Genomic DNA, 122,600 nt, shown 5'->3' on the forward strand with positions numbered 1-122,600 from the left:
TTAATACATATATCATTAAAACCAAAGTTGGTTTCAGCTAACCAGGGAAACAACTCTTCACTGCATGTGTGCCAGATCACTGTCAGACACAGACGGTAGCACTGTTAAGTCTTTTTATAGTTATCATCACCATAATCAAAAATTAACACCACACATAGGGAGGTGTATGCTTTTGTGTAATTAGCTCAGAGTAAAGCTTTCAATTTTCAATATGCTTTCTTATTTTCAGTTAAGGTATGCAGTTGGATGCTGTCCTTTACATAAAAAGAAACAATGAATGGGAAAGCTGGGAACCGACTTGACAGGACTCATTGAAGTCAAGAGGAAATGCTCATTGGTTTCTCATTATCTTTTGACTTAAATATTTTAAAATCTAATTCTTTCAGTATTTTTATACTGAGACCAGTCAATCATAGAATCATAGAATGGTATGGGTTGGAAGGTACCCCAAGGATCATAGAGTTCCAACCCCCCTGCCGCAGACAGGGCCACCAACCTCCAGGCCTGGATCTACACAATGTTGCCCAGGGCCCCATTCAACCTGGCCTTGAACACCTCCAGGGATGGGGCATCCACCACCTCTCTGGGCAGCCTGTTCCAGCACCTCACCACTCTCTCTATAAAAACCTTTCCCCTAATATCTAATCTAAACCTTCCTTCCTTTAGTTTTAATCCATTCCCTCTTGTCCTGCCATTGTCTACCCTTTTAAAAAGTTGATTCCCCTCCTGTTTGTATGTTCCCTGCAGGTACTGGAAGGCTGCAATGAGGTCCCCCTGCAGCCTTCTCTTCTCTAGGCTGAACAACCCCAGCTCCCTCAGCCTCTCTTCATAGGGGAGGTGCTCCAACCCTCTAACCATCTTCGTGGCCCTTCACAGAATCACAGAATCACAAGGTTGGAAGAGACCTTTGAAGATCATAGAGTCCAACTTCTCAATGGATGATCTTTTCTCATACATGCCTTGTCATTAAATTGACATTTATTTGGTGTAGAAATAACAATCATAAACTATTCAATCTTTAACCTGATGACAGTTTCTACAAAGCTCTTTTATATACAGTTACAATTTGAATTTAATCCAGAATTTTAGCTAGCTAGAAAAATATGCTTCCATTAGAGGCATCTCAAGGCTGTACTCAGAGTTTCGTATTTGCTGCCTCTTGTTTTCCAAGATTAATATATATATTTTTTTCAAGAGGAATATAAAATACTGCGTTCATTCTAAGTTACTTGAAACCTTCCTACTTTGAGGATACCTTTCTCCACAACATTCAGTTATATCACATATCTTGAACAGGCATCGCCATGCTCCAACTCCGTAAGGATGTTGAATAATTGCCACACTTCCTCTACAATTATACTTAAGTTAATTTGATCTTTTGGGCAACGCCTGCTTTTCCACTAGAGCAGATAAAGGCAGCAGGACTGAAAACACCAACTGTCTATGAGCAATTCAAGTTTCACGGGGAAGAAATCTTAGTTGCTGGACTACACTGAAAGGGAATTCTACTTTTGCTTCTTTACTTTTGTTGATGTTGTATTAAAAATACCTTTAAAACTTGGAAAAATTATCCAAAATAGCATAGTTTTGGCTAGTATAAACTGAAACAGAGGTTAGATTATAAGAACACAATCTGCTCTGAATAAAGTGTCATTGAATAGCTGCTAAATAAGCTTACAGGGAGTAAAGTGGATAAAATAGGTGTGCAGTAAGCGTGACCTCTATTGCACACTTCTGCAATAGTTATGTTGAGGTGATGCATGAGGAGGTGATCATCTTTCATCACCGCAGCTACAGAAGCAGAAGCCCTTGCTCTAGATGCAACTACTCAGACTACCAGAGTTTTGCTTGTGCAGTCTGTTTTCCCAGGACTGCCCCCATGTATATCCTAGGCAAGCTCTGTAGGGAGGGGCAGGATTTATCAGAGCAGCTAAATATACATCAGGCCAGTGTTAGCTAAATATATACATAAGATTACATTAGGCTAACAAACTCACTGTCATGACCTGAGAAAGTAAAAAACTGCCTGAAACTCTGCATGCTTTTATAACTATCACCCCTATATGATAACTGATACAACACGCCTACAACTTGTGTTAGTAAAGGCAGGAGCATTTCTGCCATACATCCAATTTCAGATAGCAAGTCCAATTCACAACATTGCAATGCCCCAGTTGCCTCAGAGGGGAAGGAGATGAAGAAGCATATACCTGGCAGCGTGCTTTCTGTCAGCCATAATGGTAATACCCTCTCTGATGCACTGGCAGTAGCAACGGGGTGGAATTAAGATCTAAGATCTCACCATTTATCTTTCCCTCTGCTCTGGTCTTGACTTTTACATACACTAGGAAATGGAAAAAACCCAGACTGCTTCAAACTAGAATCCCACAAGGACAAAGACATCCTTCTTTTCACAGGAGTTAACATATTGTGTTAAAATTAGGCTCCCACACAGTTCTAAATCCAACCAGTTAATTTAGGTGAAAACTACCAACTGCCTTGCTCCAACCAGCATAAGTTAACTTGAAAGACAGTTCTGTGTCTAAACTGAGGCCAGAAGTGTGGGTGTACTTGATGTAGACATGAACATTTTAAACTGGGTTGCTCAGGTACTGGTAAGAATGTCTCTATAGCAGCACAAAACAGCAGCTGAAAGCCTACCTAAAATCCCTGACAGATTTCATTGACCATATGGAGTAGCATGCTGCTACTTCTAACAGCTAATTTGACCAAAGCTGACTAGTTTATAGCTACTTCTGATACATCCTCACTCCCATTTTTGGGTGCAAAAATAACCTTAGCTAACTCCTCAGGTCATATCTTTCCCTTTTTACGACAGGAGGGTTCTGTGAACTTTCCAGCTATGAGATACCACCTGTAGTAAGAGGCAACCAGTGGGAAAGTTAAAATCAGGCATTGTATTTAGAACGTTGCAGGTTTGGGGATTTTTACGTAGCTTTGAGACATAAGACATAGGAAACCAGACACATCTGAAGCAAGCATACTACAGGGACTACAAACTGGGTGGGGTTTTTTTTTTTGGCTGGGTTTTTTTTTTCTTTCTCCTAGAAAGGACTTAGAACAGCAACAAGTTTCTCACGGAAAAACGCACTAAGAAAAAAAATTCTCCCCAGAAAAACATATATATGGAGATATAAGAGAAATTCAACCTTATCGAGCATTTACGTCTCGTAGACCCGTTCTGCCAGGAGAGTGCTGTGCCCGAAGCAGCGGAGCCCCGGCGCTGCAGACCTCTCCCGCGGCAGGTGAGTGGCGGCGCGCAGAGCTCCTCCCGGGCAAATGCTCCCCGGGGGGAGGGAAGATTTTGACACCCGCTGCAGTGGGAAATCTGAAATCTCTGCCACTCAGGACGGCACCACACCCCCTGCACTCAAATTACGAGGCGTCTAATTACGTTTTGTCTTGGCTTTCGCCGGCAGGGACGTGGAGCTCGGCTACCAGGAAGCGGCGGCTCCCTCGGCGCGGGGCCGCAATACGGTCCCTTCACGGGCGCAAACCAGCCCCACGGCCGCCCCGCTACCTTTATCGACGCGGCCCCGTCTGCCTCCGCCGGGCGCGCCTCCGCGGCGCCCCCCCCTCCCCCGGCGAGTGTCGCCCCGGCTCCCCGCCCAGCCACCCTCCGCCTCCGCCTCCTCCCAGAGGCCCCCTGCCCCCTCCCCAGCCACAGCTCCGGCCCTCCCGGCAGCAGAGGCGGTCTCTCGCACCCCCAGGTACGGGCCCTGCTAGGCCCGGCGCGGTGGCGGCAGCCCCGCCGGGCGAGGAGGGCGGACGGGACCCCGAGGGCGCCGGGGAGGGATTGGCCAGGCGGCGAGGGGAGGCGGGCGGAGAAGATGGCGCCGCCGCTTGCCGTGGCGCCGATGAGCGGCGTATGCTAAGGCGAGCGGAGCCGATCCGAGCCGGGCTGGCGGCAGTGGCGGGGCGAGGCCGGGAGCTGGCGGTGGGGCCGGGATATGCGGCAGCGGCTGCTTCCTGTGCTGAGGCGGGCTTTGCTGGGCTTAGCGCGCCCCTGGGCCGCCTCGGCCTCCCGGTCTTTACTTCAGTGCCGGCGGTGCAGCTTTCTCGGGTACGGTCTGTGTATGGTGGAGGCCGGGGCGGGTGGGCTGGGGCGGGCCCCCGGGTCCCGGCGCCGTCGGACGGGCAGTGAGATCGGAGATCCGCTCTTGTCCCCCGCTGTTTGTATAAGAGGTGGTGGCGCGGCCGGGGCGGGGGCACCTTGTGCGGGCAGAGGACTGGCAGCCCTGCCCCGAGTGCGCCGGGGCTGTGGCGACCCAGGGGAGCTCGGGCCGCGGCCGCGGAAACGCGGGGCTGGCGGCTAGGCCCTCTGGGGGAAGTGGTGGGGGAACTGAAGGTGACGGGCCCGTGTGTGCCGGGGAGGCCTGCGTCCTGTCCTGCCTGCCGCCTCAGGTACAGGAGAGCTCGGTGTGCGGCGGGGCTGGCATGTCCCTGTGTCTACAGCTGCACCTGTGTTGACTAAGCAGGCTTGGTCATCAGCTGTACTGCTATGGCTGGCTTTAGTTGCCCTGAGGGCTTCCTTTGTTGTTTGACACCCCCCCCCCGCCCCGTTCCCCCGCCTGAAAAAAAAAAACCCAACCCCCAAAACCCCTTGTAATTTTCATGTTGCTTAACTTGTTATGACTTTCTAAGCCATAAATAGTTTAAAAAAATTGTGTAGGATATTTTAAAAGAAACTGCTACAGAGTTACACAAAGTTGATGGGAGCAACGATCTGTCTAGTACTGGAATTGTGTGTGTGTGTGTGTTACCAGCTGCAGTGGAGGAGACAGTAAGTAACCTTGATGGAGGGAGAAGAGTGAGCTGAAGGCATGGCTCATGTTCGGGCCAAATCAGAACTGCGTAACAACAGGCAAACTTGGCCCAGGAAGGGAGCTGGGTGGGGGAAAGAGGCTAAATGGTTTTCAATCTTTCTTTAATGTTGTATCTGATAGCTTAATAGCAAAACAAGTATTTAACAGTGCAAAAGTAAGAGATGTCAAAAGTAGCACCTTTCAGAAAAAAAGTGAGTTATGATGACTCATGCTGTCAATGCTCATGTCTCAAAACTCGGATGCACTGTTACTGTTCATAATTCCTATGTACACTTCAGTATTGTAAAGGTAATCCACAATGTATATTTGGAGCCAGCACTTTTCTGAGACTGTACTTTCTACTACTAGATTACTCTTCTGTAAGCATGCCAGTGGATGCAGTATTTGGATTTAACTTTATGTATGTGAATAGGCCTGTTGTGTTTTCATACTGCCTACAATCATGATTTAATAATCTGTTTAATTTTGAATTAGAATTTACATAAATAATAATAAAACCAAAGCACTTTAGTGCTTTCACGTTGTGATTTTTTTTAAGATGGTGAACATGTAAAAATGAAGAATCTCTTCTTCAGTTGCATGTTCTCAGTTTCTCTTTCTGAATTTTGTTAATATTTTCACCTTTTTATTTTTTATTCTCACATAATTTTAATGTCTAGTAGCAAGATAATTTCTCAGAACTTCTTATCTCCTTTTCATATCATGTACAGCCTTGAAATTATCTGTTCTTGTTGCAAAGTCCCTAGAACAGTTCATATTTGCATGCTGGCATGGTCTCTTTTTGCTCCCTTTCTTATTTATGTCTTCAGTCACTTGTAGGGCAGTGGCTTAATCAAAGTGTCAAGGATATGACTTAATTTGTTCACGAATACAAAAGTAGTTCCTTGCCCTGTTAGGTTTGCATCAGGAAAGAGGGAAGGGACAAAAAATTCATTCTCTCCGGTGTTTCACTGAACTGGAAGGTGTTAGCCTTGTAGCTAGGGGTCATTGCAGGTTACTGTAGAAGTCATTTGCTAAAAATACTGTCAGATCATTTGAGAAATCACATGTTGGGTTGATACTTTTGATATGTTGTATTAACTGCTTTCATTGTGATTGTGATGCATTAATATTTTAGTATGTTAGAAATAAATTTTCTAATTAAAAATGACTGTAGAGGAGTTGATTTAATCCATTTGGTACCTACAGTTTTGTATTTGGGTATGCATCGTCTATCAGTGAGCATCTTTATGTTCTCAGCTTTTAGGTCTGTAAGTTGACAAAATATGCTTATGAGGTAGCACTGTATATATGTAATAAGGCGATTTTTGATGGAGCTTGTTAAGAAGTTGCTCGACTGTAGCTCTCTATTTAGATCTGACCTTCTGCAACTTGTTTTTAGAATGCGTCAGAACTATAGCTTATGTGAACAATTGAACTAGAAACAAATGCTGTAGAGAGTTTACTTATGGCATTAACAGTAGAACTAGAATGGAATTGTCCAAAATAGTAAAAACTGAAACACAGAATAGGTAAACAGCCAGGATTTCCTTTGTTGAAACACGCAACTCACTCTTATAAACTGCTTCTTGTTATAGGTCTGCTGTCAAAGCTATTGTGTTAGATAAGCTTGTAATGTGGGGTTACAGTACTTTTCATGATTCAGAATCCTAAAGTTCTTTCTGTTTTTGTTGCTAGATCAGTTTTTTCTTGCCAGTTCTCTGATCTTTCTATGTATTTCTGGTTGTTATGCAGTATAACTAAGTTTTAGTTTTATCTTGTTTTTTAATTCAGACCTCACAAGTTCTTCTTTTTGAGGGTAGGAGACAGATGGTAGCATAAAGTGTTAAGTGAGTTGGCTTTACAAAGAGTCTCGGCCAATCTGATGTGCTACATGCAGATAAAATGTATGGAATACACATCAAAATACAGTTAGAATAAAGCTCAGAGGTCTCTCCTGTAGCATCCAGTTTAGTCTTCCCTAGCATGTGCAAGGCCATGTGCTAGACACCACTGCAACAAAGGAAGTGCGGCACTGTGGTAGTGTACCAAGCCCAGCAGCTGTAGGTAGGGTGGTGGAGGAAAAATCTCAGGGAGGGAAGAAGAGAGAACGAGAACTACTGCTTTGCATGTCTTCAATACATAAAGCAATTAATTGAATTAATGAGTACATTTTTGAAGGAAATGAGTAAAATACATGACCAGCTGCTTGAAAGTGTAACACAGAAACTAGTCTTATCAGTCTTGTTCTTAAGCACACAATTTGAGATTGATGAGAATAATGATGCAAGCCAAAATGCTATGCCAAATTTGTGAAATTGTTCTCAGATCCTATATCATCCTGTCATGTAAAGATGAAAACCGTGTAATTTTACTTAAATTTAAAAAAGAACCAATTTTTTCAAAAGCAGTTTTAGAATATTCAGCAACCTCATAACAAAGCAAAGAGTGCTATGGAGGGATTAATTTCAATTGTTTCCTGTCTCTGGTGAACCTGGATAAAAGTTGGTTTAGGGCAATTTTTGAAGGAATAGGAAAAGCTAGCTGAAGTGCTTTAGAAATTTTTAAAAACTTGTTTTCCTTTGTTGCTATGTCTGAAGTCAGTTTGCATAAAATCCTGCCTTTTTGTTTGACTTTTTTACCCAGTGTTTTGGAAACTCTGGAATGGACAAGTTAAATAATAGGTTTTAGGGCAGTAAATTAGCCTTATGGTGTCTTTATTGCATATCCCATCCTGTTTGACACCAAACATGGGACTGTTGAAAATATACATTATTTCACTACTCAGGCCAGTTATTTAGCAAGGGCCTGATCTTACATGTGAAGCTATCTGGGCCCTTGTTTTTGCCAAACTCACATGTGGTATTGTCTCATTAATGCTACTGGTAATTCCTGTACCACACCAATGTTTCTACTGTCATGTTGGCAGTGAAACCTGTGGCAGACCATGTTTTACTGCTGTGATCTTCTGGAAATGAGAGCAAGGCAGGTGCCTGCCCTGGCTGCCTTCATTAGGAGGGAATTTTGTGAGTCAGTTATAAACTTGGCAGAAAACTATGGACCGAGGTCCTGAAAATACTTTAATTGTAGTGAGACTTCAGAATGTCTTCAAAATGAACTGCTTATCAAAACCTTATAAATATTCATAATCTTCAAACTTCCCTGGTTTGGCATCATTAGTTGTTCCTAATAACTTGGTAGGACTGATTAAATCATTGTGGGTCTTTGTAGTTGGAGCTTTTGTGTCTGAAGTAATACGTTGAATTCCTGATGAGTTTAAAAGCGATAAAACGTGCTAACATATTGTGCAGTTTATCTACTTATGCACTCTGTCTGCCTGTGTATGCAATCAGATTTATTTAGATCAGCATCAGGAATGTGTTGGAATCTTATGTGTTCTTCATGACAAGAAAATTCACAGAAGATTGATGCTTTATGGATGTTGAATAATGTGAACTGTTTTTATCTCTAAATGCGTAAAAGACGAATTGCTAGGTGCATTGATGATGAACCTGTAACCTGAAAGACTTAGGGATAGTCTCCTGAAGTATCCTTTATGGGAATGGTCACCTGAGCTGATTTAATTTGGGGTTTGGATTTTTTTTTAGATTACTCTTTCTCTGCACCATTCTTTAAATTACAGAACTTAGTAAAAGCATTTGTCTGATTTTAGAACAAAAGGCTGTATTGCCTATTGTTTAGTCTGAAGAATAATTTTAAATTATAAGTGAATTGAGGAGTTAAGGGAAGAGGTAGATTGTTGGTTGACTTGCTGGTAGTGTCACTGTTACATATACAAGGATGTCACAATGTCATAGAATTCTACTGCTGTCTTGATTAGAGTAGAGGTACGTGCAAGAGACAGAGAAGTGGAGACCTGTGGAAGAATGGAGAATTATTTTATTGCTGCAAAACCACAATCTTGCAAGTGAAGAAGTTCATGAGCTCTTACAGAGTCCTCAATTCCATGCTGTCATCCCTGTAACAGAGGTGGGAAAAGCTGCCTGGTAGTTTTGCAGCATCAGGCTTCTTGCTGACTCCAGGCATTGATAGCTGAAGAAATCTTCATATGGGTTACTAAGAACTGTAAAACAAGGTGGATTAGTAAATTATACAAAGAAAATGTTACCAGTGCTAGCTCCTGTACAGGACAGAGCAGGGAGAGGTTCTGGCTCAGCAAAGGTTTCACTTCACTCTGGTAGGCAATTAAGTTTGGACTAATAAAAACCCAAACAAGCCAAACCCCAACGAACTAAACAGAAATGGATATAGATAAAATACAGAACTTGCAACAGGTGCAAAATGTGAGATTGAACATTGTTGTTTTCTTCATTACATAGTTTCAGAGACATTGAACTTGAACAACTATTTTATTTCAGTCAGCATAACATAACAAGTATGTGAGTTGAAAAGAAGGAGCAATTCAGATGCTAGTGTAGACAAGTGTAATCTTTAATTATGTTGCAGCACAAACAGATGTGTCCATAGAAATAATTTGAATTCAGTTGCATAAAGGTTTCAAGTAAACCCAAAATTTTAAGGCCACTGATGTAAAATGAAAGGAGGCATCAAAATCTGATGAGCTGGGAACTGTTTGTTGCCATTCGTCTGGTTATTTCAAGCTGGTTAGTGTTTATAGCCCTTAATCTGGCAGAGACCTATGTAGCAGCATTTGACTTAAGTATGTGCAGCCTGTCATTGCCAGAAAAAAAAAAAATCTTGAAAATCAGTTTGGAATTTGTGCTTTGGGGGTCATTTTTATTAGCTAGTTACATTATTGCATTGAAGCAACCCTCAGGACTTTCTGTTAATTGCTTTTCAAATATGGTCCTTTAATTGTTCAAACATTAAACTTAGATTTGACTACACTGGTTAATTTTTAATTAAAGTAAGTTTACTAAAATAACTTTGAAAGATTAAAATAGGCAGAATCATGTATCGCTTAAATCCACTCTGTAATGCTGTGTTTGCAGGTGGAACCTGGCATCCCCAGAGAGCTGTGCTGGTTCCAGGGGACTGCCTGCCTGGAAAAAGGGGCCTCAAAGAGTAGGATATAATTTTACTTAAATGTGCTATCATTTAAAATTCAGTATCTCTTTTAACTGATACTTTTCTTGTCCAGGTGAAGTAATTCTTACAAGGAAGAAGAATGTTTAGTATTTCCTAGTCATTCAGTGGGGGCACTGCTCTCAGTTCAAACATCCTCATTCTTTTCTCATTGTTGTTCTAACTCTGTCATCTTGCCAGTGGTACCTTTTGATGCAGTGGAAGAATTTCCAGTGTCACAGTAATGCTTTGTCATTGTTCATACTGCCTTTGCTCTTTTGGATCTTCCTCTGTTGCTTCCATTTTATGGAAGTAGTATTACAGTATTTCTTGTAATGACTTTTTTTTAGGGTATTGATTCTGCAGTAAACATAGAATCTAGTTTGTGGATGGATTTTTTTGCTACTGACCGCTGGCATTCAACACTTACTATAATGACAGCATAACAAATAGATGGTAGCACATGTGCTTCAGGACAGCGTCTGAGCACAGCTTTAGCAGTTAAGCTATTTCTCAAAAAAAGTACAAGAAATAGAGAATTCTTCCTATTTCCAGTATTTTTTCCCTCTATGATCAAAAGCAGTCCTTTTGTCAGAAAGTGGTTTGTAGTGTTTTAGGATTTTTGTGTGAAAGAATGGAACATGGTGTCATAAAGCAATTACACTTGGAGAACTTGAAAAGTTGCACAGAGAAGCAGTCATGAGGGGATGTTTAATGTTGTGACTTACAGATCTTTAGTGAATTTTTCTTCTCTAGTTACTGTGTTGTAACTTAGCACCACGAGGAACAGTACTGAAGCAGGAAGGTATTGATTTTGTTTTGAGGCAGTGCCTTCCAGGAGTATTGCATAGTTGATCTGCTCTTGCTTTTATGAGTCCTCTAGTTTGCAAGGAAATAATTTTGGGTTAATCATGCAAACCCATTTGAAGTTGAAGAAAATGTTGTGTTCATAGTGCCCATTGAAATAGTAATGAAGATAGAGATACAAGTTTAAGTCTTTGGTTTGAAGGCTTAATTACGCATTTCGATCTTTTGAGAATTGTAGGTTTTTCCTGTACTGAAATTTGACTACAAAGTTTAAGGTTGCCTGTGAAGGAGACCTCATAGGTAAGTAGGGAATGATGGAAAAAATGAAGTGGAGGTGGACAGCTTCACAAGACATCAATTGAAATCTTGTAAGATTTCACAGAAGCTGCAAAATTTGATGAATTGCATTGGAAAGATGAGTCATGTGAAGAAACAGTAGTTCTGTGACTTAATGATGTGGTGTAGAAATAACAAGGAGATATCAGATGACAAGGAAATTGTATAACAAAAAAACCACAAGAAGTTTATAGTATATAAGCATCTTATGATAAGCAGCTGGTATCTTAATGAAATTGAATATTTTAGCTGAAAAGCAAGTGATAGGTGTTTCTTAGGAGAGGTAAAATCAGGGCATTTAGAGGCCTCCTTGTTCTCCCACATACTTATATTTGTCAATCCAATAGAATTGAAGTAAAGTTACGAACAATTTAGTTAACTGTTTTTCATCTATGAAAAGTACTATCTGTGCTCCCTTAATAAATTTTACACGGTATCTTTAGTAAAGTATTTCTACTTAGGACTCTGAACTTTGAACAAGGAGGCATTTTGAAATCATAAATATGGGTTATATGAGTGTTGTTGATGCAGCGAAACTTAAGATGTTGCCTTACTTGGAGTAATCTTTGCTTTCAATGGCATCTGCATTTTTTCAGAGGAAGGAAGCCCAGGGCTATTCTATGCAGAATTAGCCTGAGCGCAGGGTTAAACTGGCAGGTGACAGATTTAAATGGGAGTGTAGACATTGAAATATAAATTCACCATTTCAGTTACTGTTTAATGATTAAGTTTGACTGCATTTTTTATAAAGTAATTCATAGTGTAAGAACCATGTTTTAATGGTGGAAGTATTTCCTTATAAAATGCATTGAGCCACACATTTTAAAAAGTTACTTCATGTTGTTTATGGCTTTTGCTTAGAGACACTCAGATTTTGGTTATTCATTGGTACTTCTGTTTTTTCTTTGGATTATAATTCTAATTTGTAATTATGCTTTCTTTCATATAATGGCATATTATAACTCTATTTAAAAGTTCCAATATAATAGTTTTACTTTTTCTAAATTATTGAAAGATCTAAAACTTCACTGCTTTTTTTACGATGTCTTCAGTTTGCATATGTATGTCCTTCCTCAAGCATAAGTCCAGTCTTACATACAGTTTTGCTCTGCTACAGGTAAAATCTTAACTTTCTGTTCGTGAAACACTTTTTTTCACTGATTCTGATAGAAATGTTCATAAACTTCCTGTCCTTAAAATGCTCTTAATAATGAGCTTTTGATCAGCCTCATTGTAACACGTGACTGTCTATTTGCTGACTTCAAGTTGACTCTTGCTGTTGTCCCATAGAATCACAGAATGACATGAAGAAACGGGAAGGGGATAATCCAGGGGGACAGTAGCTTGCAGAACTGGCTCCTGTTTTGAGAATTACACAGCATTTTAGGAAGGAGGTTTTATTAGCTGACTTGCTTTTTTAATTTTTAATTTTAAACTTTAAATAAAATATGTAATTAGGTTTTCTTTTCTCAAGATGTTTGTTGTGTATCAGGTAATGTGGAGTATGCAGTCAATTTGCTAGCTAGAGTTTGTTAAAATGTCATGGCTGAAGACGTAAAACATCAAGTATATTGATTACTGTGCAGTCTTCATTTTCCATGTTGTATATGATCTTAATGCTTGTCTGTAGTCTTAAACTTTGATGAAAGTTCCTTGAGCTGTACAACTTGAAAATGGAAAAGTAAATACTGTGAAACTCCTCTTATCTATATGAAACTGACAGAACGATACAAAGTTTCTCATGCCTCTATGTATATGATGTGGTGGGGAGTTAGACTCAGAACTGGGTTTCTTTGTAAGTGAAATATGACTAATGAAGCTCATGTAGTCTGTTACTTGGCAAGATGGCAAGCAGCATTTCACCACAGAGAAGAGGTTGAATTTGGTATTCTGTATTTATATGAACAGGCCCTCTTCTAAACCCCTTTCTGTAGAACCAGGTTAGAATTCAGTGGCTGTTTCATACAGGAATACACCGCATGATTAGCTCAAAGCATAGCTCTCTGATTTCCTGATTTTGGGGTTTGCTGCTCTTTTTGTGTGTTGCTTCTTTGGATTTTTTTGTGTATGTGTTCCTTTGTTTGTTTGTTTTGTTATTAACATGCAGCCAGGTGCTTCCCCATATACCCAATTCTGAATGCCTCACCTTTTCACTTGGCATTTAAAAAAACAGAGTAACGAGAGTCTCTAATTTCAGAATCGTGCTTATTATCATTTCAAAACTGCCATTGAAGCAGCATGTCTTTTAGCATGTCTGGTAAACTAATAGTAGAAGTTTAAACATGTGAGACCCTCTGTTCCTGTTTATCATGGCAGTTCTGTAGTGTGTTTATATTTTTATGGCCCTGTTGTAAATGTCACCCTTTCTTGCTTGAGTGTACAAATAGAGTGGTTTATTAATAAAATTTTGTTTATCTCACAATTGCAAAGTTACAACTTTCACAATATAACCACTAATTCAGACACATGAAATATTTTCCCAAAGCCTGAAAGTGTATTGGAGAGAGCAATGTATGCTTCATTTCATTTTTATCCTAATTCAATAAGGGGATGATCTTTCTTTACTAAGTTATTTTTTACATTACTGTTATTATGAAACTTGAAACATTCAATGGTGCATCTACAATTTTATCATGTGGCTTGGTCTTCAGGTTTGGTTTTGGGCTGTATTTTTAGTATGTGGGTGTTTGTGGTATTAACAGCAATATCTTTCAGGATCTGAACGATGCTTTTGGGCCAGTACTGAGTCTTGCACAGAACTAAATTTCTTCCTGCCAGTATCGCTCAGTATTGTGTAACATGATATTAAAATATTATCAGGGCTTAAGTAAAAATAGTGAAATTTCTTGTTTTTTTAAGGTTTCAGAGAGAGACAAACAACAAAATGAATAATCCAGCTATCAAGAGAATAACAAATGAAATTATCAAATCACCTGAGGATAAACGAGAATATCGTGGACTGGAATTGGCAAATGGAATTAAAGCTCTTCTCATTAGTGACCCCACCACAGATAAGTCTTCAGCAGCACTTGATGTACACATAGGTATTTATCGCATGTTGTGTTCATTATGTCATTAATCAAAGTGCTCTAAGTTTTATTATCTTAATTGCAAATAAACTGAGAGGAGTGGTGTCCGTTTGGCAACCTTATATTTTATTGTAATTTAGAGTTTGTTTAAATCTTTGAAAATTATTAGAGCTAATTAAATTCTCTTATTCTGTGTTTACTCAAGTATAGCTTAGTCAGTAGAAAGACATAACCATTAAGTTTTGTGTTATGAAAGGTCTTTTGTAAGCAGAAAAGGGGTGGGTATGACTGCAATTATTTAAGACTGCTCCATCTGTCATGTCAGACTTTTTTTTTTTTTTTTTTTTCCTATGTTAGGTTGTTGATGTGTAGAGGTGAGAAAATGTCGTAGTGCTGGAGGAGTTAGAGAGGCACTCCCTAACTCCAGTGATGCTTAAGTGTGCAAACAAATACTCGAAATAGAAGGGGAAGGCAGTTGCTTTGAGTCTTTGGAATAATGGAAACCTGTTCTGAGGTCTTTCTCAAGCTTGTGTAGTTTCTCAGTTGCTTTTAAAGAGTGATGCTGATTCAATTAAATGGATTCTGGCTTTTTGAGCCTTCAGTTCACAAACACATTACCTATGCATCCTTCCTCCATGTTTGCAGTTGGGAGCTCTTGCTGCTGTTGTTGTTAGGATGAAAGTAGTAGAGTAACTTTGAAAAATTCTGGCCTTTTTATTATGCACATGGCTGTCACAAATCATTACCTAGTTCAGAGGATCCCAAATGCAGTTTTATTAGGTACTATGACAGTAATAGGCAACTGCAGCATTGGGTTCCTGCACATGTACTGGAGGAGTTGCCTTTATCTCTCCCATTGCACATGGTTGCACACTCCAAAACAGGGCTGCCAGACTCACACTTCCACATTTCTGGCTTCCATTCTTGTGCGTCATGATTGCCTTTTAATCTGGCTGCTTTCACACCTACTAGCTGGTCATCAGTAGCTGCTTGTGTTCAGACAATTACAGGTTATCATTTGTCCTATAAACCGCAGGATAAATACCTCCTTAATTGTGGTTGGCAATTGCCACCTTCTGACACAGTGCAGTTATTAAAGTTAAGGTATAGAAGTCAGAACATTGTGATCTGCCAGGTCTCTACAGATCATGAGTCATGGACTTCAATTGAAAAATTGCCTCTATAAGGCAATGTAGTCTGATCTGGAGAGGCAATTTTGAGAGACTAGTTGGTTCAGTTACTTATACTATTTTTTTTAAAAGTTTAATTTAGTTGACTCTAGCTAGGCAAGTGTCTGCTTACATAGAATTGCCTGAGGCACATACTGTAGTATAAAGCACTTCAAAAGACTTTATGTTTTAGTATTAATTTTTCTGAGTGCTTACATGAAATTTTTCTTCCTGCAGGATCCTTGTCGGATCCCCCCAACATTGCTGGACTTAGTCATTTTTGTGAGCATATGCTGTTCCTGGGAACCAAGAAATATCCAAAAGAGAATGAGTATAGCCAATTTCTTAGTGAGCATGCTGGGAGCTCAAATGCTTTCACAAGTGGGGAACATACCAACTATTACTTTGATGTGTCACATGAACATTTAGAAGGTGCACTGGACAGGTAAACACCTTTTTTCGTCATTTCATTGTATTTCATTGATAGCAAAAGAAGCATGATGTCTAGAGATATATTAGCATGCCTTTAGTAAAAGGAACTCACTGAAATATCTGTCCTGTGAGAAGAGTGTGGGAGGGGATAGAAATAAAAAGGTGTGGTCAGTGAGGTGAAGAGTGGATTTTCCCTTTGGATTTTCCCTGGATGTCTGACAAAACTGATTTGCGAGATTAAGAACCTCCTGCAGCCAAGCTTCAGAAGGGTATATATTTTCAGTATATGATGCAAGGTTTTTGATCTTTTTAGTACTTTTGTGATATGTTGTTGCCTGCATGTATAGATAAAGAAATTGAGAAATATAGTGAATCAGTGTCAAAACTGTTACAAGACTTTAAAAGTTCTGAATCAAACCAGTAATATATTCAGCTGTTTTCTGGAGGTACCAAATGTATGAGGCTTTTGACTTCAATTAAGTTTTTTCTGTTTAGATTTGCCCAGTTTTTCCTGTGCCCTTTGTTTGATGAAAGTTGCAAAGACAGGGAAGTGAATGCTGTTGATTCTGAGCATGAGAAGAATCTGATGAATGATGCCTGGAGGCTGTTTCAACTGGAGAAAGCTACTGGAAACCCCCATCATCCCTTCAGTAAATTTGGAACAGGTTCGTCAGAATACACCCTGAGTAACATACTTAGTATTATTGTTAATGTAATAATTATAAAGGCAACAATTTACCTTTCCCTTTCCCTTTCCCTTTCCCTTTCCCTTTCCCTTTCCCTTTCCCTTTCCCTTTCCCTTTCCCTTTCCCTTTCCCTTTCCCTTTCCCTTTCCCTTTCCCTTTCCCTTTCCCTTTCCCTTTCCCTCCATGTTGTTTGTGGTACTTGTCATGATTTAACCCAGCAGGCAGCTGAAACAACCACACAGCTGTTTGCTTACTCCCCCAAGTGGGATGAGGGAGACAATTAAAAAAAAGGAGAAAAACAGTTTAATAAGACATAAAAGGAAGGTGATGATGATGATGATCGCATTCTGTGACAAGGTGACCTGCTTAATGGATGAGGAGAAGACTGTGGATGTGGTCTACCTGGACTTCAGTAAAGTTTTTGACACGGTTTCTCACAGCATTCTGACTGAGAAACTGGCTGCCACTGGCCTTGACAGGTGGACCCTCAGCTGGGTTAAAAACTGGCTGGATGGACGGGCCCAAAGGGTGGTGGTGAATGGAACCAAATCCAGCTGGAGGCCGGTCACGAGTGGCGTCCCCCAGGGCTCAGTCCTGGGTCCAGTTTTGTTCAACATCTTTATCAATGACCTCGATGAAGGGATTGAATGCTCCCTCAGTAAGTTTGCAGATGACACTAAGCTGGGAGGAAGTGTTGATCTGCCTGAGGGTAGGGAGGCTCTTCAGAGGGACCTGAACAGACTGGACCAATGGGCTGAGACCAATGGGCTGAAGTTTAACAAGGCCAAGTGTAGAGTGCTGCACATGGGACATAACAACCACATGCAACACTACAGACTTGGGGGAGGTTGGCTGGAGAGCTGTCAGGAAGAGAAGGATCTGGGAGTGTTGATTGACTGCAGGCTGAATGAGAGCCAGCAGTGTGCCCAGGCAGCCAGGAAAGCCAGTGGCATCCTGGCTTGTATCAAAAACAGTGTGGCCAGTAGATCTAGGGAGGTGATTGTGCCACTGTACTGGGCACTGGTGAGGCCACACCTTGAGTACTGTGTGCAGTTCTGGGATCCTCACCGTAAGAAGGACATTGAGGTCCTTGAGCCAAGTCCAGAGAAGGGCAACCAGGCTGGTGAAGGGGCTGGAGGGAAAATTATATGAGGAGCAGCTGAGGGAGCTGGGGATGTTTTGTCTGGAGAAGAGGAGGCTGAGGGGAGACCTTATCACCTACAACTACCTGAAAGGAGGTTGTAGAGAGGTGGGTGATGGTCTCTTCAGCCAGATGACAGGAGATAGGACAAGGGGAAATGGCACAAAGCTGCACCAGGGCAGATTCAGATTAGATGTTAGGAAAAAACATTTTACTGAAAGAGTTGTCGGGGCCTGGAACAGGCTGCCCAGGGAAGTGATTGAGTCACCTTCCCTGTATGTGTTTAAAGAAAGGGTAGATGAGGTACTTAGGGATATGGTTTAGCATAGGACAGGAATGGTTGGACTTGATGATCTTAAAAGGTCTCTTCCAACCTTGTGATTCTGTGGAAGAATATACAAAACAGGTGATGCACAGCACAGTTGCTTACCAGCCACTGATCAGTGCTCAGCTAGTTCCCAAGCCATATATATAATGCATACCTCTTTGGCCACTTTGAGTTAGTTGTCTGGGCTGCATCCACTCCCAGCTTCTTGTGTGTACCTTCTGTGGAAGGCTAATGCCTCCTCACCGGCAAGGCCTAGGAAACTGAAAAGTCCTTGACTTACTGTAAACATTGCTTAGCAACAACTAAAACATTTAGCAACAATCGAAACATTAGTGTGTTAACAACCTTATTTTCATAGTAAATCCAAAACACAGCACTATATCAGCTACTAGGAAGAAAATTAACTCTATCCCAGCCAAAACCAGGACAGTCCTTATCACATTTTCCATATCGTAGACCAAACAGAGCTAGACAAAAACCAGATTGATCCAAGACTTGCAGGACAGTAAAGAAACATCCTTTAGGATTCTGATAATTACTGCAGTGAATGCCATTTTCTAGTTACTGGATTTGTCATAGTTTGGTACAGCTAAGGCTTTGTGCATAACAACAAAGTAAATGAACTGTGTTTAAATTGTTGTTAGCCACGTGCTCTTTTTGCTAACTAGTATTACATAAGGACTAGTTGATAGTGACTAGGTTGAATCAGAAAGATCAATAAAATACTGTGAAAATTACTGAATAAGACTATAAAACCAAAATCTTAACCATAAACCACAACAGTAGTAGATGAATAGATAGAATGGTCTTAAGCAAATCCCAGTCTTACAGGTCTAGTTTGTTTCAGGTTTAATTATCCATAGAATGCTTAGTAATGATTTAAAATAAACACCTCCAAACCTCAAGTTAAAAAGCATTGAAATAAGATACCATAGACATGGTCAAAACCACAGATATGAGATGCTTTGGCAGGAGTTTGTGTTCTCTTTTTTTTTTTTCTTACACAATTTATTTTCTACGTGAATTTATTTTTTAAACTATTAAAATAGCAGGGCTGTTAATTCATGCACTGCACTGAGCATTTATGTGTTTTGTGTCTGGTTCAGTTTAATGGGTGAATAGTTAATGGAAATAGTGGGTACAGTAGGATGATGGGAGGGCAGGTAATGGGCTTTAAGGACTGGTTTCTTCTTCTGTCTTGGGAGAGAATAATATTTTTGCACCTGTTGATGGAGGGCAGTAGTTGAGGGGCTGGTAGGCAGCAGCTTCAAGAGCTTGTATTGCTTAGTTCACCAATAAAAATAGGCTGTCTGAAAAGAAAGCTATAATTGCATTCTCCAACAGGTAAACTAAAGTCTGGAAAACTACATATTGTTAGGCAGTACATTTTGTAACCTCTGCTACTGATGAGGTTATTTAATTTTTATGTAGTACTCAGAAAACGTAAGTGGAAGTTGCAGAAATACTTTTCTACAATTCAACAGGTCGTAGCTGACACAAGTGCAATGTTTTCATGGGGAGAATACCTGAAATGTGCTCAAATTCCATAACAGTAGTCATACTCACCTCCTAGATTCGCCTCAAAATCAGAGCACATAGGCTTCCTGAGGATCTGACACTGCAGAACTAAAGCCCAGCTTTAGCCACAGAGATGAAAACTGTGTTACAGTTTTCATGACAATTGTAGTTGGCATCCTTTTTATTGTTTCCTTTTGAGCAGCTGAGATGGTATTAGTCTAGCAGAACATGAGAAGGACTGCATTTCATTCTTCAGATCAACCCTCAATGCTGTGCGGCCTGTTTTAGCATCAAACCTTCTATTACTTCTGGTCCATAGAGAAAAAAAATGCATCTTAATTTTCCAGTTTTCTTGTTAGGATGTGCATTTTTGTCCCCAGATACCCTTCAGCCTAAATTAATGCCTGTGATGGTAGTTCTTTTCCATCAGTACCCTCAACACTGTTGGGTACCTTTCCAGGCACTTTAGCACTGTCTAGTGTTTGTTTTCCTACATCTATGAGTTGTCTTCTGATGCCTCTTTATGTGCTCTAGTACTGTAACAGCACAGTTACTGAGCTAAAGCTGTAGCTTTGTTTTGTGTATTGATTGTGTGGGAATAAACACAGTAAGGTATCTAAAACTTCTGTGTTTCGTTTGTCTGCAGATGGTAAAGATTATAGACAAAATATTTGAAATGAAATATCCTAATTATCCTTTTTAGGTGTCATTAAGAATCCTTGCTTTTACTTACATGCGAACTTTGAACATAAAAGCAATATATTGCTTCAGGCAGGATCTAGATGATGATTTTTTTCAATGTTGCAGTTGTAATTAGTCTTGAGTCTAATCACCAATTATCTGGACAATATATTTATATTATTTATGTAGCTAATTTTGCCTCATTGATTGATATGGGCTTGTAACTGTGATTGTAGGATTTGTGCACTGGGCATACATGCATAGCAGGAGAGCTTTCCTAATCTTTTCTCTCATGCTGTTTTTCCTATAAACACCCATGTCAACTTTCCTGCTATGTATTCTTGCCTTACTATTCCTTCTCATCCCTTGCTGTCTTCTGTGCCTTGTCTGGTTGTGGTTTAAGAATTAACAGAGTATTAGTTTGCAGTTCTGGTCTGTAGATTCTGCATGTCCCTGTAGTAATGGGAAGTGGAGTTGATTAAATTCCAACATATTCTTTGTAGACTTTTGATTTTTTGGTTGTTTCAAGTTCTTACCTTTACTAAACATGAGTTCTGTTTTGACTATAAAGTGTCCTTAAGAGTAAATTATTGAAAGTTTATGTTGAGATAAAAGATCACGCTAATTAACAGGAGGATAACTTAATGAATAAAGTTTGATATCTTCTACATATGGGTTTATTTGGAGAGAGTTACAGTTTTTTTTCTCTGTAGTTGTGTTCCTCTACTGCAACAACAGCTCAGCTGTTTGTGAACCAGCAGCTGAGTAGTAATGATGTTTTTCATTTAATATACTAGGCTATAATTTGTGGTACACAATGCCATAAATAATTTCACAGTGATTCCTATGACAGGAGTACATATAAGGAAGTAAAATCTACTTCAAATGTGCCAAAGAAAAAACATTTTATTCTGAATTAGAGCCTGATCTTACTTGCATTGCATTGGAATAACCTATTCAAATTAAAAAGATTAATTTGGAAGACTAACACATCCTTCATTATTTAGGAATGTGTGGAGTAGAAATATGTATTGTCTCTGATAAGCTGATGCTGCTTACATATTATGCGTAATTATTTTTAAAATTACTGTTTATCTGGAGTAAAGCAGATGTGTTTATATTTTTCAAATATTGTTAACTTTTAAAAAAAATGTTACAGGGAACAAACTCACTCTGGAAACTAGACCAACCAAAGAAGGAATAGATGTAAGACAAGAGCTATTGAAGTTCCATTCTACTTACTATTCATCAAATTTAATGGCTATTTGTGTCTTGGGAAGAGGTGAGTTTTGGTCTGTTGGTTGGCTAAGACTTTACTTGTATTTACAGTTGAAGAAACTGGTGTATACAAATGCCTGAAAATCTACAGAAGAGAAAAAAGGTGAAACTTGTACGGACTGAATAAACATAACTTCATTTAATGAAGTCTCCAAAGCTCTCTTTTCTTTCTCTGGAAAGATGCATTCCGTTTCTCAATCAGTTACTTGTTCAAGCAAGAGAATTATGCAATTGCTCTCTGAAGGATTTATATTAATGTCAGATTTCACTGTTTGAGGGATTTATTTTAGCATCAAATTTGAAAATCTACAAGTTCCATATTATTCCTATGTATTTGTTGTTGTTTTTGAGGAGCCTCACCCATGCAAAGCAAACTGCAGAAGAAAAACCTTTTTAGCAGTATTGCATAAATTTTTGGCTGAAATACTATGCCATCAATGTATCAGCACTGCTGATTGATAAATACAGAGTTAGAAAGTCTATAGTGTAAAAACATGTTGAGTTGCACACTGCAAGTCCACAATGATTTCTCTAATCCGTTCTGTGGATGTCCAAAGCTATATGCAGCCGAGTAATTATATGATTTTCCCACCACAAACATTGTAGTGTAAAAGAAATATCTAAGTAAAAAGCAGTGAGGGAATCAGATTGAAATTTCTGTAGTAAATAGTAATGAATATTGTAACCTTTGCTAAAATTAAATAAAGAAATTAATTTAATTTCTTCATCTGATCAAAAGCAAAATCCACTGAGTAATCATAAAACAACAGCGTAGCAGTGAGCATACAGACTTCTAAATGGAAACCTTTTCAGTAAGAATCACCCTGGCAACTGGAAATCTGTCCTAAAGAACACCCTCTCTTTAGTTGTAATGCGTAAATGAATGTGTCTTTTACTGAAGTGGATAAAAAATAGTCTTGTGTAAATTTCATGTAATTCTGTTCAATTTCATTATACATATATAAAGCATATTGGTTTACTTGGGGTTTTTCCCTGCACTGTTCTCTCGATGTACTGTAGGAGCTTGCATATGTTGGACAGAAAAGATTGTGCTTTCTAAATCTAACTGGGATTGTCTTGATTGACAAGGTGACTACTTTTTGAAATATTTCAGAAATTAAGGTTGTACTGAAAGACATCCAAGAAATGCCCATTTTTTTCTTCAACACCTACACTTGAAAGGCATGTGTTAAAGAATGTGATGGATGAGTCTGTCTTATTTTATTCACACTTTGAGAAGTGCTCTAAAATGTATTTCTTTAAGCAGATATCTATTTTTTCAACAGAAACAGTATAAGTCAATTTGGGTGAATTAGTGCAGAACACCAAATTCTTCTTTCTGCAGATGGTCTTACTCTCATTTTTGGAAAGTCCTTGAGTAAAGGACTGCAACTAGAATGGATGTAAAAGTGCAAGGGTTTATACAGGTCACAATTGTTTGCGAAATTTTGGGGTACTGAGGACAGATGGCCCTGGCTCACAGTGTACTTGAAATAATGCAGTTGAGCTGAGGCTGAAAAATATCCAAGTTTTGGCGAAGATGCTTTCACTTAGAAAAATTTGCAGCTGTAATCCCCTCTCCCCTAAGATTTTTGTTTATTTTTTGTATATGTTCAATATCTGATGTGTCTTTTCTTCATTACAACTTAAATTTGTCAGTAAAATTTGAACACTTTTTTTCAGTTACAGGATTTATTTTGATTGTGGCTGAACCCTCCCTTCTGTAACATATTACAGTTCAAAACTTAAATATTAATATAGAATTCCTTTCTGAAGTTAATCATCATACCATTAAAGCTACTTTTCTGTATAATTCCTGTGTCTCCCAAAGAGCATACAAAATCCAGATTTGCCATAATCTTCAGATAATCTTGTTTTTTGCAATGTTTGTTCTAGAATCCTTGGATGAGCTAACTTGCTTAGTGGTAAAGTTATTCTCAGAGGTGGAGAATAAAAATGTCCCTATACCAGAGTTTCCTGAGCACCCTTTTCAAGAACAACACCTCCGGGTATGTATAGAGAAACATTGTGGAATTCACTACTTTGGTTATCAGTGTCACTGTTAAATTACATATTTCTTTCTTAATTTCCCACTCGCCTTTCCATGCTACATGTAGTGTAGTTTTGTATAGTGTATAGTAAAGGTTGTACATCTGGTTGCAGCTTTAGCAACTGAAAGATGATTAATTTTTGTTTCCATCATGAATGGCTAAAGTGTTGCCCTGATTTTTACGTACCTTTAGTTCTGAGATTTTATTGATATATTTGTAATAAAATATGTGTGAAAGCAACATGGTATGTGCTCCTGAGATGAATGAAATCATGAGACTTTCCTTTTGTTTATGGATCTCTCTGTTTATTTTGCTCCTCAGCAACTTTACAAAGTGGTACCTATTAAGGACATTAGAAATCTTTATGTCACATTTCCTATACCAGACCTTCAGAAGTACTATAAATCAAATCCTGGCCATTACCTTGGTCATCTGATTGGGCATGAAGGTCCGGGGAGTCTTTTATCAGAGCTTAAAGCCAAAGGTAAGTCCTTTGAAGGTAAAGAATTAGAAAATAAATAATACAAATTTTTAAAGCTGAATTATGTCTCAGTTAAAATTGACCTCTGTTTGTTAAATTGAAAGCCCCCAGCAGTTTGATTAATTTGATTTGTAAGTTATTTTGTGCATTATTTTTGTTTCTGTAAAGGACAAAAATAAGTAAATAGCAGGCACTCTGATTGCTGAAGCTATTATTTCTTACATTCCACTTTATGTACTATTGCTCAGAGAGTTATATGAGCCTTGACATAACGATCTTGTCTCTGTTCTGTCATTGAGTTTGAGACTACTGTAAGGTCTCTTACACTCTTGTAGCATTCCAGATACTCTCTTTTGCTGTTTTTCTTTATATTACTGAGTTCTAAACAGAAATAAATTATCCAGTAATGAAATGATCTTAAGTTTGTCATATCACTGAGCACAAAATCAGGTAGGTCTGACTTGTGCAATGGTTAACTTGTACCATCACTATTGGCATTAAGGAAGAGGAGAACATGCAGGTTAGTCAGAATGCTAAAAAAAAAATGGTTGCCAAAACATACAAAAAGTAGCATAAATTGTTACAGATGTGTTTATGTAATATATTTTCTTTTTTATTTCATAGGATGGGTAAACACTCTTGTTGGAGGACAGAAGGAAGGTGCTAGAGGTTTCATGTTTTTCATCATTAATGTGGACTTGACAGAGGAAGGACTTTGTAAGTGAAGCATTATGTCCGCGTTCCATATTATTCCTGATCTGATGGGTGTGTGTTTGCATCCAGAAAGCCTTAATTGTGTTTATAGTTTGAAGGCCAATTTATTTTAATTAACTGGTTATTGTTGTGCTTAGATATCTCCGTATGCTAATACACTTCATCTAACATAAGAAACCAACTTATTTGAGATCCTATTAAAGTATTTCATTAAATATTTGAAAGTAAATTTCTTTAAAATAAAAGCTGTTACTACCTTTGTGTGCCACTTATTCATACTATTCAGACCTAAGTTAAATTACCTTATAAACCAATATCTTTACATAAGACATGTTCAGTGCAGTTCTTAGAATTAGCTGGGGACCTAAACAATTACCTTGTTTTCCTCAGACGTGAATTTATGTTTGACTTTGCCAGTGGGATTACAGATGTACTTAAATATCTTGATGAATTGGGGTGTAATTAAAAATAAAACCTTACATATTTGTAGTCATCAGATTTTTTTCTTTGTGCAGAACTGAGTGCATTGTTAAGCAAGTATTTTTTTCTTTCCAGTGCATGTTGAAGATATTATTTTGCACATGTTTCAGTATATTCAAAAACTACGTACGGAAGGACCTCAAGAATGGGTTTTCCAGGAGTGCAAGGTACAGTGATTATAATTGAAATATGTGGTGGTTGTGTTTTTACAGTTTTTTGGGTTACATGTAGAAACAGATTCCTTGGCTGTGGAAATAGCCTTTAGTAATTGGATGGTAATTAAGTTTATTAATTTTAAAGTTGCAACATCACACAAATGACAAGTACATTCAGAATATATTGTCTTAATGTAGATGCGAAATGCTCTTACAGAGCTGTGAGTTGACGTTTTATGATGGCGTAAGGGAGGTAGAGGAAGAAGTATCCTACTCTTGTCTGCAAGGATTTTGCATAATGTTCCTTAGTCTTCACTGAAGGCAGAGGGAAGGAAGCATTTGCTGTGAGTGGCGGCATTGAATTGGAAATTGAAACGGCTGCTATTTTACCCCCCTTTTCTTTCATGTGTCGAATTGTATAGTTGAGATTGTAAAGGCAGTAGGACATTCAATCTCCCATTCGTTCCCTCACCTTTTTGAGAACTAAAACTTCATGGAATACTTTACTTTGGCTGCACACTTCGGTCTTTGCTGAACTTTTCATACTTCTTGTAAGTCTGTGTGATTATGTGCACAGATCAGAAATTTAAAGGATCCTGATAGAATTAAGTAGCACTGCACCTCTTGGTGACTGTGAATAAAAACAATGATTTGTTTACTCACATTGGTTCACGACAAATACTTGGGTAAAGATTTCTTATTTCTTCTTAGCTTTATTTGGTGAAAACTTTTGAGTCTCCTCTAAGAGTAGAAATTCTGCAGACGTGTTACCTTTTGTTTCTTGCATTTTGACACTGTATACCTGTAAAATAAGTCTATATCCTCTGCTAAAAGTTCTACTGGAATTGTTTGGCTGTCATTGTAAGAAAATGTAGGATTTGGAAGAGGTGGTTCCATCCTCCCATCTCATCCCTGTGTCTTTCCCTTGCTTCTCATGTATTAGTCCCAGCACTTCTGAAGCTGTGAGCTGAGTCAGAAGAGATGGCACACTAGTATGAGAAGAATCATATTTTGACCTTCATTTTCAGAGGAATTGTTGAATTAACCAGACATTCTGCATGGTTTTACAGAAGGATGGATTGTCCTTTTCATTGCCTTGGTGTAGTCTGTTCAGTTCACCCTTGCCTTTGTACTCTAAGAATGATCTGTTTTATTTCTGTGGCTATGACAGCATAAACAACTTGAATATTGTTGAAAACTTTTGTGTTTGGTACCTAACTACTATGAAATGGATACAACAAAGCTTCCTTTTTTTACATTATAAAAAGAATTTAAGTAGCCAATAATTGTTCTTAAAATAGTCTTTAATATATACTTTTCAATCCTTCCTACATTGTTTTCTAGGATCTAAATGCTGTAGCATTCAGATTTAAAGATAAAGAACGACCTCGAGGCTATACATCAAAGCTTGGAGGAATGTTGCATGTAAGTGCGTATAGTATAGTAATAATCTACCAGTATGTTTGAATATACTCTTAATCAAAACCGTTATTTGCAAAGGTCCTCTGCACTTCTTGAGCTTAGGAAGTGAATATCATGCTGCATAGATCTTAGTTTTAGCAGTCAATAAGTTCCTTCATTTTACCATTTTACCATTTCCTTCATTTTACCATTTTACACTTATATACGTGGTATAAATGATTTTGTAGTAACTGGAATTGCAATTTGATCTGTTTCAGTGTTTCTTAAGACATGTACTGTGTCATTCTGTGTATTCCTGATTAGCTAAATGTTCTCTAGAGAAATGGTAGAGAAATAATGTTTTATGATAAAACAGTGTTTCTAAACGCTTGTGTAGTTTACAATGTTGAAATACTGCAGTTGGCAGAAAAGTTCGTATTAAGATAGTGTATTAAATATGCTTGACTATTAATGTGATTATGTATTGGTACTGAAAGAATTGTCATGTAGCTTATAATTAGTCTTTATACTTCTTGCAAAATTCACTTCCCTCATTTTCTGCAAAAAGATTTAGGCTTTTTGTTTGTTTCTTTGTTTGGTTGCTTTGCATAAGTGAAATTCATACAACTTTTGCACATTTCACCCATTCTCCATTGCATAGCTAATGTCTACAACTGCACAGGCATTTTTGGTTTCTTTGCAGGAATTTCTGTTAGTGCTCCTGTTAACTTGTAAAGTCTAAATTGACAATCTTTGTTTTTAGAATTGTCTGTCTCCTAACAAGCATTAGACTTAATTGACAACTTTTAAATAGATATTTAAAGGAAATTCTGTTTGGGATGCTTTCTCTTGCTTTTATTCTATCAAATACTTAGAAATCTCTTTAACAAATGGACTTTTGACTTCTGAAATAGTCTTTCGGTGGTGTCTATTTGTTGGATCATTCCTGATTTTAGTCACTGTCTCCAAAAATCAGGCCAGGAGGTTGCCAGGAGGATTCCAAAGAGCAGGGTATTGATTCAGGACATTTTTTCCCCACTGCTTTCTTTTGGTGTGCTTTGTGGTATGAATGGTAATTCAGATTCTGCTGTTAGGTGCTTGAGCACCAATGGAAAAAAAACTTCTCTAGTTTTTGTTATTGTCTCTGAGTCATACTAAGTTTATGCTGTGGATTAACTGAGCTAGAACTGTTGTTTGGTGGTTTTGTGTGCTTACGAATGCTGGCTGGTTTTTTCTGACTTGGAGGAGTACTTGTGTATAAATTAGCATGAATAAATATAATGTCGTAAGTTGCTATGTACTTACCAAAAGGAGCAAGGAAACATTTTTATTCAACAAAACAGCAATTCATCTTTCAAGTACATTTGTTCTGATCTAAGGAGTCATGCTTATGTCTCGCTGTCAAATGATACTTTATGTTTGTCATATGTAGGATTGATGTTGCTTTCCAGGTAGTTGTTCCTTGATTAGCAGTGGCCTTTTTTTTTTAGTTTTTTCTCCTTAATTATTTAATTTTAAAAATTTCATTTTAATCTGATTGTCTGTGTAGACTGGTTTAATCTGTTTTGTTTTGGTTACATTGTGCTCTGACCTTTCTGAAAAATAATTGCAGGATCACAAAATGGTTGAGATTCTGGACATCATCTTCTCCAACCTTCCTGCTCAGGCAACACAGAAATCACAAAGCAACCGAATAAATTTTATGTTCAGTTCCAGTTGGTGGGCAGACTTTGCCCTGTGTTTGTAAATTAAATAAAGTGTAGAATTTTGGTCACTAAATCTGTATTGCCTTTGTAATACCAGATTAGAAGTGCATAGATCACAAAAAATCTTCCCTTCAAGTAGGTTAGTCTGCTTAGCCGTTTATGCAGGATGTATTTAAATGAGCCACTTTTGGAGAAAGCCTTTCAAATTCTGGTTCTTTAGCATTCACATTTCAATTTTTTGTATCACAGGTTTGGTTTATGACCTCCACCTCGCTATCCCCCTGGCCCTTTGTCTTTTACAGAATCCTTTGCTTATCAACCAAGTTTTCCCATCAACCACACTAAACATTCTCAGAGGAATTTTATAGGTTTTTTTTCTTAAATTGTGATGTACTTCAAGTTTTATCTTAAATAACTGTTAGAATTAAAATTGTGTAAATACGTGTTATGCTTTTAGATAATTGAAGTATACTTTCCTTTAAATTATTGTAAATAAAAATTGAAATCTTAAAGAATCCTAAAAAAGTTAGTGGGATTTTATTCCCCCCACCTTTTTTTTTATTTCCCAAATATTTTTTTCCCAAATGCACTCTAGTGAGTAATTGGTGTTCTTTTTGTCTTTAAAAATATCCTCCAGGGGTCAGCATTTACCACGTTATTGTTACTTCAAAATGCTATTTAAAGGTGGGTGACTTAATATTTAGACATAAAATATTTCAATATAAAATAATGGCAATACAGATTATATGAAATTATCTAATATAGGAGAAATATTATTGTATAGTTAGAGTACTACTCAGTCTTGTTTAAAGAGAAAGATTTTAAGACCTCTAATTTGAAATTACCAAGGTAGTACAGATTTAGTGACCAGAGGTATACATTTCTATTTCCTTATACAAAAAAGTAGTTATTTCATGTTTGGGTTTTTTTTTTTTTTATTTATTTAGTTGCTTCTGGGCTTTGTTTTTCAGTATTATCCTATAGAAGAAGTATTGGCTGCTGAATATTTGCTTGAAGAGTTCAGGCCTGATTTGATAGAAATGGTACTGGATAAATTGAGACCAGAAAATGTTCGGTAAGTTAAACTGTAATAACTTGTATTTTAACCCAAACATTCTGAGAAAACAGTTGAACTAATGGAAATATAAATTCTTACGTGTCTCCTACAGCTCCAAAGTAAATGTCACTGAAAAATAAATAATTGTTCTGTGTGTTCATGTCTCTGCTCCTCTTTGAAAATAAGCACTCAGTGCTTTAGTCCTTTCTAAGCAGGATGTCTTCCTCAGACTGAAATAGTTTTTAGGAAGATACTTCTTATTAATAGCTCAACTTCTACTGAGAAAAAACCTAGTAAAATGACCCTGATTCACTAAGTTCATAGAGCATTCCATGTAAAATGTCCTAAAAATCATAATTTGGAGGAGCTCAGACGATGGCTTTTATCTGCTATATATTTTTTACCTAAGGAGAGCTACAAGACTTTGTGCACATTAGCAGACCCTCTGGAAAATGTCAATTTATATGGGTAGAAATAGCTGTGTCTTAGCTGCTAGAATCTCTCTGACTTCCAGAGCACCTCTTTGATAGCCATACTGCACATACTCTTTCTTTGCAGAGTAAGTGTGCTGCTCTACAAATCCGTACAAATGCTGTGGAAGAGATGTTTTGGTAGTTCTGTTTATTTAGAGAAAGAGGTTGGTACTGGAAAAGAAGAAGCAGGTCATGAATTGAGCAAAATATATAAAATCTTGAATAACTTTAATTGATCTGTGAACTGAACAGGGCAGAAGTTCAGTAGGACAATATGTACGTTTCTCTGTGTGTATCTTTATGTATAATGTAGTACTGGCAGGTGGCGTGAACAACAGTTACACTAGCACTTTGGAGCTATTTGGTTCTTTTAATATATTTTTTGTTTATACTTGAATAAATTCCAATATTAAATTTGTAGTGTGGAGATATTATTTAACTGTATGAAAACAAAGAACAAGCTCTTGCTCATGATTCTATATACAGTCTTGTTTGCACACTAGTTTACTGGTGTTTTGGAAGTTGGGTGTATAGCATAATTTTGGGGGTAGTGGTGTCTCTTTCTGACTATATTCCACAGTGAAATTTTCAGACAGATGTAGGACAGCGAGGAATGTGTTCATGCATTTCTAGACTTAATATATTTCAGTCTTCTGAAACTACAGTGAATAACTTAGAGGAAATTTATGCTCAAACTTTGTTTGTTTCTGTGACTAAGTCTGTCTTGTATATTCATTCAGCTCAAGATGCATGCTACTTTATTTTCAAAAGATGGTATATTTCAAATAATTATTGGATAAAGTAGGATAAATTGGATTATGAACTGTATTTGCAAATGGCATGGGGTTCTGGTGTTTCCAGGGGTATATGAGGAATGATAAAATAAATGGAGCTGTCAGTGACAGTAGTTGCCATAGTAATTAATGCCCTTTAAAGAAGGGCTGTAGCTTTGAGTGGGGGTGCACATCTATGTGTAACGTGTGTGGGGTGCTGCAACTGGAGCTCGAGTATTTCAAGAGATTGTGTTTTGAACATACAATACTTCTAAAGAAAATTTCCAGGTTCTCTTTTCTATTGCATTAAATAATATGTTTTGAATGTGGTTTGTTGTTGATGTACTGCTCGTCTTCTAGGAAATTTCATACATGAGTTTACCTTTCACATAAAGACTGTTCTTAGTAATTGAAAGAGAGAATATATAATTACTTCTCTGAAGAAACCATAACCAAATTCCACGTGGATTTGAACTTTTAACTGGTTTTAGAATAGCTTACAAGCAGTAGGTGAACCATTTCTTAAATACTGATTTAGTAAACAAGCTACAGGTCTTAATCAGATCTGATGTTTATTATAACTTCTCATAGCTTTTAAATGTGGCTCTTAATATTGACTGTTTTGTTGCAGTGTTATCTTAGTGAGTGATAACTTTGTAATGTAATTTGGGTCTTTGAGAACTTCCAAAGCATCTGCTTGCTTATGTTTTCAAAAATTGCTAGATGAATTTAATATATATAACTACATTCATAGACTCTTGAAGCTTTTCAGATGCACTCATGAGTTTTCTGTGTGATTCCTGTTGCTGTCTATGCATTATGCAACCTTTGGATGTCGTTTCTAGTTGGACACTACTGCAGCCTGAAATAGCCACAATTAACTGTTCAAATGTTACTAGTGTGAGAAAGTAACTAGAGAATACAGCTAGAGGGAGAAAATTGGAGTCTATGGAATGGCCAGAAGCACAGGAATAGTGATGATGATTTTTAGAAGAATTTAGAATGTTGCATGGTGTGCTTTTTCAAATATGTAATGAACAGCTGTTTCACAATATTATGTTAGTTAATATAAGCCTGTATTTGCACTTGGCAGTTGCAATTCTGCGTTCTTCTTTGTCCTTGGTTTAAAAAAAATGGCAAGAGTAAGGGTGAACAAGAACCTTATTAGAGCGAGTGAAAAGTAATTTTAAAATTATATGGAATTTAGCCATAACTTATTGGAAAGTTCAGTAACCAAATCTTTTTTTTTTTTTAAATTATTTTACATTTCTTCTATTTATAGCAATTTTGTAGTATTACATCAGTCTTCTCCTATTGAACAAAATGTCTTTCTGGAGATGGGAATAATCTCTACCCTTGGCAATTGTGGATTAATTTTAAATAATAACGGATTTTTTTTTTCCCGGATGGAACAATTCTAGAGCAAATACCAACTCAAGATGATCAGTTTTGTAGTAACTGGGAAGCATTTATCTCTCAGCTAATGGAGATAGTTGGGTTTTTTTAATCTCATCTTTTCAAAGTCAGCCAGTTTTTGAGAGTTGTGTATATGCCTTTCCAAGTAGCAAAGTGTAGATTGGCAGGGCAGAGTGGTGGGGATGTTTTGGAAGCTAAATTTGAAAGAACAGATGATAGACTTTTCTGTACAGGGAGGTCTCAAAGGTTTCATAATGGTAGAATAGTGGTAGTGTGGTGAACTGAATCAAGATAGCTTGTGATCAGAGAGGGGTTGTCATCTAGTAACTTCTCTGTATGTGGGTCTCCATGTAATCTAGGGCTTTAAACGTCTTGGTTTTCACCCTACTTTCTTCAAGCTCATTGTTGCTGTGCTTTCTTTTTGGATGCTGGAAGAAATATGTTGTATTTTCTTTTCCCTCAGGATGAATGGCATTGTCTCTTCACTTCACTTGACTTAAGAAATAGATTATAATAATGATGTAATTTTAAGCATTCGAATAACAAATCTAAATTTTAGAAGATAAAGGGACTTTCAGAAATGGAATCCAGCAGGTTTTATGGCCTTTTTAGTTTATTGTTAAGTTAATTATATATTCTTTCTTATTGCAGAGATTTAGTATGGCTTATAGTAAATAAGCCATACTGAATATGCTTAGTGAAGATAGTATATACAAGTAGGGTATTTTTCTGAAGCTTAAAGACCCACAGGTATGCCTGCGAACTAGAGAATGACCAAAGACTGATTAAATGCAGTTCCAACAGCAGAATTCAGCACAGCACTGATATTTTTAACATGGATTGAGTGAGGCCTGCAGGATGCCTATAATGATGTAGCAGCAGGTGTACTTTGGGTTTGAATGTGTTAGGTCAGAGTAATGATAAATGTGTAGCTTATTATGTGTAGAGTAAAACCATGCTAGTGTTTTGCTATTGCCATAACAACTGTACATTCACATCTTAGTTCTCTTTGTCCAGACCGTTTGTTTTCTCCAAAATTATAACATAAAAAACCCAAACCATCAAACCAAATTTAAGATTAAGTGTTGTGTTGCTTTTTCCAGCTTCCCTAAATGATACATTTCTTCAGTGTAGACTGAAAAGTTGTAGTTACACTTCTGTGATAAACTGTAAGCTGTTTTTTTTTCTCCAATGTGAAAATATTATTCCTTTCAATTTTGGTGCTGGTTTTTATTCAGGGCATCAGGTGTTTAAAGATCTGAGCTAATTAGACTTTCCTTTCTTTCATATAACTGAAAGAATATCCTCCTTTTTAGACACATTTTAAGCACTTAGCTTTTGAAATTGAAAGTAGAATGAAATAAAGTAGGCATTTTTTTCAAGTTTTACTTACCTAAGACACTTAAAAGTTATAGTAAAATAAAACATGGAATATAGTTTTATAGTATCTTTTATTTTAAATTGCTGGCAAGATAAAATATCTTGATGAGGGAAAAAACAAACTTTTATTTAAATATTACTGTTGTGGTTTAAGCCCAGACGACAGCTGAGCATCACTCAGATCCTCGCTCATGACCCTCACAGTGGGATGGGGGAGAGTAAAAGTGAGAAAGCTCGTTGATTGAGATAAAGACAGTTCAATAGGTAAAGCAAAAGCTGTGTGCCCAAGCAAAGTGAAACAAGGAATTAATTCCCCACTTCCCATCGGCAAGCAGGTGTGCAGCCATCTCTAGGAAACCAGGGCTCTGTCACACATAATGGTTACCTGGAACCATCACTCTGAACATCTTCTTCCCCCAGCTTTCTATGGTGAACATGACTCCACATAGTATGGAATGTCCCTTTGGTCGTTTGGGGCCAGTTGTCCCAGCTGTGTCCCCTCCCAATTCCTTGTGCACCCCCAACTTACTGGTGAAGTGGAGTAAGAAGCAGCAAAGGACTTGGCTCTGTGTAAGCAGTGCTCAGCAGGAATGAAAACATCCCTGTGTTATCAGCACTGTTTACAGCACAAACACGAAACACAGCCCCTACAAGCTACTATGAAGAAAATCAATTGCATCCCAGCCAAAACCAGCACAGGACTATAGAGAGATGGTGTTTCAGAACCACAAAGAAGTCAAGTTCCATTGTGAAGCCAAACCCAGCACAATTACTAAAATTTTGTGTTATATTACAAAGATTTGAGAAAGCCACTGTGGATTTGGATTTGCGTTTTTAGTGGACTCTCTAGAAAGAATGAGTTGAGATTATAAATATTAATAAAAGGGTCCCTTTGCGTTCCAGTTTTAAAAATTACATCTGTGTCTATATGCATGTAGTAAACTATCAATCCAGTAGTTTGTTTCCTTCTTTGCTTGAGCAAGTTGTATGTGGTAATTAAAAACAGGGTATGTGCTTTTAAAATGTCTGTGTTCTGCCATTTGCTGACATTTATACTCACATTTACCTTTCTACTTTTTTATAAAAGAATCAGCATGTGCCACATCATTCCAACTTTTCCTCTTGTTTTTTCCCCTGTGGAGATTTTCATGTTATGCATTGCATAAATTGTGTCTTGCAATGTCTTATTTTCCATTGATTTTATTTTTTCCTTTGTATTGTGTTTTTGTTTATAGTTTCCTTTTCATAGCCCTATTGGAATTCACCTACACTAAGGACTTTCCTTGGCTTATCTATGTTGCGGTGGCTGCATTCACAGTTAGCGACTACTGTTCAATGTAATTTTTAAAAGTTTAGCTCTTTTACTGTTATTTTTTTAACAAACTGTTTTTAAAAAGTATGGAAAAATATCCATACTCACAGATGGTAGCAAGTATCCATATGTGCTTCTATTTGACTGAACCATAACAGGAAGTTTTCATATTCTCCTTCTGCCCCCACACACTACTTGTTGCATGTAGTGGATTAATTTCCCTAAGAGAGAAACCTTTTTAAGATGTATCATTTTTACTTGTTCAGACTGGATTGGTTTTTGCCAGCCATCTGTGAAGATAAGGGAATAGACTTGGCATGTGTTCCTATCGTAGCTGAAAAATGTAATTCTAATACATTTTTTCCCCTCGTCATCTGCAGAATAAATGCTCTTATTAAAATTTAAGAAGCTCGCCACTCATTAGATTAAACAACTAAAGAACACTTCCCCCTGAACAGTAAATGGATTTTTTTTCCTACATATCTGAAGTGCAGCACTAGTACTTTCCTAGAGGGAAGAACAATAAAATGAATGCCAAAAATGTTGATACTGGAATTTCACGCTCTGGATGAAGTTGCTGATGCTCATCCCTGATGATAAACATGTTGCAAATACAGAATGTAGGTGTTTACTCAGATAGCATGCAATTAAAAAATGAAGATTTTGAAAATTACAATTTGTTCGCTTTTTCCCCACAAATTGTTGTGTTGGTGGAGACATTTTTATTGAACTGTAACAAATAAGTCATGCTTCTGCAGAATTACTAGAATGCTGTACCACAGCGACAGCTGTTTGCATGTAGTTTCCCCTCTTTGTTTTCTAGTAAGATCCTCTATTGCCTTGCATCAGTTCTAGTCATAATTTAGGCAGTCTGTATTGGATAAGAAATTGTGCTTGTTTTAAAAAATTGACTATAACTGAGGATAGTTCACATGTACAAGAATGTACATAGAGAGGTAAATTGCATTTATGGTTTCATCTATGTCCCATGTTCATGAATGGCTCAGAAGCCTAATTGCATGGGTTGCGTTTAGATATGATGTAATGCAGGTCTTAATAAAGATTGACAGATTACCTGTCTTGCTTTTCCTGTGCATTTCAACACTGCCTTAAACCACGTGGATGTTCTAAGTGCTACACAGCACACCACCAAAAAGAAAAGCAAACATAACATTACATAATTGCTAACTTTAAAGATACATCATGGTGCCTTTAAATAACTGCAGCATTTTGTTTCTGCCTATGGTGGTGCTTTTCCCCCCTCTTCTTTTTCTGTCCTGGTGTTCATTGTTGGTGCTTGTCTCTTGCATTTGCCTCTGAGTTTCAGGCAGGTGAAAGGCCGTTTTGTTTATTTCATGTGGTTGTGGGTATGTTTTAGAGAGCTCAACATGTAAGTAATCATTCCAGTGGTGACTTGGTGTCCAGGGAGGGCAGGAGGATCCTACAATGCTGATTTCTGCCATTTGTTTTTCTATATGTTGAACAGACACAGTTATTTTTAGCTCTTCAATTTTAGTGTGTTCCTACAGCAAATGTTTGGGTGCTGGGATTGCCGCTGCTGCTTGAGCATCGCTACGTTGGAGAAAGGGTAGAAGGAGGGACTGTCAGATAACAGACACCTGTGTATTATAGTGTAACACACCTTTGTCTTGCTGTGCAGGACTCCGTGTTTATTGGAATTTTAAGAAGATAATGTTTTAGTTTAAGACTCTTCTTATTTTCTCTTTTTTTATTTAATGGATGGAAAGGCCTGGTAGGTTGCTCTGAAATTCTAATACTCTTCAGGGTTTTTATAGTCTCTTAGCAACTTCATCTTTACACGATAGAGCTTTTGTTCACCAGCTGTCCAAGTTAAAATGCAAAACATAATAGAATATATCTGTGGCTCATTTTAATGTAAACAACAGTCTTGAATAGATTTCACCTTGTTGACCAAGTGAATGTCTGTTGTTTTGCAAGAACAAATATTCTTTAGGATTAAAGTGCTTAGTTCTTTCCTGAATATTTATTTAGTATTGTTCCTTTTGTATAAAAAATGAAATAGATGTAACGTGCAAACAGATCGTAAACCATTTTCTGTGAAGTAACAATAAAAATTTTAACCATCTATATTGCTATTTGCACTGTGAGATGAAATTATGTATTTTTTAAAGATCAGTGTTCTTGTTCTGGTTTGGATATTGTCTAGCTTTTGCAGAGAAGCAGGGATTGGGGGGGTGTGTGTGTGTGTGTGTGTCTGTGTCTGTGTCTGTGTGTGTCTCTGTGTGTCTGTGTGTGTGTGTGTGTGTGTTCCTGCTAATCATACAGTTCTTTCAGAGGTGGCGTCTACAAATTTCTCCCTTCCTCAACCCAGAGGAAATCTGCATCCCTGAAACATGAGATTTGATTGCCACTCTGTAGTGCGTATGATTTATAATGCTGTCTCAGACAGGCTGTGGTGCCAAATCCTGCTTCAGTTTTTTAATCTAATGGTAAAGAATGTGTCTTTACGGTCCCATGTGACACTTAGATGGATTTTTCATTTATTTAAATGCATCTAATGCTAGCTATTTACCCCACTGTTCTTCTGGTACCTGAACTGCAATGCACAGATAATTAATAATTTGAAAACCTTCATTATAGGAGGATTTAGAACTAAATATAGCAGAATCCTGTTTTCTTCAACCTTCTTGGGTCATTTAGTCATTTATGTGTGAACATTAGACAAAAACGGGAGGAATGACATCATAGGCATTTACAATACAATATTAATAGTCTACATATTTAAACTTTTCACTATATTGCAAAATTCATGCCAAGGGTATTCTCCACTAGCACATTTGTAAAGTAAAATGCTATAGTTTGAGACACATCTGTATGCCTGATTTGATCTATGCTCCACTTTGCTGTGCACATGAGAAATATACAACAGAATATTCCTGGCCTGAAGATGCTGTGATTAAAAAGAACACCTACATTGCGTATATTTTGATGCTGTAATGTGCATTTTAGCCATCTGCACATGATTTGACAAAGTCTGGTAGTGTGCTGTTCAGTATCTAGAGATTGTTAAATGTGTGTAGGAGGTAATTGCACTGCCATTTTTTGACCATTTCAGAATTCTTATAAACATCTCTTAACTCTTAAAACTAGCTACTTGCATCCGTTTTATACTCTTTTGTGTTGTAGGTTGTTAAAAAAAAAAAAACAGTTTTCTTGATACCTATTATGAAGACTCCTGAAAAAAATACTAAGTTTGTAATTTATTTTATTCTGGGTTTCCTTTTATTTAAGTGTATTGTTTAGTTCAGGGAGTGTCTGGACGATGCTCTTACCCATCTAGTTTAGTTTTAGGGAATCACACAAGAAGCAGGGAGTTGAAGACGATAGTCCTTAAGGGTCCCTTCCAACTTGAAATACTCTGTGATTCAGGTTTTTAATTGAGTATAATTCTGTTGTTTTGACTGTGAAATACATTAACCTTCCTGCTTTTCTTAATTTCCCTTGAAAAAAAAACCCAACCAAAAAGAAAACAAAAAAGGGAGAAGCGAGTATAAATCTGAAATGAGAACGACAAAGATACAAAATCTAAATTTTTGTAGTCAGTATTTTCACATATCTTAGCATTGATACAGCATTTATGAAAAATACTGTTGTCACTTTATTAATTTTGTAGTACATCTCAAGGACAGCTTTCTGCGTTTTCTGGAACAAGAACAATGTATAACAAACCAGAAATTGCATACGGCAATAATTGTGTGAACTCTAGGTTGTAACACTTTAGAAAAACTGTAAAATTAAACGATGCTGATACCTGATTTCGTGGTTATCCCTAGTGTGTGCTTCAATATATGTGTACTTACTATCCAAATGTACTTTGTAATCGTCCAGGGACCATTTCCAGCCATAAATGCATTCTAGTGATGGAACAGAAATAGTGCTCTGAATGATTTCTCACAGTCTTTTCTCAGACACATTTATGCCAAAGTGCTTTGTCTCTTTGTTTTCAGAGTTGCAATAGTTTCCAAGTCTTTTGAAGGAAAAACTGATCGAACAGAAGACTGGTATGGAACACAGTACAAGCAAGAAGCCATTTCTGATGAAGTTATTAAGGCATGTTAAAACTTTTGATATATTCTAATACCTGTAAGTGAAAGGCAGTTACAAATTATTGGTCTGATTTTCCATTTACTTGAAAGGCAAACTTAAATCTGCTCTACATAGCATGAAAATTATACACTGAATCTGTTTAATATTGTGAGAAGTAAGGATCTTACGTTAGTCTTAAGATTGTAAATGTTTAGTACATGGGACAGACACGGTTTTAAACATGTTAAGTACAAGGAATATTACACAATTTTTTCTATAAAAGATCCATAATATGCGGTGGCTACTTAAAAGTGTAAGCATTAACTTCTTAAAATTTAAAGGTCTCTATTAAATATTAATGAACTAACCTGTTCTTAAAGGCATCTTTTTACAACTGCTGTATGGAACTGTTTTTCTGAAATTGATTTTTGCAACTTAGAAAACGAATATATTTTGCCAATTAAACAAGTTTCTAAAAATCAAAACTCCAGCAAAGGAGGCGGGCAATTCCTTATTGAAACTTATTACTGGTCAATTGTTTTCAAGAAGAGATGGCTGTAAAATACTCCCCAGAGCTGGATTGCTGAGCATGCTTGGAACAGACAGTGTGTAGGAATGTTTTGCTTTAGCTTGCCCATACCTGTGTTCTTGATTACAATTCTTGCTTATGGATTTAGTTAATACCTTTATTTAGAATTCACACTAGCAGAAAAAGATGAGACACAGAACCACCTTCTGCTCTATTGGAAACTTTTAATGATTGTTTTTGTCTTTGTCATCCTCCTCAGGGCAGCGCTTTGTCCTGCTGAGAGCCTACTCCAGCTTGGTTTCCTAGATATTAGGTTCTTTCCCTGTTATTTCTCTGCATTCACAGATAAGCTAGTGGAACAGATTTTTAAACCTTCAGTTACAGCGAGTTGCTCTCAATGATCCTTGTGGGTCCCTTTTGACTCTGGATATTCCATGATTCTATGATAAAATAAATAAGCATATAGCGATTAAGTAGAAACTCTGCTTAGCCTCATTGTTTCTTCTGTTTCTCTAGAAATGGCAAAATGCTGACCTGAATGGGAAGTTCAAGCTTCCAATGAAGAACGAATTTATCCCTACTAACTTCGAGATTTTGCCATTGGAAAAAGATGCAACACAGTACCCTGCCCTTGTCAAGGTAAGTGATTTGTATTTGTTCTGCTTGCTAGCTAACCTGAAAAGTTAGTGGATGATTCTTACCTGTCTTTAAAACACAGATCATGTCATATTCTAAAGTATAATAAGCAAAAATGTACAAAACAATGCTAGAAAGACTGTATAAAGTTCATTCTTGCTAAACTTTGGATTATGACTCTTTAGGTTCCTAAGCAAATGAATCTACCAAGAGCTTGAACTCTGCCCTTTTGAAAGTGTGTTAACAATTGATAAAAATAGTATTAAAATATTAAAGCTCTATATTGAGCAGGAGGGTGACTGACTTTTTCAAGTCGAGGGTGTAGAGGAGGCTATTCTTTTGTAACTGTGTATGGAAAAAACTTGTGATTGCATGGAAAAAAGGAGAGAGAGATGTGAACACATAAACAGCAGTCTCTGGTCTCCTGGGAAGCATCATTTAATGATGTCAGTACATTTAGCAAATCTCAGTTTTCCCAAGTACCTAAAATTTGCTAAACATTACTTCTCATTACTAAAGCATAGTGGTCTTTGAAAATGCACATCGCTGTTCTAGGCTTAATTGGAGGCTAAATAGGAAAACTCTTGTGCAGTCACCTGTTGTGATTCAGCTCAAATACGCAATTTGGGAATACTTTTTGCACACTAGGTTAATACAAGTCTACCTTAGTGCAAAGACATCCTTCATGTATTTGTTCTGCATAGGCTATTTTAGGTATATACTTGAAGCACTATTATTAACAAAGGAGAACTTTCAGTATATGTTTATGTTCATCCTGAACTGAAACCTTACACCACAGCAGGGACACATACTACAGCTCTATTAAGTAACGCTAATTGGTTTGCTACAGAAACTTGATGGTCTTGCAGTGTCTCTGTAGCAACTAGGCAATTGATCCAGACAAAAGCTTTGCTTTAAGGCATCGTTGCTTTAGAAATGTATTTGCTTTTAGTTTTTCATCTCCTTTTAAACATACATTTTCTGAGGGAAAACATTTTTTAATGTTCTCTACTTGATGAAATAATCTATTTTGCCTGTGTCTCTTCTTTTAATCTCCTGCTCTGTGTTTGTCTGACCTTACAGCAAAAAAGAACTAAATCAGCAGAGATTAGCTGTATAAAAAAAAAAAAAGCAAATTTTCTGCTGTTTTATATGCCTAAGTGAGCTTGCTGTGAGCTGGACCAACGTTGTGGAGGAAAGGAGGGATCGGAGCATAAGTGCAGTAACAGGGTGCCTGTTTTCACTGGCAGCATGTTACAAGGTTACCTCTCACATCTTGCCCTGAAAAGCCCTCTGGGAAGAAGGGCAGTTAGTATATGGGCTTTGGCTTTGGGGGCTAGTTTGTTACTGTGGGCTGCAGCTCACCATCTCCAGGTATTGGATCGGGTCTCCCACACTATAAACAGGTTCTACTATTATCATTCTGTCCCTGATGCAAGATGTATTCTAAACTGCATAGTAGCTATTTAATGGAATAAAATTATTCTTTCAGAGAGAGTCTGTGATTTGGGTTTTTTTAGAATGAGTTTAAAATTATGTATTCTTAGTCTAAAACATCTGTCTATATACTGCTGTGGTGCTGCATAGTGCTGGCATTATCAGGGAATTTTATAAGCTAACTCTATACTTGATTTTTCATCCCTCCTGCCCCAGAAAAGTATTTTGATGATAAATTCCTTGACAAGAAGAGAGACTCAGTAGGGTGATGGGTGTCTACACAAATATGTAGAGCATGAATGTTAATTTAAGGGGCAACACTAAACTGAGATTTGAGTAAGAGATTTTTTTTTTTTTTGTGTAATATAGTACAACTAAAAGTTAGGTGACCTAACAACACCTCTTTTCTTGATGCAGGACACTGCTATGAGCAAACTATGGTTCAAGCAAGATGACAAATTTTTTCTGCCAAAAGCTTGTCTCAACTTTGAATTTTTCAGGTATGCAGTGTTAAATAGCTCTCCAAAAGTCCTTGTTTGTTTGGAAATCTGTGTTTCTGTGGCAAAAAAAATCTGGCATGTATTGAGGCTTTTAAATGTTTGTCCTTGGTTGGGAATATGCAGTAAGATACAGACGGCATGAAGGCTCTTGTAAGTTATGCAGTAGTTGAGCAGCAAACAGTTTGCTCCATCTATATTAACAGGACAAGTTTATCTAAAAATACTCTGAAACCAGATTTTCTTAGATGTTTTATTTGCTATACCTGAATTTTGCCTGCCAGTGGGACCTACTGTATAATGCAATATACCTCTTTAAAAATGGCTTGTATTATTTTAAATTAATGACCAAATCACAGCTGTTTTAGGATATTATTTTCTTTATAATGTTATTCAGAATTTGCAAGGCAGTGTAAAATTTGAAGCACCTAAAATGAATTATGGGATTTTACTGAACTGACACCAACAACTACCCCCCCTGCCCCAGCCCCTTTTAAAATTTACAGGAATGCTGCCTGTATTATCAATGAATGTGTGATTCTCACCTCAAGATGCACGATGAAGTGCTGTAATGTTAATTTTGGTCTTGCATTATTTTTAAGTGAACACATTAGTGATACAGTAATAGTTTCTAACTTTTGAATTAAACAAAACCACTGCTTGCTTTATAGTGCAGCTGTTTCTGTGCTGGACTAGGGAAAGTAAAAATAATTTCAGGATCTGTCATCTTTTGGCCTAATTAAATGATTTGGTGATGCTGCTGTGAAGGCTGTCATGTGGATTCTGACAGGTGCTTATAGATGGATTGTTGAATCCTTGTGTTCAGTATGTCAAATCTGGTGTGGGTACTAGTTGTGAAAAACAGGTGTCTTGGGCATTTCCTCTTTCTTTTTGCTTTTTGAAACCACAAGGGCAAACATTACAACCATTCCAAATTTGATGTGTCAGGAAATGGAACATCAAAATGGTAACTACCCAACTGTTATTCAGAGAACAGCAGTTGCAGTGTTTTGCTGCCTTTGTTCATACCTGGCAGCTTTCCCTTGTACTGTTTGGCCTAAATCCAAAATAGGATTTTATTGATGGACCTTGAGTTTGTTACACAGTTATGGTTTGTTAAAACCTATTCCAGACAAACTATGAGTGATCAATCTCTGTAGCAGTTTATGAACGATTAAAAGATCATAATTCATTTTATGTGGAGCACACAAAGGTATAGGATGCACACACATACAATATCATTTAAAAAGCTGGCTGACTAATGAAATTATTTGCTTTTTTTCTTCCTATGAATTGTTACAGGTGGAATGCTGGCTTTTTTCTTAGGGTTGGGGGCAAGGGTTCTTTCCTTTTCTTCAAAAATAATATGGTAGTTGTATATGAAGGGATGTGAGGAGACTTTTTGACAATGTTGGATACATCAGTTCCAAAATAAGTTATAAGCAAGTATGTCTGGTTTTGATGCTTAAGGTTCTTAAGAATCTCTCCCTCTTGAGACTGGTATTGCTGATGGTCATTGGAAGAAATGGTGAAATTTATTCGTGCAACTTGATGAAATTGCCCACAGCTCTTGTGGCAAATGACTTGGTGAATAAAGCCATCTTAGTAATGTGGGCTTTCATAGGAAGTGTTCACTTCAGTTCTAGGTAACAATATGATACTGTGTTGCCTTGTAACAGATGACATGAATTTGTTCACACTAAAGATTTCTTCAGTAAGTGTGAAAAAATATTGGAGGACTTCTGCCTGCAACCCTGATCATCACAAATTATTGGAAGAATTTCTGACCCAGATGTTGTAGCAGCAACTGTTCTGTAGATGAATTAAGAAGAGTTTGGGGAGGGTGATTTCTCCCTCAATTTACAAATCCAGTAGGAATAGTCTATGAACCTCTTGAACCCACTTAGAATTTGCTTTGTTCCAAAACTGAAAATCCTTATATGGCACAAGTCTTGCATTAAAGAAACACCACAGTAAAGACCACAGGACCTTTAGGCTGGACAATGATAAACTTTTGATTTTGCATGAATTAGGATTTAAGAATGCAAGTATCCTCCTCTTTTTCTTTTTCTTTTAAGGAAACAAAGTAACAATGTAACATGCTGTTGTTTTGAAACTTTCTAAAGGTAGTTATAAACTCTGCACTTCAAGTTTCCAAAGGTTTAGGGAGATGTATGTTAAAAATACAACGCTATTTTTAACTGGATACTTGCTACCTTCCAGTTCAGTGTTTGTAAGCACCTTAAGTTGCTTCTAAGGTTACCAAGGATCAACACTCCTGGGTTGGTTCCAGCTGCGTTGCTTACAGCTCAGTTTGAAAGGGGAAAAGACTAGGGTTTAAGATTTTTCAAATACAGTATCAGTGATTGAGTTGTTCTGCTTCCTCAAGTCTAGTCAAAACAAAGGTAAATTAGAAAGAAGTAATTATTTACAAAGTTGTCAGTAACAGAAGGCAACTCCCAGAACAGTGTTGTAGTAATTGTTTTCTGTTGTTTTTCACTTGAGGATTAATGATTTAGTAGTCTTCATTATTTTCAAAACTCTCTGTTGGCCTTTGGCAGCTAAATGAGTATACAGAGGATACAACGGATGTGGATGTAGTAAGCAATCAAGTTGATTGTCTATTCTAGTATCAAAATGGAAAATAATAAAATGAGTTTGGAAGAAGGTTTATGATAACTTGGGACTGACTGACTTCTTGCTTTGAATTCAGTCTTAATGATGAATTCAATATTAATCAGATTTGCATCATCGGACAGATTGAAATTACTCCATTTTGGGAAATTCTTATTTTAGGAAGAAATGCAAATAGCAGAATCCTGGTTTGTTTGTTTGGTTTTTTTGCTCCCCATCACTTAAGTCACACAAGCCCAAGCACAGAATAATTAGCTCAGCGATAGTTAGTAAAAAAGCATGTCCTAGGCTAAGATTTCAGACTATAGCAGGCTCTGATTGTCTAATATTTTTGTTTAAATGCGTCCTTTTCAAATCTCTTCCCACACTTCCTTTCCTTAATCTAAAAGGAAGAAGTCAAGGCCTTAATGAAAACCACCGTGAACCTTCTTAAAAATACCTGTGCAATATATTTGAAAGTTATTGGCATGTGTGTTGTGGTGATGTGATCTTTGTTTTATGACCTCAGTAATGGTATATTCTATGAAATACCAAGCTATATAGGTGTAAACACGTATTACAGCATGTCTCTGAATATGACCATTAGTGACTGCTTGGGGAAAATGAATGCAAATTGTGTGGTTTTAAATTGTAAGCCATATTCAGGTTTAGATACTGCTGATTGTTTCTGTGAAAGTAATAATGAATTTACGTGCACTTCAGAAGCTACAGAAATAAATAACTTGTCTTGATTGCAAATCTTTAAAATGCACAGGTAGTTAACAATTAGTGCAGTTGAAAGATGGCTTGAGTTTGAGTTGCATTTTTCTTCTTGAGAAAATTGCACCAGTACTGTATGTGATCAGATGCTTCTCATATAACAGTAGGTCTTGTAGAGTTGTTGCCTTTAAAGAGATAACACAAAGAAATATGGTGGCTTGAATGTGGATATGCCAAACTTCTTTCCTGAGCTGAACTTAGCATGAACTGCATATTTTTTGTACCACAAATTGCTAACATCTTAGGTTTTGTAGTAGAAGCTATTTTGCTTTCTGATAGTGCAGAAGTATTTATTAAATTAATGATCATGATGTGGGTTTCATTTCAGTCTGTTAAATTATGTTGGCTATTTAGGGTGCACTTAGATTATTCTAGTCCTGGTGAATTCTCACTGTACAGCAAAGTAAATACGAAGTGTTTTGATTTATGAGCACAAATAAGGTAGTATCTCTAGAACCGTCAATGTATTCAGACATTGCTCAAACCATAAGTAAGCTGAATAATTATTTACAGGAATGTTCACATTTGGCTTTGAAATAGGAATCCTTCATAATGGGATCATCAGCATACTCGCAGTAAATACTGTTTTCTTCAGATCAAACTTAAAAGGCCAGATGAAACTGAGAAATAATTTTAAACTGCATATTTTACTTTCAACATTTTCTTCCAGCCCATTTGCTTACGTGGATCCCTTGCATTGTAACATGGCCTATTTGTACCTTGAACTCCTCAAAGACTCCCTCAACGAGTATGCATATGCAGCAGAACTAGCTGGCTTGAACTATGATCTCCAAAATACCATCTATGGGATGTATGTAAGTACCCAAATCAAGGAAGAGCTTAGAGCCTTAAAACTACTTCCACTCATCAACATTTTTATATTGATTTGATGGAAGGACTTCTATTGGAAAAAAATGGGTCTAAGGCTGTTACTCCTTTTGATCTTGGTTATTAACCATCCTTTCTTTAATTTGAATTTTAAGTTGAATTTTGTTCAGTCTTCAACGATCTTTCCGTTCATATTAAGCAAATTTTCTTCTTTATTTTTATATCATTCATTAAATTAATTAGTTCTAAGATTTTTTCCTCCATTTAAAACAAAAAGAAAAACCAACCCTAATCCAAGCTTACATATTTATTTCGGATTGTCAGATACCTACTCAAAACTTTCTGACTGATGGGGTAGAAGACCCCTTTTCCATGCTATTAAATAAATGGTACACCTCCGCTTTCCTATTCAAGAACTACTACTGATCATGAGGCTGCATATACATACTCTTCAGTCATGTTTCTTCATCCATTACTTTGTCACTGCTTGAGGTATCAAAGCATTTCTTTTGTTTTTCTTTTTGTTAGTCGCTACATTTATGCTGATCCTCTCCATTGCAACATGACATACCTGTTTATCAGGTTATTGAAGGATGATTTAAAAGAGTATACATATGCAGCACGCCTCTCAGGTTTGATCTATGGCATTGCATCAGGAATGAATGCAATACTTGTAAGTAAGAAAAAAATGCAGGAGGAAATGAAACAGCTTGGGAGTTGTTGAGCTTGGAGAAAATGTTTGACTTCTGCATTTCTAAATGAGATGGTTCATTTTTTTTCTTGCATATGTCTCATGAATTAAAGGCAAAGCAAAACTGTATTTTAATCAGCACTGAGTGACCTGTTTAAGATTGCAGTGTCTTGTGAACATGTGTGCACTGCAAGTGTTGCTTTCTAGTTCACGTTTTTACTTACTTGCATGGTAATCTTGAAAGTGCTATTGCTGGTTTCTGTGTAAAAAGACTAACTTGTCTGTTGAATCTCAGTTCACAGATTTTGTTCTAGTTTTCTAATTCTGCTGTAGTGAGCTGTGGAAACGGATTATGCATGTGTTCATGAGAATGCAATGCTGGATATTTACGGCTTCTCCTTAGTGTTTGTTTTTATTACGTGTTTTATAATCTGTTTTAAATTACTGACAATACTTACTTGATAAATAACTGATACTGTGATAAATGGTTATTTCTCATTCAGCTTCTTCCATGGGATTTATGATAGGAGATTTTAATAGTCTTTCTTGAAATGATACAAAAGTTTTTATCAACCATTACTTTATACCAAATCGTGCTATGAAATTTTCTGTGGAAGTATTATTTTCTAAGGCATCCTGGAGAATATGTTGTATACAGCCTTTATGCTTTCTGTATGAAAGAGCACGCTGCAATTTCTTTCTTTATCCAACGCAAATCTCATTTCCTGGTAGCATTCACTTAATTTACTGCAGGCATGGTTATCTGTTCTGAGTGTCAAAGCTTGCTGATGTTTCCATGGAATTCATTTAAAAAAAAAAAAGAAAAGAAGAGGAGTGTATGTGTGTAATTTTCGTAATTTTTATTCGCAGTCTAGTTGTTTAGCTATTTTAAATAATTACTGTTTTTTGTAGGGTCTTTACATTCTTTACAGATTAGATTTGTTATGTAGTATGGGAACTGAAAATATTCTCTGCTGTATTGTGAGAAAGCTTTATAGTCAATGGGTATAACTGTACAGTGTTGATATTTTCAGCAAGTATGATAGATGCTGTACTGGAAACAGCCACCCCTGGTGATTGTTGAACAGTTTGGGTTCTTACGCTGATTTAGGATATTTGCTTTATCATAAATCCATTTATGATAGCTTTTTCTTCAAATTCATGGTTCAGGTGTTATTCAGCAACTATAGAAGAAAAAACTCTTTCTACCAGAAAGCAGGAATTCACCTGTAATTTGGTTTGTGTCCTAAAACATAGTTTCACCCTTAATAATTAGCTGCACAAATAAAACCCTATTCCTGTTTCAAGATGACAAAATTTCCAAGGGGGTTTTCTTCCCCAAGAAGACCCAAAATGCCTGTTTCACTAGACAAGCTTTCTATAGTTTGATGCAATCATACAGTAATTTTTAAGTTTCCATGTTGTTTTTTTAAATGACCAAGTTAATTTAATGTATAATTTCAAATAAATGTGTGTGATCAGATCAATATTTCGTTATGACTACAGACTACCTACCTTGCTATTTCAGCCCAGCACCATCCTGCTTTTCCCCTTTTCTTGTAGTGCTACTTACACTTAGGTAAAATATTTTTTGAGCAACAATATGAACATGAAACAATGTTCAAAGTAAATCGGAGTGAATATTTATGAACGCCGCGAATCTAGATTTCACCCCCAGAGTAAAACCATTTCAGTGTTCCAAATGTACAGTTCGACTGGACTCCATACTTTTAATCATTAAAAATCTGTATTCTGTGTACAATTTGCTGACAGCAACATGAAAGTGTATTGATTTTCTGCATTCATAACTCCTGGGCAAATACGCAATATTCCTCATCAGTTAATTTTTGATTGGTAAAGGGGTTTTATTTCAGAATGAATTAATGTTGAATAACCTTTGAAAAGCGTATTGTTCGTTGAATTATACAAGGGGTGGTAATTGCTCTTCTATCTACCACATTTAAAGCAAATTATGCACTTTTTTCGTAGCTTTCTGTAAAAGGTTATAATGACAAGCAACACATCTTGCTCAAGAAGATCATTGAGAAAATGGCTACTTTTGAGATTGATGAAAAACGATTTGAAATTATCAAGGAAGCGGTAAGTTACATGAGAAATGGGCAGTTTGGAATAATTTAGTATTTAATGCACAGACTTAAAAAGAAGTCTGTGTGCTGATTATCCGTGGAAACAGACCGAAATTCTGGGTGTTGTCATTTTTGTGGCCATGAGTTCCCCAGAGTGCTTATGTTACATTCTTTGCTTACAAATAACTGGACCTGGCATCTTCTTTCAGTTGATCTTTATTATGATTGATCAAGGGGCTTGCACACATAGAAGGATGTATTCTCAGCAGCTTCATGCTTGCTGTTTTTTACTTACCTGGTCTGAAATGAGTTACTTTTCTCTTTTACTGGAAATGATCCTAGCTTGTCAAAACAATTAGTTTGCACTTTCCAGTTCCTCTGGTAGAGGAAAAAGGTTTTGCTTATTTTGTAAAGGTGCAGCTGGACTAGAAATTAACTTCCATAGAGAAGCTCACTGATTTCTCTCTCATACCTCCTTTATCCAGGCAAGGATTGCAAAGAATTTTCCTGATTTCCTGTGTACTTTCTAACCAACTCAGCCCATGAAAACAAATGGGAGAAAAATACATTTTCTATTAGCAATATTCCCCCACCCCCAGACAGTCATCATAGAATGCATATTTCCCAAGTAGAGGAACTTGATCTAAATACTTATTTAGGTCTAACTACAATAATATAATTTCCAGTCATTGATTTTATGAGAAGCTTGATTTCATGTTCATTTCAACTATCTTAATGATTACTGCTTAATCCATGGGCACAGAAGCCCACATTATTATTAAGTTAATTTAACACAATTTTTAACAGGTCTAACAAGCAAGAGAATGTACTTGACGTTTGAAAGACATCTTTTTGATGGTATATGAAGTTGAGAGTATAAGGTCAATATTTTATGTTTAGAAATAAAATTATTTAATTTGAATTTAATTTTTAATTTTTTTTTTTAGTACATGCGGTCACTTAACAACTTCAGGGCTGAGCAGCCTCACCAGCATGCAATGTATTATCTCCGACTCCTCATGACAGAAGTTGCTTGGACCAAAGATGAATTAAAAGAAGCTCTAGATGGTAATGTTATGCCAGTTTTAAACTTTACTATTTTTATTTTTCTTACGGAAAATGATTTGTTATCTAAACTAATGATGGTCTGTCTGCTGTTCAAGTGAGGCCTCTGCAGTGCCAAACCTGAGGTCATGCTGGTAGATGTCGATGCTTCTGCACTTAGCCTCCAGTTTTAGAAAGTATAGTAGTTCAGGCAGAAGGCCTCAGATGGCAAAACTTGAATGGCTTTGTGGGCATGAGCCTGGATACGGTGAATCTGATGTTTCAATACCACTGCTAAATCATTTGGACTTCTCAATCTGCATACTATTTTGATTTTTCCATTATCAGGGAATTCTAACCCCTATTTCTGTAGATAATAAAGAATTGTAGCTAACAAAATGTATCATTTTTCTAGATAGTAACAATAATAAGAGCCAAAGAATATTGTGGATCTTAATATAGAGCAGGCACCCCAGTATATTTAGAGGAAGAAGAAAATTCAAAATAAGAGATTTAATTGATTTAGGAATATCTGAAAAATTCTTCCCTTTCTGTATCTTACACGTTACAACAAAAGGCTGTTACAGGGATAGTTTGCAAAATACCTTGTAGTATTATCTTCTTGGAACACATCAAGACATTCTTTTCAAGGAGAGTGTCTGTCTCTTGTACTTTTTGGGGGTTAGATTCAGAATACGTATCCATAGTTGCCAAAGACTAACACATACTGTAGTGTTTGAAGTTGTGATGCTGCAAACAGCTTCATTAAGATAGTCTGCAGAGGGGTGTGGTTTTTCTACTGGATTGCTCCAGGATAGAAATACAACTGTTTACTTGTGTAGTTTCTTGAATGATTCCAGATATCTCTTGAGTTTTAGTGGTGCTGGTGCTGCCTGTGAAGTCAATGACAAAACTAATGCTGATTTTCACAGCAGTGGGTTGAGCTATATGTAGGTCATTCCCTTTTTAAGAACTACTGAATTTTGAAAAAGAGATTTTCTGTTCCATATGTAAGTTGTCTTTATAAGATTAATGCTGCTGTATTTGGCAGAAGAATGGCTAAAAATGGAATGCCTGAAGGGAATGCTGTCTACTTAGCACTGCTGGAATTGCTCTTGTAATGCAGTTAGGTTTTTTCCTTTTCTCTCTCACAGTCAGTGTCACCGTCATGCTTTGCACTATCAATAAGTAGTTCTAGAGGCAAAACTTAAGATCAGCATTATACAACAATAAAGATGATTTGGAATTGCAGATAAAAAAATGAAAATTAATTGTCTAACGGTGGTCAGTTACCTCTTTTAAGAGAGGTGAAAGACTGATAAGCATGGCATAGGGTTTTCTAATATAAATAACAGATCTGTTTGATCTGTTTGTGTCCTGCACTACATAACTAAGAGACCTCAAAATTTTGATTGCATTTGCTCTTTCAAAACTTTTGTGAAATATGTGAATATTGTTCGTTTCTATTTCAGTTGAGAAAATGACAAAATGAGAAATTAATAGATTTGGTGCTGTAGTGTGTCGGGGAATTAAGGTAGAGATGCTGACTTTGGGATGAACAACCCATCCACTTAACCATCCCTCTTCTCTTACTCCATTGATTCTATATGTTAAACTATATTTTCCATTATATATGAAAGCTGGTTTGTGAAGACAGGCTGACATAGAATCTGTGTTTATGTACTCAGGGATATATTACAAAAATATTGTTCGTGTGTATTGCTTGTTACGAAGTATTACCAAAACACTATGTTTGAGTTGAGGGGTTTTTTTTTAGCCTAGATGGTAAATGCACAGTGTGTTTGTCAAGCGTTACAAACTACATGCTGCTTGTTTAGTTAATAACTAAAGCTTTATCTTGGAACACCATCTGAACGATTGCACCTGTTTTCTCTGGAGAATGAATATTTGTTCAGCATGATTGGAAAGAAGGCTTCTTTTTTTTTTTTTTTAAATCTGGGTCAGATGGTAGGTGAATTCTGAGTGGAACGAGCCATATTATGGGTGCTGCTGTTTAGACCTGGAAACTTTCCAGTGTTGCATTTTTAAGGAACGATTGACGTTTTTCGTGACAATGAGTTTCTCCTCCTTTAAGAAAGGCACCATATCTAATGATGGGTTAGGTGGTACTTAATGTAAAAATGCACGTAATTGATTTAACTGTCTAAATATCTATTCTAGATGTCACTCTTCCCCGCCTCAAGGCCTTTATAGCTCAACTGTTGTCACGGTTACACATTGAAGCTCTTCTCCATGGCAATATAACAAAACAGGTTGGTGCGATACTTTAATAAAACAAGTTTTTTAAAGCAACATAAAGATTAGAATACTAGTTTAATCTTCTCAGATCTTAAAGCAGTTTTCCCTTCTCTTTTGACTTCTTACTTTTTTATCTGTGCCAGTATCATCGTGCCATTTTTTCCACTTTAGATTTATTAGGGTAAATGCTGCCCTTGTATAGCTCTTGGATATTTAATTAAAAAAACAACTTAGGATCTAAATATTTTGAAGTGTATGTTGCATGTCATTAATGTGATGTGATCAAGCTGTGTAAAGAATGACATGCTGCAAATCCCGTTTTTTCATTTAAAAGTTTGAGGCTAACTAGCAAAGATTTAAGAATCTATTATCCTTCCAAATGGAGTACTTTTTTCAAGGCTAAACAGAAATGGTGGGCCATTTAAAATAAGTGTCAGCTCCCGTGTCTTTCAGGGAGTAAATATCAAAAAATATTTGTTCTGGCTTCCATTAAAATAGCCATGGTTTGTATGTCCATAGGAGCCAAGAGCACTGCATGCACAGAGTTTTCGTTCTCATGGATGTGTCTCAACATTTCTTTCTGATGTTATGTTTATTTTTCATGTGGAGAAATGTAAATATATCTCACATATTACATGTTTGTATGTGAATGTTAGTACCTTCTGAAATACATCTGAATGACCAGGTATTTTTAGATTTCCATGATGATGCAGACATAGCAGAGAAATGCATTCTTTGGTTGGCATGATGGGTTTTTTCATTTAAAAGCTAGATAACTGGGAAGGTTGTACTGTTATTTAGAAATTATTTATAAACCTCCCTGAATAGAGGAGGAAAACTTCTCTGCATTTGGGTACTAAACAACTAATGAATATTAAGCATCCTTTTAACGCTTTCTTTTCCAGGCTGCATTAGGAATTATGCAGATGGTAGAGGACACTCTCATTGAACATGCTCATACGAAGCCACTTCTTCCCAGTCAGCTAGTGAGATACAGAGAAGTGCAGCTTCCTGATAGTAAGTGAAATGATTTATTTACGGTTTTTAAATGCACATTGAACTGAGATTCTCTGTTGGCTAATGGCAAGTTAAAATTAATATTCTGTTGCTAGGATTTTGCTTCAAAATCAGGCTTATCTCAAATGATTTTAAAATAAATGTAATTAGGGTGTGCTTTTGTTAATAAAATTATACACTAATATATCTTCTTTCTGGTATACGTGAAAATTTATTTTCTAATCTGTGTATGTAAATTGGACTTCTTGGGGATTGGAAATTTATTATCTTTAGATCCCTTCTAACCCAAACCATTCTATAATCCTATGATACAATCCTAGTTCATTCACTATGATTTATGGAAGAGCCCTGGCCCATGCTCTCCTACACATAGTATACACATTTGAATAAACACCATTATTTCAGCACTTTGGAGTATTAACTGACCATTCAGAGGAGGATTGCCTTAAATGACTCTTGCTTTTTGAGAAAACTTAAAACTCTTACACAAATTTAAGTTTGATTTTTTTCCTAATATAAATACATCTGGTCTTGGAGTGTTTGTATATGATTTTGCTTCTATTCTGCAAAATATTTTGTATCTATAAGAGAGGATGTTCAAGGAATTGCTGGGAGCTTTGCAGGAGTCCTGGCATAGGTAGCAATACAGCAAAAGTCAATTGCCCATAGTTGGTTATCAGCCTTTGGAAACTACCACATACCAAAGAAGCTATTGGTATTAAACGCTAAATCATTTTTCATGTTCATAATGTTTCTCAAAAATTGTCTTTAGAAACTGTACAATAGAGGCAATGCAAAATTACACTCCATTTCCAAAAATATTTGCTTGAGGAGGAGCAGCCAGTTCCACTTTACTTGCTGATGTAACAAGCTATAACATTTCAAGGTGTTAAAATAATCTTTTCTTGTTTCATGGAAAGTGTGCTGTTAGTGGAAATTCTGCTTGAACAGTCCTAAACCATTTATTATAATTCCATCCCACAAGTGATAGACTTCAGTTGTGGATAATCTTACATCTTGATGAATTTAAATGTTTTAACTTTGCCTTTTAGGAGGCTGGTTTGTATATCAGCAGAGAAATGAGGTTCATAACAATTGTGGCATTGAAATATATTACCAGACAGACATGCAGAGCACTTCTGAGAATATGTTTTTGGAGCTCTTTTGTCAAATTATCTCAGAACCCTGCTTCAATACTCTGCGCACCAAGGAACAATTAGGTAAGTTTTGCCAGAGTGATCTCGTGTCTGTATGCACACGTTCACGTGTACTCACACACTGACAGGAGACACGATGAGGTATTCTTTCCCTGCTTAGTGAATGCCATTTAAAGGGCACTTGGTAAATGTAAATCATTTTAACTGCTGATGACTCAAAAGAGTGTTAGTGTGCACAGACTCTAAATTGAGAAGAAGCAAGCATAATGTTTAAGATTTTAAGTCTGAAATATCTGAAACCAACTCTGGCTTAAAAAGAAGTTTGATCACAGTACAGAAAATGTCCTTTTGGTAAAAATTCTAGATATAACATGAGGTCAGTTTCCTAAATTTTAGATTTTCTTTAAGAATCAGTAGTAGTAGTTTGATCTTTTCCTCTTGTGATCCTACTTCCAGGTGCACTTGATGATTTAGAGACCTTATCCTAGGAATTATGCTCTGTGGGTAATGGTAAACTACCATGTTGGTGAAGACCTAAATATTTTTCAGGCTTTTTAAGAATACATGTGTTCACCAGAAAGTACAAATAATAGTTACCTGAATCAGTATGACTGAGAACTGGTAACGTTATGTCAGACAGGATAACAAGGAGAGACAGAGACTTTGCATGAATGAAATACTGATGAGGAGTAGTACAGTTTTTCCAAAGGTGAGAGGCAGGCACATTTGTCTGTGTGGTGAGTAGGAACTACCAGGGATATCGAGCAAGATTAGACTTTTTGTAAGCAACTAGGAGAATCCTGGTGGCAGGTTTTGTATGGAAGTTGGAGGTAACTAAAGAGGAGGGGGAAATCAGTTGAGGAAGAGCTCTGTGTTTCTACCACTGTGTAACTCCCAAATGGTAGAGTTCACAAGACTCAGGAGGGAAGACAGTAGCAATACAAGCAAAATTCAGTAAACTTCATGGAATTGTTAATGAGATCTCTGAGAAGCCTAAGGGAGAAAGAAGTTAATAAGGTAGCAGTTTGCTAAACAGTAAAGTAACAAGAACTCATTCAATAATACTTTAGCAGTACAAGAGGAAAAGTTGACAGTGGTGGGGGGAAAAGAAAGTCAAAATAATTTAGGTTAGCCTTGTTAGTTCTCATTTAAAATGTCAACTGTGACTGGATGATTTCCAAAATAAATAACAGCAAACTAAGTCCAAGGCTTACCTTTGAACAAGAAAATAACAGATTAAATGTTGTTAAGGTTAATTTCAAGCTTTTAAAGAGTTTGGGCATAATGAACATGACATTAAAAAACCCCCACAAAACAAAATTATGAAATCCTGGAATTAGGAGCCTTGTAACAGAATTTGTGGGTGATAGATGAAGTACTGGAAAAATAAACATGCTAAATACTATGTGTTCCCTTAAAAAGAGAAGAGCAGGGAAGTTGCAGATCAGTCAGCTCAATTCTGATTCCTGGAAAATATGGAGTAGTTTATCAAACCAGTTCTAAATGCAATGAAGGCAACTGGGAGGCTATTAGTGGACAAACTCAGATCAAACTAAGCTAACTTTTTAAAAATGCAAACAGAGTTAAGCCATGTGGATGGAAGTGGTGATGTTGTATATCTTCTTTATATTATGAAAGACATGTAATTTTCTCAGACAAGCTAAAGAGAGCACCTAGGTGGAAGTGCTATGCGTTTGGATACAAGACTGTTTGAAAGTTATAATTGGAGGTAGATAAGAATAGTGTGTTCTTCAGAGCTCTGTTGTGATCCAATGCTATTTAGCATTTTCGTCAAAACTCTGGATGGTAGGGTAAAGATAACTTACTGAATCTTCAGATAATACTAAGCTGGGAGAGGCTGCAAGTGTGTGGGAAGATAGAATTCAAAATTAGTTTGACATTTTGAGAACATGACTTGAATGAGGATAAGATGCAGTTCAGTGGGAACAGTTTGGCAGGAATAATCAATGGCATGGATACAAGCTAGGGAGCAACTGGCTAGGTAGCAGTTATGTAGAAAACAATCTACAGGTTATAGCGGATCAGAAGTAGAAAATGAACCAGCAGTGTCGTGCTGCTGTGTAAAAATACCGGGGTATTTTTACAATTTTTTATAATGGGAGCTTCCAAGATGCACCCACAGTAATACTCCTGTAGTGTTCCGGTAAGGACTTTGAAATGCTGTATCCAGTTTTGACATGAGCATCAAGGAACAATTAAGAGTGAAATGTGACAGATTCATTATTAAAAAAGGAGGAGAAGACTCAAGAAAGGCTTAGTTGTTCAGATGCAAAGCTGCAAAAATCTCCCAACAGAAAGGAAGGGAATAATATTTTCTTTGTATCTAATTGATATGATGGGAAATAGTGGTCTTACATTGCAGCAAAGAGAATGTTATGAAAAAATAATAGTATGTTCTTAACATTGAGTCTAATGAAGCACTAGAGTACAGCTTAATTTCTGGTTATTTAATCCTGATGACAGAACTCATTTTGTTCTGTCATGGTCTGCCTCATCTCCTTCTTACCCCTCCCCTATACTGATATTTACCTCAGTGAAATAAAGATGTTTTTAAAAAACAGTTGCATATTTCGAAAACCTTTATTATTGCATTCCTGTCTAACCTGCTACATTTGGCAAACTGGAACAAGGGTTTTCTTATAACTCGAGACTATTCTTGTTTTGCCAAGGTTACATTGTGTTCAGTGGTCCACGTCGGGCAAATGGCATACAAGGACTGAGATTTATTATCCAATCTGAAAAGCCACCACACTATTTAGAAAGCAGAGTTGAAGCGTTCTTAAAAACTATGGAGAAATGCATAGAAGACATGACAGAAGAGGCCTTCCAAAAACACATCCAAGCTTTAGCAATTCGTCGTCTAGACAAACCAAAGAAGCTGTCTGCAGAATGTGCTAAGTACTGGGGAGAAATCATTTCCCAGCAGTATAACTTTGACAGAGGTAAAACAAATTATAATTCCTTTTCAACTGAATGCTGTAGTTTGGCTATGCTTATCCCTGTGATTTGAGAACAACTTAAACTTTTGCAAAGCCTGTGCATAACTGACTGCATTTTTTGTGATTTGTAAATAGTATTTCTTCCATCTGCCCTGAGCAAATGCCTCATTTGTGGAGCCTGTGCTCTCACTGCTGTGGGAGCCATTAGTAATAGAGGATAAGGTGTTCCCTGATGCTCATCATATGATGGGGGTTGGCAGATGCTTCTCTGACCTTCCATTCCTCCCTTATGGCTCAGTGAGACACAGAGTAGGTTAAAGATGGGAAGTGGTTTGAACACAAACACTGATGTTGTGTAAGCTCTAAATTCTGTGATCAGGTGTCTGTATTATGTATGTGCCTAATACTTGACTGAGGTGCATTCAAATTTATTTTCATCCATGATACCTTGAAGATCACAAACTTGTAGAAGACCAATTGAGGTTCAACTTCCAGTGATATTGCTGAAAATGGACTGACTTTTTTATTTACATTGTGATCTTACATAATATTTAAATTACATTTTTTCCTTTTATCGTTTGAATATTTTTTAATCCAAAATACTCAAATACATTAATAATATAGTTTCTAACAAAAAAAATAATAATAGTGGTTTAGGTGCACAGCAGCTTTTCCTCACATTTTCATGTCTCAACTCTTATTCACAGCTATAATTTCCCATCTTCCATGCATGATCTGCTTCCTACATAAAACTCACTCTGTATGCCGTGACTTCTCTTCGGCTTTACGTGCACAGCATTGGCCTTCCTCTGGTCGACAGTGACCAATTCAACTGTTTCAGTAGTGAAGAATTTTGAATTGTCATCTAGCATGATCTCAGGAGAATGAAAGCTGCTTACTTTTCATCCCACAAGTACTTTTTCTTTGCATCTGATGAAACAGTTTAATTTCTCTGCCTTAAGTGTACTTAAGACTCTACTGTACTTGGATCTGTATTATCTCTTTGGAATTTCTTCCTCATAGCTATAGGCATATCTTTTATATCTAAATCCTTCTCAACTTATTAGTTCTCATGATTTTTTATCTTTAATTCCCTCTACCCACTAGTAATTTTATTTTATTAATGGTTCTGATATGACTAGAATTGTCAAAATCAGAAATTTGTATTCCAGCATTAACAAATGAAAGTTTTTTTTCCTTTGGGTTTTTACATTTTTACTGTTACTATTTTTACTGGTTTATTTTGTTAAAAAATTATATCCCAAATATAATTATTTTTTATTTCCTCCATGTAGAAACTTCATATTAATTACTTGTAGCCTGCCTCGCAGACTTGTTAGCTGCATATCTCTTCTTGCCTATATCTTCTCTTGTGTGGATTTTTTTGCTTGATCTTCCTGCTCACCCTGAGACAGCAAGCATGCCTAGGACAAAAACATGCAGCAATATTACAGGATTAGTTCATATAATTATAATTTAATTTACACAGAGTGATGTAGTTACAAAGACATTGTCCCCAGGTGTCTTAAGGTGATTATTCCCTAACACGTATGATGCAGTCACTGTTCCTTACCTTGATTTAAAAATACATCCTGTGAAAGTGCATTCTGCCATCCTGTTTCCAAAGTGTGAATAAAAGCCATCTATAATCAGTCTGCATTAGAAATGTGTAACATTGATTTGAAGATACTATACAGAAGTAGGCATATCTTTTTTAGCTACTGAATAACATACAGTGCAATCAGTATTCTTCAAACAAGCATTTTTTAGTAAGTCTAATCAAATGGACTTACTGAAGTATAATTTTCTGCCAAGCTTCCAATGACGTTTTCAGTGGTGAAAGTATTAGCTTGAGAGTTAACAATGAAAAGCATATCATTTGCAGTCAATTACAGCATCTGAATTTGAAAGAAATACACTTTGAATAAGTAGTGTGCTAATAACCAGCTATGATTTGCAGACTTGTTCTAATTTTTGCTATTGTTGTGCAGATAATATTGAAGTGGCTTATCTAAAGACCCTGACCAAGGATGATATTATACAGTTCTACAAGGTAAGTTAGTCATGTAGTTAAAAAACTTACTGGGAAAGAGATGTAGAGATAACTGGGTGTTACTTGCGTGAACTATGAAAGCATATACTTCTGGATAGTTTAGGTCAATGGTAGGACTGATGCAGATACCGTAATAATAATTTCAGTTCTTGAATCTTACTTAGTTTAATGGCGACTAGCATATTGTACAAATTGTGGAGAAGTGGGATTTTTGCAGTGGGATTTTTTCCATATCAGCTCTTATTGTCATCATGTCTCACTTATCCTTTTGTTATGAATAAAAAATGTGGTAGTCTATGACCAGGCTTGGCCAAAATTGCAAATTTGTTTTTATTTTTTTCCCTCTAACCAGTAAGTGATTCAGGTTTTGTGTGTGCATGAATTGAGACTAAAACAGATATTTTTAAAGCTTTATTCACTTCTTCTTACAGTTAGGCAGAACAAAAGAGCAGCATAATGATGCGATGCGATTAATTGTACATTGCAGATCAGCATGAAGTTGCTGGATGGATATCTAATATAAGCAATTGAAATACTATGGGGGGTCATCTGTCTGACCTGTGCCCCCCAAGCCCTCATAAATTTGGCCTCATTGTTTCTGTCTTGTAACAAATTTCATAGGTAGTAACTCACTATATTGCAAAGTGACATACTGTTTTATTAATAACAGATTATGACTGAGGTAGTAATTTGAAAAATACTGTAGTTGTATGTCTTTGGAACTTATTACTGGATGGAAAAACTTCTGCCCATGAAGAAGCATGAATTCATGTGCATCTGTGTGTTCTTTTTTTCTCTCTTGGCGTGGCTAATGTCTTTCAGAACGGTTTATCTTTTGTACTCTGTCTTATCTTTTTCAATATCCAAGGTCACTTTTACATTAGCATCTATTTTTATGAGATTTAGTGTTAATCCTTAAAACTGGTTATTATTTATGTGGCACAGTAGTATGATAACATGGATGAAGATACGCAGCAAACACAAACTTAGCAAATGGAGTATCACTTGCTGTTGTTTAATAAAAGACTACTTGAACAAGTATCCACATTCTGTTTTTCTAGGAACCTGTGCTGTTTTGCTTGCACTGGTGCTTGTTAGATGATTATCCCGTACCCAGAGCAGAAATAACTGGCTAGTCATTTCTGGTGAGCTAGTCCAGCTGGATTTAATGTGTTCTGGGGGATGTGCTTCCAGAAGGCTGCTAGGGATTGAAAATCCTGCAGATTAGGTTGTGTTCCTGATACTGTGACAGTTAATGGCTTAATTACTCTTACTTCCGGCTTTTCTGAGTCCCAGACTATATGAATTTCTTACCTTGATTGTATTAAATAATTCACAGTACTCCATGGATGACTTTTAATAATATTTGAAGGCATAAACCCAAAATTCATTCCTTGTTTTAAAGTTTGAGTTAAGATGTAAGTGCTTTTGTTCTTTTACTGTTTTATAAATATCTGAGTGATACTGCATCTGAAGGACTTGACTTTTTTACTGTAGGTGCTGTTGGCAATAGATGCTCCCAGAAGACACAAGGTATCAGTACACGTCCTTGCAAGGGAAATGGATTCCTGTAAGTATTGTGCTGAATATACTATTTAAGCAATTCCTGCTCAAGTACAAAGTAGTTAAAGACAGCAATGTTACATGATAATGTATTATGAGAAAAATATAATACCTGGAGATTATACACCTTTCAGAGAGAAAAGTATTTCTTTTTATAGGGTTTTTTCACATGCACATGTAAAAAATTTCTAATTAATGTTTGTGACCAAATTTTTCAGCCTTTTTGAAGTATATTGGTATTAAAACAATATATCTTAAAATAGCACCTTTTTAAACAGGAAACTTTAAAAAATAAAATAAAGTAGTCCTACGGGGAAAAGCAAAACTAGGATTTGCAGTTATCAGTATGGTGTAGTACTGCAATGAATGCCCACAATTCTATTCAAGCACTCTGAAAGAAAAACAAACAAAAAATAACGCCCTAGTAATGTCAAACACTATACTTAAGCTTGAGAAAGTCAGAAGTTTATTTAGGTTTTCTTTTCAAATGATCTACATTAGCTACGTATTGTAAACTGTGTTGTTCCATTTTAGAAATCAAGAAGGAAAATGTTAAAAATGTTTTTGGTTAATGTATATAAATGGAGAGAAAAAACTGCTATATTGTTTGTGCAGATTTCCCACCAGTTTATCCTGATCTTAAATTCCGACATGTAACTGGTTGTAAAATCAGCAATATTAAAGGCTTGTCTGCAGAGCAAAAAGAAGCAGGTGGCTGTGTGTCTGTCAAGAAACTCCTACCAGTCTCAGAATTTTTATGGTCCTCTGGAAATTGTAACTCTGCGGCTGAGTAAGGAAGACTTGCTTCAAAGCATCTTTCTAGTTTTCATGACTAATCAGTGCTAAATAGAAATAATCCTAATACATTCCATGTCTAGAAAAAAAACTTTATTAAGTGCCAGAATGGTTTTGTTATTTGTTTGGAATGGTATCTTCCTGAGACAAAGGTGAGCATAGCAGGCATCCTAACAGGTGGTTACCTTTACAGAGATTATAGCAAAATAGTCTCTCCACATACTCCCCAGTCCTAAACTATTTGATCTGGCATGTGGTCTCTCTTCTACCATGGAAGAGAAACTGGGACTTTAATGCCTCTCCTGTGAATCCAAATGAGCATCTGTCCAAGTGCAGGCACCAGTCCTGTAGAGAGTAACACAGAGGAGGAAAGCTGAAAACCTGCCCAGACAGAGCCGTTCCTCCTAGAGGCAGACACGCCATTTTCTTTGAGAGTGGAAAAAAAACTCAAAAGCAGTAGAGATCCAGGATTTTAGGAGGGGGAAAGTACTTAAGTTCCCAGGGTGAATGTTAGGGTTGAAATTTGAGTATGGAGGTAGGAGGGAGGTCTAAGGAAAAAAGACTGAAAGTTCTTCTGGGCAACTGGATTGGCTGCAGGAAGAAGACTTGGGAAGACTGAAGTAAAGCATGTATGGGGATAGGCAGGGAAGACTTGGGGCTGCTATCCAGAATTTTGGTACATGGGATAACCCCCAGGGCACCATATGCATGTCCAAACTTACAGATGTGCTGTTTTCACATTGCTCTTGTTGCATAAACTGCTGGTATTTACTGTTGTTCTCATAATTTGTACTGGAAAACAGTTTTAAGTATTCATTGATCCATAGATTAGCAATTTTTATTTCCATGTTTTCTTTATGTGTAAGTAAAATGAATAAAAGCTACTGCCTCTGCACATGTTCTCACATCAAATCATGGTTTAAGCAATTTGTATTTCTAAAGACAGCTAGGGACTATTAAAGCAAAATATTCAGAAAGTCTTACTTGGATACTTTAAAATTAGCAACTCTGCTTTGTGTAGATACTTGCTTTATAAGAGAAAACAGTTTATTATGTAAAAGGTACTATGGTCTTGAATTAATTTTGATGATACTAAATAGGCCCTGTCGTTGGAGAGTTTCCATGCCAAAATGATGTGAACCTGGCACCAGCTCCACCACTACCACAGGTAAAAATAAACACCACAGAAAAAAATCCCAGGTGGTATTCTTAATATAGAAGTTTAATATCACTGAAGTGAAGTTTTCCAGAACTTTCTTCTTGAAATTCAAGCTGTTGCGGGACTGCTATTTCAGCTTGAGCTCTCTTCCACATGCATTGTCACCCTCAATAACAATATGAATTTTTCTTTTGTTTTTTCTTCTTTTTAGCAGTCTGTCCTGTTACCTGTGTTCCTTCTGTTCCATTATGAAAGCTAATAGTAGTAGCAGTTAACTCTACTGAGTAGCTACACTATCAAGTAAATACAGATTATTGTTGTCTGAAAATACTGATTCATATATGATCAGGTGTATCAAGTGTCGAGAGAGGTGCATATGCATCAACAAATTTATCATCTTTGTTTAAAAATAATCCAAGCAAACAACAAATGAACAACCTAACCAGCAACAACAAAAACAACTGTCCCGTCATTATCTTAAAGCCTGAAAGATTAACACACTTTCCTGTCAATGGGTAGCCTGTGGAGGAAGCATTTGGACAAATTCTGTTCTTACAAGTATGTGGGTAGATAGAACAGCACTGGGCCCTTACTGGACCTTAAATGAATTTTCTTCAAGAAGGATGATAATGTTTGTCCCCGTGTATCATTAACTTTTTGTAGTGTGGTAGTAGATCTGTGTTCTTACTGAAGCCTGAAAAGTGAAGTAACCACCATGGGTGGAAATTTCTGTATGAGCTACATGTGGATATATTAGCCATTATGACTAAAATATTAAAAAGTTCAGTTTGTTACTGCAACTGAGAATAATAGCTCACTGAATTGCTATTGTTTTGTGATCTTACCTCTGGTACTCAAAGGATAGGTGGGATGTTCTAAAGTAGCATTTGTAAACAAAAAGACAAGTTCCACATGTACTAAAGTTCCTGCCATTATTAGTAATGGAATTACTGCATTATAGCTATTGCTTTAAATTATCTGCAGTAAATATGAAACCATTTGCTTCGTAAGAAATAACGCTGTATTTTGGGGGGTCCTGTAATAAGGAATTGTGAATCACTACTATTGCAGAGAAGAATGAGGAGGATCTGTTTGTATGTAGCTGTAGCTCACTTCTCTCATGTAAAGATACTGAGCAGACTTTTTCTTGCATACGCTTCTTTGCAGCCAAGTGTGATTGAGAATATGACAGAATTCAAGCGCAGTCTGCCACTCTTTCCACTGGTGAAACCACATATCAATTTCATGGCTGCAAAACTGTGAAGAGCCCCAGCGGATGAAGAAATGCAAGTGATCAGTTACTGATGTGGTTACGGGGGACTTCATGATGAACAAAATTATTAAAGATCATTAGAAGAAATGGTTCTGTCCGTTATGAAAGTCCCAGATTCTTTCTTGGTTCATTTGACATCAGCTGTGTGTTAGGGATAGAGAGTATATAAAAATCAGTTGTGGTCATGTGTCATTTATATTACAGACAACCTGTTGAAAACCAAAATTAACTGAAACAATAAGAATAAAAAAACTTGTAGATGCAGTATATTTTTAAAATAGTATATCCCTTAAAATTTTCTTTTTGATAAAATAACCCTCCAGAGGAAAGAAAATAGCTTGAAAAATCCTCGCTACTCCTGAAAAACACCATTTAGTGTCCCAATAATTATCTTATTGGGGGCTGGAGGAGGAGAGAAAAGTAGGTCCTTTTTTGGATGAGGTCAACAATTTTTTTTAAAAATAGAGACTTTCACATTTTTTTGACGTGACATGTTGAATGATACTTTTTTAATTGATCCTTAATGCAACTGGCATATTTTCTATTTAAGTTTTATGAAGACCATTGGGAGGGGGGGGAAAAAAGAGAATTTGACAGCACAGTAAGACAATAGTCATAATGGGAATAATTGAAGATGCGGGCATGATTTTAATCTTTCTATACAAATTCGGGGACATTTTATATTAAAACTTGTAAAATGCTGGAAACACTTTAATAATACATTTTTATTTTTGTTACCAAAAGTGTTGTCCCAGTTTCTTGATACTGTCAACATCCTGTTTGGTTTTTCAGCATCACTGTGAATTGTTTCCATTTGGTATACAAGATGCTTCATTCTGTATAATTTTCTTTTTCAGTTGCATATGTGCTGCTGGAGAATTCAGTCTCTGTTGCCTCGATTGTTACGTTAGGTCTCAGTCTGGCGAAGTACTCACTAGTGCAGATCACTTTAAGCACACGCTAGTTCTTGACTCAGTGGGCCCCATAATGGATCAGGCACGTCATTGTTCCTGTACATCTGTGCGGGACCTTCCTGTCCTTCAGGAAGGAGCCTGGGATGGTGCAGCACTGCTGTAGTACAAGATGTGCTTCAGGTTACATCACAAAATGTTTGTTCCTACTTTTAAGAAGGCTGTGCAAAATCTGGAAGGATCAAGAATTACTCTGAAATACTGTATCTGTATGTTTTCCATAATTCAGTGAAATGGTATCTCATCTTCACCGAGTTTACTGATGTCTGCAGAGTGGTCTTGTGCTTAAGGACAGTCCCTGAATAGGAAAAGGTAAAGGAGCATCTTACTGATTACTAAGCTCTCCTACCTCGTTACTGCATAAAATTGATTGTAATTATTTGGGCAGGATAGAGTATGCAGAACATTGGAGATACAAACTCTGCACGTCAGGGGTGTTACTGAGAGTTTGCTTATGATTAAAGGAACCTGAAACTGAGGCCTGGATGTGACCCGCTGTTGTCATACATCAGGATCCTAGGGCTGTTCTTGTCATTGAATCAATACTCATTCTTACAGTGGCTCTGAAGCCAAATTAAATGAATGCGTGGCAGGGTAAGGGCCTTAAGTTGTGTTTATATGAGAGTCTTTTCTCATTCAATAAATACGCTGTATTTAAAACTTATTTTAAAGGTTAACAGTATCTGTTTCAACATCTTTTTGAGAGGTTTGATGATAATTTGTGATGTAGCCTGTTGCCAAGGAAGGCCGCATCATTTTGTAGCCTGAGGAGAAAAAAAGTGAAACAGTATAAGCAAAAACCAGTAAAGGTGTTTCTGTGCACCACAGCTGTCATGGATCCTTCGCACAAAATGGTCTTTTTACCCTCTTGCATTTCACTTTTGTTCATAGTTTTCCTTTAGTAAAAGTATTTGTATTATATATATTAAAAGTTTTGACAGCATATTATAAAAATATATATTTTGGGATTTAGTATTTAAATTTACCACTGTTATGGTGAATAAAATTAAATGGCTTCTATCGAGTGTAAAAATAAATATATATATATTCATGGAAGTGCTATAAACTCTAATTTTAACAAATTCTATAAATAAATTGGAATAGCAGCGTATTGAACGCAAGCTCACAAATCATGTTTTCCAGAGGAAAAAGTGTAGAATTTCAAACTTCTGTGAGTGGATGTGGAAACCCCTGTAGTTTTACAGCAGCTGTTAATTGGTTTAAAGTGTTCTCCAGCATTTTACAGTTTGAGTTTGATACAGCAGTAAATTTTGATAAACTCAGGCATACTAATGGGTTCATTTTAATGGATCCAAAGCTGCAGTGTCTACAAGCAATAAAAAACTACCTAGAATACACTGTAATTCAATTTTAGTGCTTGTTAATTAGTTTATGTAAGAAACCATAAATTATTATTACATAACTGTAATTTTTGCAAGTGCTATTTTAAGCAGTTGATGTGGAATTGGGTGCATGTGACACAGCCAGTATGACAGAGTGCTAGAGTTATTCTGTTTACAATAAACATTCTGAATTTAATGTTTGGAGTTCTTAATTTGTTTCATTTTAATTTTTTGCATACTGGTAATGTTACATCTATCAGTCTGTGCATGTGTTTTATTATACATTAATGGTGATTTTCTGCTATCCAGTTGCTTTGGACTAGTTAGGCTGGTAGCTCTGCTGGAGAAGTGTCCCAGTCACTTTTAGGGAAGTTTGAGAGGACTTCCTCACAGGGCTTCCCACGCCCTGTAGGTAGATCCACCTTTGTTGCTGTCTGAGTGTTTGAAAACATAATACAAAGACAGAAATACTTGCACAAGACAGGATTTTAATTGTAAATTTGGAGCATCTCTGCAGCCAGACCGAATTGTGCAGCTTTACAGTATTGCTTTTGAGAAATTCCTTTCCCTGGTCATTTTCTTTGCTCTATGCACTCCAAAAGATTACATTTGGAAAGGTTGGGAGTAAGTGTGAATTCTGACCGTGTAAAGATACAAGGCAACAAGCACTTCTGCTGCTCTAGTGGTGCTCCTTGAAGTAGTATCTGGCAGCAGTGTTAAGCGACAAGTTTTCTCCTTAGCATTGGAAAGAGTGATCGGTATTCTCAGCTGAGAAACAAAATGCCTGTAGCCCACCTGGAAAATAATGTGTCCCCAACATCAGGGCACTCTTTCTCCACTCCCAGTTGTTAGAGATTGGGGTAGATCCTGAGTCATGAGCTCTATAGTCCTTTGCAAAAAGTTGAGCTATCCAAATCCACTTGGACTATCACTGTTAGCCATAAAAAGAAGTCTTGAGCTTTTTCAGAATATTAAGTGCTTGGATGTGAACAGCCCTTATGAATAATATGTTCCACAGTCTAATAATAATGTGCAGAGAAAGCATCACACAGCTTTTTGACTTCATTTATTATTTTCTAACTCTTGTTTTAACACAGGGTCAGCAGATTTGTCTACCTTTTCTCTACCATTTAACTGGCCAGTATGCTTTTGCTATAGGTCTGCTGTAAAGTGAAGAATCGTTATCTTCTGCATTTTTCTTTGTATGTTCTTTTTACATACGCTTTTCAGTAGCTGACCACTGAACTGATACAGTCATCTACAGTGACACCTGGGTCCTTCCCTTGAGCTGATACCTAATTTGATATTCAGATCCAACTCTGAAACTCTTTTGTTTTCACGTCAGTCTTTAACGTTGCTGCGTGCTGCACAATGCAAGACACCTCTGGGCTATTTGAAAGGCAGAAGGGATCAGAAACTCAGGCATCTTTCTTAGCTTCCATGTGATTTCAGAAGAAGCCTGGCCTGCGCAGATTCTGCTGAAGGGCTTTTATTTGAAACATTCCAGTCTATTTGCCATTCAAAGAATATACTCATAGAATTTGCTTTTGGTGGAATGTAACACTAATAGTATGTGAAATTGGAATTGCAGTTCAAAGGAAGAAAGTGTGTAAGGCCAAAGGCCCAGCAGAATGAGAAATGTCACAGTTAAACCAACTTATTTGAACTCAAGCATCTAAAAGAATTTAAGATTGAAAATATTTATGGCTTCTTAAATTAATGTTTCGAAGCCACTCCAAGGCTGTTAACTAAAAGGGCAGCATTAAAGGATGCAGATACTACACTGCTAAGAATTTGCTGTTGATAACTTTTAGGATTCCTTCCATAGTGCTGCAGTGCAAAATTCTGAATTAAATTTCTGGAAAGTTTGCACTGTGGCTGAGGGATGATACACAGCTCCAAGTGGGCTTCAAGTGACGGTAGCACTGGGTGAGGAAGTGCCTGGGTGTAGCCAGTGGGAAACTAGTGAGGGGCATACAAGTTTAAATCCCACACCTTTCTGAGGAACCACCACCACCACCTTAGTGTGTGAGGTGTGCTGCCCTCTGCTTCAGATTTTCACTACAGCGTTTTACTGCCTGCTCAGCTTCCCTTTCAAGAAGGGCAACTAGAAATCGTGGTACTTTTATAGCAACTGTCAAAAGACATGTAACCTTTTAATTGGAGGTGGGACCTTCCAGCCACCCCCTCCACCCATACACAGAACTGGGTGTCCTGAGGTACATGTGCACTTGGACATGCACGTATTCTGGTGATGAGCACTTAATGCTACAAAATCAGAACAGGTTCAGCAGAAGGGAATGAGGAGGTGCCCAACCTACGTTACCAACCTCTGGGGCAGTGGGGAAAATGAGTGAGGAAAAATTCCAATAGAAAATGGTTTTGTTTGTTTGTTTTTGTAATTTGCTTTAAGCTCAGAGTTGTGGCGTAGAAAAACATGGGTTTATCTCTCTAGTCTGTTGTAAAGGATGAGCACTTGTGGTGGGACAAATTGATGGACACCTGTTTGTGAACTCCAGGGAGACGTACGAGATCACCATGAGTGTGGTTTACGTGGTTGGGGACTGAGTCGTTCAGAGCATGCAGAACTGGTGTTCTGGGAGACTGAATACAGAAAGTGTGTGTCCATATGTGTCCATGTGTTAGTGAAGGCTGAGTCTGGGCTTCAAAGGTGTGAGGTTTTGGATGTGATGTCTTGTAGTGGACAGGGGACTTTGCTGAAGCCATGCACCTGATAAGGCAGTGTTGGAATTGGTTTAAAACAGCAGCAGCAGTGCTTAAAAATGGTTCACTTGCTATTTTTCAGCCTTTCCAGCTTGCTTCGGAAATGCCCAGCAGCGCTCTGGTGTCAGTAAGGTGTCAAACAGCTCCACCTCTCCGCGCGTTATGTTTTTGTCATTAAGTAGCTTTTAGCCTGCCAAGACTTGTGTGTTCCAAGGCTTCTGCAATACCAGGGAAACAAAGTGTTTTGTATGACCACTACTGCAAGTGAAGTTCTGTGTTTGGACCGGGAGATGACTTTTTATCATTGACAGGCACGGATCTGTTACGAGTGAACCTTCAGGAATCTGAAAATAATTATGCAGCTAATTCTCCCATTCACAGATTTGGTTAATTTCCAGATAAAATTGTAGGAAGATGAAGTGTTTGGGACAATTCTGCAGCTTTCAGTGTATTTTAGGAACACAGGATTCTGTATGTATAACTGGATCTGGCATCTCCACAAGCTGATTGTTTAGTTCTGATACTCTTTCAGTCATCTTCAAAGGCACAGCTGCCTGCAGTTCATCTTGCATTGCATCATGTGTCTCTGACCAGGTGAGATGAGCGGAGTACTCCAGTTGTCCCATCAGCCAAAAGTGTCATTAATGTCCCCTTAGTGCTGGCATGCAGCATGTGTGGGCTGCATATGTGTTCTAGGATACTTTTTTTGTGTGATTAGAACTTACCTACTAATCATGGCAAGCTTATCCATAACATTACACAGCAAGGGCATCTATCTACAGCTTGTCTAAGCCTGGAGCACCACACTGGACTGCTGAAGCTCAGCTAAGTGGGAGGGTTAAGCAAGTAGACCTATTTGAGATATAATTTGAAAACAGGTGCTACTCAACTGCAGCAGGAGACTGGCCTGCTGTTGTATGCACAATATGATTTTATTGCTGTGAATAATAAACATGTACCTTATCCTGCCTTTTCCTGGAAGTAGGCATATTTGAGTGGAATAGCTTGTAGGCATTGTGTAACTTGGAGAATACATATACAAAGGATGCTTGTAGTTTGGATTTTCCACTCGAATTTACATGTTAGTGATCATTAGTTTAAAGATGTTATGAATGTGAACATACAAAAGATTGTATTAAGCTCAGTGTATGCAAAACGTGTGAGCTGGGGTGCTGGCCCACACCATGAGCCACTGAATAAAAATAATGTAGAAATGAAAGATAATGCATATAAGTTGAAAGCAGCTAGTTGCATGATATTTTGCACTTCTTGTCTGATAGTCATCTGTCTGTCACATCATCGTGTATAAATTATAAATTCATGTGAAAAAGGGTCATGTGTTATGTCTGTAAACTACCAGTGCACAACTGTGTAATACATATTAGGCTTGCTGAAATGTTGAATTGAGTAATTAAGAGTGAATACAAGACCTTATTTTCAGAAAAACTTGCAGTGTCTGAACAGTCCAAGTTTCTTTGAGCTTTGAAAGCAACAGGATTAAAGTAGCAGAATTTCTTATGAATGTTACCAGCTTTACATTCTCTACCAGGCATGCACACACAAGAAAAGGCAGTTGAGAGAATTAATAACTAAATACTTAAGCTGGCCTGACAACAGGAGTAAATGTGTTGCCTTGTAGTGTATCGATAACCCTAGATTATAAAGTATGTATCTCTTAATGGGTTTGGCATAAAGTCTGACTGGAAATTTTAAATAATCTTAAATACTTTTGGAATAGCTTCTTAGTCCTGAAAGTCTTGTAACATTCATGGGGGTATTTTTAAGTTGAGATCCTGATAATAGAGTCTCAGCCTTGTATAGAAATAAATGGAGTCCTGTAGTTTCATAGCGTGCTGGACTTTAACTTGGTGATGGTGTTACAGAGATGTTCTGTGCCAGGGGTCTGTTACAAAGGTGCCGGAGGAGTTGCCTTGCTGTTCCCCAGGAGTCACCATACACGATGCAAGCAAGAAGATCAACTTAAACCCCAAGATAATAATATATGTCTACATTTGTAAAGTATGCATTTGCCATGTAATTAATCTATGACTTTCTTAAGCTTAAGTAAAGAATAGACTTTCTCAAAGCTGTGTGGGAAGATTTACTATATCTGGTTGTCAGCAGCTCGGGAAGTGGTGGACTGCAATGTAAAATCAAAACTGAGAGTAGATTCATGTGTATGATTAAGCAAGACTATAAGGGATAGCACAGCCAGATAGCTTAAACTATTTCACTTATTTTGTTGGTCAGTTTCTGGTTCTGAGGAGCCCTTTAAGTGACAGCAGAAATGTACCGGCAGCCATGTGCAGAGTCCTGATAGACTGGTATCAGAGACTGCATGATTTGGAGAGATGTGATGCGAATGGATAGCACTCCAGTGTCTAGAAACCAACAACAGCTCTTCAACATAAAAAGCTGAACTTGTGATGTTTCTTCCTGGTCCTGAAAGTATGAATAGTGAAAGGTATCCGGAGAGGAGAGCGATCCTGGCTGTTGGCCCCTTGCAATCTCAGATGCCTTGGGCAAATGTAAAGTTTGCTCTTGAGCAGCAGCTACATCAAATCTTACTCAGCAGGACTTGCCTTTGTCTTGATTTAGTATTAAATGTTACTACCTTTTCCTCATCAGAAAAGAAGTCTGGTTCTGTCTCCTCTTTGCAGTATTTGTAGTGTGCTAGTTAGTGCCATTTCCAGCTGGTTACCTGTGCTTCCAGGTAATGGCTATGCCTAGGGATGCAACATCACTTGTCACATCTAGACCTTCACCTAGGACTGGGTGTTTTATGGTGATGCAACAGAGGAAAAAATGGTATTGTTTTGGGTCTGTTTCTGGGTCTGGAGCTGGTACTTAGCAAACTGGGGTTTTTTGGACCTGTAAGTCAAGTCAAAGTGACTTAATTAACAGTAAATACTGAACTCTTCAGTGCCATTCTTCCAGTGATAAGTTTATGAGTAGGATTAAATGCTTAATTTGCAGAGGAATGTTCAGGTTCATATGTAGTCCTGCATACTCAGTAGTTACTGACTAATGCTTGACCGGCTGGGGTAAGGGAGGACCAGGAAAGGAAGAGTTGTTTGGTGTTTTGGATTTTTTTAAAACTTTTTTAGGTTTTCTTATCTGTTTCAAAGTCTAGAGAAAATTTGCTATGCAAGAAAAATCAGATTTCATGGCTTACCTTCTAAAAAGTGTCAAGTTTTTAAAACAGGTGTATTTTCATGTTTTTAATGTAAAGTTTAATTTTCATTGCTTGGAAAACAGCATATACTTCAGAATAAACGTGTCAGCTGAAATGATTCACCATGAAAGAGGAAGCTTTCATGGTATCTTCACACTGTAATTAAAATTCTTGGTGCTAGATGGTATATTTGCTGTTATTCCCTCTAACAATGTGAAGAGTTGTGCAGCTCATCTTTATGCATGAAAATTATTTTCTTCATACCGCTGAGGAAAATCGTGTTTGTACGATGCTCCAGATAAAATTAGAACGTTTCAAATGTTTAATCGGTGAGAATAAACCACTTCCAAATCGCAGAAATGGTCCAGGTGTGTCTTTTACCGTTACTGTTTAGCGCCCTGCCAGGCTCCCGAGGGCCGCGGCGCCGGCCTTCCCTTCTCACCCTCGGCGGCAGCAGTAGCAGCCCCCTTCCATCCAGACCAACCGCCACCCCGCCTCCGGGGCACTCGAGTGGAAGGAAGGGAGCTGCTGCGGCCGCCAGGCCCGGAGGTGACGGTCTGCTGCCGCGGGGAGGTGCCGCCGAGCTGAGGCGCCGTGAAGCGGTGAGAGGGGCCAGGCCTGTGCCGGGTGTGGGCGGGTGCCGGGCCGCTGCCGGATGGAGAAGGAATTTGATGAGCCGCTAAAGAGCGGCAGGGTGGGAAGCTCGTGTCCTGCGGGAAAGGGGCCTGTAGGGAAGCTGGGAGAAGGGGGACGCCGCCTGCTCTGCTGCCGCGGGAAGTGGGGATACCCGGGGTAAGATGGCGGCTCTAGGGCCCGGTGGCTTGCGGCTGTACAGGGGCGGCCGGGCCCAGGGGATGTCCCGTCTTATCCCAGCCGCCAGGTTTTTAGGGGACGGCGGGGGGAGTGAATTAATGGGGGGTTAATCTGCAGAAGCATCGAACGCAGCAAATGGAGCTGCGGCTTTGCCGTGCCTTGAACGCGAGGCTGACGCAATGCCCGTTATTCTGAGCAAAAAGAAAACCGCGTATTATCGGGTCACAGGCATCAGGAGGGGGATTACCCGAATTCGTCGGCACTGCAGGCCGAGGTGCTGCTCGCTCCCCAACCAGCCCTGGGGAAGGCTGTACTTGTAGAGTGCTTGGCGCTGTAGCAACAGACAGCACAGGGAAACTTGGGAGAAGGGCAGTAATTTTCCTTGGAAGCAAGTTTCAGAGGGGCTGGCATGCAGGGGACTGTGGAAAAGGGTGAATGGCCCCGTCACAGGCAGATCCTTTCAGAAAGAAGAGAAGAAATAAGTTTGTGTAGACCACCCTGGTTCTGGTATTTCCTAGCATTTGACATCATGCAGGCTTGGCAGTAGAGAGCTTGTGGGGCCGGCTGGGGGTGTGCTGATTGCCAGGTGTTCAGACAAAGCAAAAGGGAAAATGAAACCGGGGGTGCAGCTTTCATTATGTGTTACCTTAGTGACGTGGACATGCAGCATCCCATGGGGAAGAGCCACGGGATGCATCACATGCTGGATGTGCCAGCGGTGGGGACACGGTGTGTCTGTGCAATAAGCCCGTGTCACTGGCGTTTGCAGGTGCTGAAGAACAGCAAAGGAGCTGAGGAATACACTCTGCTCCAGCCTCTGATGCTGACAGACCTCTGCATCTTCTTCCTGACTGTCCCGTCTCTGGATCCACATCCTTCTCTCCTGGCCAGTCTCAATTCTCATATCCTCACCCATTTGCCACCAGCCTCCATCACATCTGTGATCTGCTGCACCCTCAGCCCTTCTGCACCTCCCAGGTTCTGTGCCCTCAATCTCTTACCCATGTTTTTATCAATGACTCTCAGTCTCCCACCTCCTTGTCCTTCATTCACTACAGCTGTTGCTGAATCCACATTTTCTCTTCTGCCTTGTGCGTAGGATAGGCTAAGCAGTGAAGTCACTGAGAGCTCTGGAGGATAGGCTTTCTGCTTTTGGGTCTAGCTGTACAGCACTGCAGGTAGCAATAGGGTGCCAAGACCTATTTCTTCTCTTGACATGCTCCTATCAGAAAAAAAACAAACCACAACCCAAACCAAAACCACAAAACCTCTTGGGAAATTATAGAACAGTTTCATCGTATGTATCCCAACTGAACAGCTTCAACCTTTGAATTTTCAAGGTGAGAAGATTCTTCATACAAGCCAGAAAAGCACCGCCTCAGCCACCAATCTGAAGTCCTTTCTACCACCCAATTTTCAGTTCCCTGATTCAGACTTTGAGACTGTCAGACACCTGCCACAATTTCTCATTAAATGACCAAACTATCACAGAAGAGATCTCCTATACTTAGTGGGCCACATGGCATGGTGTTTAGGGTTTGACAAGGTTGTTAGCAATTGGAAACATGGTCCTATTAAAGGAAATACAAGGCGACCTGATGGCAATAGCTGCCTTCCTGTGTCATGTGGGAGTGGAGGAGGAGTGGACATTTCCTTGAAGAGCTTTGTAACTTCAGGCTGACATTCATTCTTGAACTGAAAGCATCCTGCATGTCAGCCTTCCAAAATTTTGTGCTAATAGTCTTCTCTTGTTTCTAGACTCCCTGTACACATGTAGGTATGTGCAGGTACATGAGTGCTGGGGAGAGAAGAGCAGTATGAACCTTCATTACAGACCACAGGGAGAGAAATTGTTTTGATGGCAGTAGGTAACTCTTCTTAACCACATACTTTGCACAGTGAATGAAGAACAGAATTGCACAGCAATGTGGGAATTATCTGCCCCTGTTTCTGTTCTTTGCTGTGCAGAGGGAGCTTCCTTTTCTCCTGAGTCAGGCTTACTGCTGGGTGAGAGCATCCCTGGGCTGCACCTGGTTGTGGTGGCTCACTAATACATCTGCTTGGAAGAGATGCCTGGTTTGCACACTGAAAGGATAAACTGCTTATCCTGTTCTCTGTATTTCTGTCACAGAGAGCAAAAGCTCATCTGGCTGGTTTAACTTAAGGGTAAATACAAGGCAATGTGGTTGAAGGAGATGATAGAAAATGGAGAAGGGACTCTGAATCACCCAATTTATATTTAAAGGCTTTATTCTACTTGCTCTCACTTTCTAAAAATATTTTTTTCTGGTTTGGAGAAATAAGATATAAATGATACCCTGGCAAGAAGTGCATAAAATCTGACAGATGAATAAATTGTACTCTCTAGAGCTGTAAGCTTGAAAAGAACACTGCAGAGATATTGCATGTTCTTGGCTTGAGAAAAGACTTGTCCATTAGAAATATACCCCTCTGAAGATTGATCTGAACTTTTGAGCTTTCAATTGAATAATTGCTCTGTGAGATTTGAAATATTTTGAATTATTTAATCCCCATTCACTGAAATTGAATAACATTGCAGTTGGTGATTTAAGATGTTGTTGAATTAATTATGACATTTTGTTAAATTCCCTTTTGTCTTTCCTTTGTCAGTTTTTTATTTCAAGACCTCAGCTAATGCAGGAAGCGTATCACCCCAATACAGAGGAGAGGTGAGTCAGATTTGTCAGCTTGAATGGCCTTAGACCTACTTATGCCTACTAACCACCATGATGCAAGTCTTTGCATATTAAAGAGGAAGACTGAGAAAGCTAAAGCTTCCTTGCTAAGCTCTGCCCTTCTGACCCTCTCTGCTGCAGCCTTTCATGGAGAACAGGTCAGGTTCACATACACAGAGCTGTAATAAATTATCTAAATATAGAAAAGAAAAAAGTGAGTCCATGTAGGCAAATGGGGGTGAGTCTGAAGGTGAGTTTTATGACGTGACTGCGTCAGTCTCGTGGCTCCTTTGAAAGGAGCAGGTGTGTTTTCCATGTGCCTTCACAGCCACCCACCTCATGCTGCTGGGCCACGGTCAGGAGTTGGGAGTGGGAAGCTGAAACAGCTCCTGCCAGTAAGGATGGCACAAGCTTGCTTAAAGCCATGCCCTGGGCCAACAGAGATTTATAGGAAGTCTAATAGGATGTTACATACAGTATGAAAAGAATAGTTGACTCTTGTTCCAGCAGCTTCCTTCACTCACTTTTGAATTCAGCCTTGTAAATTTAAAATCTCCCTAATTTTAAGAATAGCAGTTACTTTACTTAAGGAAGAGCAGTATTTGGGTAACAGCACTAGCCATGACTGTACACCCTACATATGGCTGTGTAGTGGAAGCTGGGCTACAAGGCTGCCCAAGCCAGTCAGACTTGCACTCCTGCTGTCTGACACACAGCTGCTCCAAGCAGAACGGGCACTGCCAGCCCCTTCCCCTTCTGGCAGGACCCACCTCGTGAGCTCAAGCGCAGCATTTTTGGTCGAAGTTTGTTCAAATACTCAGACCACAGGCAGTGTGATCTGTCTCATCTCCCAACTGCAAACCAAACATGCTACCCATATGAAAAGAAGAAAGGCCTGTAGCCATGACTTAGGAAATAAATGATGGGAAAGGAAATTACACCCTTACTGATGATAGGCCTGTCAAAGCCTTTTAGGATGCAGCACGTTGGTCTGTAACATTTAAAATTTCAGCTGAAGACAACATTCTCCCTTGTCTGTATCATGTGGCTTATTTTTGTGTCATCCCCTGATTTTATTTTTCTCAGGCATAATTTAATAGCAAGCTGTTTATGTGACCAGGATAGCTGTTAGCTTGGGGAGGGGACATGGGCACGGTGCAGGTTAGAAGGCTGTTAGAAGGTTCCTGTCCTGAAAGGGATAGCAGTTGTGCCTGTACATGAATGGAGAAACGACTTGTTTCTTACGTCAGTTTCTTGCCATCCCCCTATTCTTGCAATGAATAGCCTTCAGTTTAACGTCAGGATTCTGAGTTCTGTTTTAGGCATGCCATGGTGTATACTAACTGCCATCAATTCACTAAACATGTTCTTTCTTCTTTGGACTTCCTACCTAATGTTATAGTTGGTGATTATTTTTAGATTATGAGAGAGTTACTGCTGTCATACAGTTTCCCCTGAGATGCTGGCTTTCATTTAAAACAGCAAGTGCATTTGTTTTGTTTCTGTGCTCTTGTCTGCATTGGAAGAAAATTTCAGACAAATGGTTCTTGCATATTTTTACATACCCTTTTCTATGCTGTTCATTAACTTGAAACATCTTTTGATGCAAGAGCAAATCAACAGGCTCAACGGTAATTATCTCCCACAAATCACCTATCCTTGTTAGAGGCATATTTACAATTCATTCACCAGTGTTTGATGCCAACCACTTCATGGTGAAACAGAATGCTGGTGTTATGAGGTACAATCCAAAGATAAGCTGTTATTGAGACAGGAGTTCAAAATCACGGCATGAAAATTTTAAACAAAAGGAAAAGTAAATGTGTATTTTGGGCATAGGAAAAAAGGCAAGAGTTGGAACTGAGAACAGTTACAGACCTCTACTGAAAAAGTCAGTGCATGCTCATCACCTTGATGCTTGCAGGCAGTTTCAGAAAAAGCTCAACAGCAGATGCCCACATGAGGGAAAAAAACAATCTTCCCCTAGGATTCAGTTCTCAGACTAACCACCACCTGCTGGTTTTTGAGAGAGGACTTATCCCTGGAACATTGCATTTGCATTCTGTCTGCTGATGTCAAAGCTTAGCACAGGACAAAAACATCATGAATTTAGCAGAAGTACCAATTCAGATAAGTACAGGCTCAGCTGTTGCTAAATTGGCAATTATAACTAGATAGTCTCTGCTCCCCTGCCATCATCATTGTCGGCGCTGGAAGTTTTGTCTCAGTTCGGCGAGTGTTCTATTTTGTAAGCTCTCATTTGTCTTCTGTTTGACAGCTTACAGTGATTTTGTTTAGCTGTACTGATGAACTGCTGTCAATGGAAAAAGCTCCAACCATCAGAGGCGTATGAGAAGGATTAGCCAAAATCTACAATTCTTACACAGTTGGAAAATGGGGAGATTAACTATAAAAGGACTGAATCAGAATATGAGATCAGATCATCATCTCAAATACTGCGTGTGTTCAGGGTTGCAAATCCATAGCCAACTATCTTTATCTGTGACCTTTAAAAGTAACTTTGCAGCACAACTGTAGCTACCAGCAGGAGCAGTCGAGGCAGGAAAAGAAAACAGGGTGCTGGCAGGTCCTGGCCCCTCACCTGCCGGGAGCCCAGGTCTGCTTTCAGGTAATGCAGAATTGCAGCATTCCAGCATCTGCTCTGGGCTGACACTGCAAGCACAGCTGTGACAGGGAGGGATGATCTTGTTCTAGACATGATAGGAAATCTGTATCTCTTTTCTGCCAAGGAGTTTGTATTGTCCCAGAATCCTGCCAGGATGCTCACATTTGCCTCTTTGGTCATTTTGCAGACTGAGGCTAGCCCGGCCGCTGTAAACTTGTGGCAGTGTGGTCTGTCTGCATTTTGTCCTCAGAGCTTCATGTTGCACAAGTAAAGCTATGAGGATTTTAAAACAAAAATACTGTACTTGCTGGGGAAAAAAGCGCGTGAAGCTTGTTCAATAGAGCAGATTAGTCCCAATGCCATCATTAGTTGAAGTAAGTACCAGCTAACTCAGCTGTCTGCATTTGGGCTGTGCTTTAACCGTACAGCGATGGCAGAGGGCACCCTGTGCCCTTTGTGCCTCTCACTCTACAGCATGACTCATGGGCCTGTGTTCCAGGAGAAGCAGACTTGGCTTCCCTCCCAGAGGAAGAGAGAAGTACTATTCTGCCAGCCTGGCTCCAGGACAGAAGAATGACTTTCAGGTCAGCCTGAACCTCTGCAGTTGCCCAGTGCCCCAAGAACAGACCCCTGGTGTAGGTATGCAGTAAGCTGGCGCTGCCTTGCGTCTGCAGATCCCTTTTTCCTGTGTATCATAAATAAGAATAAGGGGAAGTGTCTCTGTCCAGCTCCGAGCTTTCTCCCAGCAGTCCTTATACATACCCTGCTGCATGAGCTGGGAGCAGGTTACCCCTCCTGCCTGGATGAGCTGTTAGCCACAAGTGGTGGCCAGGCCCCAGGACAGGGGCATCTCCTGTGGGCTGCAGGTGCTTCCTATGGAGGAAACAGCATGAAGGCAGTAACATCCAGCAATCATGTGGACCACAGGAACGAACGAGCAAGGTGCAGTACAATGTGAAATATCAGGTGGCGTATCCATGGCTCATGCTGTCACAAAGTTGCTCTGTGTGCTCCTAATCATCCAGCAAACACCACACCTGAGCTGTGTAACTGTACCTTGGACCAGCTGAAATATAATCTGCCAGGACATCCAGCTGTGATAAATTTGTCAGATATGCTTGAGAAACCCCACTCACCATCAGGACTGGCAGTTTATGTTGTCAAGTGGTTGCTTTGTTTCCATAGATAGAAAAGGGAATTTGTTTGTAGGGCTTCTGGACTGAAAAATGAGATGTACAGATAAAAGCCACCCTGCAGTCACGGCCTGCAGCAGCCCTCACACTTCAGTCACTAGCTGAGCTTGTTTCATCAAGTGGTTCTTCAACATCCTCTAGCTTTTCAGCATGTGCTGCCATCTCCAACCATGTGAAACCCCTGCACAAGCTGAAGAGAACAGCATTTGAAGGGCAGGATGGCCAATACAATAACTCTGGGGTCTCCCTTTTGTTTCGTTACCAGTATTGAGCAAAAAAGCAGATTTTTGGGACGGGGTGTGTGTGCCCATGGGAGTGTGGTATAAACTGATGTGTCCTTTTTTAATGCTAACGTATTTTGAAAGACAAAATGAGCTGTATGCACTACTCAACACATAGTACCAAGTTCACCTGCTAATAATACTAGAATTTAACTTCATTGTAGACTTTCCCCAGACTTTTCCCTAGACAGGGATTATTAAATCATGCTACTGTATTTTGATGGTGATACTGTTCAGTTCCTCTTCAAGTCAATTAGTAAAGAAGGAGACATGACTTTCAAAAAAGGGTTGTTACAAAAAAAAAGATATTTTGAGGCCATCTAATTATATCTCAAAAATAGAATAATAAGGAAAGAATCTGCTTTGGGAATATTGGAAATGTTAGGATGCAAAAATACACCACTCACTTTTGGAGCCTGCTTGCCATGTGCCATGTAATTGTGCTGCATATTTGATTTATCCTAATTCCATTTCAGGATACTTAGTTGCTTTCTGACTCAGGCAGAACATACTGAATTCAGCTTGCTTATGCCTTTTGTGCCTTTCCAGGGTGTACAATATCACAATAACCAAAACAAAACCACCACCTAAGCTGCAAATCATGGCTGATATATACACATTCAGTTTCTCTCTGTCAAGTTCATATGTATCCAAATGTGTTGTAACATTGGCTCAGTGGCTGCCATTAGTAAGAATGTATTTTAGGTGCACGAAAGGCTTGCACGGCTTTCCAGATGCTGATTATGCAGCTGCCAAAAGGGATGAATTCAAGTCTTATGCTCAGCTTTTTACAACACTTTGGTAATTTGCTCCTGAGAAATAGCTTGATGCACATTACCCTGTAACAAGGCTGCTAAAGCTGAGTGGCAAACTGGCTTTTGAAGGTGTCCAGCCTATTACACGGATTGAATTGTTGTGATTTTCTTTAAACTCTTTGTATATGGATGCCATAAATGGTTGGATTCAATGGCAAGATGCCCTAAGTGAGGTTTATGGGATTTAATTAGTGTGGTAACAAAGACAAATAGAGTAACTATGGAAGGTGCATTCTGCTTGTCAGCTGTAGGTTTGCAAATAATTGCTTACATAAAGCCTGAATGTTAGCTGCAATAAATAAGCAGATTAGGCCCCCATTTTGACATCAACAAGCTACTGAAGTTAGTACATACATCTTATGCGGTGTTTGGGAAGGCAGCTGGAGTCCTGTTTCTAATTCTAACAACCTCCTATAATTACACTACCTGTAATTGTAGTTTTCCATGCAGGGATTTTTCCCTGTCTTGGTACTTAAGAGAAAAAGACTATGGCACAGATTGCTCAGTGCTGTGAGGAACAGGGTAGCGACCTTTGCAGAGGACATACTTGAGATTCATGCTTGGTCAAGAAAGGCCCCATGATGCTCACATTTTGGAGGAGACAAGATGATCCTTGACATCTGGGACAACTTCCATGGTATGTCACTGGAATAGTCTCTAAAATGTCTCTCCAGATTCCACTGGTAGATCTGGTTTGTGTTTTTCTTGGTCCTAATCTATAGATTAGGACAAAATATTTGTGTGGGCTGCTAATGACTACCCTGAAGTGCTATATAAAGGGATTCCAACACATAGTGTATGCGATTTAGCTCAGCCAGAACTGAAATGCTTTGAGCAGGAGTTGCTGAGATGAATGTTAATGGAGTGATTGTCTGTTAGCACCTAACTCTGACCCTATCTAAAAGGCTGGGGAAATACACATACATTTTCTGTCATTTGGTGTATAACGAACTACATGTAAATATTTTAATGGTATTTTTAAAATAAAAATTAATTTGATGAGTCTTGCTACCTATTAACCGGAAAAGCTTTCACTTTGGAGCTCCTTTAGAAAGGAAAATAGAACATCTCTGTTCACAAAGAATCTAGGCCTGAACAAAGGAACACAAGCGCCCGCACTTTTGAAATCGCTTGTGAATTTACTCCTTAGGTTAGTCTACATTTTCATTCATCTTTGAAACACAATGGGGGAAAAAAGGCCTAGTTACCAGTAAGGCAGTATGTGGCTTAAATACACAATCCTGTGCCTGTGACAGGAGATGGGGCTTGGCATGCAGGAAGGTCAGTTTCACTGCAAGGTATTTAATTTATGCTAAGTGGAAAGTACTTACATTTTTATAGTACCTTGAAATTTAACAACAGCCTGGGGTAGAGAACCCCACAGTTAAAAGATATCGTTTCTTTTTCAAAAGAAAGCACTGGCAGAACAAAAAAGCCCTTTGCTTTGCCTTTAAAAGGCACCAAAGAATTTAAGAAAAAAAATCAAGTACTTTTGTTTAGTGATGTTCAGACTGAATTATCCTTAAAGGTTAGCAATAATTGTCTGTGCCCCTCTCAGCACAGGTTAGCAATAATTGTCTATGCCCCTTCTCAGTCAAAAGAATTGCTATTGTGCTGGGAATGAGAAATCCCAATAGCTGTCCATAGCTTGGTACAGAGGGAATTTTTTCCAAGTCTCAGATCCAGCAGGTCCAAATGACATTTGATTTCTACCTCTGAAATGATCTTCAATCCTCCCTCTCCAAAAGGCTTTCATCACATAACTTGTGTTCTATAAAGCTTCTGCAATGCTTTTCATGTGCCTTAGATTAAAAAACCCCAAAACAAACTAAAACAACCTACATATATAAAAATCCCTGAAATGCAAGTATACTGGAGAAGCAGGACCTTCCTCCTGCACTGTTTCATTGCCTGAAGCAGAGCAGCTCTTGGAGGAGCAATGCTGCAGACTGTCACTAGTAACCAACTGGGAATTACCCATCCTGGGATCTTAACCTGGAACAAACCATGCAAGGGAGGTAAAGTGGTAGAGATTTTCTTCTATCAAGCTAGTGCCAAACACTTGTGAACCAACCACCATTTTTCTTCAACAAACCCCATTCTTCAGTTTCATCAAAATAAAAACATTTTTGAATCTGTGCTGTCTTACATATTGTCTTCTGTGCATGAGAAGCATCTGGAAAATAGGTAGGCAGAGGCTCTTCCAGAGGCAGCGAGTATAGTATTAGCATCTTGTAATGAGTCATAGCAGACAAAATACTCAGCTCAGCGTGGTCCTTTATCAGACAGAGCGCTGCAGTGAAGTGTTGCTGAGCTGTAGTAAAAGCAGAGTGACTGTAAAAACACCCAACACATCAACCTGCAGATGCTGTATCACAGAGTCATCTGAATCTAGAAATAAGTTGCATAATTATTATTTTTTTTAATAAGCATAGCTCTTCCTATGGAGGCCCACTGCTTAGGCAATTGCTTTTCCATGGCTTAGCCATCCAGCATTAAATGAGGTGCTTGCAAGATATATTTTGACAAGTGCTGCTGAGCTGTTTAGTTGAGGTGGTTTCAAGTCATGTCTGTTATTTCTTTTAGGTTCTGGAATGGAATTTTTCTACTGAAGTACTTGGTGTAGTAAAGCCAGAAATCACTGCTTTATGCTTGCAAAATTGAGGTGCAAAAGCAATTAAATATCCGGAGCATGTGAGTAACTGGCAAGAATGGAGAGGCCACAGATCTGACCTTTCTAAAGGGGCCATGAGCAAGTGGAGATAGCTCATCCCTGTTTCAGAGCAGATGTTTTGGGTTTATCCTCCACCCAGAGTCATCTCTTTGCACACATCTTGTGACTGAAGCCTTTCTGGAAAGTGAGCTGTACTACTCACAGCTTTTGAATAAGGCCTTTAAATGAATTAATGAAGCCTATTCTGGACTCCCATACATCACTAAAGGAGAAAGAATCTGAATGGTTGAAATGCTGGACAAACTTTGGCACAAATATTTTGAGTTTTACAGTTTGTTCCAATAGAGCTACCTGGTAAAGAGCAAAAGAGAAAGAAGTCTTGGCCTCAGTGCCTACAGGAATTGAATCGACTCATTAAGGAGCACTGGCTTCTGCTTTCCCTGATTATACTGGAAATTACTGAAACATTAAAAAAAAAAAGTAAATGTAAGTTTATAAAGTTTTATACTAATTCTTCCTTCACCCCCAAGACAGTTTGTTAGGCTATCAACTCAAAATGATTATATAAATCCTTAGATATGCAATAAAACAAGACACATTTTTGATTCATAAGTCTTTCGTGCAACTGACAAAATACACTAGGGAGTGTAAAAAATATTTATTCAACCTAATTCAACATAACTATAATTTGCAATACTTAACAACATTTACAACGGAGTAATGACCTTCTGCCACTCAGTTGAAATAATTTTATAATCCATACAGTTTTTATAATTGTATTTTTACAATAGCTTTAACTTCTAGAAGAGACAATGAACTTTCTCATGAAACAAGTTTCAAAACCACTAATCTGCATCATTCAATTCTTTAAAGACTTTAAAAAACAGTAATAAATTGGTTGGAAATATATACAGTGAAGACCACTGAAAAGCTGTTTTCTCGAAATGAGGAATTCTGTAAGAAATATGTATTCTATTCTTTCAGACTATCTTACAGAAAGCAGCAACAGTCAGAGGTTGCTACTCTAACAGAGTTTTATATAAAAGTGAGCCCACTAAGACAAATATAATCAGACTTACAAGATTCTTCAGTTACAGCAAGAACCTCAAAAGTATCTTGATATTGACTGTATAATTTTCAATACCTGTATCGTTTTTGAATACTAGTTGGCCATTATATACACTTCTGTACAGTTCTAAAATATTACATCTCCATAATTAAGATAAAGATACTATAGAAAAGGTACCATATTTTGAATTTCTCTAACATACATTATTGCAGTCAAATATGAAGTCCATTCTGCATTTACTTAATTTCTGGTGAAAAGAAATATTTACTTATGAATACTTCCACTAAAAGATTTTTTTTAAACCTTTCCCCATGCATTTGACATACTAATATGAACAAGGGAAAAAACCCAACACAACTTTGAGAAAAAAAATGTTAAGAAAAACCCTCAAGTAATAGGTTAGGTCTGGTATGAATATTAAATGACAATGTTATGCTTGTCAAAACATAACTTTACAAAATATTTCTCTTTAAATCAAGTTTATAAATACATCAAATAACTGAAGTGCTTATGCCTCCCTCAGCTGGCTACGTGGAACATATTGTAACAGTAAAGCTTACCATAGAAATAAACTTAGTTTATCACACATTTAGGATTTATCCTTTAGTCCTTTACAGAATGAAGCCAAGTTGCCTTAAGAGAGTCAATTACGTACCACGCTCTCATCAGGTACCCTAAGTGTAGTGTCACCCACACCCAGCCTTCCCTTCCACTGGAGCTGGTACATGCAGAAGAGAACCTAGTCCTGGTGCAGAGCCAAGTTGCACACCCAGGTCTGGAAGTCCAGAAGGATGCCCTGATCTGTCAGTTTAAATGTAGCTTTAGTGTCCAGTGTTGTTTCCTCACATTTCTACTGCTCTTTGTACGTATATGGATATTTACATAATGAAAAGGAACATGAAAACTAAGCAAGTGCTGTAATACTTAACTACAAAATAAGTGACTCATGTTTACTTCCCCCCCCCCCCATGTAATTATTTTTACCCTGGAAGGGAAAAGATGCTATCCAGCACCAGTTACATAACAGTAAGGGCGCCATGAGAAAATAACACCAGGCACTGTGAAAGATACAACAGGACAGTAAACGTTCTCAGTAACAAAACAGTCACCTGGAAGCCGTGCTAATTCCAACACCTAGTAGTGGCTAAAGCGTGACACACAGGTCCTGTAGAGCGTGAACTATATTCTCCTTCCCTTGACCAGTCTTTTGAGCATTTTACACTCCCTGTTTGATACCAGCAAAACCCATGGCAATCTTTATTGACTGGTGCCTTACAATTACTTCTTGGTAATGACTCACATTTCCTTTCTAAAAAAAAACAACCCCTTTATTGTGTGAAGTGCTGAACTGGATGATAGCGTGGGTATGAAAACACACAAAGAAAAGGCATTTGGATATAGCTTACATCAAGTACACAGTTTAAAATGTTCTTATTCTGTAGTTGATGCTTTTTTCCATTCAGCGTATTGGCTCAAAGAAAAATAATCCAGAAGCCTGTTGCCCGACAGAAATACCCAAATATAATGAAAGCCAAGTCACATTCTCAGGTTCAGTGGTTGCTGAAAGGATTTACCCTGCCACAAGACAGTGCTTTATTATATTTAAAGAAAAGGGGGGGAAAAAAAAGGAGCAGCAACTTATCACAATTCTCCACTACTGTGCAATAATGATGGAACCAATACAACATGGAAACCTGTTAGGTGAGACTGTATGACATCTGGAGATCACAGCTTTATGCTCCTTCTTGCTCAGGATAATTTAAAATTTTGCGGTGAGCCTGGCGCAAATATTGCTGCTGTTTGAAGTAAACCTTAAAAGCTCCTTTTATAGCGACAAAAGCAATTCCACCCTGAAATGAAAAGATATTTTGAAAGCCTGCAAAGTTCAGTGCCATATCATAGCCTTTTTTAATTTTTTTTAAATTTCTGGTCAAAGAAGATTTATTTTCTAACTGTGTAGCATTCGCTTTTGAAGTTCAGCTAATTAGGACAATTCCCAATGAGTAGCTTAAAGTTTTCTGTCACCATGCAGTATTACAAAGGTTAACATTACTTAAAGGGATTACATACTGTATCTATAAAACCCTTTGAAAGCTTTTATTTGCTTGGAAGTCTGACAAATATTCTTTAAAAAAATACCAAAATACATCCTATTTAAAGAACAAAGTAAAATATAGATATGCATCTTCCTGCCTCCCTTCTCGGAATATTACACTATACATGGCACAAGGAGTAACACTAATTACCATTCTATATTCAGACTCAGAAAAAGGCCACTTGCCAAAAGCAAATGTGGAGTGAAATACAATCTCTTTTTTGTAAAACCATTTTTTTCAGGAAAGTTTTATAATGTTTATTTCAAGTCTTCAAAATAAGAAGAGAAACTAAGAAGCCTCTAGTTCACATGAATAGTTGCAATATTGCTGTTTCTTCTGTATGGAAGAGAGGGGTGCATATACATCCCAGAATTGAAAATGGGCTGAACTGACAGTCAGATGACCAGGTTACCACCTTATAAAATTCAGCTGCTTCCCCTTGACAGGCTGCAAGCCTAAGAGGTTATTCACAAAGGAACATACTTTCTCCTCTCCTTGGCCTTCCCTCTCTGTTCTACTTCTATGGAGAGTTTATTTTTCTTCAAAGTGATTCTCTCAAAGAATTAGTAAAAAGAAGCTAATATGAGCAGGTTGATAATACAAACCCGTCTTCCCATGCAGAGATTGTTCTTAGAAGATCCTGGTTCCTCATCTTCCTTATCACCCTTAATTACTGCTAAGATCTGCCTAGTACCAGATACAAGTTTAAGCCTTGTTTGGAATTGAGATTAATTTTCAGTCATAAGGACAAAGTCTCTCATATACATGATGTCTGCTGCCAACACAGGCAACCTTAAAAAAACCCAACCTTCCCTTAAACAAATGCTACTTTTTCTAGATCAATTTCTGTTTCTTTTTACTTTCCCTTCCTCCCCTCCAAGACTTTATATTCCCATACTGTAACTTTTTATGAAACAATACTGTATCTTACCAAGATTGTCCTTTGTAAATTTGAGTTAACGCTGCTGAACATCAGCTTGCCAACTATCGTGGCAATAGTAGGGAAAACAAGAGCTCCACATAGAATACGTGTAGCAGAGACATGATCTGCCAAAGGATTGGCCTCTGCCGGAATACGAGGAACAGGACATCCAATGCCTACAGGGGTGAGAGGGTGGAAAGAAAAGATTACATAGCTGCTACCTCAGATGGAACATAGAAAGCACATTAGTGCCCACCTCCCAACTCCATTGCAAACCTATAACCCAACTGCTGTGAGAACTACCCCTCTTCTCAATGAATATTCTGTTTTCATTAAATGACCATTCATTTTTACTTTCAAATAAGGCCTATGATTTTCAGTAGCTTGTTTTGTTACTAAGGCCTTACTTGAAACCACATTCCTGCTCTCGCCCCATGTTTTTCACTAGGTGCTACACAAATGCAATCTAAATAATTTTGAGTGAACGTAAAAGAGAAGGAAGAATACTTGAGAATGGTGAAAACTGCTTGCCTGCCCCATCTCCTAAAGGCACAAATTCAAGCTTGGTATTGCCTTTAAAATTTAAACACATTACCTGGAAATATGCTGTTCAAAATTTGTAGCTTATTAGAGTATTTGCGCCACAGTCTGAGCACATAGTCCTCCCAACGAATCATCTTGCCCAATATTAGCATGACTGGGATAGTGGGAAGTCCAATCAAAAGAAATAAAGGATCAGCTCTCTCCATCACATCAAGACCTTCTTTGTGACCGACGACCTGGTAAATGTGTATATGGTTGACAAACTTGACAAGAAACAGAACTGAATAAAGAATATCCACTTAGAAGTCTAGTTTGTGGCTGCCCATGCATTTAAAGTTAAAGAAAAAAAAAAGCTCATTTACATAATGTACTCCATTTTCCCTCTGCATCCTTGGTTGCTTATCAAGTGTAATGCAGACAAGCTACCAGCCCTAATTTGCTAGTTATTAATCTTGCAGAAAGCTGTAACACAATTCCTTAATATCTCAAGAGAAGTTTCATATGCTTCTGTATGAGTAAAAGCTTAAACATCTGAAATTTAGAATAATTAATTTAGAATAATTAATTCTATACTCAGGAATTGATTAGATACTACTTTTTAAAGAATAAATTGATGTTTTAATAAAACAGCTGCTTTTTTGGAATACCTTATGCAACAAAGATGTCAGTATTAAAAAGTATTGCTTATCTAGACCATGCAGGAAGTACGTTATTCTCAGCTGTAGTGGAAATAGAATCGTAGTTTCACCTGTAACTTATTTTCACATGGATAGCCAGTACTGATGTGTCTAAACCTTTTACTGACACATTAAAAAAAATAAAATCAGACTTTGCAATTTCTAAGGTGTACACAGTAAAACAGAAAAATGCATTAATATGTTCCTAAAAACTATGTACTTTTAATTTACATTAACAGTGCTGAGGTCAAAAAAGAAATTATAGTGGTAGATATGCAATGAAGGTTGTCTAATATCTACTAAATGCTAACAAAGGCCTTGAAAGGTTTCTAGAAAGAACAGGCTTTTTTGTGATTTTTTTTTCCAGAAGAATCCAGAAAGACCACAAACACTAAAACAGTAATTACTACATTTGTCAGGCGCTGGGTTTCCTGATGTGTTTTCACTGACTTCTTGTTTTCCCTATAAATGCAAAAAGCTATCAAGTTTTTGCTTGAATAAAACTTAGAATTAGGTTATAGGAACACAAAACAGTAAAACTTTAAAAAAAGAGCAGTACTTCTGGAATAGGTGGGACACAGGGAAGAAGGTAGCGTAACATACCCAGTACTTTCAAACTGGTTTTAGACTTGCCTTGAAAACCATTCCAGAACAGAAAGTTACATTATATACATCAGCCTCTAAAACTAGGCATGACCAACATTGCTGCCACCAAGATTATTCCTTCTAAAAATATTCAGCATTTGTCTTTCAGCTTTCACTATCTTCCACCCAAATTATGATGTCTGACACGATCCTTTTTTTCCTTATAGTCCCTGTCCATCAAAAAAAAAAAAAAAAAAAAGCTTTGTATCTTGTCTTTTCTGCTTTAGGTTACTATTTCTCAGTGTTTCCAGTGACCCCGTATGATTTGTTACTGACTTTGGGACTACTGGAGTCACAGTGTCAGTTCTGTGTTTATTTTTCTTCATTTGAACCTTAACCTTTAAAAAACAGCTTCTGTGTTTATTTGAGCCCTTCAGCTCAAGGGAAGGAGTTTGAAATACATCAGGAAACAGGTTTCACTAAACCTAGCAAATTTGGGGTGACAAAAATCGTGGAACAGTTTCACTCCACTCCCAATTTAATCTCCTTGATTACAAGGAAAAATAAATGCTTCTCTTACCTAGCGTGCCATTCGCATGATCAAAACCACCAAAATAGCTAATTCATAACCTGGGATATGACTAGTTGCCTAAAGTAGTGTTTAGACAGATCCTCATTTCAAAAGCAAAACAACTACAGAAAGGAGCAGATATCTTTCCATTTGGTTATGTAGTTCTCAAGTTCCTACAGAAAAAGGCTCAGTGTAGCTGTGAGCAAGGAGACAAGGACTGGGACATTTCATGTAGTCTAGTTGTATTACAGACAGTTGCAATGTTCCTGTAAGGGCCACAAGAAGAACACAGTATCTGATCAGGAAATTCTTAAGTACCATTCTGTAACTCAGGAACTCATCCACTGATACAGGGAAGGTACTGGAATACATTACACATCACTTAGGCAGCTGCTTGACCCTGGCCACACTGGTACCAGGGAGACTGCATCAACTCATTTGGGCTCTGCTTAAAGTGGCTGTCATACAGATTTCTGCTATGAGATCATGTACAGAACCAAAAGAGTACACAATCCTGACGTGGAGTAATTTGTAGAACTGCAGGGCACTACCACACAATTCAAGAACAAGTAGTGCTATGTGACTTACATAGATAAGGACTGGGTTGCATATATAAAACTGGAACTGTGTAGAGGAATACTCAGCACATGGATTTGTTAATTCTACCTACAATTGAATTAGCATCAGAAATACTTTTATGCTTTCAGGTAAAGCACAGGGCTGGGCTTGACATTGGCATCTACAACTAAAACTGTGACAAAAGCCCTTCTAGCTGTCCAATTTATGAAAACTCTTGTCTCAGTCTTTGCATAGCCTACCACAGGTCAACACTATATTTAAACAGCAAGTTCAGAAGAACAGAAGAAGAATTAAGTATTTTTTCCCTTTCAACTAACTGTGCAATCTGAAGAAATTAAAAGACCATACTATTAATTTGCAGTGTTTTGCATTTGTTGTTTATGAATGAATTGTACCACTAGAGAGCATGCATTTTCCTTTAGACAATGAAAAAAGTGGTAGGACTGAAGAATTCATCATGTCTCAATCCTCTGAATGCTGCCAGTAAAATTTTTTCTACAGGTAAAAGAGATTAGTCTCATGTCTCTTCTGAAGAATGAGACTACCCATTATTAGTAGGCAGGTGGTAATGGCACCTTTTCTGTAAGAATAGAAGTGAGTTCACCAGGCTGCTATACAAGGGGCAGCCAGCTGCAGTAGCAGGGAATTTTAGCGGTTGCAGACTGAACAACATTTGAACAGGGATACCTGGCTGTCTTAAAAGTGCAAAGCTTTCTTTTGTCCATTCATCTTGAATTCACTTGTTAACTACAGTGAAAATACTGAAGGCAGCTAACACATGTTTTAAGCCAGGGAAAGATGAGTCTTAATGAACTGATCTTTTCCTTAGAAGGCTTGCTTTCAAAGCTGGTAAGGAGAGGGAGTACATGTGTACCTGCATCACCGTCACAGCTCCATATGTAACAGCTGTCCAGTATATGGAGCCCACCATTATTCCAGCTGCAGCAAATGGACATGCCTTTGAGATCAGTCGATCTGCAAGATCCAAAACGTAAACAACTGGACCTATGACAAAGGAAAAGTAAGGTTTCAAGATATATACCTGTGTGTATATATACACATATATACAGATACAAGTTTACTGAAGAAAGCTCTCAGCATCTATCATTGATCAGAAAGAACAAACCTGGTAAAATAAAACTCTGACACCCCACACACGCTGTTTAAATCAGAATGTGTAATTAAAGGTACAAGTTTAGTAGCTTTTATTTCGACCTAGCACTTCATTCACCACAACATCTTTCTGAAAGATTAGAGCACTGACTAATTTACCTGCTAAAGTTGACTAGCTTCCTTTGTATTGAATCAGAATTGTTATGTTGTAGAAAGCATTTGAGGCTTAGCAGCTTTTCTGTTAGGTATTTTAGTTTTCAAAGGGAGGAAATACTAATTAGCTGTAATGTACTTCATGTGCTTATCTGACAGCTTCACCTGAGAATTCTGTCACAAAATATCCTGCTCTACAGTAAAGCGCATCACAGTGAATGTGAAAGATCCCTTCATTGGAAGAGGCTGCATTCAATACTCCTAGAGGACCACCTCTCTAATGTTGGAGGGAACAACCCTCCTATACAGGTTATTTTACTGCTTTTGGTGATAATGCATGAGTAGTTTCATTGCTTTGTCTATGGACAACTGCACTTTCCAGACTTACACAGAGCAAGACATTACCCTGACCAACTTTGGCAAGGTAAACAAGGGCATGCCTGCATCTTTTCTTTGAGAGTCTGCAGGAGCAGCAGCAAAGCCAAAACCAAAAGCGGAGTCTGAAATATATGTATGGAAGTGAAAAATGTTACAACCATGATTAGATTCCACATCACTTCCATATTTGTGAACAAATTCTACATAGAGACTGTATTTCTCCAGCTTATCTGCATGAATATTATTTTCAAACTCAGCTTACAATCATTCTTCAAGTAACTTTTCCTCCACATGCCTCATCACAGTTTACCTACTGTGGCCTAGAATTCTTTTACTTCTTCCTAATCTTTTATTTTATTTGGAGGGGAGGAGGTAGGGGGAGGGAAGGTGTGATCTCTTGAACACTGGTGTAAAATGACTTACTGAACTCCTGATATGCTACATGGACACAGTTTCCTCTAGATGAATTTCACTTGTCAGGCTACTTAGCAAGCTCAGTTTTGTATATCTATCCCAATTTGCATGCCATTTTCCTTTTGGCCTCTAATTAACCAAGACTTTGTCTGACCTCACACAGAATTGAGAAGATAGGAAAAAAACCCAAAAGTACTTGCCACCTTTTTTTACTTTTCTAAAGACAAAGTTACTATATTTGGCCTTCTTCAAATATACAAAATCACTTGCAGTTCAGTTCTTAGCTTGAATACTCCTAGCACAAAACAATTTTATTCTTAGTTGTTTAGGGTGGTGATAACTTTGGACCCTGTTCCTTAAAAGCATGTCTGCAAATCACAGCAAATTACAAACAGTGCATTTAAATATACAATCAAAATTTGAAATTCACATTAAAAAAAAGTGAACTTATTTCTGTCAGCCACACTGACAAGATTGTGACTTTTTTCATGACATAGTTGGTTCTTTCTGCTGTCGTGCAAACACTTTCAAAACAACCATATTTACTTGGCTTTAGTCAATCACTGAAAACAAGCAACAAGAACATCTCATTTAACTTGTGCATTGGTATTCTTGTGGAACACTACCAAGTACATCTGTTTTGTGGTGAGGTTTCTTCTCCCCACCCCCTTTCCCTACCCCCCCCCCCCCCCCCCCCCCCCACTTTTTTAAAAGACCAGGGCAGGATTTTACATGCTGTTTGTATAGCAGTAGCATCCAGAGACTTTATAGAAGGACCACAACTCCCCCACCACCATACACAGGTATGTGTGCAAATACCATACTAAAGACTGCAATTTAAATATATTGAGTTTATATGCAGTCTTGACAGAAGTCACAGTAAATATTGTGAAGTTACATATCAGACTAGTAGCAGTCCTAAGGAGCTTGGGCAGAATATTGCTCAATGTACTCTTTATTCTAGCTGTGCTAGAACCTGAAGTCCTTAACCCTACTACTTACATTACTTTAAATTGGTTACCTTCATGTGCATCTTCTAGTACAGCACATGTTCTTTGTTTTAGCAATAAGCTCTAGTTTTAAGGGCAGGAAGCATCTTCCTTTGAGGCTTGTAAGATAGTAAACCCCTCACCAGCACCCTTCTTCAAATACACCAACCAATGTGAAGTAGTTTATATGTGGCAGAGTGCAACTATGTTTAACTTTCCAAGATAGACTTTCTAAGAAGGTGTTGGGATGTCTATCAGTGGTATTCAGAGTAGCAACAAGGTCCTAACACAAGTATTGAATGCACAGTAATATACACATCTTCACTGTTTCCCACAGTCACTGAAAAAAGTTGTTTAGCTGTACCACTTTGAAGACTTGTATTTGTTTGAAGATGATGATGAAGAGACTCAAAACCCCATCATATTTGATGACTCCTACAGGGCAACACACAGTACTGAAGCTTGCCTTGTACATTTGGGCAAGGTGATACAGCAAGAACAGAAGACTAGCACTAAATGTACTAACAAATTGCACCTACTGATACTAATCATTAGAAGAAATAAGCTACAGGATGAGGTATGGAATCCTAAGACTAGGAAAACATTGTTCCACTATGGTTTTTTAATTAGCCCTTGAGGAAGGAAGGTGATGAGAAAGGGGGGCAAATGGAACTGTTTCTCTTTTACAGTAGCATCAAGGAAGAAGCAGGAAATGAAGTACCACCACTTCTTCCCTGCTCAACAGACTCCAGTTTCTTGAATGGTTTGACTTGTAATTTCTTCAAAAGATACCTGCTGGAGCAGAGACAGGGCTACTGGCAAGACTTCCTGAAAACATCTTTCTGTCCTAGCTCCACCCGGTGTGCCCTTTACTACTGGTTTATAGGTGAACTGTGATACAGCAGTTTTGCATCACCAGGAAAAGCTACAAATGGGCAAGGCTGTCTCACTTGTTTAAGGCACTTCAGACTCACAATTTACGTTGGATAGACCCAAATTCATTCCCCTGTGCAGCTATAGATGTATAAGAGTGCACGAGACAAGTCTCAATGTTTACTCCCTCCTCGTCTTTAAAAATGGAAAACAATGGTATTACGGGGGAAGATAGATCACAAGAGATGCTTGCAAGAGCTGAGCAACCCTATGCAAGAATTCTCAGCTAGCTTCAGAAGCTAGGAATGTTAGCACTCAGGAACCTAAGCTTTCAGATAAAGCATGCCACAAATTGCAAGAACAAATGGAAATGCCTGTTGTTGATGATGTACATGTATCTTCTTCATACTATAGTTCCTTTCCATTTTTCCCCATTACCAAAACAAAATACAAATGCAGCTCACATTGTAAGTGACCAGAAGACCCTCCTGCCCTGCAAAGGCCATACTAAATGGTATCTCCTTCTTTATGATGGAGATTAAGATTCCTAACTCAGATCAAAGCTGAATTGCGGCTGATAATGAGTAACTTGATAGGAAGTTTCATGCTGGTTTATGTTACTTTTGAATATCACCAACACACTAGTCCATATTTTCTCTCTCATTACTCAGTATTCTCTCATGGAAATAAGTGTCATCACCCATAGACAATTCCTCTCCCACCTTAATTTTGTCAGCCCTTATACTAACAGAAATGGGGTCCTGTCCCAAAACACTGACAGTGTCAGCTATTTTCAGCTGTTTCATTACAGAAATAGGATACTTAAAAAAATAATCTTCTTTAAAATCCTCTAAATTCCTGTACTCACATGCTATATCAGCATTTCTTTAACAAGCAGTTTTACTTTTAAACAGTTCAAGTTTCCATAGCAACATATCATTTTCTTGCCCTACTTAACAGTGGTTGCTGGTATTCTTAATTTAAATGTATGCAACATATTGTGCAATGTCCTACTCAGCTACTCAAATAAGTAGACTCTGGGAGACCATCTCCATCTTTTTTCTTTCACCTTGACAAACAGAGTGTAGCTAGAACAGTGCCCAGCAACCACAGATCTGCTGCCTCTTGAATACAGGGCAACATTGACTCAGGAACACCTCCTAAAGTAAAAAATATCTGCTTCAGATTATGCAACAGGCTGCTCAGTGAGGTTCTTTATTCTGAGTTTCCTAAGAGTTTCTCTGTAAGCTGAGAAGAGAAGAAAGAGTATATTGCAGCTGCTGAAAGAAGTAATCCTCTGCTCAACAAGGAAAAAAAAAAAAAAAAAAAATCACATTAACCATGAATTAACAATAGGTCAATCTCTTACAAGGCTTATCAATATACTTAAGTAGAACACATCCAGAATTTTCAGAAAGTATTTAACCAAGCTACTGAAGAGGACATGAGCAGAACGAACAAAGTTACTTCCTTCTGCCTGGGAAAGGAAATAGACAAGTTTGCAACAAAACTGATGCTATGAGCACAAAAAACCCCCAAACCAACCCCAAACAACATAAACAAAACAACCCAATGTTATGTTTAAAATGTAAATGACGCATTTCTTACCGAGCTTTGGAAATACTATTAAATATTCTGCATTGCACTGAGGACAAGCAACTCTAGCAGTACTGTTTCCTCTTTGCTTTTCATCCACCCAGCGCTGTAGGCAAGTCTGATGAACCCATTTCGTAGAGCCCCTGCACCTGCAAGGTCTCACCCACTCTGCTGTCCGATCATCCTCATCAGTAGCAAAACAAACCCAGCAGCTTCTGTAATTACAGGAAGGAGAAAAGAAGATTTTTTTGCTAATTTTACATGCTTAAACTTTCACATGTAAAAGCATGGAGTTTTAGGAAACGTACACCTAGAGATGATGCTTATTTTTTTTTAATGATTAAGAATGAAACAAGTATTTTGTACCACCATCTTGTTCTGGTATTAACATAATATTACAAACAGCTAAACAAGTGCTCTTCATATATTTGGAATTGCTAATTTAACTTTTAGATAATTTATGGATGAAAAAGCATTGAAACTGTAGTTAAACCTCTAAATAATTCAACATATGAAAAATCCTTATGTTTTTAAGGCATTATCATCTCCTCCTACTACAGATTATTTGGCAAGTTTTACAAATCGAAAATAAGATCAATACAGTAGTCTGTTTCATGGGAAACTAACCCCAGTCCACTTAAATGACACCACAAATGATACAATTTATCACAAAACAAACTGTAAATAATTATATACAATTCATTCCCTCTCTCTGAAGAGAGTACTTCATTCTGATAAGTTACATTGTACAAAATCAATTTAAGTCACAAAGTACTTAAAAAATACTGCTATACCACTAGAGGAGAAAGTTTCCACACTGAAAAATTATTTGGCTGTATATAATTCAAACATATTAATTCTGTAAGGAAAAAAAAAACCAGGACTGACAGGCTATGTGACCTGACGAGAGCAAACATCCTAGTAATGCCTAGGTGTCTGATCTAATGATTAGGCCTGACCCTTGGACACCTTAAACCTTGCAGGAGAAAGTAAAATATGGATCTAAACTAGGAAAATACCAGATATGTCAAGTCAAGAAATTATTTTTTTATTGTGAAATAATTTGCTAAGTCCCATACTGAAGATCTGAAGTTTAGATAGTACACAAGAATCTAACAAAATAAGGATACTACTACAAATACAGTCTGGTTTGATACTTAAAAAAGAAATATTTTACATAAGCCACTGCAATCATAGTTAAACCATTATAAAAGTGTAGGACAACAGCATCCCTGTAATTTACCCAGCAAGATAATAATATAATTAGATATTATGCAGTAACTGAAGTTTTGCAGCACTATTTTGATGCTGAAGTTTTGTTGTCTTACGTCAGATAATACGTCAATAATACGAAACTGTAAAAGGCTTCTTAGGTGTAACCACTGACAGACAGACAGACAGTAATGGAAGCACTACGTTAGGATTCAAGAATCGTGACTGTTGTTTCTATGGGGAGAGGAGACGTTACAGTGGTTCACACTGTGCTTCTCCTCTCGCTCCACTTGCATTTGTGATGTTTTAAACCTTCTTCCTAGCCTTTTAAACTCGTCACATTTTTTTCCTTCTTTCAGCTTCTCAACTATTTTACCTTGATTCCCTCTCCCCCTCATGTTTTTAGTTGCACCCAAAACCAAACCAAAAAACAATGTTTGTCAATAACTAAAGCTCATTATACAAAATTTAGAATGGAATGATACAGGCAGGGCCAATCTCTTACTAGAGCCATTTTCAAAGCAATTAAAACGTAGTAATTCCCCAAAATGGCCACTATTTTCTCCCTAGCATGTCACTTGTGAAACAGGTTGGGAGTTTTTTTGTTTGTTTAACTCCTCAGGCTGTGGGGGGAATCTAAATGGGAACCTTGAACTTTGCCAAACTCAAAATTGAAGTACTGAAAAATATTGTTTTCTAACAGCTTCCTTTAAAGACCTCATTATTTTGGATAGTCTTCTATTTGTAAATGGAAAATGGGTTTTCTACTGAAGAAAAAACACCTAGTTTTATTTACAGGAATAACTGTGCCTGTAATGTATTTGTAAAATATGCTTTTAAAGCACAATCTTTTTCTGATTTATAGTGGCGGAAGTATACTGAAATTAAGTTGCAAGTGTGTAAAACATAGCCCATAGCAACTTATTAGTGGCTTTGATGGGAAAGGGAACACAGTCTAAGATGCAGAAAAAGCAATTTAATATCGAACAATATGTAAAACAAACACAGCTGCCATATCCACATATTCAGTTGTAAGTACAGAAAACAATATAGGCGATATAGATGCAAATTTTTAACAATGGTGCTCCAAACTAGAACTGCATCAGCCTTTAGTCAAGAAGACTGCTCAGTTGAAGACTGACATCTTGAATCAGAACTGCAGTTTCTTCCACTCAACGGGAAGATAAAAGCAAAGTTTGACTTTGCTTCTTTCTGTCCTTCTCCACAAAATCTGTTTAAATGAGACTCATCATGTTATGGACTCCTGTAATACCATCCCTCTTTTCACCTTCGTGCTCCCTATATGTACCTACAGCAGTCCTCAGCTAAAAAGGCACATTAACCTTCCTAAACAGAAGGAGGAAAAATAGCTCAGCCACAAATTAGTAAGAATCTAGATGAAATTCTGAGATCACCACAAAGATTTTCAAGTATTACAAGCATGGCAGACAGTCTGGTTCGTTGTACTTGATATCAAGGAGTTCTTAAGGAACTCAAGTTCTTGCAATGTTTGTTAATTTTCTATTTACACCAAACTCCCCAAATTTACTTTAAGAACAAACAATACAATGCTGCTAATTGTTCCTCTGTGACAGTTTTTTTGTTGCATCAAAGGTGAACATTCACTCACTCATTCCACATCCTATTTAGGTCTACAACTGCTCTAAATCTGTACATTTAGATGGTTTCACAACAGAGTTACATTTGTGGGTGCCAGTAATGTCAAATACCACCAAACCATATAAGTTTATTTAAATAAAATGTATTCAAATAATGACAGATTTAAACATGAACATAATCTTACTACACTACAGTTTTAACTAGTGAATTTGTCCATGAATATTCTGTAGACTAATTCCGTTCAAGTTTTCTAAGGTTAATAAGTCAAGAAAAATATGCATCTTCATGAACTGCTTCATCCAGTTTCTTTCCAGGCAATCATATCTGAAAACCTGAAAGACCCATGAAAAGAATAACAAAATCCTTTGCAGACTTAAACCTTTAGCAAGTCATGAATAATGAACGCTAAGTTCCTTGTATTCTGTCATCAGCTTTATCTCTTTCCATTGACAGCAGCTGTAGCAGAACGGGCTAAATAAAACCATTTCAAAACAAGTATCTTGGCTCTTGCCAGATTTTCCATTTTCTTGTACTGAATAAAATATGACCTTGATTCTTACCACTGAATCAGGCTGCTACTCAGATAACCTGAAATAGAAAAGGCTGACAAGGTGAAACAAAGCATTGTTTCTGATAGAAACTCAAACCTTTTTCCTTGATGACTTTCTACAGAGCCAAATCAATAACATTAATGCATTTTTTCCACACTTCCTTGGCTTAAAAAAAAAATCAAAACAAAACATACAGGCCAATATAAGTTTTACAGCTTCAAATATAGGGTTACAAATGCCTTTTAGATTCAGCTCCCCACCATCTAAAGCTCTCCAGTCTCAAAAATTCTATTCTGGCTCTTATAAAACTGATGTATTGCATCTGCGTTTTTTTCTGTATGAAAGACAAACTCTTTTCAGGACACTGCATATGTTAAAAGCAAAATGGATGGATACAAAGTTGCACTAAAGAGTAAAAATCCTACACTCCAAATGTTGTATTACACATCTAGAAAGCCAAGGCTTGCCTAAAACCCGGGTTCTCCAAACCACGAGCTTCTAATAAGTAAGGCAGCCACTCTGTCCTGTACCTGGCTGGAGTTACAGCACCAACACACCAGTAAGAACCTCCAGGACCAACAGACATACAGAGAGGCAGGCACAACTATGTAAACAATTAAGTAATTTAAAAGCAGTATATTAATGATATATATACAGTAACAAGAAGTTTGCAGAAATCTCTAATGCCCCTTTAAGTCCAGCAGATCTCGAGTTCACAACACTTAATGGAGAATGACTTGTGAGTCTGGGACAGCACAGCCGCTTTATAGACTGGTTGCAAACATTCAGTACTGCAAAAGAAAATGCAAGAAGTCTTGGAACCCCCTCCTCCTCCCTTACCTTCACTGGCACACACGAAGGTATGGCAAGGAAATGCAGAAAACTACTGAGAAAATTCTTGCAAGCCATTTAGCAGGACCTACTCTCATTGGAAATGTAAATCTGTACATGCACAACCTGCTCAAGAGCCATGAGCCAAAAAGCATTTTTCCCCTCTCATTACAGATGCTTCATAAAATGTAAGAAATCTCTTTTAAAGAAAACTCCTCTACATTTCTGCTACATCATAAAGCACACCCTTTCCCTTAAAACAGCAGAAATTTGCTGATACATTGCTATCAGAATAAAAACCACATGTGTTCTGCTAAGCAATAAGTGACTGAGTGGCTTATTGCAATTGAATTTCACATCCAGAAAGAAAAAGTTCAAAGGCTGAAACATCACTGATAGCAATGACAGCACAGAGAGCCAATGCAGTGAGGGGTGAAAACATATCTTGGAAGAAATGACTGAAAGCACTCCAGTAAGTGGCCATGAAAAGGCACTGTTCCAAAGGATGAGCCATAAATCTGCTGTTGGGAAAAGGCAATTTTTCATGAGCTGCACCAGAAGCATCTATGCATCATCTCCACTGACAGATAAAATATCTTTGATGAAGAATAGCGATAAGCTTCCACTAAACCTGCCAACTACACTCTAAATATTATAAGATCAGGTTTAAGTAGGAAGACCAGAATGTTGGAAGAATCGAGGATGTTAGCAAGCAGCATACACCACAGGTAGGCTGCTTTGGAGCTGGCCAGAATTTTAGTAGGGGTAACACAGCAAACCACTCTCTCAAAAAGCAAGAGAAACAACACACTGCAAATGCTACTGCTAAGCACTTCCTTTTCCTGAGTTGGAAGGAACCAGCCGGAAAATGATAATATTCTTACTCTAGAGGACCACAACCTGGTCACAACAGAATGCAAACCTAGACTACAGATCCCAGATAAAGGGCACAGAGAGGGGAATACCACTTAGCCCAAGAAATGCTATCTTACATCATGCTTCAAAGAGGAGATTAAGTGCTAGAAGATATGAACTCAGCTGCAAAGCCTAAAGCATCACAAAGACTTCAACAGCAAAACGCCTACAGTCCTATCTATCACCATGGTGGGAGTTTATTAGCAGAAGACAACTGCAACAGAATTATAGATGGAATACCACTTTCCCCAGTATTTTCCTGGCAGAAAATATTGTTATATTCAACCTAACTCTAACAAACTCAAAAAAATCCTTACCCTTTCCTAAGGGGAAAAACATCAAACACATACACAGTGAGGAACTGAGATACCTGTGCAAAAATAGCTGTCTTAGATGCTCAATTCTGACTCCTGTGGATCCTTTTTAAGGCAGCATGGCATAGCAGCCATATGCCAGTCTGGATCATTCAACTAGAAAACTTGCTGTCACCTTGAAACAAAGTCTAAAACCTTGAAAAGAAGCTCCTGAAAGTCACCTGACCAAATACCCAGTTCTGTTCTCCCAAGTTGTCAAGGATAGGTGTAATGCTGAGGAAAGGGGCAGCTGATGAGAAGCTAGAAACAGTAACTAGCCTTTGCTACAGAAGTAATGCTTTCATTAAAAACAGCAGGGAAAGGTTAAATAGCGAATATGAAGCTAACGTTGGCGTGAACATATGGCCATATAAATGGCACCCATATATAGGTTCTGACTTCCTCTAACCGCAGGATGGCATTGTTTAGATTGGATTTTAAAAGGCTTTCAATAAAAGCCCATGGATGACTAAAACCCAATCAGCAGTCTGTCAAACATACTAAAACAAAACACAGAATAGTTTACTAGAAAACGTACCAGGAAGAGCTAGTGACTACCAGAAGTTAAACTTATTCATATATTCTCAATTAGAGTTCCAATTAAGGAGAACTATTTTACATTTGAGTTAGCTGCACTATATAAAGGCAGAGATAGGAGAAAAGAACAGTTCACAGAATCCTGCTGGCATCTTTCTAGCTTCTGGATAAAATTAAACCTTTGCCAGCCACCACCTGTTGTGCTTGAATCATGCCTTACAAGGCTTTTATGGCCTTTGCTTCTACCCAACTTAGCTAAATCAGTGGGAGATTTCTTATTCTGTCTCACTGGGCTTTAATCTCTAGTTTGTCAAAGACAATCCAGACTATCGCTAAAAAAATTACCTCTCATTCTGGACAAATTAAACTTCTGTAACCAGTTATTCAGGCATATGTCTTTTGCAAAGACTTCAAAATTCAGTTCTCTTAAAGGCTTTGTTTAATATTACCATACTCTCATTTTTTTCAGAAAGAAAATCTGAGAAGTCACCAAGGCTCAGTGGCCTCGCTGTGAACATTTAAATATACAAAGAACTTTGCTGATACAAATACTCCTTTCATTTCTTAAGGGAGAGAGGGAAAACAGGGCCCTCCTAAAGACGTGCAAAGGATAAGTCAGATAAAACTATTACTTATGCAATAAGCACCTTATTACTAAGATATTACATATTTCGTTAATTAAACTGCTACTATTATACCAGGCTGCTAATATACAGAACTTTTACAGAACAATTTAAGCCAAGTGCCTGCTAGGAGGCAGTAAGACTGATTCCTACTGTGGGGTTTAGGAAGACAAACAAAAACGTGACTAAAACCAAGTGGAAAAAGGAAAAACAAACAACAGACCCATAACAAATAACCACCACCACCTCCTCACCCCCCCTCAGTTTTCTTTCAAAACTGAAATATGCCTTGAACAACATGGATTTGAAAAGAAAACTCAACAAGTAGTCAAGTATATACACACATAGCAAACACTGAAGAATTCCAATAGCATTAAGTTAATGCCTTAAATGTTTAATGGGGTTTTGGAGGGGTTTTTCCCTTTTTTTTTTTTTTATAATGCAGACACATTGTGCAGGAAACACAAGATTCACAAACATAGAAAGTAACAGAGATGCAAGTAGCAAATATGTTTAGATGCTATTTAAAGTTAATTCCTGAATGTTTCTTTAAACACCTTAATTATGTATTAATTGCCTGTAATAGTCACAAAATTGTAAAGCAGTATGTCTGAAAGGTTCTCCTGATGAGGAAAACGAAGCCTAGAAGAAATTCCTCCAAGTCTTAGCTTCTCTCGATGTCCAACTATATAGCAGCATAATGGCAAGGTGGAACTGATGTAGTAAGGGGCTTGATCAGCTAGAAGTCAGATACAAATATTCACTCTGGCTGAAGAAAAGCTGCTAGCATGTTCAAAATACTTTAAGAACTCTAGATGGCAAGAAGACCGTGTACAGCCTTCTCTAACAGAAAATGGGAGGAGTAAGGCACCCAACTACTGGAAAGCTGAACTATCCAATGTATGTACAGTAACGCATTTAGAAGAGGCTAGATTATTATTTGATAAGTAAAATAATAATAAAATCTTAGTTCTAGCAACACTGCCAGGTTTAGCAAAGGAAGGCAGCCTCAGACCTCAAACTAGGTTTTAAAAGTCATTGATGTAATTCATCTGCAATCTACTGTATTAACTTCTTACAGCAGTCCACTCCCTATGGATATTAAACATTTCACTATGTGCTAAACTTTGGAGTTGATTGTCTCCATGGTTTCTGATACACTTTTATTGTTTGCAAGTAAGCCCAGTGTAACAAGCAAGTACCTCTACCTGTATAACGTAAATGATTTGAGGCCTTGCAATAAAAATAACTTCAACTATGCCCTCAATCACAGTCATTGCAACCTGAACACTACTCTTTAAGAAAAAAGAGCACATGCATCATTGTTTTCAGTAGCACAGTCAACATGTTCTCCAGTTATACAGTGACACTTAAATTGAATGGATGCATACAAAATGTTGTATGTAAACTAACAATCATTAAATCCAGAACAGCATAGAGAAAAATACTCATTTGGCTCTCCAACTTACTAATACTTAAATTATCACAGTTAAATAGAGGATAGGGGAAAATTTGTGTGAATGCATCACAAAGCAGGCAGCAGAAAATTGATCTGAAGCTCTATAACACAGGACGTTGTTTCTTAGTAAACAGAGACACAATAAGGTACTGCTATAGCTCAATTACACATACAAAAGATTCCCTAGTCCATGTTCCCAGAAAACAATTTCCTAACATTACTGCAGTACTTTAAAATATTAGCACTGAAGCTAACCTTGATATGAAAAGAGTGCTGCTTACAGCACACTGCTTGCTTGAAAATGCTGCCTCCAGATCAATGTTAGGAATTCACTGCACAAGTGCTTCGTTGCTTTGTCAGAATCCTGTAATTAGCTGTGCCATTCAATCAGCAATAACTATATCCATTTTTCCTCTGTTGGCCAAAACGTTAAGTTAAAGCAAGTGTTTTGTCTGCTCAAAGGAATGTAACCTTTATTCCTTCAAGTTCTAAGAAAGGGGTAACAAGACTCAGTCCTTTGTATCTCCTGGAGGATTTACTTTTCCATAACAGAAGGTTAATATTTACTTTAGCTTCCTTAATCAAGTACTAACCATATCTGCGTTTTCAAAGATTGGTATCAAGATGGTTTTAATCTCCTGTATTAAACTGGAATATTAAATACTTAACTCCCAGTCTCAAAAGAAAAAAAAAACCCACAAAAAACCCACAAAAAACCTATATGCACTCTGCATTAAACAATGTTACTTTGCACTGAGAAAAAGGGGAAGCGAGTTGCATCAGAAAAATACACATACAAAGTAGATGACAGATGTTACAAAGATCAGGAGTGACACACATACAGAGTAGACCAACTTTGACACGTGTAAAGCTGTAACCATCTTGACATTTAACTGCTGCTGTGACAAGCAAAAGATGAAAGACAAGAAATGCAAAGTTACTTTCCATTCACAGAGTCTGCATTAAGTGAACTCAATCTCCTGCAGCAACTTTCCAGTATCAAAGAGGTAATGTAAAAACACAAATTAATCTTCAGGCACAGTATCTTTAGTTACAAAAGTAAACACATTAGCATATACTTAATCTGTTAGAAACCAAACTTATGGATACTCACTTTACATTCCATTCTTAGGCAAGGTAATTGTGAAATAAGAGTTCAATGCCTACAGAGTGTCTCGGTTAAACTGACCATACAAGGTAAACAATTTTTCTGTGATGTTCTTCCAAAGAAAAGAGAAGGAAAATAGGAGGTGTAGGCCTAAAGCTGCAAAATTTGGCAGGAAGATTCCAAAGCAAGCAAACTGCTTTGAACTCAAAAGTTTATATAACAGACACTATTACTCAAGTTGTTCTCAGCTTATAACTTCTATTTTTATTACAGAATTTACAGTATAAAGAGCAAACCAAAAAGCTCTACTGAAGTCAGTCATCTTATATCCTAATATACATAATAAAAATAGCACACAAAAAATTGCAAAGGAAAATTTAAATGGGACATTGATACCTCAAGAGCAATCAAAACAACCACAATGTGCAGACATTGAAAATTTGGAATTGTCTTTTCTCTGAATACATGAAGAAAACACCATGAGGTCTGATCATAACATTAAGTAACTCTCCTGGGCACTAAGTAGAATTGGCTGCATGACTCACCCGTAGAACAGTCGCAAGCACTCAGCACATGTCCTTCTGTAATTATATCTTTCACAGAAGGCTAACTTACTTTAGCACATTTCAGTCCAATATAAAATATCCACTTCTAAACAAAAAGTATTCAAGTCTCAAGAGGAGGCATTTTTAACAGGAGAAACAAATGAGGTGACCAAGCTATGTAAAGACAACATTACAGCTTAGACTAGAAGGTTTAATCTATTTCCTAGAAAGATTGTGGAAGAACTAACTACTATACTAAAACAGTCTTAAAAAATAAATAAATTCCTCCTTTTTTCACTACATTCACAGTGTTTTAACACTCTCTTTTAATATGTACACTTTGAAGAGCTGCATGACCACAGGAGGAACAAGCACAGACATACAACTGAGAACACTTAATAGTTCACAATGCTCATCAGCAGTCAAATAATCTAAGAGCCCAGAAACACTAACTACACATCCAAAAGTTTGGTTCTTGTGTATGTTTTGTTCATACATAAGTATATACCAAGATTCTATGCTTGACCCTTGAATCAATTGGTATTTATTACAAAGAAACTGTTATACAGCAGACCAGTCTAATTTTCATGTTCATCCTAATCAGTTATGTTAATAAAGACTTAAAATCATAAGCAAATAAGGAGCTAGTCCCCGCTTTAATAGAACTTCAGTACAAACTTTTTTTAAGCCAGCATTTAAAAAATGGAGATTTTGATTGGAATTTTTCTTGTCTTGTCCTGTGTTTGTGGCAGGCTGGAGGAAGGCAGGAGGCCCTTTTCCAGAATCACTGTCACAAAAATACTGAGCCTAAGCACTTTCACTGAATGGTAGAAAGCTATTGACAAAAAGCACCCATATTAGCATTAAAAGAACAGCAGAGGAAAAAAAAAAACTTTTTAAAAGAGGAAAAAAAAAGATTCCAGTCCAACCAGACAAGAAACCATCTTAACCTCTATGTGCAGATTTCAGAGTGCATACCAAAAAAAAAAAAGGCTAAATGAAGATTTGCTGCAAGGTATGAATGGACTGTACCTCCTGTACTGGCATCTCCAACACACTATACTCATGTCATGCAGTGCAAACAGAGCCCTAATACCATGCTGTGTCTTTTTTTAAGATGGGGTTGCATCTATACCTGGCACCATAGAATTATTTGGGTTGGAAGGGACCATTGGAGGTCTCTAGTCAGACCTCCTGCCCAAGGCAGGAGCAACGCTGAATCCAGCCCAGATTGTCAGAGCTTTTTCCAAGTGAGTCTTGAAAAGACCCATGGACACAGATCCACAGCTACTCTGGGCACTCTGTTCCAAAGCTTGAGTGCATTGGTCCCTATCCCAACATGTTATAACCTTCTCCGTTCAAATCTGCAATTGTCACTTCTCATCAGCCTGCCAGGAATCTCAAAAGAGACATACTCTCTGAACAACCTCCTCCATAGATATTAGAAGGTTATTAGGTGTCCCCAAGTCATCTCTTCTGCAGGTTAAGCAGGCCCAGCTCCCTCTAGCTTTTTCTAGTAAGCCATGTGCTCCAGCCCCTTGACCACCTTGTGTAACCTTAATAATAGCTTAATTTAGAAACATTAAACATAAGCAGTTTGCCTACAAGAACTTAACGCTTCAGATGGTCTTTTCATTCTTCTGCACTTAAGATGAATTTGCTACTTGTAAGAAATCACAAGTGGCAGTAAGAAATGACAAAGTCATACACTCCGATAAAGATAGCTAAGAACTCAATCTATGCATAACCTTAGGCATAAAGAGAACTGCAATAGCAAGGGAAGTACCTGGGATGAGGCAATAATGAAAAAGTCAAGCTATTAGAAAGTTACTACTGTTTGAAATTTCATCCTTCAAGCCCACTCTAAGATACACATAATTTTGCTTTTTTCTTCTCATATCAACATCAGCTTCCAACCAGCTGGCATAAAGACAGGGAACACATTGCTTCCCTCCTCCGGTAGAGCTTAACCCAGCACAGCCCATTCTATAGTCTTTATATTCTCTTCTTTCCAAGCATGCATAAGCTAATCTAGAAATACAACAGAAGGCCATGTACATCTAGTTCCTGATAGACTTTGACCAGGAGACAGGGACAGTCTCAAAAATCCCCCCAAAACCCCCAAAAATCAAAAGTTCAACTGTGTTGTGTAGAAAGAAAACAATTCCTTCAGACAGGGCACACCTAGCGATGTGCTTTATCAGCACAACAGACTGGGTAACTGCAGACAGTAAACAGTTTGTGAAGAGTAAGAATACTACGTAAATCTTGCAGTGTTTTATGTTTATTACTCTGCAAATCTTATCCAGTTGAACTTCATCCCTACAAAGATTTACTCCTATTTCAACTTTAGTCAGTGAGATTATTCACAGCGAACAACATCCAGTACAAGTTTAAATAGTCCAGGATAAAGGTCTTTAATCAAGGACCACATTGCAGTGGCTACATTGGTTACCTTGTAGCATTAAGGTATTAATCCAAACCCAGGTCTTTGGTCAGTACAGTATCAACAGTGAATTTTCCAAATAAACCTACATCAGTGCCTGCACTTCTGAACAGGGAAGAAAAAAATTCATACCAATTCACATGGAATGAAAGGACCAACTGAAAATTAGATACAAAACCACTGCCTCTGTTTTATTTCTTAAAAAAAGTTACTGTAGAATCAGATGATGACTCAGAAAACTGAAACACACACGCACCCCCCCCATGAATTTGCTATTTTGCAAATTTTGAACCTCAACTGCTAGCATCTCTCTCACACATCAGTGCTCTGGCAAAGAAAAAATTTAGTTATAACAGTTTTCCTCTCTTGACAGTATAAGTAATTTGTGAAGCCAACTACAATTCTGCATTTTATCTTTTATTTGCTTTTAAAGTCTACCTGCAATATACATCCTTTAAGGAATGGCATAAGTAGAAGACAAAACAGTTATATGATCTTGCTCTAGTTTCTATCAAGGGGGGCTGCATATTGACCACAGTTCAACCATCTACTATCCATTCCAAAAATAAAGCACTCTAATTCAAAAATTAAATCATGCTAAAATTACCACTACACTGATTTTTCAGCATGTACCTGAACAAGCCTTCAAGCCTTCAACAGATTATTTATCACATTTTGACTAATATTTTTGAATACTGAAGATACAAAAGACAAAAGCAACCCTGTTCTGGCCAGCTGCCAAAAATACAGGAAGGAGGGAGTAGTTGTTTTTAATTGAGATAGTATAAGGGGCACCACAAATCACTACTACAAAGCACATTTTAAAAAGCCCTCCAAAACAACACCCCAGAATTCTGAACCCTTGGTATAACCAACTGCCAGACCAGCACACACACAATCAAACTGAAGTCTAGAATAAAGCTTAAAAAAATCGGTACCTTTTAGCATTACAGATCACACTTATCTACCTTAAGTAGATATAAGCAATGACATAACAAGGATAAAGCTGGTGTGTAGCTGAGCATTTGGGTTTTTTGAAGACAGAAGATTGACCAGATTATCTTCAACAACAAACAAATCAGAGACTGTCTGATGATACATTTATCATAAAAATAACTTTTTAAAATCAAATATTTACATTGTCTAGGTTTTCTATCAACATGGGCTTGCTACCAACTTCAGTAGATGTTTAATAACTATTTTTTAAATCATGTCACTTCAGAAAGCAACTGCTTAATCAACACACTAAAAATATTAAATAAAGGAGAAATAGTTGCTATTTTTGTTTCCTTCCATATTTGTTCTAAGAGCAGCTCTGTCATGACCCAGTCAAGCATTCTGTAAGAAAGCTAAGTAGGCACAGTATCACAGCCAACTGATGCCCTGGCAGTAACATGCAAGCTATTACAGAAATCTGTAAAATACCAAACTGTTAAGATGCAGCTATAGACACAACTAAACTTAATTTACACATTAGTTCTGCTTAAAAACATAGCTATAAAAAAAGAGGTAAAGTCAACTCATATTTGCCAAGCAAGTGACACACAAAAAAAATATTCAAAGGATTAAGTTTGTAGTCAAATAGAACATCAAATTCTGAAAGCTTAACATCTTATTTTCAAACTTACCTGGAAGAATGAAAATGCTTGAAAAAATGCATTAAGAAACCAGAATACTTATTATGACAGGTACTTGACATGGCAGCTAGAAAAAACAAGTAGAAGTGCTGAATTGGAAGAACTGGTATCAAATGGTGCTGAAGCACAGAATATGTATAGGATCTAATTGAACAGGAAACATGAAAAGACCACAAAAGACTGAAGATGGTTTTTTGTGTATTTTCAAAAGTATATTTGAAAACACAAGGACTCAGTTCCTGATCTTCACATAAGAGGCACAATAATTGTGTAAAGATTCAACATCCCAATACCTTTGAGTATTATATTGTGAATAGTATTTCCTTAAAAATGCTTTTTACATTAAAATATGTATAGCATATCAAATGGTCTCTGCCTCTTAAACTGAAAAATGCATGAGGATTGGCTACCAAGTAAAATTTGCCCTATGCACTCAATAGACTAATAGGTATAATTTCTAAGACATTTTCATTTAATCTGGCAATTTTATTCAAATAAATCTTGACAAATTTTTTACATTGATTAACAGCATATAAAAAACCCACTGCCACATAATTTCAAAATTTTAATGGAAATTCCCATCATCCTGTAATTTATGCATTAAATCTACATGAATAAAGGGATTAAAAATAATACAACCTTGCCATTGAGATAGATCATTAAGCACTGCCTTCAAGTACACATATTAGCCCAAAAATATAGTACTTTACCATAGATTGCAAAGAATTCTGTATACATAACAGGATAGTTATTTCAAGACTATTCTCTTGGCCTGGTGTTTAAACATGAGCTAGAAGAAAAAAGTGACAAGACAGATGGAAATTCCAACTCGAAGTCCAGAAAGGATCACTGGTCTGGATTAGTTTCCTAAATGGTGCAGACATGTAGTGTCACTCCACCGTCATGTGTACTTCTCATGGTTCTTGTATTTATGCTGTAGCCAATCCTTCAGCTAAGTATAAAATCCTTAACTAGAAACTTCAAGTAACAAACTCCTTGCACCCTAACAGGTATTTACCCTCTATGTTACAAACGTGTGGTTTGCTTCCAGACTGGAATTACGCCGGGAAAATAAAGGAGGATGGAGCACAAAATAAAAGAAAGATGAATCCCAACAACGTTGTGATGCTATCAAGACAATCCTTACACTGGAGAAATCTGGATTGCTTTTTTATGGTAAAAAAAAAACAAACCAACAAACCACCAAGTCATATAGCTCTTTCAATTTTGCTGCTGCATACATTCAGATTTGGAGCAACACCCTACTCCTGATACAACAGTCCATCACCCCTCTCACTGTGATCACCTAGATACTGGAAACTGAAGAAAATACTTTTTCCCTCCTTTAGAATCAAATTAGAGTCTTACTCACTGAACAGCTATTTTCTCCATGCTTCACCAGGACATCTGAATTGTATGCACTTTCAGTTAAGTTATAATCCATTTGCAATTACTCTTAAGCTTTTGCGTATTTACTTTTCCTCTTCCTGGGAAAACAACCCTCATTAGCAATAAAGATAAAAGGATAGAAGAGGCTTTGCAACCCCTCAGAATCCCTACAGATGATTCACAGATGTCTCCTAAGGTGAAATGTCAAAGGTTTATCTTGATCATAGAATAGCAGAATGGTTTGGGTTGGAAGGGACCTTAAAGATCATCTTGTTCCAACCCCCTTGCCATGGGCAGAGATACCCTGCACTAGCCAAGGTTGCCCAAAGCCCCATCCAACCTGTCCTCAAACACTTCCAGGGAGGAGGCACAACCCACAACCACTTGGAGCAACCTCTTCCAGTGCCTCACCACCCTCACAGCAAAGAATTTCATCCTCATATCTAACCTCAATCTTCCCTCCTTCAGTTTAAGGCCATTGCCCCTTCTCCTATCACTCCATGCCCTTGTAAACAGTCCCTCTCCAGCTTTCCTGCAGGCCCCTTTGGGTAATGGAAGGCTGCAGTAGGGCCTCCCCAGAGCCTTCCCTTCAGGCTGAACTATCCCAGCTCTCTCAGCCTGTCTTCACAGAAGTGATGCTGCAGCCCTCTGATCATCTTCATGGCCGTTCTCTTGACTTACTCCAATAGATCCATGGTCTTTCTTGTACACAGCGTCCCAGAGTTGTACACCGTACTCCAGGTGAGGCCTCAAGAGAGTAGAGTAGAGGGGCAAAATCACCTCTCTCAACCTGTTGGTCATGCTGGTTTTTATGCAGCCCAGGATACACTTGGCTTTCTGGGCTGAAGTTCACATTACCAGCTCACGTTGGGCTCCTTGTCCACCAAACACCCCTCAAATCGTCATCCTCAGGGCTGCTCCATTTTCCACCCAGCCTGTAGTTGTTCTTGGGGTTGCCCTAACTCTTGTTCAGGACCATGTAGTTAGCCTTCATGAGGTTCCCACAGGCTCACTTCTCAAGCCTGTCAAGGTCCCCCTGGATGGTATCCCCTCCCTCCAACATGTCAACTGCACCACACAGCTTGGTGTCATTGGCAAACCTGCTGAGGGTGCACTCGATCCCTCTTGTCCACAGTACCAAAGATGTCTAACAGCACCAATCACAACACCTACTCAAGGAACACTGCTTGACACCAGTCTCTTGGATATCGAGCCAGCGACCACAACTCTTCGAGTGAGACCATCCGACCAGTTTGTTATCCCTCAAGCAGTCCATCCATCAAATCCTCTTGTCTCAAATTTAGAGGCAAGAATATCACATACAACAGTGTCAAACGCTTTGCACAAACTCAGGCAGATGACATCAGTTGCACTTCCCTTATCCATCAGTGCTGTAATCCCATCATAGAAGGCTACTAAATCTGTCAAGCACAATTTGGCCTTAGTGAAGTCATGTTTGCTGTCACCAATCAGATCCTTATTTCCTGTGTGCCTTCACATCGTTTCCAGGACGATCTGCACCATGATCAGGCTAGGCACAGAGTTGAGACTGACCTATCATTCCACGGGTCTTCCTTTTTTCCCTTTTTAAAAATGGGAGTCATGTTTCCCCTTTTCCAGTCAGTGGGAACTTCACCGGACTGCCACAACTTCTCAAACATGACAGAGTGGCTTATCAACAACATCTGCCAGCTCCCTCAGGACCCACAGATGCATCTCATCAGGTCCCATGGACTTGTGCACCTTCAGGTTCCTTAGATGTTCTCAAACCTGATCTTCTCCTACAGCAAGAAGCCCATTTTCTCAGTCCCTGCCTTCACCATCTGTAACTTGGGTAGTGTGACTAGAGCACTTGTTGGTAAAGACTCTAGAGGCTACATCATCACTGCATAAGAGATAAAAAGTTAGGTATGAACTGCAAAAATACCAGATGAATGAAAATTGGTTTTTTCCAAGTAACCCTGCTCCATAAACCCACTAGGTAACTATTTACACTGTCAGCAATTTAAAGTCTTGTTTACTCCAAAATCCTTCTATAGGTATTGCACTACACTCTCAATTAAAATTCATATCATAAATATTTTGCTCCGTCCTACGACTCCATTTGCTACCTCTCACACTACTGTTTCTAAAGTTTACTGTAATAACCCCTAGTGAATTCCTACATGAAAGCCACAGCCTCTCTTCATATCTCCTTTTACACTACCTAGGTACTTAAAACTCTTTCACTGCTGTTATTACAGTAGTCTTGGGCAGTTTACAATTGTTTTAGGTGGTATCAACTCTACTGCTCCAAGTTTACTGAAAAAAAAATGTTTGAAAAGGGACAGAGATGCAAACTACAATCTCAAAAAGCTGAAATGAGACAAGAACGTTAAATCATAGAATCACAGAATCATAGGGGTTGGAAGGGACCTCGAGAAATCATCAGGTCCAACCCCGCCCCCCAAAGCAGGAAATGTACATCAAAACCCACATACCCATTACACATAACAACTGAAAAACAGTAAACTGGTGTGGTCACTAGTTAACCAATTTCCCTTTAAGTAACAGCTTACTTTAACAGCTGCTCACAGCACAGATTATAAACACCACCTTTACAGCCATTTCCCAAAAGGGTGAAAGGATGAACTAGAACTTCACAGTGTAACAGGCATAGACAGTAGAGAGCCCACTCAGAACATCAGTGTTTCCTAGAATTCTAAACCATAAAATGTTACATAATATTGGACTGAAAACTTCAGGACAAAGAAGAGATTTTTTTTTATTTCTGCCCTTCCCCAATTAACTTTTGTCCTCTTTCTACACCAAACTGATGCTTCTCATCCTCACCTTCAAGCCTGTACAAGTTCTGCCCCTGCCTCACAGACTTTATCTCCCAACCACTTGACTGATGAAGGACTTTATTTTGCTAAATCCTCTTTCCTTAGAGGTGACCTGGAAAGGAGAAAGCCACTGGGATTGTTTGGTTTTGGCTTGATTTACTGTTGGGATTTTTTTCCTTATGATGAAAGCTTGACAGGTTCATCAACAGAAGACTGATATCCTTCCCAGATACAAGGCCAGCACAACTACTGCAATAACAGGCTTATGATGTGTTTTTATTGCTTTTAGAGGCGGGTCTTCAGGCCTTCCTGGATGACTCAAAATTATGTGTAAGAAATCTAAAAGCCTCAGTAGAACAGGGTGAAAGCACACACACACATTCAAGTAAAAGCATAATGAGAAAACAAGTGTAACCAAAGTAACGTAAGAGTTAACAACCATCATTCCTTCCCTGCATTTAAGTCGAAGCACTTTTTGCCAACAGTCCAAAAAACAATCGGAAACTTTCTTCAAAGATCTCAAAACAAGCAACAAAACACACAAGACCAATAAAGCTACGTTCATCTTTTTACTGCCTTATTTTACGTGCATGTCAATGCTTTCCACACCTACAGCACCTCCGAGACCCACAGAATCCGGCAGTGTTTTGCAGACCTCCCCACGACCCGTGTCAGCCCAAACGTTGCCAGAGCCACCCTTCCGGACACCACGCTGGTGCCCGCCGTCCCTTGCGCCGATTTACGACAGAGCTTGCACGACTTCCCCAGGACCACCGAAGTTTCCCCAAGCCAAAAAGTGAAACCGGGCCCGCGCCACCGGCCCAGGCCCCGTCCCGCCGGCACCGCGCCTCAGCGCTCCCCCTCCGCCAGCGATGGCTGCGAGGCTCCCGCGCCAGAGCGGCCCACCAGCCCCAAACACGCCACGGGCAGCGCGGGCCCGCCCCCGCGGGCAGCCGAGGAGACGCAAGGGACTCGCACGCCTACCCCGAGGGTTCCTTCCCGCTGTGCCCCGAGCGCTGGGCCTTCCCCGTACCTGTCCATGGTCTGCGGCAGGGCCAAGCCCGTCTGCTCGGACATGGCTCCCGGGAGGAGGAGCGGGCCTAGCCGAGGGTCCGGAGCCTGACAAAGGCGGCCCCAGCGCCGACGAAGCCTCGCGTCACGCGTGTGGCGGTGGGGGAAGGGAAGCGAGAGGAAAGGCGGCGAAACCGCCCTCCCGCGAGGCAGACGAGGCGGCCCCTCCTTCAACAGGCGGGACGAAGCGGAGGGCCGGTCGCTGAAGCAGGATGGAGCCACACGCAGAAGCTACGCGGCCAGAGCCGCCCGAGTGAGAGGTGGCGGTGACACCTCTGTGAGGTCACTGCCGAACTGTAGCCGCAACGCCCGTCACCACCTCCTACTCAACACAGCACGCCTGCGCCAGCCAACGGGCGGCGGCTCCCACGGTAAACTGGGTAGCGTAGTCCTGCCGCCGCCGGCAGTTTAAAGGTCCAGCGGGGCACAACCCCCGCCCTCTCTACTCCTTATGTTTCTTCTCGCTGCTGTCGCGTAGTCGCTGCCCAGCACCTTGCGCGGGGCAGGTAGGGGAACGCAGTGGCGTACGGGGGTGCGCGGTGGGGGGGAAGTTCAGCGCTCGGCCCCGCACTCTCTGTAGCGGCTGCCCCTTCCTCCCCCCGCCGCACAGGGGGGCCTGGAGGGTGGGGGAGTGGGAAGAGCCCTCGCGCCTCTGCCTCCTCCTTGCGCCTCTGCCTCCTCCTCGCGCCTCTACCTCCTCCTCGCGCAGCGACCGTTGATCTCCGCGTCTGGTGAGGGGAGCGGCGCAATCCCCGTCCCGCTGTCGCCGCCTGTCCCTCACGGGAGGAGGGAGGGAAAGAGGGAGAGTCCGGTCCGCCTCCTCTTCTGCAACCGCCCTGCTTAAGCAGGGTGTGAGGGCTCCCTCGGGGAAGGAGCACCTTCCTCCTCACCCCCTCCATTCCCTTGCCTGCCGAACAGGTGCAGGCGGCTCCCGCCCCCTGCTCAGCCGACAGGCCTCCTCGGGACCTGCCCTTGTGGCTGAGAGGCCTGAGGGAAGAGGGATCTTGCCAGGTGCCTCCCCCGGCTAGTCTGCCGAGGAGGGCTGGGCCGAAGTGAAATGAATCCGTTTCTATGGGTTTGTTCGCAATGACAAGCGCCCGGCGCCCATGTAAGTGTCCCTTCGTGTTAGCTGAAGGCCTGGCGGTCACTAGCTTCTGTGTGCAAGTAGGGTGAGGCATGGGATGTCTGGTGGTAATGGCAGTGCTGTCATTTAAATTTGTAGGTACGCTTCCTGGCGGGAACAAGTCCTCCTAAAGCGCTTCTAACATTTGTTATTTGAAGTCAATATAAAGCATTGCAGTCTACAAAACCAGAAATTTGGAAGCTGAAAAGCCTTCCTAGGACAAAGAGGTGGATAGCAACGGGAGAGTAGTTGCCTTCTACCATAGGCATCTGTCTCCCTCTCTTACTTCTCAAATTGTACATGTATTTGCATGCAGGTAATGGCTCTGCATGATGTCATGTTCCCTGAGCAAAGGGTGAGATCCTCCTTTTCAGAGGTAGTTGAGATATTGCAGAGTATTGGGATAGTTGGTTAGTAAAGATCAACTTTAATTTTTACTTTTCAGGGTTTTTAAAATATATGTATGTTTGTAATAAATAGCTCTTGTAATAAGTTTAGTTAGGGACATAACTAGTTCCTGATACATTGTTATCAGGGATGTAACTAGTCCCTCATACATTGTGTAAATTACAACTTTATTATACAGTAGTTGCTGTACAAGGTAGTTATTTGCTGGGCCAATCCCACAACTGTGCAGCTGAGTCAACCTACATCTGTTCTTTGTTGAGACAAGTAGTATTTTCACAATGCATATACATTACTATAGAGATCAGGTGGAATAGGAAAGAGACTTCAGTGAATACACTGGATTCTTTGACAATGATGGTCTAGGGAAAAATCAATCTGGTTTTTAGAGTCTTTGCTGAGAGAAGTGTTGTAAGAGTGTGTGTATTATATCCAGACTTGGACTGTAATACAGCTGTGTTATATGTATAGAATAGGGAAGGTGGTGTATATTCTCTATTTGCCTCAAATATCATAAACAGGAATGCTAAAGTAGTTACAGTGATGTAAATGTTCCTTACAGGAAGTATATGTAGAAGCAGGTAGGAAGAAGGCAGCATGCTCACTTTGTGTCCCAGAAAATTCATTTTGTACTTATTCTTGGCACGATAAAATTCAGTTTTGCTTGCATTGTTGAGAAGTCTTGGATGTACATACAAGCACGACTTCTTGGAAGAGAACCTAATATACACTGTCCCCATTACAGCTGTTTGTGAAACATAAGAACAATATTAGATATCAGAGTTTCTGGTTCCTAATCTTGGTCTGAAATAAATGCATTGTCTATTGGCTAGAGCACTGATGACCTAGTGTACCAAATGCTTCTGTTTTATATATTGATTCTCAAATGTTGCAAATGGAAATAAGTTGGTTTTATTCCTTGGATTATGTGATTTATGCAATTTCTGTGTTTTTGCTTCATAGTGGGAAGGATATGCTAGTTGCCTAAAACTTAGGATAAAGCTATGAGGTAATGACAGTTAGTAATAATAGCTGAAGAAATGTAACTAGAACCCAGGATCACTTGGCTACCATTTGAGGCTGAAGAACAGTGTGACAAAGGTGGCTGCTTAGCTGTACCACTGGCACAGGGAGGGACACAGGGAGAGAGGGACAGCAAGACTGGACACAACTTGAATATCTGGTCAAATAATGAAGACCTGGTATTTTTTTTTTCTTTTGCTGCTGCTTCTTATTTTCCCAAACATGAAACAAAAACCTAATAGGATACATAAACATGTGATTAGGACAAGGGGTAATGGTTTTAAGTTGAAAGAGAGCAGATTTAGATTGGACATAAGGAAGAATGTTTTTATGAGGGTGGTGCAATGCTGGAACTGGTCAAGGTTCCATCCCTGGAAATGGTCAAGGTCAGGTTGGATAGGGCTCTGAACAACCTGATCTAGATGAATATGTCCCTGTTCATTGCAGGGGAGTTGGACTAGGTGACTTTTGAAGGAGCCTTCCAAGCCAAACTGTATGATTCCATAATGGCAGACCTCTTAATGTCCCATAAATAGCATAAAGATGCTGAAATTTAAAACCAGATTTGTGCCTTTTCAGGAGTTTGTTGGACAGCTTGGGATATGTGTTCTCTGTCTACTCTTCTCAGAAATATATATACCCATATGACAATACCTAAAATACCTATAAAACAATTTTTTAAATTTGAGAAAACCCCACTATTTCCTGATAGAGCAAAAGTTGCCATTCCATTCTCATCTCTTCATCCTAACAAGACCGGATATGCAGCTGCTCTGTTCAAATGCTCACTTTATTCTCCCCAACTACCTCCTCCTCCAATTCACTCTCATCCCTTTTTTCTCTTCATTTTCTTCTCACTTTTTATTCTTTATGCTTCTTTCTTTGCATGGGCAGTTTCACTATGCCTTTTGTATTTTTAATTTTTTTTAACTGTTGTTTCCCATAGCATCCCTTAATAGATTGTTCCTTCCTTCTGTCTCCGTGGTGTTCATTGTGCTGCCTCACTCTGCCTCACTTACCTTCACCTGGTAGTAGTGGCATTTGAGTCCAGAGAGAAGTCTCCTGGGAACAGACTCTTTTTCACCAATGCAAAGTGAGGAGAAAATGATTGCTAATTGATTGCTAATTGAGATTTGACTGAGTTCAGCCTCACTGATACTAGCTGGGGATGCCAGCCATTTTGAAGTAAATAAAAGTGCACATTTGTACAGAACTTAATTTTAAACCCTAAGCAGCTTATATTGGTTTTGGTGATTTTCATATAAGCCCTAAATTTGGCTATCAGATTTATGTCAAAAGATGAACTTTTAAAATACATAGTTGTTTGATAACAAATATAAACAGATTTACGCTTAATAGAGAAGCTGATAATTACTGTAAGAAAAATATGGAAGTACATTAAATATTTATCGGCCTAAAAAAGAGGCTGAATAATAAAGAAGCAGTACCTTAATACAGTTAATACAATTCCTTTGGTCTGTCAGCTTTAAGACTGTTGGAATTCTTCACTGCTTCCAACAAAGTAACCTGGCAATATGCAAGTATTCTATTTTGGCAAAACATCATTTCACTTCTATGATAGTAGTATGTAAAATTAAGTTACAAGACTAGTTAGATTTTTTTTTATCTAATTGATTGCATCTTTAAAAAGACAAGGAACCCTCAGTTAACCCAAAATGAAACAAATCTGAACTGAGAAAAATGTTTCTACAATAAACCTCATTTTTCCAGTAATATAATAATTTTAACCTTCAAGCTATTTGGAATATTCACCTTCTGGCAAAATGACTAGCATGGCTTGTTAGTCATAGTAGTCTTAAATTGCTTCATAATGAATTTCATAAAATAAAAATACAGTCAGTCCAGTGTTAATTGAGTTAGCTAGGTTTATTTGGGCCTTTCTTACATTTATTTCTTTGGAACTGGCCCAGGTCATGTAATTCAGATACCAGATTGAGTTAAGCTCTTGTGTTCTGATACAGCTGTTGTTACCTTTTAACTTCCAATTATGAAAGAGTTGGGTAGTAGAAATGAAAAATGTTTTTCTTCTAGTAGCTAGTTGATCAAAAACTATGTCCTTATTTTCTTTGGTTCTGGTGTGCTTCTCCATTTGTGAATATCACAATGAGCATTCTCCTTATCTTAATAATTGATCTACAAATTGAAGCTGTCTCCTGGGAAGAACTGACAGCAAGGGTGTGGTCCCTTCCACATGAATCCTCAAATCATCTGAAAAGCAGTAACCCAGAAGTAAAGAGGGACATAAAGAATGGGTATAAAATGCCTAGAGGCAGCCCTATGCTACCTGGGATATTTCAACAAATGAGGACTGCTGTAAGAAAGCAGTTTTCCCTGCCCTTAATGATTCAGAGTAGCACAAACAGGTTAGAGCAAGTGTTGAGAAACTCTTAATTACAGCATTGATTTAAGGTAGGCAGACCATACAGTCCAACATAAACAGACTATAGAAAGCAGAGACCGAAACAACCTATTTTCAGCTGCCCTAATTTATCTTTCTCAGCTTTAGTCATCTCTGTCACTCACGAAGCTGTACATATTCCACCCTTTGAAAAATCAGCCTGCTATTTTATTAAACACTGGTATTTTCACATTTCTGATTTTAACCATGTAATTTCCACACAAACATTAATATTTGTTCTTGAATAATTAGTATTATGAATAATTACCCAAAATAAATATCCAGAATAATTCATGGACCAGTATAAGATGGAGCACAAGTGGTGGGAAACAAAATTCTGAAAACTTTACCCGACCTAAATTAATAATCAAACTATTAATATCTTATGAGAGGAACTTGTGTCAGACTGTGTATCAGTGTGGAGGCTGGAGATAGATGAGTAGTGGGTAGTGGAAGGGAGGTGGTTGAAAAGTGGAACCACAGTGTACAGAGTATGTTAAAGAGTAAAATCTGCACATATTTTTTTTCCTGAGTAGCTTATTTTTTGTTAGAATTTTCAATGTAGTAACAATTCAGTAATGAAAAAGTGGTAATTTGGAAATTGAAAACTATGCAAATAGTACAACTTTTTTGCATACATGCTGATTTTAATTTGGTTTAAATTTTTGTACTTCATGTATTTGTGTTTGAGTTTCAGAATGTTTTCAGAAATTATGACAGGTAATTATTTAGTATTTTCTTCAGCTAAGCAACATGACACAATCTTCTTTGTAATAGCTGTATATTTTATAGCTGCTATAAGCTTATAATTAGCTTCTTATACTTTCAGTTTGGAGTTTAGAAGGAAGTTTGGAAATATTAGAACTATTTCTTTGTCTAGCGATTGTTGTTCTGAAGAGGTAGCTACTTGATCTGGGCTTCTAAGTTAAACTGTTAAAAGCTCTGATTTAACTACTCACTTTCAGCTCAATCTGACATTTATTTACTTGGAGCTGGTGATTCAGATTGCAGCAATTTTCCCAGGAAAGAGGGAGCGTGCACGCTTTTTTTCCTCTTAAGCCCTCTTCCTCTCAGGATAGGCAGCAGTGAAATGCCATCTATAGATAAGACTTCAAACCCCATGATTCCTTGGGAGAGCCTGTGCTGAAAGCTTCCAGTTGTCAAAGTGCTCTTGCCAGAGTGGTCGACTACTGGTCATATACCAAACCTGAAAGAAGAAAATAAATATACTCTCATTTTGTTGATCTTTAAATACAGAAAATCCAAAGGTAACTGTTCCTTAAAAATTTGTGTTGACTGTGTGGGTTACTGCATGCAAACAGAGCTGGTAGTGCTATGGGGCTATAGATTTCCTGTGCTGGATTGTAAATTTGTACAAATACTTACACCAGCAAATATCAAGAAGTACTGCATATTAGCCCAACATTAGACATTGGCTGGCCTGTCTTTCAAAGTAGTTTATTATGCAGTGTTTTTCCATTCAGGCTTGCTTCATTCATTAAAAGTAGGTCTTGACCTTGACAAGAGGGTCGATTTGTGCAGTGATTTTTACCTTTAAGAAGCAATATGAAAATGAATGTGGATTACAGTCCTCAGGACAAAGTTCAAAAACAACTAGCTAAGTCAAGGTACATATTTGAAGCAACTGCTGTGCTAGCCACTATAGATAACCTGGTGACTAACTGATTTAAATATACTTTATTGACGACAGAATTTTAGCATTTCAGCTGCTATGTTTTTATCTCTAAGTATATTTTTGTACTGATAGCTCAGAACCAGGGGAGAGATAAATATAATATTTTTCTCTCTCTGATGTGGAATCATGAGTAATTTTATACAGCCTTAGGAGTAATAGTGATTTTGTTAGAAACGAAGCTAATAAAAAGCTACACAGAGGTTGGTATATTATGGTTTACTGCAGTACTGCTTTAAACTGCCTTGCAAGGTTTTCTGCACCCCCAGCAGCAGAGCTGCCTGTTACATATGAAATAGTTTGCTCCATTCTTCTTAGGAACTTGCCTTAATATTGTCTCACTGCATAGTCTGTTCACGAACCCTTGCTGTTCAGTTTATGTATCGAACAGGTAAATAACAGGGAGCACGAGTAGTAGCTTAATTGATAGCAGCTTTCTCCTGGCATTCAGTTTAATGAAAAAGTGTGTGTATGGCTCAGAAGGGAGAGGAGAGAAAAGGAAAAATTAAAGATACACATGGATCATCTAAAAACTGTTGATGTGCAGAAAGGAGAGGGTTGTTGATTTCTCTCTTTGCCACCTTCCTTAAGCAGTTAATTATTTGGTTTAGCTTTACTTTGTTACATTAAACCAACTGTCTTAAAAATTTGCAACCTTAGGAATGTATGTGTCATGATTAACTCAATAGAAATGTGGGTGTTCTGATTTCACAAAATTGCTGTTCATTGATGTCTGTATATGCATTAGTACAATTGTGTTTTAAAATAATAATCAAATTATATGATCTGTCCCATTTCATATGAAGCACCATTTCTTGCAGATA

General features: G+C 38.2%; 2 protein-coding genes and 1 long non-coding RNA gene across 4 annotated transcripts; 2 read left to right on the top strand and 1 right to left on the bottom strand.

Annotated features, from left to right (window-relative positions):
- The first annotated feature begins 3,978 nt into the window (after positions 1-3,978).
- Positions 3,979-66,626, top strand: IDE (insulin degrading enzyme). Of its 2 annotated transcripts, none has more exons than XM_084264919.1 (25): positions 3,979-4,084; positions 13,875-14,059; positions 15,451-15,658; positions 16,141-16,310; positions 21,159-21,281; positions 23,174-23,286; positions 23,650-23,812; positions 24,434-24,526; positions 25,079-25,170; positions 26,503-26,583; positions 29,237-29,340; positions 38,666-38,768; positions 39,790-39,912; positions 41,764-41,846; positions 45,907-46,051; positions 48,745-48,855; positions 49,790-49,910; positions 52,068-52,159; positions 53,051-53,162; positions 54,215-54,382; positions 57,010-57,282; positions 59,271-59,332; positions 60,830-60,902; positions 62,791-62,858; positions 64,017-66,626. In XM_084264919.1, the coding sequence occupies exons 2-25, from the start codon at positions 13,900-13,902 to the stop codon at positions 64,110-64,112; spliced, it is 2,937 nt and encodes a 978-aa protein (XP_084121045.1). In that variant the 5' UTR covers positions 3,979-4,084; positions 13,875-13,899; the 3' UTR covers positions 64,113-66,626. The 2 variants fall into 2 exon arrangements, with proteins under 2 accessions (XP_084121045.1, XP_084121046.1); XM_084264920.1 differs by lacking the exon at positions 45,907-46,051 and adding an exon at positions 46,593-46,737.
- A 7,417-nt stretch (positions 66,627-74,043) lies between these two features.
- Positions 74,044-83,415, top strand: LOC311191989. Its single transcript, XR_014617316.1, has 3 exons — positions 74,044-74,126; positions 75,780-75,838; positions 83,346-83,415. It is a non-coding gene; the product is annotated as an uncharacterized lncRNA (long non-coding RNA).
- A 1,426-nt stretch (positions 83,416-84,841) lies between these two features.
- Positions 84,842-101,202, bottom strand: MARCHF5 (membrane associated ring-CH-type finger 5; the record flags this gene model as incomplete). The annotated part of the gene is made up of 6 exons (XM_084264621.1): positions 84,842-86,352; positions 87,530-87,696; positions 88,116-88,299; positions 91,350-91,480; positions 96,004-96,206; positions 101,198-101,202. The coding sequence occupies 6 exons, from the start codon at positions 101,200-101,202 to the stop codon at positions 86,236-86,238; spliced, it is 807 nt and encodes a 268-aa protein (XP_084120747.1). The 3' UTR covers positions 84,842-86,235.
- Between the last annotated feature and the right edge of the window lie 21,398 nt (positions 101,203-122,600).

The sequence above is a fragment of the Gallinula chloropus genome, assembly GCF_964237585.1.
Source record: "Gallinula chloropus genome assembly, chromosome: 5".
NCBI classification, from domain to species: domain Eukaryota; kingdom Metazoa; phylum Chordata; class Aves; order Gruiformes; family Rallidae; genus Gallinula; species Gallinula chloropus.

What these genes read in the sequence shown, in the direction of transcription:
- IDE (XM_084264919.1), top strand. Translation starts at nt 13,900, where the DNA reads ATGAATAATCCAGCTATCAAGAGAATAACAAATGAAATTATCAAATCA. An exon ending in ATACCATCTATGGGATGTAT is followed by an intron (nt 46,052 to 48,744) that starts GTAAGTACCCAA and finishes CTTTTTTCGTAG; the next exon opens with CTTTCTGTAAAAGGTTATAA. An exon ending in ATTAAAAGAAGCTCTAGATG is followed by an intron (nt 49,911 to 52,067) that starts GTAATGTTATGC and finishes TATCTATTCTAG; the next exon opens with ATGTCACTCTTCCCCGCCTC.